Consider the following 110471-nt stretch of genomic DNA (forward strand, 5'->3'; position numbering starts at 1 on the left):
TCGTTTGTCAGATGGCATTTTAACCAAGGTGGAAAAATTCAGTTTATTCTTGTTGTTGCAACATGAATCTGTGCTGGTTTAATAATATCCTGTGTGATTATTTTAGTTGTGCTCAGCAACATCATGAGACTGCTAAAAATAAACACTTTTTAGTTATTGTGTCTTTTCCTTAGTTCGGGTTGTGTGTGATATTATAGATAATTAAACTGGTCTGGTTAAGGACTCTTAGTAACCCAAAAGCAGTGATATCGCTTCAACTATGTATTGGGTGGGGTTCTGCACGGCTACAATAACCGGTCTTTCACCATCGAATGTTGGTGCATTGAAATGAGTTCACACGATGTTACCAATGGGTTTGATAACAAACCTTGCAGAGGTAAGCCAGAATGAAAATGTCACTTACCCAGTGTACATCTGTTCGTGGTATTAGTCGCTGCAGATTCACATGTTTAGCACAGTCCGCTGCCTGGTGTTGGGCTCGGAGTATTACAAGTTGTTTTTCTTCGAAGAAGTCTTTTTTGGTCACAGGACCGAAGGACTCCTCCCTCTTCGGCTCCATTGCGCATGGGCGTCGACTCCATCTTAGATTGTTTTCCCCGCAGAGGGTGAGGCTGGAGTTGTTTGCTCTAAATAGTGCCCATGCAATGGAGTGAATACGTATGTACATAAAAAGTTTATAATAATTATTTACAAATGTACAAATGTTTAAGATTTAAGATTTACTTCTAAACGGCTACAGGCTTCCCGGGGAGGCGGGAGGGCACATGTGAATCTGCAGCGACTAATGCCACGAACAGATGTACACTGGGTAAGTGACATTTTCAGTTCAATGGCATATGTTGCTGCAGATACACATGTTTAGCATAGACTATAAAGCAGTTACCTCCCCTAAAAGCGGTGGTTTAGCCTGTAGGAGTTGAAGTAGTTTGGAATAATGTTCTTAGTACAGCTTGGCCCACTGTAGCTTGTTGTGCATTTAGTACATCTACACAGTAGTGTTTAGTAAATGTATGAGGCGTAGACCAGGTTGCAGCCTTACATATTTCGCTCATAGGAATGTTTCCTAGAAAGGCCATTGTAGCACCTTTCTTTCTGGTTGAGTGTGCCTTTGGTGTAATAGGCAATTCTCTTTTGGCTTTAAGATAGCATGTTTGAATACATCTGACTATCCATCTAGCAATGCCTTGTTTAGAGATTGGATTTCCTATGTGTGGTTTTTGAAAAGCTATGAACAGTTGTTTTGTTTTCCTGATTAGCTTTGTTCTGTCAATGTAGTACATTAGTGCTCTTTTGATGTCTAATGTATGTAGTGCCCTTTCAGCCACGGAATCTGGCTGTGGGAAGAACACTGGTAATTCTACTGTTTGATTTAAATGGAATGGTGAGATTACTTTTGGTAGAAATTTTGGATTTGTTCTTAGAACTATTTTATTTTTGTGTATTTGAATAAATGGTTCTTGTATGGTAAATGCCTGTATTTCACTTACTCTTCTGAGGGATGTGATTGCAATGAGAAATGCGACTTTCCACGTTAGATATTGCATTTCACAGGAATGCATGGGTTCAAAAGGTGGACCCATGAGTCTTGTTAAGACGATGTTAAGGTTCCATGAAGGAACTGGTGGTGTTCTTGGTGGTATAATTCTTTTTAGCCCTTCCATGAATGCTTTAATAACTGGTATTCTAAATAGAGACGATGAATGAGTAGTTTGTAGGTAAGCAGATATTGCTGCGAGGTGTATTTTTATAGATGAAAAAGCAAGGTTTGCTTTTTGCAAATGTAGTAAGTATCCCACTATGTCCTTTGTAGAGGCATGCAATGGTTGGATTTGATTGGTATGTGTTAGACTTTTCATCCTTGGCGTGGTCTCCCTTAACTTTTTGCCTCTGTTCCCCAGGTTGTTGATGTGTGCTGGACTCTGATTTTGCTGTTTTTGTTACTCTGGGCACTTTACCACTGCTAACCAGTGCTAAAGTGCAAGTGCTCCTGTTTAAATTATATGTAAGTGGTTCATCCATGATTGGCATATTTGAATTACTAGTAAGTCCCTAGTAATGTGCACTAGAGGTGCCAGGGCCTGTAAATCAAATGCTACTAGTGGGCCTGCAGCACTGGTTGTGCCACCCACATAAGTAGCTCTGTACTCATGTCTCAGACCTGCCACTGCAGTGTCTGTATGTGTATTTTTACACTGTAAATTCGACTTGGCAAGTGTACCCACTTGCCAGGCCTAAACCTTCCCTTTCCTTACATGTAAGGCACCCCTAAGGTAGGCCCTAGGTAGCCCCAAAGGCAGGGTGCAGTGTATGGATAAGGTAGGACATATAGTAATGTGGTTTATATGTCCTGACAGTGAAATACTGCCAATTTCGTTTTCACTGTTGCAAGGTCTGTCTCTCTCTCATAGGATAATATGGGGGCTACCTTTAAATATGATTAAAGTGTAGATTCCCCTAGAGAGTAGATGGACATGTGGAGTTTGGGATCCCTGAACTCACAATTTAAAAATACATCTTTTAGAAAAGTTGATTTTAAGATTGTGAGTTTGGAAATGCCACTTTTAGAAAGTGAGCATTTTCTTGCTTAAACCATTCTGTGACTCTGCCTTGTTTGTGGATTCCCTGTCTGGGTCAGTTTGACAGTTGGGTTGTTTTTCACCTCACACCAGACAGTGACACAAAGGGAGCTGGGGTGTGATCTGCATTTCCTGATTAGCCATCTCTGCTAGGAGGGAGGGGTGGAGTGGTCACTCTCATCTGAAAGGACTGTGCCTGCCTCTGACAATGCTGTCTCCAGCCCCCTGGTGTGTGTCTGAGGCCTTGCCTGGGCAAGGCAGGATTTCACAAGAAGGTGTGAGTCCCCTTTGAAGAAAGGTGACTTCAAAGACTAAAATGGGTATAAGAAGGGCACCCAAACTTACAAACTTTAGAAACACTTCTGGAATCAAGAGGAACCTCTGCCTGGAGAAGAGCTGATCGCTGAGGAACAAGTGCTGCCCTGCCTGTGACTGTGCTTTGTGGAGCTTTCCTGCAGTGCTGCTTCTGCCTGAGTAAGAGGGCAAAGACTGGACTTTGTGTGCCTTCCATCTTGAAGAAGAAATCTCCAAGGGCTTGATGTAGAGCTTGCCTCCTGTTATTGAAGTCTCAGGGATAGCAAAGACTTCTTCCTGCCAGCACCTGGAGTCTCTGGAGAGACCCCTACTCTGCTCTGTGGTGCCCTTCCAGTTCCTGGGACCCTGAAAGGAGAGGCTGGCAGCCTAAGGACAAAAATACACGCACCGCGCACCGTGCGGAGAAAAGATCGACGGGAATCCGATCGCGGCTGAGAAAACGACGCGACGCCGGCTCCGCAGCTGAGAAACGACGCCGCTGGAAACGCGACCGGAGAATCGACGCCCGGAGCAGGAGAAACGACGCGCAGCATCGCTGACGAAGGCTGAGAGATCGCAACCAGCGCCGCGGGACTTCGGACCGTCGCGTGGCTGGCTTTTTCGACGCGCCTCGCCGAGCTGTTTTCGACGCATATACCCGTGCCGGGTTATTTTCGACGCACACCGCCCGTGCGGGGTTATTTTTGCCGCAAACCAGGTACATTTACACGCTAGCAGCGCTAGTGTGTTGTTACAACTACCTAAAGACTCTTTTTATTTTAAACCTTTTAAAAATCATAACTTGACTTGTGTATGTTGGATTTTTGTCGTTTTGGTCTTGTTTTGTCTAGATAAATATTTCCTATTTTTCTAAACTGGTGTTGTGTCATTTTGTAGTGTTTTCATTAAGTTACTGTGTGTGTTGGTACAAATACTTTACGCCCAGCACTCTGAGGTTAAGCCTACTGCTCTGCCAAGCTACCAAGGGGGTAAGCAGGGGTTAGCTGAGGGTGATTCTCTTTTATCCTAACTAGAGTGAGGGTCCTTGCTTGAACAGGGGGTAACCTGACTGTCAACCAAAGACCCCATTTCTAACATTGGTGGCAGCGGTGGGATTTGGACTTGTATTTGTGCTTGACATACAGTAATTAAGTGTACACTACTGTTTTGATCTCAGACCACTACGTGACCACATACTACTAGTCTTGTGATTTTTGTTTTTTACTTGGACTGTTTTTTTCTGCATTCAGTTTCTTTTTTTTCACTGATCCAGGGATTGACTTTGCTGAAACTTCATTTGAGAACTTGCTTTTCTGTTTTTGGAACTGTGCATATTTTCTTTTTAACCTCTCATCATGTCTCAGTCTGGAGATGCCCTAGCTGAAACTGCTTTTGATTTGGAGAAATTGGAGAGCTACAAGGTGGCTCAGTTGAAGCAGTTTTGTAGGAATGTTGGCTGTCCCATTGAGAGCTCATCCAAGAAGGATGAGCTGCAAAAGGCGCTGAGGGCCTGGGTGGCAGCCAAAGCAGCTGAGGGGCACACAGATGAGGAGCCAGAGGGGGAAGAGGAGTTGCAAGTCACTCACACTGATGTAGTGGGTGGGCCTGCTATGTCTCAGGGGAGAATCTCCAGGGCAGGTAGCAGTGTGTCCTCCAAGAGTCTGACACCTGGAGAGTTACAGGACAGACAGGCAGAGAGGGAGTACCAGTTGGAGCTGAAAAAGCTCAGTCTAGAGGTGGAACAGAGAAAGCTGGCCCTTGAGGAAAGGAAGATAAACATGGCTCATGAGCTCAGTTTAAAAGAGATTGATCAGAGGAGTCAGTCCAGTAGGGATGGTGGCAGCAATTCTACAGTGCAGCCTGAGAGAAGGGTACACATCCCAAAAGACCTTGTGAGGGATTATAAGAGGGAGGATGACATCTACTTGTGGTTCAAGGGTTATGAGTCAGCTCTCCACATGAACCTGGTCCCTGAAGCTCATTGGGGGGCAGCCCTGTGGAAGCATTTTGAGGCAGAGGGGAGGGACACACTGACGGCCTTAGGGGATGCTCAGAGTCTCACCTACCCTGCCATGAAGGAGGCCTTACTTACCAGGTATGGTCTCACCCCTGAGCAGTACAAAGAGAAGTTTAGATCCTACAAGAGAAAGGAATCCCAAACATGGTTGGAATGTGTTGATTCTTGTTGCAGGTCACTGGATGGTTGGGTGAAGGGCAGTAAGGTAAACACGTATGAGGGGCTTTACAATTTAATTGCTTGGGAGCACTTGTACAGTTTATGTTTTCCAGAGCTGCGCCAGCACCTCATTGACAGCAAGCTGACTGACCCCAGGAAGCTTGCACAGGAAGCGGACCGCTGGGAGAGCACCAGGGTCCAAAAGAGGTATGGGGGAGACCACGCCAAGGGTGGGCAGGGTCCCTCTCAGAAGAAAGGGGGGGGTAAGGGCAAACAGGATGAGTTCTCTAAAGGGCCCCAAACTGATTCCCAGGGTAAGGATTCCCAACCCCCCAGTGAAAAGAGGCCATGGTTCTCCAAAGGGAAGCCAATGGCAGGTGGTCCCCTACGTAAGTGCTATTCATGTGACCAGGTGGGTCATGTGAGGGGGGACCCCAAATGCCCCAAGAGTACACCGGCACCCACTGGTGCACCGTCCCAGGGTTTGGCCAGTGTAGCGCTTGGGGAGGAGTTGGTTTCAGGTGGGTGGGAACCAGCAGAAATGACCCTTGTCTCACTAGGGGACAGTGAGATGGTCCAGAGAAACCTAGTGCCTGATAACACTAAGAAGTACAGGCAATGGGTGACCATCAATGGACAGAGGGTGGAGGCTCTGAGAGACACAGGAGCCAGTGTGACTACAGTGAGGAGTCACCTGGTGTCTGAAGAGCAGATTGATCCCCGGGTACTTCACCAAGTAGTTGCAGTAGACAACTCTGAGCGCCTCTGCAGAGTGGCGCAGGTTCCCTTTGAATGGGGGGGGGTCTCAGGTTCCTGGAAAGTCGCTGTGAGTCCAACCATGCCTGTTGATTGTTTGCTAGGCAACGACCTGGAGGATTCCCCTTGGAAGGAGGTGGAACACAGGTCTCACTTGGAGATGTTGGGTCTGCCTGGGTGGGTATGCGTATCCACCCGGTCTATGGCAGCCAATCAGGGTAGTCAAGAGCCCCTGGAGCCTGAAACAGTGGCCCAGGGGACCGCCAAGAAGAGGAAAGGCAGGAGGCGCGGGAAACCCGCCCCAGAAGTTCCCACGGTCCGGGAGGAGGCAGAGCCTGAGGGTGATGCCCCGGAACCTACAGGGGAACAGGTGGCTGAACTGGGGAGGTTCCTGAGCTGTCGCAGTGGCAGCAGGAAGGGGGACCCACCAGGGAAGTATTCTGCACAGCGCAGAAGGAATGCCCTACTCTTGAGGGACTGCGGCAGCAGGCTGCAGCCCAGGCGGCTGGCGGAGCGCCAGGTACTCACCTGATTTACTGGGAGGATGGCCTCCTGTATAGTGAGCCTAAGGTTCCTGAGCCGGGGTCAGCTCGTATGCTGGTGGTACCCCAGGGCTTCAGGACCTTCCTACTGGGGTTGGCTCATGATGTGCCTTTGGCAGGACATCTAGGGCAGGACAAGACCTATAAGAGGCTTGTCTCCCACTTTTACTGGCCCTTGATGAACAAGCAGTCAGCTGCTTATTGTAGATCTTGTCAGACTTGTCAGGCAAGTGGCAAGAGTGGGGGGAAATGCAAAGCTCCCCTCCAACCTTTACCGGTAGTCAGTACTCCCTTTGAAAGGGTAGGAATTGACATTGTGGGGCCTCTGGATCCCAAGACAGCCCTGGGCAACAGGTTCATCCTGGTCTTGGTGGACCATGCCACACGGTACCCAGAAGCTATTCCTCTAAGGACGGTCACCGCCCCCGTGGTGGGACGTGCCTTGATGGGGGGTTTTACCCGCATGGGGTTCCCCAAGGAGGTAGTATCTGATAGGGGTACAAACTTCATATCCACTTATATGAAGTCTCTGTGGAAGGTGTGTGGGGTAACCTACAAGTTCACCACCCCTTACCACCCCCAAAGTAATGGTCTGGTTGAGAGATTCAACCGCACCTTGAAAGGCATGATTCAGGGCCTGTCAGAGCCCTTGAGGCGTAAGTGGGACGTCCTCTTGCCATGCCTTCTGTTCGCTTACAGGGAGGTGCCTCAAAAGGGACTTGGCTTTAGCCCCTTTGAGCTCATCTATGGCCACCCTGTGAGGGGACCGCTCAGTCTGGTGAAGGAGGCTTTGGAGAAAGCTCCTAGTAAACCACCCCAGGATGTATTTAGCTACATGCTGGCACTAAGAAACCAGACTGCCCGCTTCAGGCGTCTCGCTCAGGAGAACCTGGAAGCAAGCCAGGAGGACATGAAACGGTGGTACGACCAGAATGCCACTCTGGTTGAGTTTCAGCCTGGACAAAAAGTGTGGGTCATGGCACCAGTAGAGCCTAGGGCTCTCCAAGATAAGTGGACTGGGCCTTTTGAGGTGGTGGAAAGAAAGAGCGAGGTCACCTATCTGGTAGACTTGCAATCCCCCAGGAACCCCTTGAGGGTCCTACATGTCAACCGCCTCAAACCCCACTTTGAGCGAACTGAGCTATCCATGCTCCTAGCGACAGATGACGGGGTGGAGGAAGAGAGTGAGCCTCTTCCTGACCTCCTGTCTGCAGGAGAGAAAGATGGGTCTGTGGAGGGAGTGATCCTCTCCCCCTCCCTGACTGAGGAACAGCAGAGGGACTGTCGCCACGTGTTGGGACAGTTCGCCTCACTGTTTTCCCTGATCCCAGGAGTCACACACCTGTGCACACATGATGTGGACACTGGGGACAGTACACCTGTTAAACATAAGGTTTACAGGGTGACTGACAGGGTGAGGGCTTGCATTAAGGAGGAAGTCTCCAAAATGTTAGCCCTAAGGGTTATTGAGCACTCCAGTAGTCCGTGGGCCAGCCCAGTGGTCTTGGTCCCAAAGGCTACTGCTCCTGGTGCCACTCCAGAACTTAGGTTCTGTGTGGACTACCGGGGTCTCAATGCGGTCAGCAAGACTGACGCACACCCCATCCCCCGAGCTGATGAGCTCATTGATCGGTTAGGAGCTGCCAAGTACCTCAGTACGTTTGATTTAACATCTGGGTACTGGCAGATTGCCTTAACTGAAGGGGCAAAGGAGAGGTCAGCATTCTCTACCCCCGATGGGCACTTCCACTTCAATGTGATGCCCTTTGGGATGAAGAATGCCCCTGCCACCTTTCAGAGGTTGGTCAACCAGGTGTTGGCAGGACTGGATGAGTTCAGTGCCGCCTACCTGGATGACATTGCTGTGTTTAGTTCCACATGGGAGGAACACCTGCAACACCTCTGGAGAGTGTTAGAGGCCCTGCAGAAGGCAGGCCTCACTATTAAGGCGAGCAAGTGCCAAATAGGGCAGGGTTCTGTTGTGTACTTAGGACACCAGGTGGGGAGTGGCCAGGTGGCACCCCTACAGCCTAAGATTGACACGATTCTGGCTTGGGAGCCTCCCAAGACCCAGACTGAAGTGAGAGCCTTTTTAGGTCTCACAGGATACTATCGGAGGTTCGTTAAGGGATATGGTACCATTGTTACCCCCTTAACTGAGTTGACTTCTAAGAAGCAACCCAAGAAAGTGATCTGGACAGAGGCTTGCCAGAACGCTTTTGATGCCCTGAAGGCTGCCATGTGCACAGCACCGGTGCTGAAGGCACCTGACTACTCCACGGAGTTTGTTGTACAGACAGACGCCTCAGAGCATGGTATTGGAGCAGTACTCTCACAGCTGAATGAAGAGGGCCTAGATCAACTCGTAGCCTTCATTAGCAGAAGGTTACTACCCAGGGAACGTAGGTGGAGTGCCATAGAACGTGAAGCGTTTGCTGTGGTCTGGGCACTGAAGAAGCTAAGACCCTACTTGTTTGGGACTCACTTCCGAGTTCAGACCGACCACAGACCCCTCAGATGGTTAATGCAGATGAGGGGTGAGAACCCAAAACTGTTGAGGTGGTCCATTTCCCTACAGGGGATGGACTTTACGGTGGAACATCGACCCGGTACAGAACACGCCAATGCTGATGGTCTGTCCAGGTTCTTCCGCCTTAGTGATGAGAACTCCCATGAGGTTGGGTAGTTGCTCCCCACTTTTAGCTGGGGGGGACACGTGTTAGACTTTTCATCCTTGGCGTGGTCTCCCTTAACTTTTTGCCTCTGTTCCCCAGGTTGTTGATGTGTGCTGGACTCTGATTTTGCTGTTTTTGTTACTCTGGGCACTTTACCACTGCTAACCAGTGCTAAAGTGCAAGTGCTCCTGTTTAAATTATATGTAAGTGGTTCATCCATGATTGGCATATTTGAATTACTAGTAAGTCCCTAGTAATGTGCACTAGAGGTGCCAGGGCCTGTAAATCAAATGCTACTAGTGGGCCTGCAGCACTGGTTGTGCCACCCACATAAGTAGCTCTGTACTCATGTCTCAGACCTGCCACTGCAGTGTCTGTATGTGTATTTTTACACTGTAAATTCGACTTGGCAAGTGTACCCACTTGCCAGGCCTAAACCTTCCCTTTCCTTACATGTAAGGCACCCCTAAGGTAGGCCCTAGGTAGCCCCAAAGGCAGGGTGCAGTGTATGGATAAGGTAGGACATATAGTAATGTGGTTTATATGTCCTGACAGTGAAATACTGCCAATTTCGTTTTCACTGTTGCAAGGTCTGTCTCTCTCTCATAGGATAATATGGGGGCTACCTTTAAATATGATTAAAGTGTAGATTCCCCTAGAGAGTAGATGGACATGTGGAGTTTGGGATCCCTGAACTCACAATTTAAAAATACATCTTTTAGAAAAGTTGATTTTAAGATTGTGAGTTTGGAAATGCCACTTTTAGAAAGTGAGCATTTTCTTGCTTAAACCATTCTGTGACTCTGCCTTGTTTGTGGATTCCCTGTCTGGGTCAGTTTGACAGTTGGGTTGTTTTTCACCTCACACCAGACAGTGACACAAAGGGAGCTGGGGTGTGATCTGCATTTCCTGATTAGCCATCTCTGCTAGGAGGGAGGGGTGGAGTGGTCACTCTCATCTGAAAGGACTGTGCCTGCCTCTGACAATGCTGTCTCCAGCCCCCTGGTGTGTGTCTGAGGCCTTGCCTGGGCAAGGCAGGATTTCACAAGAAGGTGTGAGTCCCCTTTGAAGAAAGGTGACTTCAAAGACTAAAATGGGTATAAGAAGGGCACCCAAACTTACACACTTTAGAAACACTTCTGGAATCAAGAGGAACCTCTGCCTGGAGAAGAGCTGATCGCTGAGGAACAAGTGCTGCCCTGCCTGTGACTGTGCTTTGTGGAGCTTTCCTGCAGTGCTGCTTCTGCCTGAGTAAGAGGGCAAAGACTGGACTTTGTGTGCCTTCCATCTTGAAGAAGAAATCTCCAAGGGCTTGATGTAGAGCTTGCCTCCTGTTATTGAAGTCTCAGGGATAGCAAAGACTTCTTCCTGCCAGCACCTGGAGTCTCTGGAGAGACCCCTACTCTGCTCTGTGGTGCCCTTCCAGTTCCTGGGACCCTGAAAGGAGAGGCTGGCAGCCTAAGGACAAAAATACACGCACCGCGCACCGTGCGGAGAAAAGATCGACGCGAATCCGATCGCGGCTGAGAAAACGACGCGACGCCGGCTCCGCAGCTGAGAAACGACGCCGCTGGAAACGCGACCGGAGAATCGACGCCCGGAGCAGGAGAAACGACGCGCAGCATCGCTGACGAAGGCTGAGAGATCGCAACCAGCGCCAAGGGACTTCGGACCGTCGCGTGGCTGGCTTTTTCGACGCGCCTCGCCGAGCCGAGCTGTTTTCGACGCATATACCCGTGCCGGGTTATTTTCGACGCACACCGCCCGTGCGGGGTTATTTTTGCCGCAAACCAGGTACATTTACACGCTAGCAGCGCTAGTGTGTTGTTACAACTACCTAAAGACTCTTTTTATTTTAAACCTTTTAAAAATCATAACTTGACTTGTGTATGTTGGATTTTTGTCGTTTTGGTCTTGTTTTGTCTAGATAAATATTTCCTATTTTTCTAAACTGGTGTTGTGTCATTTTGTAGTGTTTTCATTAAGTTACTGTGTGTGTTGGTACAAATACTTTACGCCCAGCACTCTGAGGTTAAGCCTACTGCTCTGCCAAGCTACCAAGGGGGTAAGCAGGGGTTAGCTGAGGGTGATTCTCTTTTATCCTAACTAGAGTGAGGGTCCTTGCTTGAACAGGGGGTAACCTGACTGTCAACCAAAGACCCCATTTCTAACAGTATGGCAGTAGCAAACAAATCTTTTCCACTTAGATGCATAGCAGTGTCTAGTGGAAGCTTTTCTAGCTTGTTTTATGACCTCCATACATTCTTGTGTGAGGTCTAAGTGTCCGAATTCTAGGATTTCAGGAGCCAAATTGCTAGATTCAATGATGCTGGGTTTGGATGCCTGATCTGTTGTTTGTGTTGTGTTAACAGATCTGGTCTGTTGGGTAGTTTGACATGCGGTACTAGTGAAAGGTCTAGTAGAGTTGTATACCAAGGTTGTCTTGCCCATGTGGGTGCTATCAGTATGAGTTTGAGTTGGTTTTGACTCAATTTGTTTACTAGATATGGAAGGAGAGGGAGAAAAGCGTATGCAAATATCCCTGACCAACTCATCCATAGAGCATTGCCTTGTGATTCGCGGTGTGGGTACCTGGATGCGAAGTTTTGGCATTTTGCGTTTTCTTTTGTTGCGAACAAATCTATCTGGGGTGTTCCCCAAATTTGAAAGTAATTGTTCAGAACTTGGGGGTGAATTTCCCATTCGTGGACTTGTTGGTGATCTCGCGAAAGGTTGTCTGCTAGTTGGTTTTGGATCCCTGGAATAAATTGTGCTATTAGGCGAATGTGGTTGTGAATCGCCCATTGCCATATTTTTTGTGTTAGGAGACACAATTGTGTTGAGTGTGTTCCTCCTTGTTTGTTTAAATAATACATTGTTGTCATGTTGTCTGTTTTGACAAGAATGTATTTGTGTGTTATTATGGGTTGAAAGGCTTTTAACGCTAGAAATACTGCGAACAGTTCTAGGTAATTTATATGAAATTTTGTTTGGTGTACGTCCCATTGTCCTTGAATGCTGTGGTGATTGAGGTGTGCTCCCCACCCTGTCATGGAAGCATCTGTTGTTATAACGTATTGAGGCACTGGGTCCTGAAATGTCCGCCCTTTGTTTAAATTGTTGCTGTTCCACCATAGAAGCGAGAGGTATGTTTGGCGGTCTACCAACATCAGATCTAGAAGTTGACCCTGTGCTTGTGACCATTGTGATGCTAGGCACTGTTGTAAGGGTCGCATGTGTAGTCTTGCGTTTGGGACAATGGCTATGCATGATGACCTCATGCCTAGAAGTTTTAGCACCAGTTTTGCTTGTATCTTTTGGTTTGGAAACATAGCACTTATTACCTTGTGGAATGCTTGAACTCTTTGTGGACTTGGAGTGGCAATTCCTTTTGATGTGTTGATGGTTGCCCCTAGATATTGTTGTGTCTGACACGGTTCGAGGTGTGACTTTGTATAGTTGATGGAGAAACCCAGTTTGTGAAGGGTTTGTATGACATATGTGGTGGTGTTTGTGCACTTTTTTACTGTGTTGGTCTTGATTAGCCAATCGTCTAGGTAAGGAAACACATGTATTTGTTGTCTCCTGATATGTGCTGCTACTGCTGCTAGACATTTTGTGAATACTCTTGGTGCAGTTGTTATTCCGAATGGCAACACCTTGAATTGGTAATGTATTCCTTTGAATACGAACCTTAGGTACTTTCTGTGAGAAGGGTGTATCGGTATATGAAAGTACGCATCTTTTAGGTCTAATGTGGTCATGTAATCTTGCTGTTTGAGCAGTGGAATGATGTCTTGTAGTGTGACCATGTGAAAGTGGTCCGATATGATGTATGTATTTAGTGTCCTGAGATCTAATATTGGTCTTAATGTTTTTTTTTTTTTGGAATTAGAAAGTACAGGGAGTAAACTCCTGTGTTTTTTTTGTTGTACTGGTACCAACTCTATTGCATCCTTTTGCAGTAGTGCTTGAACCTCTAGTCCTAAAAGTTCTAAATGTTGTGGTGACATTTTGCGTGTTTTTGGAGGGATGTTTGGTGGGAATTTGTGGAATTCTATGCAATAGCCATGTTGGATTATTGCTAATACCCAATTGTCTGTTGTAATCTGCTGCCAAGATTGGTAGAATTGGCTTAGTCTTCCCCCCCACTGGTGTTGAGTGAAGGGGTTGTGTGACTTGAAAGTCACTGTTTAGGTGGAGGTGTTTTTGGAGTCTGGAATCTTCCCCTACTCCTTGGGAATTGACCCCCTCTATATCCCCTGAAACCTCCCCTTTGGAATGAACCCTGATATGGTGTGGTTCTTGTTTGTTGGCTGGTGGTGTCTGTGGGTTGGCCACGAAACCCCCCTCTAAATGGAGTTTTTCTAAAAGAGCCTCTGCAGGGAGTAGAGTGCGCCCATGGCTTTGGCCGTGTCTGTGTCCTTTTTAAGTTTTTCAATGGCTGTGTCCACTTCAGGGCCAAAAAGTTGTTTCTCGTTGAAGGGCATATTAAGGACAGCCTGCTGGATTTCAGGTTTGAACCCTGAAGTGCGGAGCCAAGCGTGTCTCCTTATGGTGACAGCAGTGTTGACTGTTCTCGCTGCAGTATCGGCTGCGTCCATTGAAGAGCGGATTTGATTGTTTGAGATCGTTTGTCCCTATTCAACTATTTGCTGCGCCCTTTTTTGGTATTCCTGGGGAAGATGGTCTATGAGAAGTTGCATCTCATCCCAGTGTGCGCGGTCATATCTGGCCAGCAGCGCTTGAGAATTTGCGATGCGCCACTGGTTGGCTGCCTGTGATGCTACTCTTTTTCCTGCCGCATCAAATTTTCGGCTTTCTTTGTCCGGAGGTGGGGCGTCGCCAGATGTATGGGAATTTGCTCTTTTGCGAGCTGCCCCTACTACTACGGAGTCAGGTGGTAACTGCGAAGTAATAAACACTGGGTCTGTGGGTGGTGGTTTGTATTTCTTATCCACCCTTGGGGTGATGGCTCTTGATTTTACGGGCTCTTCAAAAATTTGTTTTGCGTGCCGTAACATCCCTGGTAGCATTGGGAGACATTGATATTGGCTATGTGTAGCCGAGAGGGTGTTAAATAAAAAATCATCCTCTATAGGATCGGAATGCAGTTGGACATTGTGGAATTCTGCCGCCCTAGCCAATAGTTGCGAGTATGAGGTACTGTCCTCTGGCGGTGACGGCTTTGTGGGGTATGAATCGGGATCATTGTCCGGCACTGGGGTGTCGTATAGGTCCCAAGCTTCTTGATCCTGATTATCTTGACTTACAGTAGTTTGCGCTGGTGAGTGCATTTGTGGCGGAGTTTGTTCCGGCGATGCCTGGTTGTGGTGGAGAGGGCGGAGGCGTGACTTTTTTAACCACTTTGGCTTGTGGTTGTGCGTCATCCTTGAGAAATCTGATCCTTCTTTTTCTCATTATTGGGGGAAGAGTTGATATCTTCCCTGTGTCTTGTTGGATGTACAGTCTCTTTTGTGTGTAGTCTGATTCTACACTTTGGAGCTCTTGTCCAAATCTGTGCATCTGGCCACTTATCCCTTGTTCCTCTGTGTAGGAAGGAGGTGTGGAACTTTTCGGCGCCGAGAGAGAATCTTTTTTCGGCTTCGGTACCGACTGAATTTTTGTGGCTTTCGGCAGTGTGTCTCGGTGCCGATGTTTTTCGGTGCCGGCATCTTGTTTTTGCTTCTCGGAGCCGCTATCTCGGCTCCGAGGTTGCTCCATGGCGGTCCCTCGACTGGAGTCGGGTGTCTTCGCTATGGGCGTGCCCTTTTTCGGCGCCTTCGATGGCTCGCCGGTTTTATGGGTCGAGCCATGGCCTGTTGGCAGTGGCGTCCCCTGGGCTTTTGTTTTTTCGATGGTTTTTGTTTTCGACGTCTTACTCACTGTGTTGTTGTTGTTGTTCGACGTCGGAGTCTCCTGATTCTGATTCCGGAACCGAGAATGTTTCCTCTTCGTCGTCGAAACGTTGTTTTGTCGGCGTGGACGCCATTTGTAGACGCCTGGCTCTTCGGTCCCGGAGTGTTTTTCTGGACCGGAAGGCTCGACAGGCCTCACAGGTATCCTCCTTGTGCTCGGGGGACAAGCACAAGTTACAGACCAAGTGCTGATCTGTATAAGGATACTTACTGTGACATTTTGGGCAGAAACGGAACGGGGTCCGTTCCATCGGCTTCGATGTCGCACGCGGTCGGGCCGACCAGGCCCCGATGGGGGAATCGAAGCTACCCCAAAGTCTTCCGATGATCGGTGTCGATGTACCTAACTATCCCGATACCGAACGGAACAATACCAACGCTTTCTTCCGAGATTCTGACTAACTTTCCGAACCGAAACACGGAGCGAAAAGGAATACGTCCGAACCCGACAGCGGAAAAAAAACAATCTAAGATGGAGTCGACGCCCATGCGCAATGGAGCCGAAGAGGGAGGAGTCCTTCGGTCCCGTGACCAAAAAAGACTTCTTCGAAGAAAAACAACTTGTAATACTCCGAGCCCAACACCAGGCAGCGGACTGTGCTAAACATGTGTATCTGCAGCAACATATGCCATCGAACTCTTAGTTTATGCAACAGGAGGAGCAGAATCTCAGGAGCTGTGGTTTGTGTGGTGAAGGAAATGATGTCTAGTCCAAGAACCTCCAACACTATGGCAAAAGGCCTGGATCCAGGAACAAGTTGAGCTGCAGCAGGAGCTGCAAATACAGGCTCTGCTCTGTCTTCCATTTGTATCTGGAATTCTCAACGGCCCAGAGTGAAAAAACTAATTTGAGTTTAACTGGATTGGTTCAGTGCGAATTTTTCTCAAATCTTTAACCAATTTAATGATGTGTTTTTCTTCAATAGTTTTGGGACTGTGGTCAAAGTGAGGGGTCTTCCTGAAATCAGGATAATAAAATGGACCTTAACTGAAGGGACAGGCCAGAAAGGAGCAACTCATCAGTGTATTAATCACTGTTGCCAACTCCAGAGGTACCACTAGGTTCTACTGTTAGAGCCAATATGTTTGGGAAAGTTTCCCAAAAACATAACCCAGGGTCAATAATATTCTCATTCTGCAAATGATTTTCTTTGTGGATAATATTTCCTAGTTATGAATAACTTTTGTTTTAACCAATTACTTCTTATTTAAAACCAACCCATCTGGTAGCGCAGAAGACATGTACCACCAAATTAAATCCTTCAGAACTTACTAGAAATTTAAAGTCCTCCCCTACTGACACTGAAAGAAAACTGGAAGCTTCATCTAGAATAAGTCTAATAAGATGAATATTGGTCTAGAATTTGAAAAAGTGGGAGACTGCTCCATTCATTAGATAAATTATGAATGTCATAAAAAAAGAAAATGTTACTGGATTATAATCTTAGTTCACATTCGTAATGATCAATAAATCCATGGACGGATGTTGCTCCCACTGCAAAACAACATTCTGGTTGTACACGTGGGTCTGACCAATGCCAGTGAGAGGAGATTTTCAAGGGTACTATGAGAAGCCCAAAGGAACCAGTGACCAATCTGGAGCCTATTTCAGTGATGTCTAAAACTTAACTGAGAATTACTTCTGTGGAAATAAATGCTGAACTATAACTAGAACCCAGACGTCCTGTTCTGATCCACATGAAAGGGCACAAGACACCTACTGGAGAAAGCCTGGTTTAGATCCAGTCTGGTGTCATGAAAAGGCACATGGCTGAATTATCAATCGCAATCTGTGTCTTAGTCTGATGAATGGTGTAGTCTTCGTGTGTGGGCAACGTAGAGCCAACAAGCCTTGGCCTGGACATGGATGTTTGCATGCGTCTTGTTTGTACTTCTCCAGGCCCCGGTCTCACAGGTGGGAGCCCACATGGCAGAGAGTTATTCGGCTATGGATTAGACATTCCCACTGGGGCTACTTGGATGCTTCCCTTGGGGTGTTCACTCTCTTGGAATCATCTTGATGAGGACTACCGCACGGTGGGGTCAAGAGATGTGCTGGTCTATGTTTACGTGCACAACAGCTCTTCAATGGTGTTTGCCTTAGCAGGGAGGTTCATGAACGTCTGAACTCAGAGGTGTTAATATCCGGCCTTCAACTTGAGGTAAAGTGAGACTCTCCGAGGGACCCCTCTGTATGTCAAGAAGGCACTGCTTAGTCCTGCAACCTCCCCCCCACCCTCCCCCACTCTCTTATTCTCCGACTTTGTTTCTTTTGATATATACAACATTCAACAGCAGGAGTCTGGTCTTCAGCCTTTCCATGACTTTTTCCCACATCAGGAATAGCACTTGCAGAGCGCCACCATAATGACTGAAAAGAATGTGAGAAGTGACAAATTCAAAGTGAATTAAGGAAGAAAACTCCTTACCTCAGGGAAAACAATGTCTAAAAGGAAACATTACAAATCTTGTTTCAGACTGGAAACTTAAGCAACAATACAGAGCTGCACTTCAAGGGATAGTAGGCATCTGCAAAGCTAAGGCGGAATACTGATACTGTTGGGTACTCGGAGACTGGATTTTTCTGGAATCATGAAAGGGACGAGGGTGGGTTTCTTCATGTGTCAAGTAATGCCTGTGCCACACCTTCCTTCTTTCCTTTTAAGGGAAATTTTTACAATGTCCTCTTTTCAGTTAAATGCAATATATAGTACTGGTTGAGAAATTACACTTGTATTAAAATAAAGAGACAGAAACTGTTGACTCTTGTATGCATGTTTTATTTACAAAAATGTTTTTTCCAAAATTATAATTGTAAAATTTAACAGGATTTCCAGGATCCAGGATCATGGCTGGAAATATTCATTTTATCAATAAAAAAATCCTATAATTCATAACAGACTGCTATTACAGCTATGATTTATTCATTTTTTTCATTTTTGCTGAGAAAACCCAACAGAGGTCAAAGCTATGATATCAGAGCCAATGAATTTCCACTGCTTCGTTGCAATACCTGCTGTTGCACAGCTGGGCACAAAGAAGCAACTGTAAGATTACACCCTCAGAGCGTGTGGAAGTAAGAGCTTTGCTTGGTTCAAGTGGATCCATGAATTATCTAAAACGGTTTGACTACAATGTGCTGCTGATCAATCACCCTGCAGAAAATATCTAGAACACAGGCTTTCTTGCTTGAAGCCACATGTTGCAGGTAGTTAAGTTGCCGTCCATGTCCAGTCAGCTCGCAGAGCACAGGGGTGTGGATACTGGAAAAATAACAGGTTATAAGAATCCCGCTTCTACTACACCCTTGCTTTCACACTTGAGCAAAAACCGGTTGTCCAAATAAGTGCTTTGGATAGTTGTCATAGGCCACTCGCATCACATATTTAAAGTCAACACCCTCTGGATTCTGCACAAGTTAATGACCTGAAAGATGTCGTTTTGCAGGGTACACGACTACCATTGACTTAGTATGCGTAAGAAGCAGTTTCCATGCACCTGTACCTCCCTCGTCTGCTACTAGCCTTTGTCTGTACATAACATTCACACTCTATGCAGTGGGAAAGGAGAATAGACAACAGTTCACGAAGGATAATGACATGCCTTATAGCGCCTACCAGCACTGTTTCGGAGACTAAATGCTCCACAAGTAATAAAGACGCCCCTTATAGCACGTACAGGCGCTACTTTAGAGATGAAATGCTCCACAAGTGGTAAAGGCATCCCTTATAGCGCCTACCATTTCACCCTCATGTAGCACATCTTTATCAACAGGGGAAAACCTATTTACTGCTACTATTGTGGGTGTTTCATAAAACTGTAAAGTGGGTTCCCATTAATGAGAGTAAGATGGAAACCTCAGTCATTTAACAAGTTCTTTGATCACAATGCCCTGTATAACTAGTGACTTTAGATTCTGAGGATGCCACACCTCTACAGGATCACGTACAATAAATGTGCCTATTCTTAGCGGCAGAGTTTGTGTGGCCAGCGGCTCCTTGCGGGTCCCAGTGAGCGACATTTCGGAACGGTCTAACTTTCCTTTAGCAGGTAAGTGTCTTTATTACATGGACCGCAACTGCTTTTGTTCAAGCGCGTCTGTGTGGGAGCAGCTTGAGGTTTAAGTGGGCACATGTAGACGCTCACACCAGGATCAGCAGCGCAACAAGGGTTCACACACCAACCTCCACCAGCTCTGTACTTGTGTATTCATTTACAAGCAGAAGACACATACAGCCTCAGTCGCAACCTAGGGACTGACACTGATAAAACAAAAGTAAGCTACTTCCACACTTTAGATTAAAAGAAAAGATAATTCTAAATGCCAACTAAAATTAGCACAAATGTGCAGAAATAAGCTGTTCTTCATTTACTTAAAAGCAACAACTCCCATTAGGCACTGATGTCAATAAACACTGAGTGATTATACACAGCAACGCCTCCAACCTCTCCTCTGGCAGCTGAGAACTGCCTTCAATGTGTGCACCGGGGCAGATGGAAGTGCACACTGCAGTAATTTCTGTTCTACAACAGTGACACAGCTTGCAGTAAGTACACACTTCCACCAGCACACAGCAGAATACAGCAGTGATGTTCTGGGGCATAAATGATCTTCAGATCCCTTTGGGAGACATGCAGAAACTGCTGACAGGTGCTGTTGAGCCGGGGCTCAGTCGGGAACCGCCAGTGTCCCCCCTCAAACCATGATCGTGACACTGTTGGGGACCCAACATATCTGAGTAATAAAACTGGGATCCGCGCCAACGCGTGACAAGCCGGACATGCAAAGTGCTGTATTACAGGCACACCAACTACCTAAGTTAAGACTCTAGTGTTTACACACTGATCTCTGCAGTAACTGCATTTACACCAGATGCATCCTGAGGGCAGACGTTGAACAGTAATGAAAGTGAAACGCTCTTATAGCCCGTTGCATTCATTTATAGACTTACTTTATGGTGAAAGTGCATGAAAGACCCTGGTAACTCTGCACACGTTTCAACAAACTCTTCGAGTAACCAGATAAAGGGCGGATGCCACATACTGGCCTGGTGATAAGTGGAAACAAAATCCCAACCCACCTCAGTGTCTACAGACTGCTGGTGGAAGGCCAGGTATTAAAGAGAGCATCAGAGTCCAACCAGCACCAACCACCGGCTACATCTACTGATACAATGGCCTTGGGGTGACTCAGGGGTGTGTAAACCTACCGAGAGTGAGAGCTCGAGAACCAGAATAAACTGTCTGTCAACAGGAGGCAAATATGACCCCATAGATCAGTCCCAAAGAGCACTCCTGGCCGCACAGGGGCCGCACGGTCCTGGCTGATAGGCGGCACCTTGTTACCTCCAGGTGCCACTTGTGGAAAGCAAGATGCAGCAGTGACGCCCTCCGACAAGCTGCACCATCATAGGAACCTCCACGGTGATGGGCACAAAGCCAAACCCAAAAAACTGCGCACTCCCTCCTGCAATCATATCCAGAGGCAGCAGTGCGGGCAGACCCATCTAAAAAATGCTGACATCGTCCTTTTACAACAGGTTTGTGAAGCCTCTGTGGACTTCTCGAGGGCAGGGGAATATTGCGTCTTGCACAGAACAGTGCGTCACGCGCAGACGATGGAGTCAGATGTCAGCTGTCACGGCTACCGTATCCAGTGAAGGTTTTTGAGAAACATCTCAATACAATTTTGTCAGACCAGGTGGAGAAGAATGAATCTCTAAATGAGGCACAGTTTGGCTTAGTCAGGCTATAGCACAGAGACAGCCTCGGTTCTTTCTCAGAAGAGATTAGACTTGCCATGGTCAACGGTCGGAGGACTGTTGTGGTCCTTTTGGATCTATCTGCAGCCTTCAACATGCTGAGCCATGTTGTCCTGTTTGAGCATCTGGCAAAAATCGGGATCGCTGGCTCGGCCACGATCGCTTCCTCATTTCTAACAAACAGGGAGAGGACAGTGGTCCTTGGGGAGTTTAATGCAAAACATTTTTCCCTGCCTTGTGGGGTCCCCAGGGGTCATCACTTAGTCCCACGCTATGTGCGTGGCTCCCCTGGCCAAGCCGATTCATCCCTTTGGTTTTGCTACAGTAGGCTATGCTGATACCAAAACTATTGTGCCAATCTCCCGCAATGTAGAGGAGGTTGCCAACCGGTTCAAGAGGTACATGTGTGCGGTCGTTAGCTGGATGAGAGGCAACTGTTTGAAGTCTAATTCAAATGAAACCGAGGTTCTCCTTTTTGGAAAGGAGACCTAATTTTGGAATCATTCTTGGGGGCATCGGGCCTTTGGCTCTCTCCCCAAGCCAGTTCCCAAGGCTAGGAACCTGGGGGTAGTTTCCGATGCAGAGAAGTCGTTTGTGGATCAGATCAACAAATTGACATGGTCTTGTTTTTTCATGCTGAGATCACTGAGGACGATATTGCCCTTCATTCCTTTTAAACCTCAAAAATCTGTTATTGCTTTGGTGTTACCCAGGCTTGACTATTGTAATGCCCTTTATTTGGGCATCAAACAGCGGTCATTAAATAAGCTTATGACGCTGCAGAACACAACTGCTCATCTCCTCAAAAAGTTACCAAAGTATCTGTCGGTCTCAAATGCCCTGGAGGAGCTTCAGTGGTTCCTAGTTATTAAAAAGAAGGGGAAAAAAAGCCTCATTCAAGCCTCTCGGTCTGACATACAAAGCTCTGCATGGAGCAAGCCCAGACTACCTCAAAAGGAAATTTAGGTGGTACCATCCAAAAAGACTGTTGCGATCTGCTGCCTCAAATTCAGTTTCTGTTCCAAGAATCAAGAAAGATGGTCGAAGTTTTGTTTATTCCACTTGCCAGCTTTGGAGGAGACTGCCCATGCACCTCAAGTGTCAGTCTAATCTATACAGCTTTCGGAAACAGCTACAATCCTGGATATTCTCTCTTTCACTACAATATTTAGTTTCCTCTTTTATGGCTCTCAGCACACCAATGCTTTAGAAATTTCAAATCAACCAAACCATGTTGAACAATCTATACCAAATGGATTTGATCCGTACTTCACCCTACAGACCAGCATGAAGACGCAACACTCATCTGTACTAATCACACACAACTCTCACCTCACAGTGACCAGAGTCTGGCAGGCAGAGATTTCAGTTTCACTTGTGTTTATTGGTAAAGAGGAGAGCACACAAGTGTTCTCCTTAAAACAAATCAAATAAAAAAAAACATTTCAGAGTGGTTCATCATTTACTATTCCAATTTCCAGAGTACAACAGCAATGCCAGGACTGTTCTGCAGTGAGCATGTGACTTATAAAGTGTAGAAAACCGAAGGAACCACTTGGGCTAACCTGGACGCATGTACCACACACCCCTCCACAATACCAGACAATCTCCAGCTAAAAGACAACTTTAAATCTCCAGGCCAGGCCTCCCAGGTGAAAACTATGTCTGACCAGACAACCAAGAACCTCAGATGTCAATATGATATTTATATAAACACCCGTCACCAAATGTAGTCTGAGCGGGTTTCAAGTTCACCCACCTGCCCACGGCAAAGAACGGATCTTTGTTGTTGGGCACATTATGCTTTTTGAGCACAAAGACCACCGTGCATTCTCTGCAACAAATTGAAATGCTGAATCTTCAAAGAGGCGCCATCCATCTCCGAGGGAGATATTCACATGATGCTCCTCTAGAGGTGGAGACCTCCACCAGAATGGCAACTGCAGGTCTTGCATCTCTTGAGCTCCATCCAAAAGTAACTTTTAATCTGTCAGAACCACAAACCTCCATTACAACTGTGACCACAGTGTTGCCCAAACTTTAAAACCTACCATAGATGTCAGGGCGAGCCAGATACATAGACCCCGCACCAAAAAGGAACGCTGCCTTTTATTTCACAGCTTGCTTGCAGGCAATTAGGGAGCTTGGGGGAGCAGGGAGGGTGCTGTGCAGAGGAAAAACAGAAGAATCAAGTGAACTTTGCAGCAGTGAGTAGGCAAGTCGAACGAGTTGTGTTATATCGAATCAAAGGGGCCAGTGCACTCACAATCCATGGAGTAGCTCACGTGACCTTATCTGCAAATGCAAGGCTTTATGGTGCGTATTGCTTCGTGGAGATGTCATCGACCCATACTCGCCATATGTCATGACTTACTGTTTGTGACAAGATATCATTGTCCAGAAACGTAACATTTGTATGGTACCAGTAAGGAGGCTTCCGAGCTGGTCCCAGAGACACCATTATGGAGAGGAGACATTGCATTCCACACACTGAAGCAAAACATCTGTATTCTGGCTCTTGAAAATAAAAAATAAAATATCACTCTTGGGTTGGCGAAGGCTCATTGCCTTATGTTGGACTGGAAAACATACCTCTTTGTGTGTGTTCTTGATTAAGTACTAAAACACATTGGAGTTCTTGGCAGGAACAGCATGAAAAGGGGCCTCATGCAGAAATGCCATGCGTGTACCTGGAAGGGCTCAGCATCCCCACTCGAGCAGCACATGGTCCATTCCCAAATGTTGAACTCGCCACTGCTGTCCTGATCATAATGAGATGCAAATGTGCTTCTTGTAGATTGGCTGGGCTGTCCGTGTCCCAGTCTCCCACCCACACCCTTTCCCCAGTTTCCAAAAATTGTGAAGTTCAGAGTTTTTTCTTCTTCTTCAAGTGCTCAAGTGCTGAAGGCCTGGCTGTCATCTCACATGTCGCATCGATTGGGTTTTTCCGTGGAGGGGGAACCATATTTCTGGAGGTACCGGCTGCAGAGGATACAATGTATATACAAGATTACAAGAGACAGGTGCCAACCCCCTACTTAGAAAGACTGCCTCTATTCTCTCCCCTCATCCACACCAGGCACTCAGGGGTACACAACTTAAAAGGAGATCTCCAGGGATCAACTAAAAAAACACATCTGCAGCACCACCAGATCTTATCCAGCTCATATCGTCATAGGTACAGATCGCTTTTCTCTACTGCCAGAAAATTCAGCTTATTAAGTATAGGCATCACTAGCCTGACCAATAGAAAACTGGTTCAAAATCGCAAATACTGCACACAGGATCAGGCATACACACAACTTGTTCACTATTTCAGTGGAAGTTTCTAGCGTCTACGGATCTCCGGGAGGGAGAAAAACATGGAATATGCGCAACGGGGTGAAGGACAATGCTCATTTAAGTCGTGAGTAAACAGCGACCAACCACATCACCACTTAATTGTTCCCAGAGTTGAATGGTTTATGAACTGCAACGTTAAATAAAAAGCAGTGCAACAATACAAATATACTTTGAAATGCTTCGGAAAATGGATTTAAAGTGTGTGTGTGTGGGGGGGGGGGGGGGGGGGGAGGAGATGGGTACAGTATTACGAGCAGTCACTGGCACAGAACTACAATAAAACTAGTGGCTAACCTGTAAGAAAATTTTAAAGCTTGTGGCTCGTACACACTCACATGTGGTGCATTATTTTGTGACCCACCAGGTAAGTTTGAAAGTTTTGATTGGAAATAAAGAGTTGTAGGTTTGGGCATTGATCAAAGGCGAATTCCTCGTAACTTAAGACGACATGTCTGATCTAAGCCTAAACTGCCCAGTATAAGACAAACTTCTTTAAATTCTTTTACCCAGAATATGCTGGGTGATGGTTTACGTACCACCACCTACTCTGGTGTAAGCTAAACCTTCACATTGGATGAACTAGCCCTCTTTACTAGAGAGGAGCGAGGATCAGATGTAAACACTAGTGTAGGAAGCTGGCCTAGTGTGCAGTGGGTGCCCACGGTACTTACACCTTATACCAGGTCCAGGTATCCCTTATTAGTGTAGTGTAGGCCATGTCTAGAAGCCATGCTCTCTAGAGGTAGCTGAGCAGCCAAGGCTTATCTAGGAGCTCATGCAATACCACTGAAGTCACGCAGCACTTACAGACATGAAAGAAAACACTCCGTTATACAAAAATAGAGGTACTTTATTTTTGGCACAAATCACCACAAAATACTAGACAGGTGACCCACCCTTAAGGTAAGTAATAAACTAAATATATACACTAGCAATCAGAAACAGGCACAGAACATTTAGAATCAGTGCAAATAGAAATAACCAAAATGGAATGTGAACAAGGTACCCCCACCTAAGTAAGTAAAATATGTAGAGTGGACCTGGGGGTATTAGAAATCCACCAAGGTAAGTACCACAGTACCCCCCAGCGACCAGGAATGCAGGAGTAAAACACTGGATTTCTCCAAACCACCCAAAAGGAGAAAAAGAACCGAAGACACCCAGACGAGGCTGCAAGAAACCAGTGGTGGATTCCCGAAGAAAGAAGACCTGCGGGTAGAGGGGACCAAGTCCAAAAGTCACAGTGGAGTCCTGGAGGAGTAGGAGCTACTACCCACCCAGCTGTGGACGCAGGAGTTGGTCGACGGTGAGGAAGAACAGGTCAGCACTGCAGCCCTGGAGCCAGAGAAGAGTTCCTGATGGATGCAGAAGATGCCCCATGCTGGAAGGAAGATTGCAGATGGGTGTCGTTGCAGGATTTCCACCAACAAGCCTTGGAAAAGGCAGAATCGCAGTTACTGGAAGAGAGGTGCTGCCGGGGACCAGCAAGGCCCAGGAGGACTCAACCCAGGAAGGGGAGTGACAGGGGACCCTCAACGTCAGAAAGTTGCAGAAGAAGCCCATGCAGCACTACAAAAGGGGATTCCACACCAACGGAGAACCACGCAGGAGGCTGTGCTTCGCAGGATGGAACGCTGGGGGCTGGAGCTACAAGTCACCTTTTGATCCCTTGGAGGAGATGTAAACAAGCCTTGGCAGCTGCAAGTGACGTAGTGCACGGGGGTACTGTCCTGTATGGGAAGACAAAGGCTTAGCTCCACCAAAGTTGGACAGCCGGAAGAGAGGACCAAGAGGACTACTCCGGACCACCACCTGTAATGAAGTATCCACACAGCTCAGCAGGAGATGACACACGCAGCCGGTCGTCGCTTGTCGCCAGTGCCTCCGGTTGCAGGGGAGTGACTCTTTCACTCCAAGAGATTCCTCCTTCTTCTTGTGCAGGCTGAAGAGTTGCAGTCTTCTGAGAATGCACGGCCAGGGAAATGTTGCAAAGCTGGCCGGAACTCTTGATACAATGTTGCAGAAGAGTCTTCCTCGTGGATCTGCAGCTAGTCTGTTCCTGGAGAGTCCAGTTGCGGTTCCGGAGGCCAGAAGTGAAAGCAGAGGAGTCGTCCTAGAATTTTGCAAGCCGGATCTGAGGACCCACCCAAGAGAGAGTCCCCCAAATAGCACTGAAAGGAGGATTGGCACCTAACAGGTAAGCACCTATCAGGAGGGGGCTCTGATGTCACCTGCCTGGCCACTCAGATGCTCCAAGGGTTCCCTGCTAACCTTAGAAACAAGATGGCAGAACCCAGAGACTATGGAAGAGCTCTGGGCACCACACCCCTGGGGTAGTGATGGACAGGGGAGTGGTCACTCCCCTTTCCATTGTCCAGTTTCGCGCCAGAGCAGGGACCGGGGTCCCTTAACAAGTGTGGACTGGTTTATGCACGAAAAAAAACTCCTTTGTTCTGCCTTCCTGGGCTTGATCAGATCAAGCATCAGGAGGGCAGAAATCTGACTGCTGGGCTGCCCGGAATACCCTGTCAGACTGGTGGTAGCTGTGCTGGGGACCCTCTAAGAAGCCCCCAGAGTGCACAGAATCATACTTCCAATACTTATAACAGTATTGGGGTATGATTCCGACATGTTTGCTACCAGGTTCGAAGTTACCATTGGGTAGCTGGACATAGGTAGTGACCTATGTCCATCCAGTACACGTGTAAAATTGCATCATCGCACTCAAAGTCCATAAAAATGGAGCTGGAATTTGTGGGGGCACCTCTGCTAGTGCAGGGGTGCCCTCACACACAGGTACCTGCACCCTTCCCTCTGGGCTGAGAGAGCCTAACATAGGGATGACTTACAGCGACCTGGTGTTGTGAACTGTAGCGAAAACTGGTGCATGCACCCGTTTCACGCAGACTGCAATGGCAGGCCTGCAGAACCCTTTGCATGGGCTCCCTATGGGTGGCAGAGTAACTGCTGCAGCCCATCAAGACCCCTTAAAACCACAATACACTGGGTACCTATGTACCATATACATGGGACTTACACCGGGGGACCAGTATGCCAATTGTGGGAAGAAAAGGTTAGTAGCAACCAAATTAAGGAGAGAGACCATAATCACGGAGGTCCTGGTTACCAGGATCCCAGTGAACATAGTCAAGCACACTGACAACAGGCAGAAAATGGGGGTAACCGTGCCAAGAAAGAGGGTACTTTTCTACAACTTATATGTGAACTACCTGGGGACACAATACGCAGTTTAATACCCATGTGGAGAAGGAAGTAAATGTCCTCATAGGATGCCCTTCAACATGTAGCCTAGGAAGAGGGTACAAGTAGATACCATTGTGAAGAGGGGTGACCCCCTCAACGTTACAGCCAAACCTGATTTTCTCACAGCCTTAAAACTGGAGAACTGTAATAGAATCATATTGCTGCTGAATTCACAGAGATAAAACGCAGAGGGATCTTTAAGGAAAATGCACAGTGGCCTAGCAGCGGGGCTTCACAATGCCCGACTCAGCAACCATCCTCAATTAACACACGCGCAATAACCCAAGAGGCCATATCACTGGGTCCTGCTCACCTCTTTGCATAGTCGTACAGGGCGTCTTTTCTTTCTTGAAGTGACAGATGCCTTGCCGTTGGAGATCGAGCAAACGTTTTAGCAGTGGGCTGCAGAGAGAAAAGACCAACAGGTGACTGGAAAGCATGCTGCTCGTCATTCACTTGGCATGTGAAGACCAATACAATGTGCGTGTTTAGCCCTAAAGTGTAATGACCCTGCAGGATGAACAGCTCAGAAGGTAGAGATGTGCACACGTGGCAGACAGGACACCCTCTGTCCATGGAAGTCACACGCATTCATTTCTGTGGAAGATTCACCCTGGAAACGACCCCAGGGGCCTTTGTTGAGGAACCGTATTGCCTCACTACCAGTGCAAATGTCCCAGTCCCCAAGGTAATAGTGTATCTGGGATGCTTAGAGGTACATTGTGGCAGCAATACTTAAAGATCCCTCATAACTTAACAGCGGCACAGTCTTGGCCTACAAGGTATCGTTAAGGTCAGACACTGATTCTCTGGAGAGTAGGCCCAGACTTCAAACTGGGGCTTTAGAATACAACTACAGCTTTTCTGATGAATGTCACATGTAGTGAGTCTTGCTAATATTTGACCACTGGGTAATGGAATTAAAGCGGGAAGTTTACATTTTTACCTCTCATTACAAGCATGTCCATGGAACCTCATCTGATGTTTGCTCTTCCCCATTCACAAAGATGTTATTTGATCAGATTTAGATTTGGGATAGCGCACTTATTGGTCTTTTGTCCTAGTTCCGCATCCTCTGTCCTTGTGATTCAGCATCAGCCCAGTCTCTTACATTTTGAATTGTTTTGTAAACTAGATACTGTCCCTTGACAACAGCTCCTGATTCCCTCATCGAGGCATCTGAATATTGGAAGTTGTAGAAAGGCGTTGAGCCATCTACAGCTTCTCCCATCGAAGTTCATTTGCAGGATGGTTTATAATGTTTTTATCCACCACCACCCGTTTGCGGAAGCAACTATTTGCATTTGGTATTTCGCGCAGCTGGAGCTGTTTAACAGGGACAAGTGGTATTGGTTCATGGAGGAAACCCCGCTCCATGATGCTTCTAACTGCAGCAAGAGCGTTTCTGTACACTCGTCTTACTAGGGTTTACTCTGCTACACATTTCCATGGTGCTCACCAGCAGAAATCGTAGGTAGGCCGTCTTTGCACAAAATGCTAAATTTAGATTGTGAACATTATTTATTGATTTGAATTTGTAAATTAATGTCTGCCTTTATGGCTCTTCTACTTTTGTATACCAAATAAAGATTGATTGGATTGGACCACCAGCAAAACACTTATGAGACCACTCAGGGATCACAGCCCTAAGTTATTCATATACTATATACGATTACTGGAAACCAGTGCTTCATTTGAGCTAGTGGTTTTAGGTGGGGCTCACTGTCACAAATTTTTTAGGACCAGCACTTATTTTAACTCATCAGGCTTTCCACTGGCGCAAAAGAGAGCAACATAAAAGAGGAAAATCATGAAAAAGAAAGGAAACAGGGAAAGAGTGAGACAAAGAGGCCGGGAGTATATGGTGGAAGATGAGGCATGGGATGGAATCAAGACTATGCAGCCTTGGTATACGGCGCCCCTGAGATTTGAGAGAGTAGGCCACAGGCTTCTGAGAAACCCCTTGGGCCCGGCAGTTATTCTTCTACAAGCATGGCAAGGCCGCTCAGTGCATTAAGCCAGACTCAAGGTCAAGGAGGAATGACTAACCTCAAGGTGCAACGACCAATGGTTTGAGTGTGAATCAGCAGAAAAGACCAAAGAGTGAAACACTGCCCTTTATTCCTAAAAGTTGAATATGCCAGCTTGCTTTCAGGTTTCAAACTCTTAAAGTCTTTAAAATAAAAGATATTTGTTTCAGTTTGTCTGTGGGACTTCAGACTAGTGGGTTAATTATTCAACTCCCAATAGGAAAAACTGTTCCTCAATTCTTGAAAAATGGCAGCAATTTTAACATCTAGTTTGAAGTGCTTTACACCTACATTTTAATTACAATATCTGTCATTTAGTTTCGCTCATTTCATGAGCCACCAAACTGAGCCAGGATACCCCTCTCTACCCTAAACCAAAATGGTGTAAGCATTCTACCCCTATCAAGAGTTCATTAAACACACCCCCGGGGTGGGCGCCCTGCATGGGCTGCTGGCTTCACCCCTGGGGAGCGCCCAGCACGGGCCGCTGGCTACACCCCCAGGGTGCGCTCAGCACGGGCCGCTGGCTACACCCCGCTCAGCACGGGCCGCTGGCTACACCCCCGGGGTGCGCTCAGCACGGGCCGCTGGCTACACCCCCGGGGTGCGCTCAGCACGGGCCGCTGGCTACAACCCCGGGGTGCGCTCAGCACGGGCCGCTGGCTACAACCCCGGGGTGCGCTCAGCACGGGCCGCTGGCTACACCCCCAGGGTGCGCTCAGCATGGCCGCTGGCTACACCCCCGGGGTGCGCTCAGCACGGGCCGCTGGCTACACCCCCGGGGTGCGCTCAGCACGGGCCGCTGGCTACACCCCCGGGGTGCGCTCAGCACGGGCCGCTGGCTACACCCCCGGGGTGCGCTCAGCACGGGCCGCTGGCTACACCCCCAGGGTGCGCTCAGCACGTCCGCTGGCTACACCCCAAGGGTGCGCTCAGCACAGACCCCTGGCTACACCCCAAGGGTGCGCTCAGCACGGGCTGCTGGCTACAACCCCGGGGTGCGCTCAGCACGGGCCGCTGGCTACAACCCCGGGGTGCGCTCAGCACGGGCCGCTGGCTACACCCCGCTCAGCACGGGCCGCTGGCTACACCCCGCTCAGCACGGGCCGCTGGCTACACCCCCAGGGTGCGCTCAGCACGGGACGCTGGCTACACCCCCAGGGTGCGCTCAGCACGGCCGCTGGCTACACCCCAAGGGTGCGCTCAGCACAGACCCCTGGCTACACCCCAAGGGTGCGCTCAGCACAGACCCCTGGCTACACCCCAAGGGTGCGCTCAGCACGGGCCGCTGGCTACAACCCCGGGGTGCGCTCAGCACGGGCCGCTGGCTACAACCCCGGGGTGCGCTCAGCACGGGCCGCTGGCTACACTCCGCTCAGCACGGGCCGCTGGCTACACCCCGCTCAGCACGGGCCGCTGGCTACACCCCCAGGGTGCGCTCAGCACGGGCCGCTGGCTACACCCCCGGGGTGGGCGCTCAGCACGGGCCGCTGGCTACACCCCCGGGGTGGGCACCCAGCACGGGCCGCTGGCTACACCCCCGGGGTGGGCACCCAGCACGGGCCGCTGGCTACACCCCCGGGGTGGGCACCCAGCACGGGCCGCTGGCTACACCCCCGGGGTGGGCACCCAGCACGGGCCGCTGGCTACACCCCCGGGGTGGGCACCCAGCACGGGCCGCTGGCTACACCCCCGGGGTGGGCACCCAGCACGGGCCGCTGGCTACACCCCCGGGGTGCGCACCCAGCACGGGCCGCTGGCTACACCCCCGGGGTGCGCACCCAGCACGGGCCGCTGGCTACACCCCCGGGGTGCGCACCCAGCACGGGCCGCTGGCTACACCCCCGGGGTGCGCCCAGCACAGACCCCTGGCTACACCCCCGGGGTGCGCTCAGCACAGACCCCTGGCTACACCCCCGGGGTGCGCTCAGCACGGGCCGCTGTGGGTGCGCTCAGCACAGACCCCTGGCTACACCCCCGGGGTGCGCTCAGCACGGGCCGCTGGCTACACCCCCGGGGTGCGCTCAGCACGGGCCGCTGTGGGTGCGCTCAGCACAGACCGCTGGCTACACCCCCGGGGTGCGCTCAGCACAGATCCCTGGCTACACCCCCGGGGTGGGCGCTCAGCACGGGCCGCTGGCTACACCCCCGGGGTGGGCGCTCAGCACGGGCCGCTGGCTACACCCCCGGGGTGGGCGCTCAGCACGGGCCGCTGGCTACACCCCCGAGGTGGGCGCTCAGCACGGGCCGCTGGCTACACCCCCGGGGTGCGCCCAGCACAGACCCCTGGCTACACCCCCGGGGTGCGCTCAGCACGGGCCGCTGGCTACACCCCCGGGGTGCGCTCAGCACAGGCCGCTGGCTACACCCCCGGGGTGCGCTCAGCACGGGCCGCTGTGGGTGCGCTCAGCACAGACCCCTGGCTACACCCCCGGGGTGCGCTCAGCACGGGCCGCTGGCTACACCCCCAGGGTGCGCTCAGCACAGACCGCTGGCTACACCCCCAGGGTGCGCTCAGCACAGACCCCTGGCTACACCCCCGGGGTGCGCTCAGCACAGACCCCTGGCTACACCCCCGGGGTGCGCTCAGCACGGGCCGCTGTGGGTGCGCTCAGCACAGACCCCTGGCTACACCCCCGGGGTGCGCTCAGCACAGACCCCTGGCTACACCCCCGGGGTGCGCTCAGCACGGGCCGCTGGCTACGCCCCCGGGGTGCGCTCAGCACGGGCCGCTGGCTACGCCCCCGGGGTGCGCTCAGCACGGGCCGCTGGCTACACTCCGCTCAGCACGGGCCGCTGGCTACACCCCGCTCAGCACGGGCCGCTGGCTACACCCCCAGGGTGCGCTCAGCACGGGCCGCTGGCTACACCCCCGGGGTGCGCTCAGCACGGGCCGCTGGCTACACCCCCGGGGTGGGCGCTCAGCACGGGCCGCTGGCTACACCCCCGGGGTGGGCACCCAGCACGGGCCGCTGGCTACACCCCCGGGGTGGGCACCCAGCACGGGCCGCTGGCTACACCCCCGGGGTGGGCACCCAGCACGGGCCGCTGGCTACACCCCCGGGGTGGGCACCCAGCACGGGCCGCTGGCTACACCCCCGGGGTGGGCACCCAGCACGGGCCGCTGGCTACACCCCCGGGGTGCGCACCCAGCACGGGCCGCTGGCTACACCCCCGGGGTGCGCACCCAGCACGGGCCGCTGGCTACACCCCCGGGGTGCGCACCCAGCACGGGCCGCTGGCTACACCCCCGGGGTGCGCCCAGCACAGACCCCTGGCTACACCCCCGGGGTGCGCTCAGCACAGACCCCTGGCTACACCCCCGGGGTGCGCTCAGCACGGGCCGCTGTGGGTGCGCTCAGCACAGACCCCTGGCTACACCCCCGGGGTGCGCTCAGCACGGGCCGCTGGCTACACCCCCGGGGTGCGCTCAGCACGGGCCGCTGTGGGTGCGCTCAGCACAGACCGCTGGCTACACCCCCGGGGTGCGCTCAGCACAGATCCCTGGCTACACCCCCGGGGTGGGCGCTCAGCACGGGCCGCTGGCTACACCCCCGGGGTGGGCGCTCAGCACGGGCCGCTGGCTACACCCCCGGGGTGGGCGCTCAGCACGGGCCGCTGGCTACACCCCCGAGGTGGGCGCTCAGCACGGGCCGCTGGCTACACCCCCGGGGTGCGCCCAGCACAGACCCCTGGCTACACCCCCGGGGTGCGCTCAGCACGGGCCGCTGGCTACACCCCCGGGGTGCGCTCAGCACAGGCCGCTGGCTACACCCCCGGGGTGCGCTCAGCACGGGCCGCTGTGGGTGCGCTCAGCACAGACCCCTGGCTACACCCCCGGGGTGCGCTCAGCACGGGCCGCTGGCTACACCCCCAGGGTGCGCTCAGCACAGACCGCTGGCTACACCCCCAGGGTGCGCTCAGCACAGACCCCTGGCTACACCCCCGGGGTGCGCTCAGCACAGACCCCTGGCTACACCCCCGGGGTGCGCTCAGCACGGGCCGCTGTGGGTGCGCTCAGCACAGACCCCTGGCTACACCCCCGGGGTGCGCTCAGCACAGACCCCTGGCTACACCCCCGGGGTGCGCTCAGCACGGGCCGCTGGCTACGCCCCCGGGGTGCGCTCAGCACGGGCCGCTGGCTACGCCCCCGGGGTGCGCTCAGCACGGGCCGCTGGCTACGCCCCCGGGGGGCACCCAACACGGGCCGCTGGCTACACCCCCGGGGGGCACCCAACACGGGCCGCTGGCTACACCCCCGGGGGGCACCCAACACGGGCCGCTGGCTACACCCCCGGGGGGCACCCAACACGGGCCGCTGGCTATTAACCACATGGAATGAATTATTGCATCCAAGAGCTTAAAGTTAAGGTATTTTACTAACTTTTGGTAAATCATATGGCTGGTTCACCTTGATAGATTTATGCCATTTTGGTGTCTAGTTTAACATAAAAATACACTTTATCTTTACAAATTGGTGTGGATATTCATTGTGCGCCTCTCTTATTAACGGTTCTGGTGCTTCTACAAGCTTTACACTTATTCCTGGCTAACCCGGCTGCTTGTACCACAGCTACCCAGGACTGAGCTAAGGGTTTTGTTAAATAACTTAACTGGCCTGATAGAGAATGTGACATTATTACCAGGTGAGGTTCCAAAACCACAACACAAAATCCTCTACCTTCCACTTCACCTGGCAACTGCAAGACTCCTCTCGCAGCTTTTCTAAACTAAGCTGCAGCTTCCAACATCTCATCTGTCTCAAACCCCGTAACAAATCGTTTTATTGTTTTGCTCACCACGAATGTCAACGACTTCTGAAATGAAGAGCAACAGATTATTCATAAATACTAGCCCCGTGCAAATGCTGCACATTTTTAGAAGCAGCCCTTTTTATTTTGCTGCACAATGCCTTTCCAAAATAATACATTTGATCTCAAACAAGTATTTGCATTACTGAAATCCTGGCCTCTAGAGGGACAAAGCATCTCTCTCAATCACCTACCAGTGACCCCAAAAGTACAAAGCAAAGAATATCAGGTGGAACCAAATACTTGAAGGGAATAATAATTATGCCTCAAACTTCCCAAGTACAAGAAATGCTCCACCTTGAAGCCTTTCAGGGAAGAACCATAAAAACACGGTTGTCTGCCAACAAGGATGATCCTTTGACATTATTAAAGAGAAGCCTAAAGAACTCCATAGTGGCTGTCTGCTACCCCAACACTACCCCCGGCTGCAGACAACCTGCTTTCAGTGACCTCTCAGTTAAAGCAATAAGGTGACAACACTGATGGGAAACCCTTGTGCCTGGAACTACATAATGTGACAAAGCAACACAAAGAAAAGCAGGGCGAGCTTCCGCAGGTACTCTGGATACCTTGGGTGTATTTGCGGTGGTGTAGGAGGAACGCTTGACGTCCGTGCCGGTGCCAGAAACAGGAGGCTGAGAGGAGCCGCCTGAAGTTACGTCTTCCGCTGTGAACAAGATGGTTCCTTCCAGCAGGTTCGCAATGGTAGTGTCTACGCAGCTGGTCTTGGCTGTTGGGACAAGAGATTTTATGTTTATCAATAGCAGAGGATGGTAAATGGAGTGTGAAATTCAAGAGCCAAGGATTGGACTGAACTTAAACAGAAAAGGAGAGTTTAAAAAGGCAGGAAAAAGAAAAACATTCAGGGTAGGGATCAGAAGAGCTAGAGGAAGCAAATCTAATTAGTAAAATGAGACAGGACATTTTCATCTACAGGCTACATTCAGCCACAATGCCCACATCACTGCATGGTTTCTTCTAGTCTAGACATTATTTGTTGTAGGAAGTTGGCTCTGTATGTGCTATTTCAAAGTAAGGAATAGCATGCACAGAGTCCAAGGGTTCCCCTTAGAGGTAAGATAGTGGCAAAAAGAGATAATACTAATGCTCTATTTTGTGGTACTGTGCTCGAGCAGTAGGCTTATCAAAGGAGTAGTGTTAAGCATTTGTTGTACATACACACAGGCAATAAATGAGGAACACACACTCAGAGACAAATCCAGCCAATAGGTTTTGTTATAGAAAAATATATTTTCTTAGTTTATTTTAAGAACCACAGGTTCAAATTCTACATGTAATATCTCATTTGAAAGGTATTGCAGGTAAGTACTTTAGGAACTTTGAATAATTACAGTAGCATATATACTTTTCACATAAAACACAAATAGCTGTTTTAAAAGTGGACACTTAGTGCAATTTTCACAGTTCCTGCGGGAGGTAAAGTATTGTTATTTTTAACAGATAAGTAAATCACTTACAGGTCTCAGTTTTGGGTCCAAGGTAGCCCACCGTTGGGGGTTCAGAGCAACCCCAAAGTTACCACACCAGCAGCTCAGGGCCGGTCAGGTGCAGAGGTCAAAGAGGTGCCCAAAACACATAGGCTTCAATGGAGAGAAGGGGGTGCCCCGGTTCCAGTCTGCCGGCAGGTAAGTACCCGCGTCTTCGGAGGGCAGACCGGGGGGTTTTGTAGGGCACCGGGGGGGACACAAGTCCACACAGAAGGTACACCCTCAGCAGCGCGGGGGCGGCCGGGTGCAGTGTGCAAACAAGCGTCGGGTTCTCTGTAGGTTTCAATGGGAGACCAAGGGGTCTCTTCAGCGGTGCAGGCAGGCAAGGGGGGGGCTCCTCGGGGTAGCCACCACCTAGGCAAGGGAGAGGGCCTCCTGGGGGTCACTCCTGCACTTAAGTTCCGTTCCTTCAGGTGCTGGGGGCTGCGGGTGCAGGGTCTTTTCCAGCCGTCGGGATTTTAGAGTCAGGCAGTCGCGGTCAGGGGGAGCCTCGGGTTCCCTCTGCAGGCGTCGCTGTGGGGGCTCAGGGGGGACAACTTTGGTTACTCACGGTCTTGGAGTCGCCGGAGGGTCCTCCCTGAGGTGTTGGTTCTTCACCAGTCGAGTCGGGGTCGCCGGGTGCAGTGTTGCAAGTCTCACGCTTCTTGCGGGGAGTTGCAGGGGTCTTTAAATCTGCTCCTTTGAAACAAAGTTGCAGTCTTTTTGGAGCAGGGCCGCTGTCCTCTGGAGTTTCTTGTCTTTCTTGAAGCAGGGCAGTCCTCTGAGGATTCAGAGGTCGCTGGTCCTTTGGAAAGCGTCGCTGGAGCAGGTTTCTTTGGAAGGCAGGAGACAGGCCGGTAGGTCTGGGGCCAAAGCAGTTGGTGTCTTCTGTTCTTCTTCTGCAGGGGTTTTTCAGCTCAGCAGTCCTCTTCTTCTTGTAGTTTCAGGAATCTAAATTCTTAGGTTCAGGGGAGCCCTTAAATTCTAAATTTAAGGGCGTGTTTAGGTCTGGGGGGTTAGTAGCCAATGGCTACTAGCCCTGAGGGTGGGTACACCCTCTTTGTGCCTCCTCCCAAGGGGAGGGGGTCACATTCCTATCCCTATTGGGGGAATCCTCCATCTGCAAGATGGAGGTTTTCTAAAAGTCAGAGTCACCTCAGCTCAGGACACCTTAGGGGCTGTCCTGACTGGCCAGTGACTCCTCCTTGTTTTTCTCATTATCTCTCCTGGACTTGCTGCCAAAAGTGGGGGCTGGGTCCAGGGGGCGGGCATCTCCACTAGCTGGAGTGCCCTGGGGCATTGTAACACAAAGCTTGAGCCTTTGAAGCTCACTGCTAGGTGTTACAGTTCCTGCAGGGGGGGAGGTGTGAAGCACCTCACCCAGAGCAGGCTTTTGTTTCTGTCCTCAGAGAGCACAAAGGCTCTCACCGCATGGGGTCAGAAACTCGTCTCTCAGCAGCAGGCTGGCACAGACCAGTCAGTCCTGCACTGAACAATTGGGTAAAATACAGGGGGTATCTCTAAGATGCCCTCTGTGTGCATTTTTTAATAAATCCAACACTGGCATCAGTGTGGGTTTATTATTCTGAGAAGTTTGGTACCAAACTTCCCAGTATTCAGTGTAGCCATTATGGAGCTGTGGAGTTCGTTTTTGACAGACTCCCAGCCCATATACTCTTATGGCTACCCTGCACTTACAATGTCTAAGGTTTTGCTTAGACACTGTAGGGGCATAGTGCTCATGCACCTATGCCCTCATCTGTGGTATAGTGCACCCTGCCTTAGGGCTGTAAGGCCTGTTAGAGGGGTGACTTATCTATGCCATAGGCAGTGTGAGGTTGGCATGGCACCCTGAGGGGAGTGCCACGTCGACTTAGTCATTTTCTCCCCACCAGCACACACAAGCTGGCAAGCAGTGTGTCTGTGCTGAGTGAGGGGTCCCTAGGGTGGCATAAGACATCCTGCAGCCCTTAGAGACCTTCCCTGGCTTCAGGGCCCTTGGTACCAGGGGTACCAGTTACAAGGGACTTACCTAGGTGCCAGGGTTGTGCCAATTGTGGAAACAATGGTACATTTTAGGTGAAAGAACACTGGTGCTGGGGCCTGGTTAGCAGGGTCCAAGCACACTTCTCAGTCAAGTCAGCATCAGTATCAGGCAAAAAGTGGGGGGTAACTGCAACAGGGAGCCATTTCTTTACATTTGTACAATAACATCTTCCTGGTTTCATGGATGGACCTTATAACAAAACACAAATCACTATTTCCTTTCTTCGTCACTCACGGAATTACCTAATTCCACCTCCATTGCCTCTCTAACTAACCAAGGCCTGTTCTTTCAAATTTCCAAATGTGCTGCTTTTTTCACACGATGTGGCCAGAGCAGCCAAAATATGGAATCCTTGCAGGCAAGCGTACATGCTCAGGGATGCCTCACCCAGTGCAGTACAAAGCTGCGCTCCTCTGATTCTGAACGAGCCACCCTGTTCCTCAAGCCTTGGTCAGACCATTTTGCAGTGTATTACTATTGATTCTAAACTAGATTTTAGAAAGTTTGCCCGCTCTAACAAGCCGACGAGATCTTGGACTAAAATAAATGCTGCCAATTGTGTTTTCAAAGCACTCAAGATGTAGGAAACCTTTTCAGATATATTTAGTGAAGTGGATCCCCTGAAGACTTGTGTCACCTCAGGGATACCCTCACCCCCTGACAACCCACATCCTAAAGGAAAGTGCTGTCAGCACTTGGTTTACAGAATCTCTTTGAACCACCAAAATAAAAGGCTGAGTGGTGGAACGCAAATCAAGGCGCAGTTATGGAAGCAATGTGAAATACTGGAATAAAACTGCCTTAAGGAATTACCATAAACGACCCCACACTGCTTTCTTTGGGGGAAGAATCAAGACCTCCAGCAACTCATTGCATGAAGTCTTTGGTATTGTGAAAAAAAAGACATCTTAACCCCACTGCACTCAGCCAAAGAATTACTCCCTCCTCTAAACTTTGTGAAGATCTTGCAGTTTTCTTTCACAATATTTACTCTCAGTTCCCAGTTGACTTCTTGGCACAGCCTTGTGTTCACTATCCGGTGCCTTCAGAGCGGACTTTACCCCCTTGAAGTTACTGAATACTTGAGCCCATTCCCATTAATAAATCAGGATCTCCACAAGATGCACATCTTTGGCCCGGGCGCTGATAACATTAGCCCCAAATTGAGCCCCCTTGGCATCGGTCCATAAGGCCTGGTATCATGTCACTGTACTCCCTTTACTAAAAACCCTAATGGTGACTCCCTCTTCTCCCGCTCCCAGAAGAAAATCCTTAAAAAACATGCAAATACTCAGCTCAATGACCTCCTTGATACCACTCATTCTGGCTTCAGACCTGAGTAGAACACTGAAAGAAGCCTTACAGGCCGTTACTGAAAAGCTCCGAACCATCATGGACCAAGATATCTCAGCTGCATTAATATTATTAGACGCCTCTGCAGAGTTTGACACAATCTCACAATCCATTCTTTTGTACAGATTGCATAGCCTAGCCATCAGAAAACTGCCTTAAATTGATGTTGCTCTTTCCTTTCCAATAGGACACAATCATCTGTGGTCGCTCCATGTACACCTTGGCTCTGTCTGACATAATCAAGGCGCACCACACGACTCATCTACAATCATATCCTTTTTAATATCAATACGGTTCCCTTTGCATCTCCGTAAATGTGAAATTGGTGTGTTCTGAGTTTGTGGGATCCAGGAGGGTGACTAGGTGGGGGTGCGGCCGCTAAGGCCAATGGTCGAGCCACATCCCTAACCCTTCTGGGAGGGGCCAAACCAAGGGGAAGTGCAAGTGGTAGATGATCCTTTCTACAAAACAAAATGCTTTAAACGTAAACTTGAAAAAAAAAAAGGAGTGCACTTGAAACAATAAAAGGTAAAAGAAACTAGACAAATGCACAAGAAAAAGCACAGTGCATAGATAAAAAACAACTTATGCCCATAGTGTCTCTAGACACTATGGTATATTTCTATTTGTGTTTCTGGCTAGTAACAACTGTTGTATTCTACTTCAAGAAAGCTAATTGACATACAAGGTGCTTATTTTCCCTTATCCATCTTTGCCATGATCGTGTGCCTTGTTTTGCATGTTTATACGTTAGGTTACCATTGTTTCCACTGTTATTATTGCATTGTTCTAAGCAATTCTACTGTTGTATTTCTAACAGAATACCTATGATCCTTTAAACTTTTTTACATTACTTCTGCATCTGACTTCTACACCTCTCTTGGGCCCCTACATTACCTGCTTGTTTCACTACTCTATATGAGGGTTCACTCCGTTTTAAAATGGCCGCCACTTTGGGGCTTTTCAATCTCCTCTCCTTCCACATCAAGTCCCTTTTCTATGTCCACTTAGTTTCTCTAACCGATTACAGCCTTTAAAAAGGTGCAGACACACGCTGTCATGCACACTGCCAAATCCCGACGCAACCGCACAGGTTGCTTTTCCTATACATGAGGTAAGATACTACAGGCCTTGCTGGTTTGCTTTACCACCTGCTCCCCCATACGGGGAATCGGCGTGCTTCACAACGTGTTTGACCTTCCGGTTTTGGCACCTATACCGTGGTCCAAACCGGTGCTTTAACGCTACAGAGCGCCACGTTTTATGCGTAAATTGCCACCGCCCGCTTTATATTACTTATATTCTTCCCACTTCTCGTAATGCTCAAGCACCATGATTACTTTGTAACCGGCACTTAGACCATTACGGACTTCACTTTCTACAAACAGCTCCTGTCGGGCAGGCTCCGGCTCAGGTACACTTTTATGCAGAGTTCTGATTCATAGCGATAGTTTTTAAATTTACACTTTTCACCTATACTCGGTGTCAGGGCATCTTAATCGGCTTTCCCCTGATGCCTAATATTTGGGGACATTACCCCTTAGGCCAACATTGTATTCTGTCATCCATCACCCACCAGGCACTAATGGCAGGCTGACCAGTTTCTGCCAGCCTGCCACAACCAGACAAGTTTCTGGCCACATGAGGAGAGTGCCTTTGTCACTCTCTGGCCAGGAACAAAGCCTGTACTGGGTGGAGGTGCTTCTCACCTCCCCCTGCAGGATCTGTAACACCTGGCGGTGAGCCTCAAAGGCTCAAGCCTGGTGTTACAGCGCCCCAGGGCACTCCAGCTAGTAGAGATGCCCGCCCCCTCCGGACACAGCCCCCACTTTTGGCGGCAAGTCTGGAGGAGCTAATGAGAAAAACAAGGAGGAGTCACCTAGCAGTCAGGACGGCCACTAAGGTTTCCTGAGCTGAGCTCTTGTTTTAGAGGATTCCCCCAATAGGATTAGGGATGTGCCCCCCTCCCCACAGGGAGGAGGCACAAAGAGGGTGTAGCCACCCTCCATGACAATAGCCATTGGCTACTGTCCCCCAGACCTAAACACACCCCTAAATTGAGTACTTAGTGGCGACCCTGAACCCAGGAAATCAGACTCCTGCAACCTGAAGAAAGAAGGACTGCTGACCTGAAAGCCCCACAACAACTGACTTAGCCACAGCCCTATTGGCCTGTCTCAACACTCAAAGAACCTGCACAGCGACACATCCAGCGGGACCAGCGACCTCTGAGGACTCAGAGGACTGACCTACACCTAAAGGACCAAGAAACTCCTGAGGACAGCAGCTCTGTCCAAAACTGCAACAAAGAAACCATCTTTAAAGAAGACTCCAGTCTCACTCTAGAAGTGTGAGTCTTCACACACTGCACCCGATGCCCTCGGCTCGTGTCCAAAAGAACCAACACTGCAGAGAGGATCCCCAGGCGACTCCAACGACGTGGACACCCCGAGTCGACCTCCCTGCACCCCCACAGCGATGCCTGCAGAGAGGATACAGAGGCTCCTGCTGACCGCGACTGCCCAGTAACAAAGGAACCCGATGCCTGGAAGAAACACTGCACCTGCAGCCCCTAGGACCGAGAGGAACCAACTACCAGTGCAGGAGTGACCAGCAGGCGCACCTCATCCTAGCCCAGTCGGTGGCTGGCCCGAGAAGCACCCCCCTGTGCCCTGCCTGCATTGACAGAGTGACCCCCGGGTCCCTTCATGGCTTTCAATGCAAAACCTGACACCTACTTTGCACACTGCACCCGGCCATCCTTGTGCCCTCAGGGTGTATTTTGTTTGCCTGTTTGTGACCCCCCCCCCCCTTCCCCAGTGCTCTACAAAACCCCGCTGGTCTGCTCCCCGATGACGCAGGTACTTACCAGGCTGGAACCGGAGCACCCCTGTTTTCCATAGGTACCTATGTTATTTGGGCCCTACTTTGGCCTCTGCACCTGACCGGCCCTTTGTTGCTGGGTGTTTGGGGTTAACTTGAACCCCCCAACGGTGGGCTGCCTATGCCCAGGAGACTGAACTTGTAAGTGCTTTACTTACCTGAGAAACGTAACCAAACCTACCTCCCCCAGGAACGGTTGATTTTTGCAGTGTCCACTTTTAAAATAGCTTGCCATTTTTGCCAAAACTATTGCATTACTGTTTTAATTCAAAGTTCCATATTTACCTATGCCAAGTACCTTACAATTTATGCACTTACTTGAATTCTGAATCATGTGGTTCTAAAATAAATTAAGAAAACAATATTTTTTCTATATAAAAACCTATTGGCCTGGAGTGAGTCTTTGAGTGTGTGTTCTCATTTATTGCCTGTGTGTACAACAAATGCTTAACACTACCCTTTGATAAGCCTACTGCCAGACAATGAGATCGCTGGCGTGCACGCCAGACAATGAGATCGCTGGCGTGCACGCCAGACAATGAGATCGCTGGCGTGCACGCCAGACAATGAGATCGCTGGCGTGCACGCCAGACAATGAGATCGCTGGCGTGCACGCCAGACAATGAGATCGCTGGCGTACCCGCCAGACAATGAGATCGCTGGCGTGCACACCAGACAATGAGATTGCTGGCATGCACACCAGACAATGAGATCGCTGGCATGCACACCGAATAATGAGAGTGCCAGCATGCAACTCTTTGGGAAGGACACTTCTTACTGGGATTCAAAAGACATTTTTGTAGGTTTATTTCAATTGTTTAACTGTAAAGGTGAAACCTACACTAGCTTCTCAAGAAGTCCCATTCTTGGCACATTATAATACCAAGACACACTAAATGGAAGAAAATAATTCTACGAGAACGCCATTTGTCTATGGGAGAATAGCGAGGGAAAGGACAATGAAGTAGCAATCTCACCAAGAGAGCATCACAACAGGGAAATAGAACTCAGCTAGGTGGATTTCTTGGTAGAGCACTGAAACACCAGTGCACTGGCTAGAGGTTACAAGGTGTAGAGAAACTCCTAATCTGAGGCCACCGGTCGAAGATTAGCCTCTTGCTTTCAGATACGAGTGTGACCTCATGTCTTACCACGCTGCAGAGGGAGAAATTTCAGCGAGATGTACTAGTCTTCATTAAACTCAATAACCGCAGGATTTGTCGATTTAATGGGATGCATTAAAGGAGTCAGAGCAGGTTTCTCAGTGTTGGAGGGAAGAGTCGTGTTCATTCCAACTTGAGTTGATTGGCACAGACAAGCACTAGCTTGCTACGTTGAAGGGCAGCCTTGTACGTGCCATGAGGTACAACCCCGCAGCCCCGGTGCCATCCAGCAGACCAGCTTACCTAGATCCCTCTTGATGACGTCCAGCGGGACATCAGGCAGTACTTCCCTCACTTGCTGGGCCATTCCACATAATCGCGCATCTTCCTGGGCAAAGAGGCCTAAGCCAGCCATACTGGCTGGCACCCTAGGCCTGGCTCCCATCGAACGGTTGTGTACTGCAAGAAGGAACGATAGAAATAGGACTTCAGTGAAAATGTGGTGCTCTGCACACAATGATATCACAATGTAATGCTCAGGCACACCACCACTGTGGTCGCTAACCCAGGACAAATCTCAGGTGCAAGAACATGCGTCCTACCTCACTGGCCCTCATCGAATAACCCAGTGTGGATACCGACCTGCACTGGACGGCTCTGGCTGGACGTGCCGCAGTCTCTTCAGATATTCAGCTTTGTCAGCGGATGTAAAGTGCGTAGAGACGATACCAAGCTCTAGCGCCAGTAACTGTAGGAAGGAAAAGAATCACTCAGAAAAACAGTACAAGGTCAAACTCCTCTACGTGACACTACTGCGATGGTAACCCGGCTACTTTGGAGAGTAATAAAACCCATCAAAACAAAAATAACATACGTAGAGAAGAACGGTGCCGTAGACTGACACCCATTATCCTGTATAGAAAGAGCTTAGGTTACGGACGCCATCCAGTGTGTTACAGAAAGAGCTTAGGTTACGGACGCCATCCAGTGTGTTACAGAAAGAGCTTAGGTTACAGACACCATCCAGTGTGTTACAGAAAGAGCTAAGGTTACGGACGCCATCCAGTGTGTTACAGAAAGAGCTTAGGTTACGGATGCCATCCAGTGTGTTACAGAAAGAGCTTAGGTTACAGACACCATCCAGTGTGTTACAGAAAGAGCTAAGGTTACGGACGCCATCCAGTGTGTTACAGAAAGAGCTTAGGTTACGGATGCCATCCAGTGTGTTATAGAAAGAGCTTAGGTTACAGACACCATCCAGTGTGTTACAGAAAGAGCTAAGGTTACGGACGCCATCCAGTGTGTTACAGAAAGAGCTTAGGTTACGGACGCCATCCAGTGTGTTACAGAAAGAGCTTAGGTTACGAACGCCATCCAGTGTGTTACAGAAAGAGCTTAGGTTACGGACGCCATCCAGTGTGTTACAGAAAGAGCTTAGGTTACAGACACCATCCAGTGTGTTACAGAAAGAGCTAAGGTTACGGACGCCATCCAGTGTGTTACAGAAAGAGCTTAGGTTACGGATGCCATCCAGTGTGTTATAGAAAGAGCTTAGGTTACGGACACCATCCAGTGTTACAGAAAGAGCTTAGGTTAAGGACGCCATCCAGTGTTACAGAAAGAGCTTAGGTTACGGATACCATCCAGTGTGTTACAGAAAGCTTTTAGGTTACGGACGCCATCCAGTGTGTTACAGAAAGCGTTTAGGTTACGGACGCCATCCAGTGTGTTACAGAAAGAGCTTAGGTTACGGATACCATCCAGTGTGTTACAGAAAGAGCTTAGGTTACAGACGCCATCCAGTGTGTTACAGAAAGAGCTTAGGTTACGGATACGATGCAGTGTGTTACAGAAAGAGCTTAAGTTACAGATACCATCCAGTGTGTTACAAAAAGAGCTTAGGTTACAGATCGATCCAGTGTGTTACAGAAAGAGCTTAAGTTACAGGTAGATTCAGTGTGACAGAAAGAGCTTAGGGTACGGACACCATTCAGTGTGTTACAGAAAGAGCTTAAGTTACAGGTAGATTCAGTGTGACAGAAAGAGCTTAGGGTACGGACACCATTCAGTGTGTTACAGAAAGAGCTTAGCTTACGGATAGGTCCAGTGTGTTACAAAAAGAGCTTAGGTTACAGATACCATTCATTGTGTTACAGAAAGCGTTTAGGTTACGGACACCATCCAGTGTTACAGAAAGAGCTTAGGTTACGGACGCCATCCAGTGTGTTACAGAAAGAGCTTAGTTTACAGATCGATCCAGTGTGTGTTACAGAAAGAGCTTAAGTTACAGATAGATTCAGTGTGACAGAGAGAGGTTAGGTTACGGACACCATCCAGTGTGTTACAGAAAGAGCTTAGGTTACAGACACCATCCAGTGTGTTAAAGAAAGCATTTAGGTTACGGACGCCATCCAGTGTTACAGAAAGAGCTTAGGTTACGGATACCATCCAGTGTGTTACAGAAAGAGCTTAAGTTACAGATAGATTCAGTGTGACAGAGAGAGCTTAGGTTACGGACGCCATCCAGTGTGTTACAGAAAGCATTTAGGTTACGGACGCCATCCTGTGTTACAGAAAGAGCTTAGCTTACGGATAGATCCAGTGTCTTACAGAAAAAGCTTAGGTGGGCCAGTCCAAGTGTATACAGAGGCTGTGGTACTGGCAACAGGGGCTGTAATTGCCTAGCAAATCCTGCTATCAGGGCCAGAATAATTGGAACAAGTTTAGGATAAGAAACAAAAGAAGGAAAAAAAAAACTTAATTTAACAAGTGTTCATAATGGGAAGCCATTGATGTCAACCAGGATCTGTCCTAAATTAATAATAAAAAAATAAAAAATTGTTTAAAGAAAGATCGCTCAAAATAACTTACCTTCAAGGAGCATCATGGTTAGAATCCAAAACTAAACGAGACCGCCCATTTATTGTTAGCTGAAGATCCAGCACCCTGGCTCGTGACCTCCCATGAATTCACAAACTACATCAGTGCTTTAATCGGTTTATTTTTTTAAGTTATGAGAAACAGATTTTTTGCCTATTTGGTCTTTTATAAGTTCTGTTTATTCAAAGTGTCAAGAAACCTCCGATTGTGCGCTGCAAAAATATAACAATGTACCAATAACATACTGAATGTCTACTTTATCCATTCCGTTTCACTGTGAACACCCTTCGACATTTGGGGTGGAGGCTTATCTGCCGCAACGGCCGCCCTGCACTACACCAAGGTAAATGAGTTAAGAGTCCAGAGTCCAGACCAAAGCACGTCTTGAAGATCTGGACTGTGCCTTATTGGCCTCGGTACAGACCTGAAGTACGCCCCTTATCATGGATGTGGAGAACTTAATAGAAAATTCACACCATCTTTGAAAGAGATGCCAATGAGAATGATGTCAGGTCGGGAAGTGTTAGTGTTCTAAATGATTATAGAATATTTACCTGCTATCTAACACCACCTTAAATGAAGTTTCTTCAAGCAAGGTGGAACTCCAGTCTTCGACAAGCACACAATAAAATACAGCCGTCTCAGCAGTGGGTAGGATGCCTTCCTTGGGACTATGAAGTTTAACTGGGGATTTCCCTAAAGGGACAGTGGGACTGGTTGATCCTTTTCGTCTTGATGACTGGTATGAAAGCCTCTCAAGTAGCTACTAGGTCAGTCACGTCTACTGAAATCCAAATGGAAGTGGTGTGACTGAGTTAGCTTTTCAGCAACTCTGAAGCGTCTCGCCAAAGAACGGTGGATGAGAGTTAAAGCTGTTCCTAGAGGGGCCAGTCATTACTTCCTAAAAGAACAGGATAGCTGCTCAGGTCACTCACAGCACCGCCCTTCGGCGGGAAAGGGATACCCTTCTATTGCACTGTTTGAAATTGAGGGAAATGGTGTTTCAGCAGCACTTACCACCAGAAGGCTGGACTTGCTCGAAGAAAGGATCGTAAGGGGGGTGGGGGTGGGGGGGGGGGGGGGGGGGCGGCTTCCTCTCTGGTCTATGAACATGGTTTTCCGGAAGGTGGATTTAACAACGGATTGCAATGCCAGCCCCAGGAAGTACTTCGAGGTACATTAGTCTTACGTCCTACTGTGTTCTGATGTCTCTCAAATCACCAAGATTTATTTGTTGAAAAAGTAAGGAATTTTTCTTGATTGAATAGTGTGAAGAGCACCCAAAGATAAGGTTTTAACATTTCCTCTAGTCCCATCAGATGAAATACAGGAACTCCCATCAGAAATAAATACCCAATACCTAGGGAACCTCTGTCCATTGTTACTGTAAGGAAATGGCTCCCTGTTGCAGTTACCCCCCACTTTTTGCCTGATACTGATGCTGACTTGACTGAGAAGTGTGCTGGGACCCTGCTAACCAGGCCCCAGCACCAGTGTTCTTTCACCTAAAATGTACCATTGTTTCCACAATTGGCACAACCCTGGCACACAGATAAGTCCCTTGTAACTGGTACCAGTGTTACCAAGGGCCCAGTGACCAGGGAAGGTCCCTAAGGGCTGCAGCATGTGTTGTGCCACCCTAAGGGACCCCTCACCTAACACATGCACACTGCCATTGCAGATTGTGTGTGTTGGTGGGGAGATCATTGGCTACTGCCCTCCAGCCTAACACACCCCTAAATTCAGTATTTAGGGGCGACCCTGAACCCAGGAAATTAGATTCCTGATGACCTAAGAAGAAGGACTGCTGACCTGAAAACCCTGCAGAGAAGAAGGAAGACAACTTCTTTGGCCCCGGCCCTACCGGCCTGTCTCCAGATTCAAAGAACCTGCAACAGCGACGCATCCTGCTGGCCCAGTGACCTCTGCCAACTCAGATGACAGCCCTGCAACTCCAAAGGACCAAGAAACTCCTGTGGACAGCAGCCCTGTCTAAGTAACAAGAAAGCATCTTTAAAGGGACTCTCACCTCACTCCAGAAGCGCGAGTCCCCACCACTCTGCACCCGATGCCCCTGACCCATGTGTCCAGAAAAACCCAACGGCCCAGAGAGGATCTCCGGGAGACTCTGATAACATGTCCACCCTGGGCTAACCTCTCTGCACCCCCACGACGACGCCTGCAGAGGGCATCCCAAGGACCCCCCTGACTGCGACTGCCTGTAACAAAGAAACCAGATGCCTGAAAGAAGCACTGCACCCGCAGCCCCCAGACCCGTGAAGAACCAACCACCGGTGCAGCAGTGACCAGCAGGTGCAGCAGTGACCAGCAGGTGGCCCTCACCCTTGTCAGTCGGTGGCTGGCCCGAGAAGGACCCCTGTTGCCCTGCCTGCATCATCTGAGTGACCCCCGGGCCCCTCCATTGATTACAATTACAAACCAGATGCCTTGTTTGCCCACTGCACCTGGCTGCCCCAGTGCCGCGGAGGGTGTACTGTGTGTGCCTACTTGGGGACTCCCCCACCCCCAGTGCTCTACAAAACCCACCTGGTCTGCTCCCCGAGGACGCAAGTACTTACCTGCTAGCAGACTAGATCCGGAGCACCCCTAGTCTCTATATGCTCCTATGTTATTTGGGCCCCTCTTTGACCTCGGCACCTGGCTGGCCCTGTTTCGCTGGTGCTGGGTGTTTGGGGTTGATTCAAACCCTCAATGGTGGCCTGCCTATGCCCCGGAGACTGAACTTGTAAGTGCTTTATTTATCTCAAAAACTAACCTGTACTTACCTCCCCAGGAACTGTTGAATTTTACCCTGTGTCCACTTTTAAAATATCTTATTGCCATTTTATGCCAAACTGTGTACATTACGGTTTTCATTCAAATGTCTATTTATACCTATGCAAAGTACCTTACATTTAATGTACTTACCTGCAATTTAAATCTTGTGGTTCTAAAATGAATTAAGAAAATAATATTCTTCTATATAAAAACCTATTGGCCTGGAATTAAGTCATTGAGTGTGTTCTCATTTATTGCCTGTGTGTACAACAAATGCTTAACACTACCCTCGGATAAGGCCTGACTGCTCGATCACACTACCACAAATAGAGCATTACTATTATCTATTATTGCATCTGTCAAGCCTCTCAGGGAGCCCCTGGACTCTGGGCACACTATATCTCATTTTGAGATGGTATATACAGAGCCAGCTTCCTACACTTAATTCATGTGGAAACAAATTGAAATAAAATTGGTCAGACAAGCTTAAAACTCACGCTGTTACTTTTGGTAAACCTCGAACCCTGGAGCTCATGTGAACTCGCTGAACAACCGAGCGATGTTTCCATCAAGGTGAGGCCTTCCTTACCTGAAAGTAATCAGGCTACGATAGCTGAGGCTCCAGGGGGATCCCGTCTGGCTCCTTGCTCGGTCTTCTTCACTGGCCATAGTGGGTTAGGTGCAGCTAGTCTCTTGGGTTCTTGGCAACCGCAACAGATAAAATAACTCTAATTCCGTATTGGTTTTAAGAGCTCATGAACATGTACATATCTGGAATGTAGCTTCATCAGAGCTACCGATGGGATCAGAGGGAGTAACATGCAGAGAGCAGTGTGGCCACATACCAGCAGTCAGGTGAACAAATCAGACATGATTGGACAGGTGAACGTCTAGTCTACTCAGAGGAGTCAATTATTTCTAGACATACTTGTTCATGATCAGAAACCACGCTGGATGTTGGTTTTGTGTGTGCCACAGGACAGAGACTCATGACAGACTACAGTGGTGCACAGTTTAGTATCCTGCATATAATCATGGAAAAAACATGTGTATGCCTGTAACCCAAACAGGTCTATGCCATTCTATTCACACTCATTGTCAATGCACTAATTTCTCTGCTACCAAATTAGGTATATCGCTTAGCCAGCAGACATTGCTAATATTAAAATATAGTATCAACTTACGGGATCCATCCAGTAACCCTACGAACCAAGGTACTTGTGGCTCCTCAAATAACAGTGGCTCACTTGGGATCGCACCCAGAGCAAACACCCAAAAGAAACATTTATACACAGAAATAGAAAAACAAAACAGAATTCGACAAACCCTAAAGTTTGTTCACTGAGTTTATTAAAAAAATCTTCAAAAGCGACACTAAATAAACAGATATAAACTATATATAAATGACTGCAAACTGCTGAGGTGTTTGGTCTGCTCTCTCTGCGTGCGTGTGTGTGTATATATACACACATATATATATATATTTCTTTTGGGAGTTTACTCTGTGTTAGGTTTACAGCTAATATATTCTAATTTATTCACAAAGCATACTTCTTTGTAAAATTTGCTATCCCAAGTGAACCATAGTTATTTGAGTAGAAATATTAAACTATAGGCCATTGGCACATAATTACCTCTTGTGCGCGGACAGCCAGCTCTTCGCTAGATTCTCCATCCTGCTTGGACATGGTTGGCAGCCACCTGAGAAAGAAGGATGAGAAAAAAGCTCACACCACCATTGCAACGAAAGACACAGATTCAGAAAGAAATGTTCCAAGTGACGCTCCACAGTAAAGGTCTCCCTCCTTCATGCCAGACTTGGAGTGGGACGGGGTTCTAAGGCTGGTGAAAGGGCAACTAAGAGTGAAGATTTCTTATTTTTCAGCCCATTACGAGCCAAAATGATTGTACGCTGCAACTGTAGGCTTCATTTTTGTAAGAGTGCAATTCTGTCACAAAGATGTTTTTAACATAGAAATGCATCTCCTCTTAACAGGGCTGCAGTCACTCGTTTTCTGATGCCAGTGCTTAAAGTGGCGTATATCGAATGTTTTCTCTGTCATTTGTCAAATATATATGTTTTAAGCAATACACACCGACTTGTATGCAGCACAAGCCTGATGCATGGATTTTAAGGGCCAGAGACAAGCAGACTAGGAAGGATAGAAGGATAAAAGGCCAAGGGAGCAGGTACAGTGATTGACAGGTTTCAGCCTCTTCTCCAGAAAGCACATTTCTAGTAGAAGTCACATTCCGGTTAGAGTGTGAAACCAAAGGTAAGGAGCCCCCTCACCTTCCCTAGCTCAGAGAACGCAGTCATGGTCCGAGATGCATTTTATCCACAAGAGGGCCAGGGCTTCAATCCCACAAGTGTGGGTTTACCAGAAGAGACTGGCTATGTAAATGCAGAGACCCTCTGTTCCATGTTCAGGGTCTCAACAGGAATTAAATCAAAGTAAAAAATATGGTCCTTTGAAGAGTGGGAGCCGTGGAACCGGACAGAATGAATCAAAAGGATAAATCCAAGAGTTAAGTGACAGAAAAAAAAGAATATCAATTAAAAGGAGTTGGGCTTAAGAGACAGGAGCAGCTTGTGCAGAGAGAAACAGGCATGCAAATTCTAAGTAACAGCTCAGCAAGGAGACTTCGGATAGCTAGGCTGAAAAACCTTCAGCAATTTGAAAAAAGCAGGGGCCTTTCCCTTGTGGAGGGACAAAAGAGGAAGAAGGCTGGACAAGAGGGGCAGAGAACAACCCTGAGGTAAAGGACTTTCCATTAAAGGGAGCAGCCTGGAAGACATGCCCAGATGTAGAGGAAGGAGAAGCATGCACTGCAAACTGTGTGTAGCCCTGAACTGAACACAATCCTGGGGGCTGGAGGGGGCACTCATAGCACAGAACAGGAAGCAATTGAGAAACATGAAGGAATTGAACCACTGCGTGTTGTTGCACAAGTTAACATTTCTGCAGGTCTACAGAGAGGGTCATGTGGTAGAGGTCAATGGTGGTCCCGTTAGTTGATTATGTGGGAAGGGGGCTTCCAAATGTACAAAATATTAGGGTCAGGCGGGAAGTGTCTGCTACCTTGGAATGACAATAACTAGAGACCACCATAAAATTGTCACTTCTACTGTGGAAAGGTTGGTAGCTCTATTCACTAGTGGGGAGTGGCTTCCACCTACACTTAAATGGAGCTAACTTCCAATAATAGCAGCACAGGCTGGTACACACTGATTAACACCACGCACACTGCAGTCCCAAGACAGCCCCTGAACTAGGCCCTTGGCCCTGCAACAACCCACTTCCCATAAAACCTCTGCTGCCAACACTTGAACCTGTCGGAAGCAGATCAGGGAAAGTGGACCATCACCAACCACGGGATGATGGTACTTCTATCACCCTGCTTACGAGGCCCATCACCGGATGACGGTACTTCTATCACCCTGCTCAAGGCCAATCACTGGATGACAGTACTTCTATCACCCTGCTTACACGGTTCATCACTGGATGACGGTACTTCTACCACCCTGCTTACAAGGTTCTCGATTAATGAGCAGAACGGTCAGCCTGCTGCGAGGCTCCTTACTGACTGGTGCTACTAGTGTCAGACAGCTTAGAAGGGTAATCACTACGGACTGCTCTCAACTTGCTTACAAGGTTCACCACGACTGACTCGGCTAACGTCAGCCTGCTTAGAGGGCTCTTCACCGCTCATCTCCCGCTTCCCCGGCCCCATGATAGTGAGAGATAGTTAGTACCTTACTTGATAAACTGTGAAGGGCACAAACAGGGTCCAAAGCAACTCCGCGAGGAAGGAGGAGTCGGCCAAACTCTAAGGAGAAAATGAGACAGTGAAAGGTGAACAGATTTTTAAAAAGTATTCTATAGAAAAAAGCTACAAAGAACACAGAAAACAGCGGAAAGTTAGACATACTGCAGAGAAGGGGAAAGAGAAGAAACAACAAACAATATCAATCAGGAGCAAGGTAACCAGAAAGAGGACTGTGAGAAACACAGAGTTGAGAGATCAAGAAATGCACCAACTGAACAAACCTGCACATGGGTGTGTAAAAAAAAAAGTCAAAGTTATGGAGACAATATAGAAAGTTAAGAGCCAAGAAAACTAAGGTTACCAGGTGACTCCATGTCACCAAGATTCAATGTTTGAGGCCTGTTTTTTTTTTTTTATTCTAAAATGACTGTTTTCAGATGTGTTAGTTTCATTGGATCCTCTGAAGTTAGACAGGAGCTTACTAAACACCAGTGCAGAAGCACTACACCCTGGGTCAAACAGATTCACCTGGTGATCTGAAAGAAAAGGTTTAAAGGCCTTAAGATTGTCCATGGACGGGATGAATACAGGAGACCTGCAGCAAGATCCCAGGGCAAAAGTGGACAGTGCTTACTTCCTATGAACTCCCAGTGAGCACAGGGTTAGCCCCATATTACTTCACACATCTGTCTGCAAACAGGACAAGCCCTCCTCCTGCTCGGTCATTAACCAGCATGCTGCCTGTGGTCACTTCAATGTTCACGCCATGCACATCTGCCTGTATATAGTACGTCCTAACCAAGCACACCGGCCTGTCAGCTGCAGGTGTCCTCCTCTTATTTTAGCCCACCTGTAAGGAAATGCCTCCTTGGCATGGTTACCCCCTGACTTTTTGCCTTTGCTGATGCTATGTTTTGAATTGAAAGTGTGCTGAGGCCTGCTAACCAGGCCCCAGCACCAGTGTTCTTTCCCTAACCTGTACGTTTGTATCCACAATTGGCACACCCTGGCATCCATTTAAGTCCCTTGTAACTGGTACCTCTGGTACCAAGGGCCCTGATGCCAGGGAAGGTCTCTAAGGGCTGCAGCATGTCTTATGCCACCCTGGAGACCCCTCACTCAGCACAGACACACTGCTTGCCAGCTTGTGTGCGCTGGTGAGAACAAAATGAGTAAGTCGACATGGCACTCCCCTCAGGGTGCCATGCCAACCTCACACTGCCTATGCAGTATAGATAAGTCACCCCTCTAGCAGGCCTTACAGCCCTAAGGCAGGGTGCACTATACCATAGGTGAGGGCACCAGTGCATGAGCACTGTGCCCCTACAGTGTCTAAGCCAAACCTTAGACATTGTAAGTGCAGGGTAGCCATAAGAGTATATGGTCTGGGAGTTTGTCAAACACGAACTCCACAGCACCATAATGGCTACACTGAAAACTGGGAAGTTTGGTATCAAACTTCTCAGCACAATAAATGCACACTGATGCCAGTGTACATTTTATTGTGAAATACACCCCAGAGGGCACCTTAGAGTTGCCCCCTGAAACTTTACCCGAATATCTGTGTAGGCTGACTGGTTCCAGCAGCCTGCCCCACTAGAGACATGTTGCTGGCCCCATGGGGAGAGTGCCTTTGTCACTCTGAGGCCAGTAACAAAGCCTGCACTGGGTGGAGATGCTAACACCTCCCCCAGGCAGGAGCTGTAACACCTGGCGGTGAGCCTCAAAGGCTCACCCCTTTGTTCCAGCACCGCAGGACACTCCAGGTAGTGGAGTTGCCCGCCCCCTCCGGCCACGGCCCCCACTTTTGGCGGCAAGGCCGGAGGAAATAATGAGAACAACAAGGAGGAGTCATTGGCCAGTCAGGACAGCCCCTAAGGTGTCCTGAGCTGAAGTGACTAACTTTTAGAAATCCTCCATCTTGCAGATGGAGGATTCCCCCAATAGGATTAGGGATGTGCCCCCCTCCCCTTGGGAGGAGGCACAAAGAGGGTGTACCCACCCTCAGGGCTAGTAGCCATTGGCTACTAACCCCCCAGACCTAAACACGCCCTTAAATTTAGTATTTAAGGGCTTCCCTGAACCTAAGAATTTAGATTCCTGCAACTTACCTGAAGAAGAGGACTGCGGAGCTGAAAAACCCCTGCAGAAGAAGAACAGAAGACACCAACTGCTTTGGCCCCAGACCTACCGGCCTGTCTCCTGCCTTCCAAAGAAACCTGCTCCAGCGACGCTTTCCAAAGGACCAGCGACCCCTGAATCCTCAGAGGACTGCCCTGCTTCAAGGAAGCCAAGAAACTCCTGAGGACAGCGGCCCTGCTCCAAAGGAGCAGATTTAAAGACCCCTGCAACTCCCCGCAAGAAGCGTGAGACTTGCAACACTGCACCCGGCGACCCCGACTCGACTGGTGGAGAACCAACACCTCAGGGAGGACCCTCCGGCGACTCTGAGACGGAGTAACCAAAGTTGTCCCCCCTGAGCCCCCACAGCGACGCCTGCAGAGGGAATCCCGAGGCTCCCCCTGACCGCGACTGCCTGACTCTCAGATCCCGACGCCTGGAAAAGACCCTGCACCCGCAGCCCCCAGCACCTGAAGGAACAGAACTTCTGTGCAGGAGTGACCCCCAGGAGGCCCTCTCCCTTGCCCAGGTGGTGGCTACCCCGAGGAGCCCCCCCCTTGCCTGCCTGCATTGCTGAAGAGACCCCTTGGTCTCCCATTGAAACCTACAGAGAACCCGACGCTTGTTTGCACACTGCACCCGGCCGCCCCCGCGCTGCTGAGGGTGTACTCTCTGTGTGGACTTGTGTCCCCCCCCGGTGCCCTACAAAACCCCCCTGGTCTGCCCTCCGAAGACGCGGGTACTTACCTGCTGGCAGACTGGAACCGGGGCACCCCCTTCTCTCCATTGAAGCCTATGTGTTTTGGGCACCTCTTTGATCTCTGCACCTGACCGGCCCTGAGCTGCTGGTGTGGTAACTTTGGGGTTGCTCTGAACCCCCAACGGTGGGCTACCTTGGACCCAAAACTGAGACCTGTAAGTGATTTACTTACCTGTTAAAAATAACAATACTTTACCTCCCCCAAGAACTGTGAAAATTGCAGTGTCCACTTTTAAAACAGCTATTTGTGTTTTATGTGAAAAGTATATATGCTACTGTAATTATTCAAAGTTCCTAAAGTACTTACCTGCAATACCTTTCAAATGAGATATTACATGTAGAATTTGAACCTGTGGTTCTTAAAATAAACTAAGAAAATATATTTTTCTATACAAAAACCTATTGGCTGGAATTGTCTCTGAGTGCGTGTTCCTCATTTATTGCCTGTGTGTATGTACAACAAATGCTTAACACTACTCCTTTAATAAGCCTACTGCTCGACCACACTACCACAAAATAGAGCATTAGTATTATCTCTTTTTGCCACTATCTTACCTCTAAGGGGAACCCTTGGACTCTGTGCATGCTATTCCTTACTTTGAAATAGCACATACAGAGCCAACTTCCTACACCACCTGTGTAAAGAATGGGGTCTTTTAGACGGCTCTTTCCATGGTTGTTTAAACTATAAAAAGGTGGCCCTGCTCAGTAGCGATGAATTCCGAGACTGATTGAATGTCAAATGGCTAACATTTGTTCCGTGAGGAACTTTCTCGCAGCTGAACGGGGTCATCTTCTTGCTGGCATGAGAAAAATGAAGCATCTGACATGCCCTACAGTGATGAATTTTTATTAATTATTTGCTTTGCATTGCATATGAATATATATCAATATAAGTGTACCCTTGCATGTATATATTTGCTGTTTACAGATTGAAGATCCTTTCTTACGTTGTTGTTGCACATTCTGAAAGTACACTTTTTTACTATTCAAACCTTCCTTCATGAACCTGGTAAAAAGCTATAATAAATGTATTCTTCAGATTAAGCAGTGCATTCCAGAGAGTCTTTTCGACTCTTTTCAGTGTGTAGATCTTGGGTCAGTCAAAAGTAAGGCAAAACACTGCATCAACAGAGTTCATCTCTTGATGATTAGCAATACCTGAAACATGACACAGTCTAGTGCAATTCACCCGTCTCTCTATTCTACACCTGAACACTCTTGCTATTCAACTGTTCCACGCTCACGTCTACTCCTACTCGAGCCAACCTCACTGCACCGGTCCTTGCCCAGCCACAGTTCCCAAAAATCACAGCCTGCCCACAGCCCACCTCCCCTTGGCATCTAGCACCTCATCAGGTCAAGATCAATAAACACCCTTTTTTGCACCACAGGGCACACTCACAGCAGCTACAAAGGGTCTCTGGACGTGCACTGCTACGGGCTGTACGTCATCCTGGATAGAGAACGGCCAGGAGCTGCAAAAGATAAACAGAAAACACTCCTATAGAACAACTGCGATACAACATAACGCTAACCACTATTTGATTTCTTAACTCAAGGTCCCAGGCATCAAAACAAACTGCAGGGAGAGCTCTTCCAACCTATAACCCGGCAAAACAACACTGTGCGGCAAGAGGCACATGGCGCAGGGAAAGTAACTGCTCAGTACTGTAACTGGAGAACAAAAACTACTTCAATCTTCGGCAAGATGAGAATTTCTGCAGATCACAGCAGAGAGAATCACTTCTGACAACACAGGAAAGGAAGTCTAACAAACACATTGGAGACAAAGACTCAAAACAACATGTTTTTAAGTTCATAAACATTTTTCAACTGTTGGATACCATGGAGCTCATACTGCGGGGATAAAGCGGTGATGAATTCTCAACTCATAGTACTCATTTCTGAATTCACAAACTGGCACCCTACGAAGCTCCAACTGCACTCTCAGCCTCGGTGCTGTATGCAGGAAACGCTTTGCGCAGAATTCGTCCCACAAATTTGCGGTACCACTGTTGTATATGTGACTTGGAGAAGAACCTGCCCATAAGGAAGGTCTGCCAAGATCACGCACCTCTACTCACCTGAACTTGAGCAGCCCGACTCTGCCGTTGGTAGCTACTTCCTCAGGGAAGAGGAGCAGCGGGAGACTGCCCTCCTGAGACACATACTGCTTCAAGTGCTCCAGCAGCTCAGCTCGGCTCCACGCAGTGCCCAGCTCCATGAAACCCCGGGCCCAGCACAAAAAGCCAGGCACTCCATTCAGCATGGGCTGGAAAGAAAAGCAAGACAGGTTAGAGAAATCGTGGGGAAAGAAAGACAGCCTGAGAAGAAGTTCTTAACACCTACAAGTGAAGACAGACCACTTCTTCAGACTGGGACCTTAAAGACGACCTAGGTGTGGACGATTCGCAGAAGCCAGGAGTCATTTCTATCTACAGTTCCGGCCATCGCTCACCTCTTTAAATAACTTCAATACCACTCACTGCAACAAACCCCTCTGCACTTCGGTGCGGATTCTCTGTGCCACATCTTTCTATCTCCTCTTCAGTTGGGAGGCAGCGCTGTAAAGCGATGGCCTGAGAGGATTCTCTAAAGATGCAGTGACCTGTTCCAGTTTGACAGTCTTGGCAAAGGGTGCACAGTTCTCCTTGAACACGGCCCATGGTTTGTTTGAGGTAGAGTGCTATACACTAGTGACTATAAAGCAATGCAGTGGAGTACATATCGCGGGGAAACGGATATAAAAACATTGCTAGTATGTGTGGCTGTGCGTTCGATACTGCAACAAGTACTGATAGCTTTACCATAAAAATAAACTGATACGCTTCACGATACCGGAAGACAGGATAGATACAGGTGTGGATTTCCACTCCTTTACGGATCCCATTCGGTATTTAGAGATGCCAGGTCTCGCCGTTGGGCTATGCCCCTTTCAGACTGGGCTCTTTGCCTCAGCCATGTTTGGAGGCTAGCGAACCTAAATGCCCTCAAGTTTACTTCTTACTCACATACCCACAAATCAAACTCGAGATTAGAGTATTTCTTTATCCCAGCAGGAGACCTAGGTGGGTGGCTGGAGGTAGAATACTGCCCTGCTTCCTGTCAGACCACTCACCACTGGAAATGACACTGGTGCGCCCTTTCAAACAGGGATACACAATAGAGACTCAACCCTTGGTGGTTACAAGGTACTAGAGGAGTAATTACAGGACCTTAATAGGGATTGTATTGCTGGCTATTTGGAGCTAAACTCAAACCCAGAGGCAACATAGAATAATACGGTGAGACCTGAGAGCGGTTATGAGAGATTGAATCATCCAACATCTTTTGGGACAGACGAGAAATAGTGAAAAGAAAAAACACTTAAAACAACAAACAATCCACCTTGAACAGGTGTATCTGCGATTTCTGAAACAGAAAACCCAAAGCTGGCTGGACATTGCTAGGGCAGCCCTGAAAATAAGGGTTCTAGATGCAGCGAAGACGGCCTAGTCTGCCTCGTAGCACAGACTTCATGAACATAGAGATAAGTTAAGAAAACTGCTCTATTGGTGGGACAATAAAAATATGAAGGCTAGATTCATTCCTAAAATTCACAACCTTAAGTGTGACCTCATATACATCACAAAAGATCGCAGATGCATTTGTAGTCTATTAGGAAGCACTATACAGATCCTGACCACTGAGGTGACGACAACACCAACAACAGAGCATGCAGGATTTGATATTTCCAAAATGTCTGGCAGAGAAGAGCTCTCTGAAGAGGGGACACTGAAAGAGGCCATACACAGCATCCCCAGAGCAAAGACTCTGGGACCAAATGGCTTTCCTCTGGGGAAGCCAATGTCTCTCGCTTAATGCTGTGGCTGATGTCCATGCAGGCCAAGGAGCTGCACAAAGACCTGTGTGGAGTACCATTGCAGTCATCCCTAAGCCAGAAAAAACACTTTCAGAGTGTGCCGTTTATAGGCAACATACAGGCCAAAATATTGGTGAAAGGTTGGTCAATAGACTGTGTTCTTGTTAACTAGGGAGCAAACCACCTTGACCAGACGGGGAAGCAGACACTGCATCTACCGTCTGCAGGTGGTGCCGGCTCATTCGGCCAAACTAGAGGACCCAGCAGCTCCAGCACTGAGGGACTGAGAAGGCCTTTGATTTGGTCGAGTGGACATTCTTCTACCAATTGTTAGAGAATTTACATTTTTGGCCAGATTTACAGGAGTGCATAAAGGTACAATGCGGTTCCCCTTGATCTAGGGCACAAGTCAATGGTGCGCTGTCAAGGCCATTTCAGATAGCACAAGGGACCTGACAGGGTTGCCCAGACCATGTAGCCAATTGTGGAGTGGATTAGGGTGTGATGTCCAGGGTGGGAAATCTTTTGGGGTAGAGTCCTTGAGGAATACCTCTCTTTCTACGTGGACGATGTCCTGCTATTTATGCAGAAGTTGTACCTCATATTACTGAGACTGATGCAAATTCTGGAGGCCTATAGTGAGGGTGACGTGGAAGAGGTCAAAGGTGGTCCTGTTGGTTTGCTTTCGAATTTACAAAGTATTAGGGTCAGGCGCTGTAGGAAAGTACCATCTTGCCTGGCATGTTACCCCCATATTTCACTGTATATAAGTTGTTTTAGTTGTATGTGTCACTGGGACCCTGCCAGCCAGGGCCCCAGTGCTCATAAGTGTGCCCTGTATGTGTTACCTGTGTTATGTGTAATTGTCTCACTGAGGCTCTGCTAACCAGAACCTCAGTGGTTATGCTCTCTCATTTCTTTCCAAATTGTCACTAACATGCTAGTAACCAATTTCACCAATTTACATTGGCATACTGGAACACCCTTAAAATTCCCTAGTATATGGTACTGAGGTACCCAGGGTATTGGGGTTCCAGGAGATCCCTATGGGCTGCAGCATTTCTTGTGCCACCCATAGGGAGATCTGACAATTCTTACACAGGCCTGCCACTGCAGCCTGAGTGAAATAACGTCCACGTTACTTCACAGCCATTTACCACTGCACTTAAGTAACTTATAAGTCACCTATATGTCTAACCTTTACCTGGTAACGGTTGGGTGCTAAGTTACTTAGTGTGTGGGCACCCTGGCACTAGCCAAGGTGCTCCCACATTGTTCAGGGCAAATTCCCGGACTTTGTGAGTGCGGGGACACCATTACACGCGTGCACTATACATATGTCACTACATATGTGTAGCGTCACAATGGTAACTCCAAACATGGCCATGTAACAAGTCTAAGATCATGGAATTGCCCCCTCTATGCCATCCCGGCATTGTTGGCACAATCCCATGATCCCACGGGTCTGTAGCACAGACCCTGGTACTGCCAAACTGCCTTTTCAGGGTTTTCACTGCAGCTGCTGCTGCTGCCAACCCCTCAGACAGGTTTCTGCCCTCCTGGGGTCCAGCCAGGCCTGGCCCAGGATGGCAGAACAAAGGACTTCCTCAGAGAGAGGGTGTTACACCCTCTCCCTTTGGAAAATGGTGTGAAGGCAGGGGACGAGTAGCCTCCCCCAGCCTCTGGAAATGCTTTCATGGGCACAGATGGTGCCCATTTCTGCATAAGCCAGTCTACACCGGTTCAGGGACCCCTCAGCCCTGCTCTGGCGCGAAACTGGACAAAGGAAAGGGGAGTGACCACTCCCCTGACCTGCACCTCCCCTGGGAGGTGCCCAGAGCTCCTCCAGTGTGCTCCAGACCTCTGCCATCTTGGAAACAGAGGTGCTGCTGGCACACTGGACTGCTCTGAGTGGCCAAGACCAGCAGGTGACGTCAGAGACTCCTTCTGATAGGCTCCTTCAGGTGTTGCTAGCCTATCCTCTCTCCTAAGTAGCCAAACCCTCTTTTCTGGCTATTTAGGGTCTCTGCTTTGGGGATTTCCTTAGATAACGAATGCAAGAGCTCATCAGAGTTCCTCTGCATCTCTCTCTTCACCTTCTGCCAAGGAATCGACTGCTGACCGCGCTGGAAGCCTGCAAAACTGCAACAAAGTAGCAAAGACGACTACTGCAACTCTGTAACGCTGATCCTGCCGCCTTCTCGACTGTTTTCCTGGTGGTGCATGCTGTGGGGGTAGTCTGCCTCCTCTCTGCACTAGAAGCTCCGAAGAAATCTCCCGTGGGTCGACGGAATCGTCCCCCTGCAACCGCAGGCACCAAAGAACTGCATCACGGGTCCCCTGGGTCTCCTCTCAGCACGACGAGCGAGGTCCCTTGAATCCAGCAACTGTGTCCAAGTGACTCCCACAGTCCAGTGACTCTTCAGTCCAAGTTTGGTGGAGGTAAGTCCTTGCCTCCCCACGCCAGACTGCATTGCTGGGAACCACGACTTTTGCAGCTACTCCAGCCTCTGTGCACTTCCAGCGGAAATCCTTTGTGCACAGCCAAGCCTGGGTCCACGGCACTCTAACCTGCATTGCACGACTTTCTAAGTTGTCCTCCGGCGGCGTGGGACTCCTTTGTGCTACTTCGGGTGAGCACCGTTTCACTCCTCTTCGTAGTGCCTGTTCCGGCACTTCTGCGGGTGCTGCCTGCTTCTGAGAGGGCTCCTTGTCTTGCTCGACCCCCCCTCTGTCCCCAGACGCAATTGGCGACATCCTGGTCCCTCCTGGGCCACAGCAGCATCCAAAAACCCTAACCGCACGATTTGCAGCTAGCAAGGCTTGTTGGCGGTCTTTCGGCGGGAAAACACTTCTGCACGACTCTCCACGGCGTGGGGGATCTATGTGCTTTGGGGAACTTTAGTGCACTTTGCACTCACTTTTCAGGGTCTTGGGGTGGGCTATTTTTCTAACCCTTACTATTTTCTAATAGTCCCAGCGACCCTCTACAAGGTCACATAGGTTTGGGGTCCATTCGTGGTTCGTATTCCACTTTTGGAGTATATGGTTTGTGTTGCCCCTATCCCTATGTGTCCCCATTGCATCCTATTGTAACTATACATTGTTTGCACTGTTTTCTAAGACTATACTGCATATTTTTGGTATTGTGTACATATATCTTGTGTATATTTGCTATCCTCATACTGAGGGTACTCACTGAGATACTTTGGCATATTGGCATAAAAATAAAGTACCTTTATTTTTAGTATATCTGTGTATTGTGTTTTCTTATGATATTGTGCAAGTGACACTAGTGGTACTGTAGGAGCTTCACTCGTCTCCTAGTTCAGCCTAAGCTGCTCTGCTAAGCTACCATTATCTACAGCCTAAGCTGCTAGACACCCTATACACTAATAAGGGATAACTGGGCCTGGTGCAAGGTGCAAGTACCCCTTGGTACTCACTACAAGCCAGTCCAGCCTCCTACATTGCTAGCCTATCCTCTCTCCTAAGTAGCCAAACCTCCTTTTCTGGCTATTTAGGGTCTCTGCTTTGGGGAATTCCTTAGATAATGAATGCAAGAGCTCATCAGAGTTCCTCTGCATCTCTCTCTTCACCTTCTGCCAAGGAATCGACTGCTGACTGTGCTGGAAGCCTGCAAAACTGCAACAAAGTAGCAAAGACGACTACTGCGACCTTGTAACGCTGATCCTGCCACCTTCTCGACTGTTTTCCTGGTGGTGCATGCTGTAGGGGTAGTCTGCCTCCTCTCTGCACTAGAAACTCCGAAGAAATCTCCCGTGGGTCGACGGAATCTTCCCCCTGCAACCACAGGCACCAAAGAACTGCATCACCGGTCCTCTGGGTCTCCTTTCAGCATGACGAGCGAGGTCCCTTGAGCTTAGCAACTCTGTCCAAGTGACTCCCACGGTCCAGTGACTCTTCAGTCCAAGTTTGGTGGAGGTAAGTCCTTGCCTCCCCACACTAGACTGCATTGCTGGGAACCGCGTGTTTTGCAGCTACTCCGGCTCCTGTGCACTCTTCCAGGATTTCCTTTGTGCACAGCCAAGCCTGGGTCCCCGGCACTCTAACCTGCATTGCACGACCTCCTGAGTTGTCCTCCGGCTTCGTGGGACCCCCTTGTGCAACTTCGGGTGAGCTCCGGTTCACTCCACTTCGTAGTGCCTGTTCCGGCACTTCTGTGGGTGCTGCTTGCTTCCGAGTGGGCTCTCTGTCTTGCTGGACGCCCCCTCTGTCTCCTCGCGCAATTGGCGACATCCTGGTCCCTCCTGGGCCACAGCAGCATCCAAAAACCCTAACCGCGACCCTTGCAGCTAGCAAGGCTTGTTTGCGGTCTTTCTGCACGGAAACACCTCTGCACGACTTCACGACGTGGGACATCCATCCTCCAAAGGGGAAGTTTGTAGCCCTTGTCGTTCTTGCAGAATCCACAGCTTCTACCATCCGGTGGCAGCTTCTTTGCACCCACAGCTGGCATTTCCTGGGCATCTGCCCACTCCAGACTTGATCGGGACTCTTGGACTTGGTCCCCTTGTTCCACAGGTACTCTCGTCTGGAAATCCATTGTTGTTGCATTGCTGGTGTTGGTCTTCCTTGCAGAATTCCCCTATCACGACTTCTGTGCTCTTTGGGGAACTTAGGTGCACTTTGCACCCACTTTTCAGGGTCTTGGGGTGGGCTATTTTTCTAACCCTCACTGTTTTCTTACAGTCCCAGCGACCCTCTACAAGGTCACATAGGTTTGGGGTCCATTCGTGGTTCGCATTCCACTTCTAGAGTATATGGTTTGTGTTGCCCCTATACCTATGTGTCCCCATTGCATTCTATTGTGACTATACATTGCTTGCACTGTTTTCTATTGCTATTACTGCATATTTTGGTATTGTGTACATATATCTTGTGTATATTTGCTATCCTCATACTGAGGGTACACTCTGAGATACTTTGGCATATTGTCATAAAAATAAAGTACCTTTATTTTTAGTATATCTGTGTATTGTGTTTTCTTATGATATTGTGCATATGACACTAGTGGTACTGTAGGAGCTTCACTCGTCTCCTAGTTCAGCCTAAGCTGCTCTGCTAAGCTACCTTTTCTATCAGCCTAAGCTGCTCGACACCCCTCTACACTAATAAGGGATACCTGGGCCTGGTGCAAGGTGTAAGTACCCCCTTGGTACCCACTACAAGCCAGTCCAGCCTCCTACATGCGTGAAGTGTCCACTATCTTGGAATGACAATAACTAGAGACCACCATAAAATTGTCAATCTTACTGTGGAAAGGTTGGTAGCTCCAATGACTAGTAGGGAGCGGTTTGCACTTACACAAATGGTGCTGACTTGCAAACGGAACTACCAAAGTTGATATTCCAAGGTACCACAAGAACTGTTACGTCAGACCCGATGTGTTGCTCAAGCAGAGTTTAATGTGACAATTTTCCAAAGGGCTAATTTAGAAAGTTGCCACTTTGTTACCAAATTTTTCCAGTAGTCATTTCTGTTGAAACCAGCTTCTGTAGCCCGAGGCTACCTGCTACCTTCCAGCAGACAAGGTGCAAACAACTTTCTGGAAGGAGAAAAAAAGAAACTGCTCTGGGAGGAGGTGTGACATCCTCTTGGCAGGATCGCCCGCGCAGTGTGAACCACAGATGGTGAAGCCGCCTCTGTTGAACAAATGTAGTTCCCACTAGGCAGGGACCAGTCTTTCGCTCAGGCTGGCACCTCAAGGAGGACTAGAAAACTCGTGGTCAAACCTGTTTTCCATGGGGAGGGTAGCCCCAGGTAACCAAACCTCTGGTTAGGCTTAGAGAGTTCGACACACCGAGAAAATGGTTTGGTCATGTTGGTAGTGGCCAGAGTATTGACTCTGGGATAACTAGATGCCACATTTAAGAGGAAGTTGTCACCAGGTGGGTTTCGTCTCCCATGAGAGCTTGTAGCCCATTTGCTAGTTAATAACCCACTTCCCGGAGCTAGTAGATGGCATAAAAGTGCAGCCCCTGGCGTGCAGAACTCAAACTACTGCTGCACCAGAGAAGACAGAAGAGGAATGTGCCTGCTGACTGGATAGACTACACAAAAGAGGTGGCACAAAGAGGACAGACTGCTGCTGAGGACGTGGAGAGAGACCCCAAGGGCTGCACCAACTGCCCATGGTTTTTAACCCGGGACTAGTTAGGCTAGTCCCCTGTTAGCCACATAACCACAAAAGGCTAACGGTCACTGCTTGTGAGTGACCAGCTGCCTGGCTACTGAAACGGACCCATGCGGACCCTGCACGTGCTGGGAAAGGGAGTCCGTCCCCTTGGACCGCATCAGAGTGTACTTGCAGCCCCAACCGAAGAACGCAGAAGAAAGGCACAAGGAAATAGTTGTTTGCATGGAGACCAGCTGGCCAGTTCTAACTGTTCCCATATTGGAACGAGTTGGTGGGTTTTGGGAGCTCGAGGCCCGAGATCAGAGGCTTCCATCAACACCTGTGGCAAAAGGTGACCACAAGGGGGCGCTCTCTGCATCAGTGTTTTCAGCACCCTCCAGCCCTGCATCAGGACCACTTCCATGGACTTCATTAGCCGTCCAACAGAAGGATTCAGAACTGGATTGGAGGCAGCCGAGAGTGACCGGGAACTGTCCCTCTGGACCTGTTTGGTCCCTTTGGTTGACTCACTGCCCCAGGTGGCCCGTCCAACATCGCTTAAGTAGCAGTTTCAACTTGTTTGTTGTGGTTAACCCTAAACTACTATCATGGATGAAAATGATTAACTGCACTGGAAAAGCAGTGGTTTATTGTTTCTTTTAAAAATCATTTATCTCTGGTTGATTTTTCTCTTTATAGTGTATCGAAAGATAAAAAAGTACAGTATATTTTTATAAATTGAAGTGGGATGTTTGTGGTATTGTGTTTCTTACGGTTTAACTGTTTTGGTGTTGCTAAATGATTTACACGCGTTTTCTTCTAAGTTGAACTTGACTGCTCTGTGCCAAGCTACCTAGGACTCAGCTAAGGTTTCATTTATGGAGACCAAACTGCATCTTATAGTAAATTGTGCTTTACTGCTTGATGAGGTCTCACAACCCAATCAATGAGCAACCCAAATCAATAAACAGATATTTTAAAAAACATTAAAATTTAGACAAGTGAGGAGTGTGTTCAATACACTGTGCAACCTCCCCATGGTCAATCTGGAGGAACCTAACATCTACAACAAATCAGAGCTGAAAAAAAATGACGAGGCGCGGGTAGAGTAGCTGGAGAGCTCCTCTCAGTCGCGGAGGCATGCCCTAACTTTCAGTCATTTCTGATGTGTGTTCACAGCAATGGGCAATGATCACAGGAAGTGATGACTGTCAAAATATGTGCCTTCTTGTGTGCTATCAGGACTACTAGGAACGCTTTGAGTGCTTTAGTGAAACACCAGGCACCATTTAATTAGCAAAAAAGGTGGATGCTTAGTGCATTTTGATAAGAACTGTTTCAGTATTTTGCTTTATAAACTCTGACATGTAGAAAGCCTGTTGATGGCATTAAGTACTCAAGAAAGGGTGAGCCGCTTGGACGAGTATGTTGGGAGTATGGATCTGGAAGACCCTGTGGGTCTAAAGAGACCGGGACATTTTGAAAAAGCAGCAGAGAAAACCACATGTGCACGGCCCCAGATGTGCTGCCCTGTGCTGAAGGACTGTCAGTTCCACCTAGACAGGCCAGCGATTGTTGTGATGTGATTTTTATTTTCATCTATTCAAGCATGTGAAGCTGGACTTGTGCTGCTTTCTAAGCACTCAAGTTGACAAACCTGAAATTGAGATTAAATCCCAGCTGGTTAGGTCGAGGAGAAGCTGCATTGCTAGGAGTTCTAAAGAGGAAGAAGAAAGGTGAAAACTGCTATAGTGGAAGATATGTTGGTTTTAGGGACATTCATTTTGCCACGGGTGACAGATTGGGTCCCAGAAGGCTCCATTTCAAGGTAGAAACAGTATGCAATAGAAAACATTTCTGAAGAACCAGAGGTGGCACTGACAAAGATGTAAACTTTGAGTCCTCAAATCTACAAAACCATCAAAGCCAGCACTCCAGCTTTTCCTGCAGACAGGCTCACCTCCTCAGTGGTTCTCGGCACACCTGCAGCCAGGACACCATCAGACCGCAGATTAAGTGTAATTACACATTGACAAAGACCATGTGTCTCCCCTGCCCGAGCTCACAAGCCAAGCCCTTCCCCCACTTATCCTGCAAACAAGCTCACCACCCCTAGTGGTTCTCAGCACACCTGCAGCCAGGACACAACCAGGTTGCAGAACAAGGAGTGTAAACAAGCATTGACAACAACATGTCTCTCTGCCAGCGCTCACAAGCAAAGCCCTTCCCCCACTTATCCTGCAGACAAGCTCACTGTCTCTAGTAATTCTTGGCACACCTGCAGCCAGGACACAGACTGCAGAACCAGAAGTGTAAACAAGCATTGACAACAATACATCTGCCCTGCCCGAGCTCACAAGCCAAGCCCTTCCCCCCTGCAGACAAGCTGACCATCTCCAGTGGTTCTCGGCACACCTGCTGCAGGACACCATCAGACTGCAGAACAAGAAGTGTAAAAATGAAAAAACAAGACAGCAGCCCTTTTCAATCTGCATCCAGGATCTGCAACAACATCACTGTATCTATCAGGACCACCCAATGCAGCTCTAATTTAGGAAAGAGTTGAAGCCGCACCTCCTAGAAGAACACTACAACGTCACCCTTAACCGCCCCAACCATGGTACCTCTCCTTTCATTTGCGGACGTTATGCTGGTCTTTGACCCTGTACAGTGCTTCGCTGCCTTCTGGCTACACGCGAGCTATAGAAATACCAAAATTATTCTTACATTTAAAAGGGATTTCAAAATGCCACAAGTATTTCATAATATGAGATGACACGTCTAGGAGAAGGAGGCAAACCACAGCATGACCTGCTATGCACGGACCAGATGGGACTACTGAAGGGCTTTCTTTTATCAGGTGAAGGGCTACAAAACACAAGTGTAGGCACGGTTATACGTTCTCTTAGCTACTGCTAGAAAGCTCCAACAAAGCATCATCTATCGAGAAGGGGTTTCATGGTAAGAGGAAACACATCTGAGCTAATGTGCTGTGATACAAGGGATGCATGGATGTCTGTGAGGTTTAGATACAAGGGACGCAGGGATATTTGTGAGGGATTGTGAGGTTCACATACAAGGGATACAGGAGTGTTTGTGGGGTTTAGATACAAGGGATGGGTGTTTGTGAGGCATTGTGGGGTTTAGGTACAAGGGATGCATGGGTGTTGGTGTGGCATTGTGGGTTTAGGTACAAGGGATGCATGGGTGTTTGTGGGGTTTAGATACAAGGGATACATGGGTGTTTGTAAGGTTTAGATACAAAGGATGCAGGGGTGTTTGTGAGGCATTGTGGGGTTTAGATACCAGAGATGCAGGGGCGTTTGTGAGGCTTCATGGGGTTTAGATACAAGCAATGCATCAGTGTTTGTGGGGTTTAGGTACAAGGGATGCATGGGTGATGGTGGGGTTTAGATACAAAGGGTGGGTGCTTGTGAGGCTCTGTGGGATTTACATTGTCAACTTTAACTCTCAAAGAAGATATCGCTTATGTAGGGGGCACTGTTGAAGCTGCAGAGGGAAGAAGTTCTGGTGCTTGTTTTTGGCCTCAGATGCTGAAACAAGAGGAATGTCTCAGGGGACAAGAGAAGGAAGCACCGAGATGAACGGATTCAATGGTGCGTTCCCAACACACGGCTCATCATTTGATAAGAGTTTTTCTTTGCTGCTTTTCTGCAAGAGCCCCGGTAAGCCAGTTGTGTTTATTCACTTTCGTTTGAAAGGTGGTTTTGCAGTGAAAGGATTATCCAAGTCGGATGCAGTCTGCGGAGGTGTATGGCAGAAGGTAACTCGTACAACAGACGGGCTTTAAAAGTAATGTTAAATGACAATCAGACGCAAAACAGAATATAGACTCTGAGCAACACACAAGGCGCCCTTGCACCCCATCCCAAGAGGACCTCACAACCTGGCTTATGTAACATCTGGTAGGTTTTGTTTTCCAAGATAAGAATATTTTAACTTTTTGGGTAAAATTTCTAAAATAACTAAGCGATGCTTTAGGTTGAACAAGAATTCTATACCATTTATATTTATTTTCTGGCACATACAGAACCTTGAAAGAGTTTGACGCAAGTTGTTTTGTAGAAACGGACCTGGTGTCAAAGGTGACCACATGTCCCTGTGTGAGTGAAGATCAGATGATTTCTAGTATGTCCTGAGAGACAGACTGGGCAGGACGGGTCGGCCACAGTATCATAACACAGACATTTCTGCATTAATAGAAAACAAAACGGATCTGCTTACCGTGTTGCAGGAGAACAAGAGGTTAATCATGTTATGATCGAAGTGAGTGGTGTGATTGCAGACGTAGACCTTCACGCTGCGGTCCCTCAGGCGGGGGTCATTCTGACGGACCAACATCCCCAGTAAGGAGCACATTACCCGGACGATGAACCTAGAGCAAAAACAATGCTAAGAAACATGAGAGAATATCCCGAAATAAACCAAAATAGAGCAAGGCAGACAAATCTCAGGCCTGCCCAGTGTACAGTGAGGACTGTGAACGCACCAACTCTGCGGAAAAGGAGTTTTTAGAGAAACGTGAACAGGAAAGAACAACTCATTCACTTTACAAGCTGAAGAGAGTTTACTGCATTTTAAGAACAACCTTGTCCAAACATCATTGCGTACGTACAACTCGTAAACATGAACTTCAGAAACCCCTCCAGCAAAAGTAAGGGCCATCATGAGTACAATTTTCCAGGCCAGATAATTAATTTCATTTTCTCTGCATCGTTTTTTAGGTCACCCCCTATAATTTTACCAAAACCCCCAACAACAGTGAGGGTAGCTGGTTGACAGAAAACACTTTCAAAACCTTTTTGGTACTATGCATAGGTACAAAGGTGAGTTTTGGAGATGTTATTATCAGCATTCTATATTATTGTATATGTATATTTTTGCTCTACATCAGATTTGTGCTGAGGGAGTCAAAGACAATCCTCCCAACAAGCTTCCTTCACCTAGTGCAGCACTAGACGCAGCATTAGATCTGATCCGATCAGCGATCCATCACCCGCTAAGACAGCATAGAACATGGTGACTCAACTGGGGTTATACAGCCCTCTACACCTCGATGAACTCTGGCTATCAGTGGAAATTAAAAAGAACTATTTCAACTGACAAATTGGTTGTAAAACAGAGTTGTGGCCAAAAAAGGCTCTCAGGGTATGTGGTGGAGGTGAACATATGTTCCTGTAGAACAGTGACCTTCGAGCTATAGATACAGCAGTCACATGAACTAAATATAGAATTCCTTTTTCATACCAATGGGAATTGTGCAGCAACTTATAGAATGATGTGAAACAAATTTAGAGTCCACTTTTAGCATTGTCGCTAACTGCCCTATGAATCATATGCTGGAAAAACACCCAGAAATATTACTTACTACAATTGCAGAATCAAGAGTGGAAATGTACCTGAAAGTGGAACTCCCTTTAACAAGACCTCAAGACCTGCGTGAGGCAAGTCAGATTACCTTAATGTACTCCATTAGTTCACAGTGTCACTTAAGACAACATCCCATGGTTACCTCTGAAAGAGGAGCTAGACGAACAGATCAATTAGTACCACTTCACGAACATCAAATAGAATAAGTGAAATAAAACATACCTAAAAGTTGGGGGGGAAAAAAAATCTAAAATTGCAGTCAATATGAGGTCCTGGTTCAGTCAAAGTCTACTAGGGCCATTAACATCCTGGTGGAAAGGTAGGAAGCTTGATAAATACAATAAGGTTAAGAGCATTGGACTCTGCAGGGACACTCCAGAGACAGACCCACACGTGAACGTGGGTGACATGACATGGAATATTGGTTTCCAGCTTTAAAAAAAAAAAGGCTCTTCGATCTTAGTTTTTTTCTGGAGCAAAACAACCCCGAAATAGTGACTAGGCGAGCTCAAAGGCACAGCGAGGCGAGCTCTTCTGATCACCAAGTACTAAAAAAACCTCTTTCATGGTTTAAGTTGGCACTCCAAGATAATCATTTCTGGATTGGCCCAGATCTCCAAACATTCCCCTAGCTGCACTTCAGCCCTGCAAGCACAAATGCTCCTTTCTTGCGAGGTCGCAAGGTGCAAGCAAGCTGTACAAGATGCTCATTAATGTTTTTCCCATCAGCACCTTTGTAATTGCCCCATAGATGCTGCTTAAATAACTAACTCTTGCAGCTTTCCATATTGTATTCCCTAATTGTCCCATGCATCTCAGCACCTTCAAAGCTTCAACCACAGCATGTCGATGAACAAGGACCACAGCGCAGGCCTGCAGGGCAATCGTGGGTGTTGCATGTCGATGTGCAGAGCACAGGGCCTAGGCTGTGTTAACAGACTAGGGCACAAACACTTGAGAAAGAACTTGAAGAGCCAATGAAGACTGCACATTTCTCCCTCCCAAACAACTGCTGCTGTAAGAGTCAGAATATAAAGTCAGTGGTGACTGGTCTATGTCTTGCTGAAACCCTGTCTTGGACATACCTAGTTTACCTGTGATCCACTGTGGGATGACGTAAGAGGCTGCAGTCAAAGGCAGATGAAATTAAACAACAGCTGCACAGTATAAGAACAGCCTCAGCCAGCACTGCCAATGTCTTGGTGCCACAGAAATGTTTTTAGTTGTCGGATTACACAGCTCATCGTGTCACTGGGGTTTGGATGAACAGCTACACTGCAGGGGTGGAACTGCCTTCTTCAGTCTGCACATGGGTGTAAATCTAGAAAGTTGTGCTGAGAGCCACTCACTTGAAACAACTGAGTAACTCTAATCTCCTACACTGCTGCATGCTACTGGGACCCACTCTACCCTTTTAGAGACCCTGGGGCTGTGGAGGGGGAAGCTACATGCTTAGGCACTGCTTGCAGAAATGAAGAGAACCCTAGTGTTCTCCTTATTTAATAACCAGCAAAACACATACTTTGTTTGGCCTCTATGTGGCAGCCGGGACGACTTGGGTTTACAAAGCTACCCCAACAAATCAGTGACGACACTACTACAGGATATAATCTCGATTAACAAAAGCATTAAGTAATCCGACAAAATGGTGGAGGATCTAATGGACAAAAAGAAGTTAATAAAAACGTTCGTCAACAGAATGAACGTAAGGACAATAACACCACTATGTCACCCTTATCAGTGGCCTGTATTTGGCAACCCCCAAGAAACTCAACATTTAAAAACAAGGACATAAGATTAGTAAATCAAAGGGAGCAGAAATAATCTGCACCTAAAGGGCAGAACAAGGGACGAGGCAGCGTAATTATGTGGCCAGCCTCCTCTTATGTTCTTCTAGAGAACCTTTAAAACACAAACCACCTTAAATCCGGTCAATTCTAAATATGAATGCCACTGAGGAACCAAAGTACATTAAAGCAGGATCTGCTCAGGTCTCACAAACCCCCTATGAGAATCGTGCAGATGATGCCTGCAACAGTAGAAACTATCACTTGGGCAAAGAAACTGTTTGGACTACTGAAAGGCGCTACAATACCATACTAAGAGGTGCATGCGCACTATCCAAATACTATAAGAATAACTAGGGTAAAATCTATGGGCATCAACATTAATAAAATCTGAATCATACAAGAACCCCAGCATGAAGTCCACTCCACTGATAATGCTCAGAAACTAAACGTTTGCTTCCAAAAAACAATGTCAAGAAAGTTATTCCAACTCTTGCCATAACCAAAGCCCACTTGTAAAACACTCTTCTTACAAGTCTTCAAGCCAAGTGCAATGTGGTGCATCACCCCGTATACCAAAATAATATAATTAATTAATTTCGGAAGAATCATGGCCAAAGAAACAATTAACAAGCATTGGCAAAGCCAATAGGTCTTGCCTATGCAAATCTATTGGATTTGCCAATGTATTTTATCCATGTTGTATAGCAGTGTGGCTGCTACTCAGCATGGCTACAAATTAGTGGTGCAGAGTACTGTGGCATCGAACAGAGTAGATTGGAGAGGCACAGAGTACAGTGAAGTGACGTAGAGTGGCCTGGAGTAGCGGGAGTAGAGCGGCATGTGGCTGGAGTAGAGCTGCATGTGGCTGGAGTAGAGCGGCATGTGTCAGAATGCAGTGGTGTTGAGCGGCGCAGAGTGGAGCAGACTAGAGAAGCATGGCATAGTGGTGTAGAGGAGAGTGGCACAGGAGAGAGTGGTGTAGAATAGAGTGGAGAAGAGGGGTGTTTAGTGGTGTAGAGTGGATAGGGAGGGTAGTCTGGCAGAGTGGAGTGGCGCAGAGTGGCATAAAATAGAGTGGAGTGGCATTGAGGGGTGCAGAGGAGTGGCACAAAGTGGCGTACAGTAGAAGAGTAGAGTGGTGCGGAGTGGTGTAGAGTAGAGCAGCAGTGAGCTGAGTAGTGGAGAGTCAAGTGGAGTAATACAGAGCATCATATAGTGGAGTGGCGTACAGTAGACTGCCACAGAGTAGCATGGATTGGATTAGAGTGGTGTAGAACAGAGTGGAAAAGAGTGGTCTACAGAAAAAAAGAATAGAGTGGAGGGACAGAACGGAGTAGAGTGGCGTACAGTAGAATAAACTAGAATGGAGTGGCATTCAGTTGTGGAGAGGAGTACAGTTGAAGAGTGGAATAGAGTGACGCAGAGTGAAGTGGTGTGAGTAGTGTGGAGTGATGCAGTGTGAAGTGGCATAGAGTGATCTGGGGTAGAATAGAGCAGCACAGAGTAGAGTAAAGAGGATTACAGAGGAACAGAATAGAGAAATGTGGCGTTGAGTAGAAGGGCGTAGGGTGCAAGAGGAGTGGCACAGAGTAGGGTGGCACAGTGGCGTACAACAGAGTGCCGCAGAGTGCAGTGGCGTAGGGCAGCACAGAGAAGAGTCACATGGCATAGTGGAAGAAAGTGGAAGGGTAGAGAGTAGAGGGGCGTAGAGAGGTGTGGAGAAGAATAGAGTGGTGAAGGGTGGAGTAGAGTGGCATAGAGTACAGTGGCACACCGTAGTGTGGCGTAGAGTGGTGCCGACTAGAATGAGTGGAGGAGAGAGGAACGGTATAGAGTTAAGTGGTGGAGAGAGCAGTGGCGTAGACTGGAGTGGCGTAGTAGAGTGGAGTGAGAGTAGAGTGGTGTAAATTAGAGTGCATAGAGCAGAGTAGCACAGAGTGGAGTAGAATGGTGTAGAGTAGTAAAGACAGAGTGGCGTGGAATGGTACGGCATCAAGTGGCATGGTGTGGAGTGGAATTGTGTGTTATGGAAAGTTGCTCGAGTTGTCACTGAACTGACGTATAGCGCTTCAAAACCTTGCTAGGGCAAGCCCCATATAAATGCAATTATAATACAATAAAACAGGTTGCCAATGATCTCGACCTACAATCTTTGTAAACATTTAAACATTTCATCAGATGCAGGAGCTTGTAAGTATGTCTAAAGCTTCAGTGAGAACTGGTTTGTTTACAAAAACTTTTTAGAATAGGAGGGGCTAGTGGGTGAGACGATAGAGCAACATATATCATACGGTTGGGGTATTAGGAGATGGAGCTAGGAAGTGGCTGTGAAAGAAACAGTGATCAGCAGGCGGACACTAATTAAATTGAATCAATCTGTGCTTGGTCCATGTTTCGCAGAAAGAAAAAGTGACACCCAGCACCCCCTGGCCAATTAGGAGGCTACATTAAAGAATGACAACAAAGCCAACAAATGGTAAGCAATTCAGGCCTCAACAAACTGCTATGCGAGCCAGATTTCATCAGGGTGAGCTATATTTAGGTCACACTCACCCCTTCTGGCGAGCTGACAAACAGCAGGTGTTCTTTTCATTCACATAGTGAAGGAGCAATAAAGACACCTTTAAATCTTGTTTAATCTTGTCACATTTATTCTGCCTCAGAGACAGAGGTCAAAAGTCAGTTTAAATCTACAATTACTTTATCTGACTGCCAAATTTCGAGCAAAGTGAACTGTCTGACAAATGTGCTATACAAAGTTTGAAAAGAAAGGCTGAAGAATGACATGTTTTATTCTAACATTTAAATAGCTAAAATATGAACTGTACAAAACATTACAATTCAGCAGTTATGAAAGTCCCTGTTTTGGAATTCTGTATGATGAAATAAATACTTCAATAGAATGAAAACAAATCATAACACGTTATTTGGTGATGTGCAAATGACATATGTTTGCTGAAACCCAACTTCAACAGGTTATTGTTTATCAACTATATAGTTTTACAAGTAAAACTAAATATTACTTGGAACGTATTTGGCCATTTCAATAGAAATTGTGCTGCCTGTAAATGGCAATGTTTTACCACATCTTGATTTAGTAATATTTTTATTAAAAGTGCGTATTTAAAGATGAGCTGAGAAACATTCCTGCCTCTGTCCTGCTATTGGTGAATGGAGGCAGGTCAGGGGTCATGTGTACCCTATATGTGGGCTAGATTCTTATTATGTATGGAGCAAACGTTTAGTCTATTAAATCTGAAACAGTTTTTTTGTGCAGCAGACAGGCTAAACTAACATACTGAAAGGTGGACTCATGGGATAATGAATAAAAGGTGGCTCTGTAAAGTAAAATATTTGCTTAGGGCGACATGATGAGACCATTTTACTGGTTAACTACATTACAGTTAGGTCAAGTAGACTATTCAAGTTACTAGACCTGCATGTCTAGTAAACATTTTAGGATTTTCTGATACATGCAATAAGTGGGCCCAAAGCCCTTTCTAGTAAACAATACCCCTAACGAGTGCAGACTGTTCCGGGTCCCCCCTCCACTCAGGGCATGCTCTGTGCAGGCAAGACTTAAAGCGCAAATGTAATTGTATAACTCTCATACAAGATGGCCCAAAGTGTCAAGGAAGAATACAGTCAATCTTGTTACTTACTCCCTCTTCACTAAGCGTACGGCAGCTAACTTATGTGCAATGGCTGTGCCACCAAACAGAAGGTATTTCTCTACAGGACATGGGAGGACACATCTAGTAAAGTTAGGAGATGCTTGCTGCATGTAGTAAACAGAGGAACAACCGGGAGAGTTAGGAGAAGTCCTCACCTTCGGAAGAGGCTGTCTGGCAGAGCACAGCTCACCAGAAACACGTGCACACCGATGAATACTCGGAGGACCAGGAGGCAGAGCCCAACTGGACAGTAGAGCAAGAGGAGCAGCAGCAGGAAGCCGTCGTTCGGTAACCTGGAGGCAAAAACCAAATGGCATTCAATCTTTCATTGGTGCAATACTGCTGCTCAACGGAAGTGCTCCAACAGTTATGACTGTATCTTTTCTTCTGACCCTCTACAGTGTCACTCTTCCTCTTGGCTCGTTTCGGCTGCATAAATCCCATTCATGCACATGTACTAATTGCTTTCAAATCTGCACCCAGTATCAGTGAATCTTCCCTTGTCCCATTGCTTCAATCACTAGATGTCCATTTCCAGGTTCTCTCCTAATCGTTTGCCTTCTACTTTCCACCCTTTTTTCTACTGTGTCCAAAACGCCAGGGATGTGGAATTCCTATCGCCCGACGCCCGGGACATCTTGTTTGGGGTCAAGGGCAACAAGTTTTTATGTTTACTTTTTCCTTGGGACAAGTAGGCCCAACCCTCTGCAGCACAAACCCTTTGGCTGCCTGTTTACAGAGAGTGGAACTCTCTGCAGTTGAGGTAATGTGTTTCCAAAAGATAATTCTGTTCGAACTTGTATTTATGGTTCATTATTTGAAAGCCTTCATTATTAGGGTGAGTGCTGTAAATAAATGTTTTAAGGTCACACTTCACTACTGACGTTGGTTCCAGTACAAAAAACAAAAAAAAAGTGTATACACGTGTTTGAAAAGTTTAGGCTATGATTTGCAAGTGTAATGCTCCCAGAATGCTCTCTGATTAGATGCAAATGAAGTGTCATTTAGTAAAATGTTTTGATGCATGCTAGTATTTCCCAAAAATATTTCTAATGGAAAATCAGTGTAACCATTTTCAACACGATTATGGGAAGCATGAAAGTAAACAAACACTGACAAAGCCAACTGATCTGACATATTTTTATAAGTCTTTTAGTTTCATCAATGCGTGTCTTGTTTTGACATGGCTTTTGTAACACTTTATTGTTGTGGGAGCTACCAGGCCCTCAACATTGTAACAAACACTGGCAAAAAAAACCCAAAATGTTTTTGAACTCTAAATGCACACAGTGGCATAACAAAGGCCCCGCAGCCTCCCTCCAGGGGGCCCCTTCAGCACAGCACCTGCCCTGAGTGAGTCTGGAGAGGGGGCTCCTCCATGTTCTTTGCAAAGGGGCACCCTCCAGTTTCGTTACGTCACTGATTGCCACTGTAGTTCCTGACACTGAACAAATCTACTTTGTGTGCCAATATGCTCCTTGTGGAAACACAGAATGCGATCACTCACAGTAAAGCCAGCCGAAAGAGAGAGAAATAGAAGTTTAATAAAAACAAAATGTCTTTGTTAACACCAGACCTAATTAAGGACCAAGACCCACATGTAGGTAGCTTTTTGCATGTCGCAAACAGCGACTTTCGCTGTTTGCGACGTGCAAAAATCACATTGCGATGCACAAACCCAGTTTTGCGATTCGGTAACCTGGTTACCGAATCGCAAAACGGGTTTACGACTCACAATTAGGAACGGGTGTTCCCTTCCTAATTGCGACTCGCAGTGCACTGTAGGATTGTTTTGCGAACGCGGGCGCAAACCAATCGCAGTTTGCACCCATTTCAAATGGGTGCTAACACTTTCGCAAAATGGAAGGGGTCCCCATGGGACCCCTTCCCCATTGTGAATGTCACTGTAAAAAAAAATTCTGAGCAGGCAGTGGTCCTGCGGACCACTGCCTGCTCTGAAAAAATGAAACGAAAACGTTTCATTTTTCGTTTTTGTAATGCATCTCGTTTTCCTTTAAGGAAAACGGGCTGCATTACAAAAAAAAACTGCTTTATTGAAAAGCAGTCACAGACATGGTGGTCTGCTGTCTCCAGCAGGCCACCATCGCTGTGAGGGCCGCCATTCGCAAGGGGGTCGCAAATTGCGACCCACCTCATGATTATTCATGAGATGGGCATTTGCGAAGCCCTTGCGAATCACAGATGGTGTCAGGGACACCATCCTACATTCGGATTTGCGACTCGCAAATTGCGAGTCGCAAATCTGAACCTACCAACATGTGGCCCCAAATTCTTAAAGAAAGTCACAAAAGTGCACCCATGGTATATGTCGTACCCCTATAAAATATTTGTGAACTGTATTTTAGCATGGGTAAATACGCATGTGTAGATTTGCTCATGTGAAAATCTATTGAGCATTTGCAAGTTCATTTTCCCTCCAGCCACTTTCTTCCCAACCCTGGAAGAAGTTCTAATTCTCCCATTATCAAGAGTAAATGTCCAACCTTTCTTATTATGGGAAAATATTAGAGAGAAGCTGGTGAAAATCTTTAAAATATGCAGGTTAGTAGGTTTGCAGACTCAAAGGCATTCCAGCCCTGGAACTATTGCGTACTGCTTCCTCCAGCCCCAGTATGCAGAAAGGTGGCAAAATAAGGAAATTGCTACAGTAGGGATTGAAACTGCAAGTATTCAAGCCCTACTGTGGTAGTAGCCCTGGCACAATCAGAGAGGCTATTATCAGAGCTCTTACATAATGAGATTGCTGCCATAATTTTGCACCACACTACATGGCACCAAAGGGACAAGTAGATCTTTATACAGGACAAGTAGATTTGAGAAGCAACCTGTCCCCTGGACAAGTAGATATTTTAATAAATTCCACACCCCTGTCTTGTCATGCACCCTTATCTCCACTTGATAATACTTCCAGCAACCCACCTCCTTCCTTGGTTTCTTTCTCTAAAAACTTTACCCCACGATCCTCCCCCATCCAATGTACGACATTCCATATATCACATCTCTTGTTGCCGCACAGTTCTGGTTCCAAGTCACCCATCGGGTTTATAACTTGCATCAGCCTGCAGCCTTTTCCGTTTCGTTCAACTCCAGCGTTAGCCAAAGCTCGCTACCTGTGGCAGAACCCCTCTGCCCTGCTGCCTCCCTGCACCCCTCCATCCTGCCGCCTCCCTGCACCCCTCCATCCTGCCCCTCCACCTCACCGCCTCCCCTCATCCCTCTGCCCTGCCCCCTCCCCTCCACCGCCCCTCACCCCCACCGCCTCCCCTCACCCCACCACCCCACCGCCTCCCCTCACCCCCTCAACCCTCCACCTCCCCTCACCCCACCACCCCTCAACCCTCCACCCTGCCGCCTCCCTGCACCCCTCCATCCTGCCCCTCCACCTCACCGCCTCCCCTCATCCCTCTGCCCTGCCCCCTCCCCTCCACCGCCCCTTCACCCCCCTCAACCCTCCACCTCCCCTCACCACCCCTCAACCCTCCTGCCTCCCCTCACCCCTCCTGCCTCCCTCCTCCCCATGCCTCCTCCCACCCCATGCCTCCCCCCTCCACCTTCTGCCTCCCCTCACCCCTCCTGTCTCCCCTCACCCCCCTACCTCACCCCTCCACCTCCGCCTCCCCTCGCCCTCCTGCCACCCCTCCACCTGCCCTCACCCCTCGACCTCCTGCCTCCCCTCCACCTGCCCTCACCCCTCGACCTCCTGCCACCCCTCCACCTGCCCTCACCCCTCGACCTCCTGCCTCCCCTCAACCCTCACCCCTCGACCTCCTGCCTCCCCTCCACCTGCCCTCACCCCTCGACCTCCTGCCTCCCCTCCACCTGCCCTCACCCCTCGACCTCCTGCCACCCCTCCACCTGCCCTCACCCCTCGACCTCCTGCCACCCCTCCACCTGCCCTCACCCCTCGACCTCCTGCCTCCCCTCACCCCTCACCCCTCGACCTCCTGCCTCCCCTCCACCTGCCCTCACCCCTCGACCTCCTGCCACCCCTCCACCTGCCCTCACCCCTCGACCTCCTGCCTCCCCTCCACCTGCCCTCACCCCTCGACCTCCTGCCTCCCCTCCACCTGCCCTCACCCCTCGACCTCCTGCCTCCCCTCACCCCTCACCCCTCGACCTCCTGCCACCCCTCCACCTGCCCTCACCCCTCGACCTCCTGCCACCCCTCCACCTGCCCTCACCCCTCGACCTCCTGCCACCCCTCACCCCTCGACCTCCTGCCTCCCCTCCACCTGCCCTCACCCCTCGACCTCCTGCCACCCCTCCACCTGCCCTCACCCCTCGACCTCCTGCCTCCCCTCCACCTGCCCTCACCCCTCGACCTCCTGCCACCCCTCCACCTGCCCTCACCCCTCGACCTCCTGCCACCCCTCCACCTGCCCTCACCCCTCGACCTCCTGCCACCCCTCCACCTGCCCTCACCCCTCGACCTCCTGCCACCCCTCCACCTGCCCTCACCCCTCGACCTCCTGCCTCCCCTCCCTCTGCTCTCCACCCCTCCACCTCCACTCCCGGTTAGCTCCCTCCCGTTCGTCTCCTCTCCAGGCCCCTCTCAGTCTCGCCCAGGCTGCCCTGGCCCGTGGGCCTCTGCCTCGCCTCCACTCACCTCCGCGCGTGGAAGAGCCGCTCCACCGGCGGCGCCTCCATCCCCCCTCACCCGCCGGCCTGGGCCGCTGTCAGGCCTTGGAGGCAGCGGCCATCTTCCGCTGCCGTAGTCCGAGCCTATTGGCCGAGCGAGGCATGCCGGGAGATGGAGTTCACAGCCTCGACTCCGGCCCACTAGCTGCCTAGCACACAGAAACCTGAAAACTACATTTCCCAGCAAGCTTAGCATAGAACTATCCTTACGACTTTCAAGAGTTCCGACCCCAAGAAGTCGTCATATCCTTCAGGCCAACATTTCACGCCTTTTAGGTGAGATCAGCGCTCCTGTGGTAACGAAAGTGAAAACGGACAAGCGAACCCGACGGTCGCCATTTTGGATTGGGATACTCTGTTCTGGCTTTTAGGATTGATTCATTGATTTATATTTGCTTTATGTATGTTTAAGGACCGGAGGTGATGATTATAAATTATCCTCTTCACTTTATTGTCACAGCAGCCTTAAAGAACACATTCAAAACACAAAAAAAATTAACTCTACATGTCCCATGAAGCAAGTGCGGGGTCCCCATGGCAACCATTGTCCCTTTAATACTCAGACCCTTGTGTATATGTGTGTAACGCCCCTTCCTCTTGCTTCTTCTTCACTGCTCATCGCTTGAGCCACAGCTTTTCTCTGCACGCTTAACTGTTGCACGCATTGAGACTTATTGTGATATACTGTGATTATCTATCGCCGCTAGACCTGTTGTGATATTCTCGATCGCTGTGAGAGAGCGTAGCTTAAATAATCTATATTAACATGAAATGTTTATGAATTAATGTGTGATAATGCCGCATAGAAATTGTATTAAAACATTTTTTGCTTAAACGTGCACTTGAAATGTGACCACGGGGAGTGGCCGCCAATGTATATGTGGACTAATAAGAATAACTTATGTTATGAATTATTATAATTGAATACGTTTTTTACTAATTATTAATGATTACGTTATTGAAATTGTGCTAAAATCCTTGTAGGCCTTAAGTTAGCATGAGCCGAAGCTTAGCTGCCTGGCTCTCATTTTAAATGTATTTTTCCTAACTTGCAGTGTGCTGACTCACAAAAGGACATGACCTCTTGTTTTCTTCAAACTAGAAGCTGAATGTAACCATAGCAGATCTGTTCTCACGAAATTCATATAGCTTGTAGAAAATGTTAGTCAAAATGCAACAGTGTAGATTAATATAATGTACAAGGTCGTTCTAACCGGTGAAGACAATAGAGCTACTGACCAAAATATGTGCAAAGAATTACAGAAGGATGAAATCATACAGGACGTGCTACCTCCGAAGACGTCAATTACTTGGACCAATAAAATGTCTGTAAAATAATATGGGGTGAAAGATTAATGACATAATCTATTTTCTAATAGGGTGAAGATAGTAGGGTATAACCGTAAGCCAATGAAAAGTTAGGGGAATGTACTATGAAAAAGGGATAAAAACCCATGACACGGGGAGCCATTTAGAATTAGGCAGGGTGTGCTATTGATTTTATCCAGAAACCTTGTCACTCTGTTTGGTGACTTTGCTGATTTTACTGAGAACCATCCTCTTCCTTAGATTGCCCATTTTGCACTTTACCTCCTTATGATGGAAGTGCCCCCTTTTGCCCTGGGGCTGAATTCTGATTGATGGCGATTAGACTGATGTCCTGAAGACGAAGACTGAAGCTGAGTGCTGACCTAAACCTTGGAGGGTAACTATGACAATACAATTGTGATTTGTCTGTTTGCCTTTCTTTTCTAGGTACCAACTGCTTACTTTTGACAGAGACCATAGCTAGATGTTTTCCAAATTGGTGTTCCAAATTATTTTGCATGAAGCCCAACATGCTATTGCTAATCAGTGGGTAGAACAGGGGTTCACTAAAACTGACGCAAATAGACAAACGACTGAATCCATGCTTTGCTGAACTGATGCATTAATGACACTCTGCTAAAATCGATCTATGTTCACGCCGTGTTATGTTTCAATGTTTGTGATTCTTACCTTAATGAAATCTTATCAGAGTTGCCATATTGTGACTATGCTATTGTGTTTCTTGGTTTTGGGATTAACACATCTACTTTTAGAATTGTAAATAATAGGGAATAAAACTCACAAAATTCTACTAAACTGGTGTGGTTATTCATGACTGCAAGGTCATGGTGGTGTCTTGAGTTGATTAATGTCTTTGACTAAAGTGAAATGCATTGTGGTAATAAATATTGATGACATTATTGACGTATTGATTGACACATTGATTAGTTATCTCGTCCTAAGGTGTCTCTCAACTGGGTCAAAAGATTAATTGGCCTAAAACGAGTCCTGATGTGTAATAAATTATCATAAAGGGATGCGTTAGCAGCTGTTCTGCTGCAGCGATATTATTGTAGTGTTGGGGGCCCTAGGCCCTCATGCTACTGGAATAACGTGACGCAGGCACAATGGTATGGTGCTAGTAACTGGCCCTGGGCATGTGCGCCCAGCCCTTTTTATTGCAAGGGTCACCTGACCGGTGACGCCTGTGTTGGGTGGGGTGTAGATGGAAGGCCAGCCCCCAGCCGAGTGGCTTGCAAAACACTAGAACGTGTCCAGCAGGACACTACATTCCTCCAAAACTTTATTGAGGAACAAAACAAAGTCCATCCTGTAAAATAAAACAGAGTAACAAAAACACCACCATCAGGCTCTCGGCCTCGAGAAGGCAGGCCGCAGTATTGCAGGGGACAGGTGCAGCTGGAAGCACACAGACACTTCCGCACGAGTCCATGATTTAACCAGGTACAGTCGGGCACGAACACTGTGCGGAAGAAGTCCGGACTCTGACAGTCAGAACGTGGTTAAGTGTCCACTCATGCACTGTGGTTCAGTCCTGTGGGCATTCGTGGCGAGGCTGGTGGTGTATCCAGTTCAACTTGTTCAAACTTGGTGCATCAGGAGTGTTGGAGTTCGCTGCAAATATATTTCTCGAGACATCCTGGCTTCATGAACGGCCAATCCCTCGAAGAATTACAACATCTGTGATGGTGTGAAGTCTGCCTCTAAAGCCTTGGCACATCCTGATTTTTTGTTGGTGGCGCAGCTTCCAGACCACCTCCGGTTTGTGGATTCTTCACTCTGGAACTTCCGTGAGGGCCTTTCACTGGGTTTGCCACGAGACCAGCGTGGACTGCGCTGGGCTGCGTGTGGGCCATCTGCAGGCCGCTGCAGGCTCTCCGACAGGAGCCACGGTCAAGTCATTCGTGCAACTGCAAGGGTGGATGATTCGTAGTCAGTGTGCTTGCCAACATGGACCAGGTGTAGTTGGGCTCTCAGATGGTCTCAGGGAAATTGTCTCTCATGTTGCCAGGAGGGTATCTTGTTGGTGTTGTATTAATTCACTGAAGACAGTCTTGGTGTGCTGTAACCTGTTGAAGTCTCCATTGCACAGCCTTGCTGTCTCCTTGACTTCATCGGTGGGGCAATGTCAAGTCCTCTCTCGCGCTTGGGAGGCCACGGGACTGCTTGTGGTCTGCGCTGGGGCTGCTCGTGTGCCACTCAGGGCAGCTGCAAAACCTCTTAGGAGCCACTGCCTAGTTGTTCATGCAATCACAGGGGTAGATGGGTCTAGGTCACAACTTGCTCTTGCCACACAGAGCAGGATACAGGCAAGGTGAGCAGGTGGTCATTGGTTGACTGGTTCTTCAGAGCATTAAACCAACGGTCTGGGACTCCAGTCTGGTTATTTAACTGCTCCTTTGATGGATACCGCGATGCACATGGCAATGATGGTGCTTGCTATTCGGAGACCTGGATGACAAGTGATGTTGCTGGAGTGAGGGTGATTGGAGGGACTTCTCCATAGCTAGTGCAGTCTTTCTTTTCCTCATGTGCAGATGCTAGCAGTGATGCTATCTGCTTTAAGCAGCCGGTGACAGGTGGCTTGGATGGTCACACTGTGAAGCGTGGCGCAAGTACGCGGTTGGCGCATGGCGTCTTACATTTGGTACTTCCGCTGATCTGTCTCCAGTGACGTCACCGCACCCCGGTGGCTGTCTTGTCTGTGGGTGCCCTCTTCCTTTGTTGCATGAGTCCTCCATCTCTCCACCATGTTGACCTTCCGCTCTTGTTCTTCTGTGGTCATCAGGTGTTGCAGTGCGACAGGTGATGTCACACAATCTCCTTTCTTCCTTCTTCACGGTGTGGTGTTGCGCCACACTTTCTTATCCTTTGTTGTGGCGTCTGGCCACTTGTCTTCCTTTAGTATGGACCTTTTGAAGGTCCTGTCCTATCCAAGGACTAGGGGCTCTTCCTCGTGTTGCAGTGGTGCCGTCGTGCCACTCAGGGTGTGCAACTCTCCTCTTGCCTGTTGTGAGTTGCTGCTGACTCCGTCTTGAGGCAGTGTGGGGGAGGACACTCCTTGGTTAGTCTCTGGCTCGTTGCAGGGCAGTGACGGCGGGTCACTTCCTTTCCTGCCTCCTCTTCACTTGAGGGCGCAGTGCTTGCGCCTCAAGGCAGTGCCTTCTTGGCAGTGGGTCCTGCTTGAACCTGGGCATGCTTTGCAGGGTTGGTCGCTTCTGATGACCTGCTGTGTGATGGGCCAGCATTGTTGGTGCAGGCCGTCGCAGGCCTGTGTTGCGAGCATCCCCTTGGCATTTTAGAACTTTGGTGTGTGTTTGGACCATCCTGTTTAGTTTGTTTCGGTGTGTGTCGGTACCATTGCACCTTTTGCTTAGTTTTGGCCGCAGCAGCCTTCCTTGATGCTGCAGGCCATGTTGGCGGCATTTTTGAGGTGGGGGCGGCCCTGGGCATTTCTTCTTTGGTGCGCAACAGCACCATTATTTCAAACGAACAGGGGAAAACGGCCCGGGCATTTTCTTTATTCTTGGTGCACGATTGCACCATTTCCTTAAAGCGTGGCCGCAGCAGCATGCACACGCTGCGGACCACATTCTTTTCTTGGGGGCAGGGGCAACTGGCCCCGGCATTGCTTGGTGCCCCTCAGTTCTTCACGGTGCGCGACAGCATCGTTTGTGCACATTATGCGCGGCCCGGTAGCCTTCTCACACGCTATGGGCCGCGCTTTTCAACATGAGCATTTTCAAAGGGGGGCGGCCTTGGGCATTACCGCATTCGTTTTTTCCTGTGGTGCGTGGCAGCACCATTTTCTCCCTCCCACGTCGCAGCCGCGGCATCCTTCCCTAGCGCTGCGGGCCGTGCTGCTCGATGTGGAGGGTGCCCCCGGTGCTCACCTCATGCTCGGTGGAGTGCTGGATGGCGCTCCCATTTCCCTCATCTTTTGAGGGCTCACGGGGGGCACCTGTCTGTCCACTGGGTCACTGTCTTGTTCCCTCCACGACCAACGCAGAAGTAGCTGTCTGCGGCCACGTGGGGTTGCTGTACCCACTCGTCGCCAATGTAGTGTTGGGGGCCCTAAGCCCTCATGCTACTGGAATAACGTGACGCAGACACAGTGGCATGGTGCTAGTAACTGGCCCTGGGCATGTGCGCCCGGTCCTTTTTATTGGCAGGGTCACCTGACCGGTGATGCCGGTGTTGGGTGGGTGTGGGGTGTAGATGGAAGGCCAGCCCCCAGCCGAGTGGCTGGCAAAACACTAGAACATGTCCAGCAGGACACTACAATTATCAGTCTGCCCCGCGCGGCAGGCTACGGGCCCAGCACTCACCGTACCGTGTGTGTCCTCCAGAGGGCGTTCTTTCGAGCCATCGGAAGGTCTGTTAGGCCAGGGTTCTGCAAAGTCGGTCCTGGAGAGCCGGGTCCATGCCAGATTTTTAGCATATCCACATTTAGCAAAATGTAGATTTCTGAAACATCTTTTTTCTAAATGTGGATATGCTAAAAACCTGGCATGGACCCGGCTCTCCAGGACCGACTTTGCAGAACCCTGTGTTAGGCGAAACGGAATCTGTCAAAGCAGCTCCATGAGTGCTTCTGCAGACTCGTGCTTGTGCGAGGAAAGCACTGTACAGTTTTTCCATAGAGGATTCCCTCAGTGCTTTCCTGCCAACACCTACAGACACTTCATCGTTGCGGTCTGAGTCTACACTGATTCAGGCTGACGGGCAGACCTCTAGAGGGTGCACGAGTACAACAAGGAATCCTCATCAATACCACTCATGAGCACACTCTATTCACCCCTCTACCCTGCTGCCTCTACTCACCCCCTACCCTGCTGCCTCTACTCACCATCTACCCTGCTGCCTCCACTCACCCTCTACCCTGCTGCCTCCACTCACCCTCTACCCTGCTGCGGGGCTGCCCAAATATCAATAGGGCTTCCTGTGACAGAGGTCATTGTTTTCCTTCTCACCTTGGTGTGTTTCTCCTTTCTAATATCATGGACTCCCCTAGGGACCACGAATAGAGAAAGCTAGAGAAGACTGGCCCCAGCTTCTGCCTGCAGATGTGGAAAGGGCTCTCTCCCAAGCAATATCAAGGGCTTTGGCCCCTCTACAGGAGAAAGTTGACCAGCTCGCCAAGAGCATACCAAGGGTGTTCTCCGATGCCAGTTCCCTAGGTGCAGGGACTAGTGGCTTGCAGGCAGGGGGTAAGAAGGCCTAGAGTGCGCACACGCAAAAACACGTTCCCTAATGAGAGGATGATGAACTCTGGGAATCCGACGACCCGGTCACCCCAGATTTTGACCATGACCCCAAGGTTTCGACTAGAGGGGAAGGTGAGAAAGAAGGTGGCATGTCTTCTGAGGATGAGGGAAAGGCCAGTAGACCTTGGCGCCCAGGCTCCTCCGCCTCTGAATCCCACGATGGAGTGCCCCGGACAATCTGCCATGTTTGATCCTGTTGTGGAGCCATTTTAGTTGTAGCTCCATGCACAGTGTTTTAACCCACTAGGCCGCTGTGCACTTTAACCTAGATATATTTTATTCAGATTGCTTTATTATTAATACAATAACCATTTTTACGGTCCTGTTTTATTTTAATTTATCTAACTGTTTTTGCCTAGGCTACCACTCTGTTCTTAAACAGGACATTCTTGATCACTCTGTGCTTCATTCAAGGCTGCAGTTCGGTACATTGCCGGTGAACGTGGTAGAAGTTTAGTCTCCAACATTTGTAGAAAATATGCATCTTTACGTAGGGACATTTTCTTAGAACATCAGCTGTGTTATTATATAAACACTTCCTTGTCCCTTACATGTTAGAGGGAGATTCCAGCCCGGGAACCACAACTGTATGCTGATCGCTGAATGCTTCACTACAGATGCTAACGCAGACCATAGACCTTTGCTCAGGTATTGGGGTTGATGTCTTCCCAGGGGAACCTGAAAGGCAGAACTAGAGCTTAACATGCTGTGCTCAAATTACACCCAAGATAGGAAATAGTCTATTGATCATAGTGACAATATGATAGCGTTGTTTTTATGCTTCACTCTTCTCGTCACAATTTTAATACTGTCATGTTGTGTCGTCCTGGTTATTGCAGCTCATGCTTTGCTCTCTAAGATGCAGTTGTTTTATTAAACTCCTTATGAAACATATACTGCTTCGAGGGTTTCAGATGTATATCAGCCATAATCTTTACTCCACATGGAGTTATATTTTCACTTTCCGGGAGAATGAAGAACCTTACCAGATCGATATCCTGTCCTGCTTTTATAGATAACACTAAATTGTGTGTGGTACGTTGCATTAAGGCATACAAACAAGTGACAGGCGAGTATAGACCAGCAAGTGAGAGGCAGTTGCAAATAGCGATCAAGCAGCCCTTTAAAGCAGTTTCTTTACCCTCCATCACAAAGTGGGTATGGTGGGTGATGGCAGAAACAGGTATTGATGTAAAGAGGTTTGGTGCCCACTCTGCTAGGGGCGCTATGGTGTCCAAAGCCATTCCAGTAGGTGGAAGGCTTGAAGACATAATGATTGCAGCAGATTGGTCATTGGAATCGACCTTCAAGAAGTTCTATTTTAAACCTATCCATGACGCTGCAACCTTGGTGGTGAATAAGCTTTGAACATGCATAAGCCTCACCTTTGGTCTTGACATAGAATAAAACATTTCCTAGCTAACAAGAAGGAAAGTTGCAATTCTATTAAGGACACGAAGGTGAGGATTATCTCTCGTTGGGGATGATCCCTTTTTCCCTCCTTTCATTTATGGTATAGTAAGTATGAGATTCAATCACACCAGTTTTCTTCAAAGAGATTGCAAATGCTTCATTTGTTCCAATGAAATGGTAATTGGTGTGAAGTCTCACAATGTGATGCACATTACAATGTCGGATTGCTATGGTTTTATATGTCCCTTGCCATTTTCATGTTAATCTGCTATGACCGTATCCGTTATTGCATATGATCTTGATTGGAGATGACAATGAATGTTGCAAATTCTGAAATAAGACGTACCCTTGTATATTCCAGATAGTGACCAGAAATGGGATTAGAGTGGACGCTGGTGTTTAACTTCCTCCTGCAAAGAAGAAGGAAGAGGAAGGGACGTCACACACACTTATGTACGACGGACTGTGTATTGATTGGACTATGGTTGCCATAACAAGAAGGAAAGTTTCAATTCTATGAAAGACACGGAGGCGAGGATTATGCATTATCCTTTTCACTTTATTGTCACAGCAGTTTTAAAGAACATATGAAAAACACAAGAAAAAACATTAACAATACATGTCCCATGAACGAAGTGTGGGGATAGAGAAATCTGCCATCGTCAGGCTGCCTGTCGGCGGTAGCCTGGCGGTGGCGGAAGGCCACCTCTGGCAATCTTTCCTTGTTGGTAATATGGCGGTCCAGAACACCATGCTTATGGCGGTGTTTCCGCCACCGCCGGCATGGCGGTCTGGACCAACATGTTCACAATGAGGCCCTATATCTCATTTTGATATAGAATACACAGAGCCAGCTTCCTACACAGGCCCTCTAGCCAATGGTCTATTATTTGGGGAGAAATTTGTCAAACTCCTAGGCAAATTTGTTCATAAATTCACAGCCCTATATAAGGCCCAAACCTCCCTAAACAAAGTTTTCTATCAACGCCTTTTTGCCAGGCCTGGCAGGTATCGAGGGCGCTTGTCTGGCCGAGTCTCTTCACAAAGCCCTCAGCCCAGGCAGTGGGTATTTTTCCCAGCCCAGAGATACCTTCTACCCCACCAGGGCTTGAGGGGGACGTTCCTGTTTCACTAGAGGTGGTTTCTGCTCCCAAGGCAATTACAGCTCTGTCTGCAATCCTCAAGGCAAACCTGATCCAACTCTCGTCAGTAGTACTGGGGGGCAGAACAAGAAATTTCCTGAACAACTGGTCCATGTTGACCTCCGACCTGTGGGTTCTGGAGACGATAACTGGTTTTCAGATGGAATTCTTTGGGACCCCTCACCAAACATATCTTCCACAGCCTATCCATTTTCCCTACTAGATCACTCCTTTGTTCAACAAGAAATAGATCAACTCTTGTCCGAGGATGCAATCTCTCCTTTCCAAGCAGATCCATCAGGGTTTTGCAGCAACTTATTTGTAGTGAGCAAGAGGGGAGTGGGCTCCCCCTTGGTAATCAATTAAAAAAAAATTAATACCTGTATTCTTTATCACCATTTCAAAATGAACGGGATTCACCTTCTCAGGAACATTCTCGGATAGGGTGACTAGATGGTCCTCCTGGACTTGAAGGACACCTACCTTTCGATCCCAATGTTCTCCCCCTCACTGGAAATTCCTGCAATTCAGGTGGAACAATCAGATGGAACAATCAATGCTTCCACTTGAAGGTCCTTCCCTTCGGTCTGTCCTCCGTCCCTTGGTGTTTCACCAAGGTGAAGCATCTTCGCTCAAAGGAGCTATGTATGATCGTCTACTTAGATGACATCCTCATCATGGCCCAAGATGTCCAATCCCTTATGCAACAACTAGAATGGACCATCGTTTGCTTCAAGACCTGGGCTTTTGATCAACACGAAGGAGTCCAATCTGACTCCTTCTCATCATATGGAATTCCTAGGATTCCAGACCAACTCTTCTACTTTCCTTCTATCTCTTCCGGCCCTGAAGTTACACTTAATTCAGACAGAGATCTGCTCCACCTTTGAAAGGGCAGGAGATCTTAGTCAGGATAGTAGGCTTAATAGATTCCTCCATAAAAGCCATCTTCCTTGCTCCCTTACATTCAATCAATCACTCAATCAATCAAACAATTTTCTTAAACGCACTACTCACCCGGTAGGGTTACTGCTCGAAAAGCCATGTTTTTAGGTGTTTTCTAAAGGTTAGGAGGTCCTGGGTCTTGTGTAGGTTGGTGGGGAGGTAGTTCCAGGTCTTGGCGGTGAGGTGGGAGAAGGATCTGCCGCCGGAGGTGGTGCGTTGAATGCTGGGGACTGTAGCGAGGGCCGAGTTGGTTTGTGGAAGTTGATTCGTTTGTTGAGGTAGGCTGGTCCGGTGTCATGGAGCGCTTTGTGAGCATGGACAAGGGTTTTGAAAATGATCCTTTTGTTGATGGGCAGCCAGTGTAGGGATCTGAGGTGGGCGGAGATGTGTTTGTGGCGGGGGAGGTTGAGGATGAGACGTGCAGCTGTGTTCTGGATTCTCTGGAGTTTTCTCTGAAGTTTGGCTGTGGTCCCTCCGTAGAGGGAGTTGCCGTAGTCCAGTCTGCTGCTTATGAGGGCGTGGGTGACTGTTCTTCTTGTTTCTAAAGGAATCCATTTGAAAGTCTTGCGTAGCATGCGAAGGGTGTTGAAGCAGGAGGATGATATGGTGTTGATTTGCTGAGCCATGGAGAGAGATGAGTCCAGTGTGATGCCAAGATTGCGTGCGTGGGTGGTGGGTGTTGGGGGTGGTCCAAGGGTGGTGGGCCACCAAGAGTTGTTCCATGCTGTCTTGTTGGGGCCGAAGATGATGATCTCGTTTTTTTCTGAGTTCAATTTGAGGTGGCTTGCTGTCATCCAGTTAGCGATGGTGAGGAGTCCGGCATGTAGGTTATTCTTGGTGGTAGATGGGTTCCTCGTGAGGGAGATGATGAGCTGGGTGTCGTCAACGTATGAAATGATGGTGAGGCCGTGGGGGCAGATGATGTTGGCGAGGGGAGCCATGTAGATATTGAAAAGGGTGGGGCTGAGGGAGGATCCTTGGGGGACTCTACAGATGCTCTTGGTGGCTGTAGACCGGAAAGGAGGGAGGCAAACTCTTTGGGTTCTTTCAGAGAGGACGGAGGTAAGCCAGTCCAGGGCTTTGTGGCGAATTCCCGTGTCGAAGAGGCATGTGCTGAGGGTTTGGTGGCATACGATGTCAAAAGCTGCGGAGTGGTCTAGGAGGATGAGGGTGACGGTCTCGCCCTTGTCCAATCTGGTCCTGATGTCGTCTGTACAGGCCATGAGGGCGGTCTCGATGCTGTGGTTTTTGCGGAATACAGACTGGGAGACGTCGAGAATGTTTTTGTCTTCTAGGAAGCGAGACAGTTGTATGTTTACTATCTTCTCTATGACCTTTGCGGGGAAGGAGAGTAGAGAGATGGGTCAGTAGTTTGTGAGGTCCTCGGGCTCTGCTTTGGGTTTTTTGAGAAGAGCGTTGACTTTGGCGTGTTTCCAAATCTCTGGGAAGGTTGCGGTCTCGAAGGAACGGTTGATGACAGCCCGGAGCTGGGGAGTGATGATTTGGCTGGCCTTGTTGAAGATGTGGTGGGGGCAAGGGTCTGTTGGGGATCCTGAGTGGATGGAGCTCATGGTTTTGCCGATTTCTTCGTCATTGGTGGGGGTCCAGGTGTAGGAGGCTGGACTGGCTTGTAGAGCGTACCAAGGGGTACTTGCACCTTGCACCAGGCCCAGTTATCCCTTATTAGTGTATAGGGTGTCTAGCAGCTTAGGCTGATAGATAATGGTAGCTTAGCAGAGCAGCTTAGGCTGAACTAGGAGACGTGTGAAGCTACTACAGTACCACAAGTGTCACTTGCACAATATCATAAGAAAACACAATACACAGTTATACTAAAAATAAAGGTACTTTATTTTTATGACAATATGCCAAAGTATCTCAGAGTGTACCCTCAGAGTGAGGATAGCAAATATACACAAGTTATATGTACACAGTACCAGGAGGTCGCAAATTGGACCAGGAGGAAGAGGGGACGTCGAGCAAGACAAGGAGCCCTCTCTGAAGCCGGTAGCACCCGGAGAAGTGCCAGAAACAGGCACTACAAGGATGCGTGAAACGGTGCTCGCCGAAGTTGCACAAAGGAGTCCCACGTCGCCGGAGACCAACTTAGAAAGTCGTGCAATGCAGGTTAGAGTGCTGTGGACCCAGGCTTGGCTGTGCACAAAGGATTTCCGCCGGAAGTGCACAGGGGCCGGAGAAGTTGCAAAAGTCGCGGTTGCAAACAATGCAGTCTGGAGTGGGGAGGCAAGGACTTACCTCCACCAAACTTGGACTGAAGAGTCACTGGACTGTGGGAGTCACTTGGACAGAGTTGCTGGATTCAAGGGACCTCGCTCGTCGTGCTGAGAGGAGACCCAAGGGACCGGTAATGCAGCTTTTTGGTGCCTGCGGTTGCAGGGGGAAGATTCCGTCGACCCACGGGAGATTTCTTCGGAGCTTCTGGTACAGAGAGGAGGCAGACTACCCCCACAGCATGCACAAGCAGGAAAACAGTCGAGAAGGCGACAGGATCAGCGTTACAGAGTTGCAGTAGTCGTCTTTGCTACTATGTTGCAGGTTTGCAGGCTTCCAGCGCAGTCAGCAGTCGTTTCCTTATCAGAAAGTGAAGAGAGAGATGCAGAGGAACTCGGATGAGCTCTTGCATTCATTATCTAAAGTTTCCCCAGAGACAGAGACCCTAAATAGCCAGAAAAGAGGGTTTGGCTACCTAGGAGAGAGGATTTGCTACTAACACCTGAAGGAGCCTATCAGAAGGAGTCTCTGACGTCACCTGGTGGCACTGGCCACTCAGAGCAGTCCAGTGTGCCAGCAGCACCTCTGTTTCCAAGATGGCAGAGGTCTGGAGCACACTGGAGGAGCTCTGGACACCTCCCAGGGGAGGTGCAGGTCAGGGGAGTGGTCACTCCCCTTTCCTTTGTCCAGTTTCGCGCCAGAGCAGGGCTAAGGGGTCCCTGAACCGGTGTAGACTTGCTTAAGCAGAATTGGGCACATCTGTGCCCAAGAAAGCATTTCCAGAGGCTGGGGGAGGCTACTCCTCCCCTGCCTTCACACCATTTTCCAAAGGGAGAGGGTGTAACACCCTCTCTCAGAGGAAGTCCTTCGTTCTGCCATCCTGGGACAAGCCTGGCTTGACCCCAGGGGGGCAGAAACCTGTCTGAGGGGTTGGCAGCAGCAGCAGCTGCAGTGAAACCCCAGGAAAGGCAGTTTGGCAGTACCAGGGTCTGTGCTAGAGACCACTGGGATCATGGAATTGTGCCAACAATGCCAGGATGGCATAGAGGGGGCAATTCCATGATCTTAGACATGTTACATGGCCATATTCGGAGTTACCATTGTGAAGCTACACATAGGTAGTGACCTATATGTAGTGCACGCGTGTAATGGTGTCCCCGCACTCACAAAGTCCGGGGAATTGGCCCTGAACAATCTGGGGGCACCTTGGCTAGTGCCAGGGTGCCCTCACACTAAGTAACTTTGCACCTAACCTTTACCAGGTAAAGGTTAGACATATAGGTGACTTATAAGTTACTTAAGTGCAGTGTAAAATGGCTGTGAAATAACGTGGACGTTATTTCACTCAGGCTGCAGTGGCAGGCCTGTGTAAGAATTGTCAGAGCTCCCTATGGGTGGCAAAAGAAATGCTGCAGCCCATAGGGATCTCCTGGAACCCCAATACCCTGGGTACCTCAGTACCATATACTAGGGAATTATAAGGGTGTTCCAATAAGCCAATGTAAATTGGTAAAATTGGTCACTAGCCTGTTAGTGACAATTTGAAAGAAATGAGAGAGCATAACCACTGAGGTTCTGATTAGCAGAGCCTCAGTGAGACAGTTAGGCACTACAAAGGGAACACATACATATAGGCCACAAACTTATGAGCACTGGGGTCCTGACTAGCAGGGTCCCAGTGACACCTAACAAACATACTGAAAACATAGGGTTTTCACTATGAGCACTGGGCCCTGGCTAGCAGGATCCCAGTGAGACAGTGAAAACACCCTGACATACACTCACAAACAGGCCAAATGTGGGGGTAACAAGGCTAGAAAGAGGCTACTTTCTCACACCAGGTATTCAGTAGGATGGTGCGGCAGGGTGTTGTGGTGTCGGTTGTGTAGGTGATGGTGATGGTGGGTGATGACGATGTGAAGCTGTCATGTATGTCTGCGATCTTGCGGTGGAAGTAGTTGGAGAGGGAGTTGCAGAGGTCTTGGGAGTGTGGAGGGTCAATGGTGCAGGATTTGGGTTTGGTGAGTTCTTTGATGATGGCAAAAAGTTGCTTGCTGTTGGGTGTGTTGTTGTCTATGCGTTCTTTGTAGAAGGATCGTTTGGAGGTCCGGATGAGTTGGTGATGTTTGAGCATGGCTGATTTGAGGGCGGAGAAGTTGCTCATTGAGGGTTCTTGGCGCCAGGCTTTCTCAATTTTTTGGCATTCTCGTTTGGAAGACTGAAGTTCTGCAGTGAACCAGGGGGCTGTCTTGTTGGTGCGAGTGTTGTTGGTTATTTTGAGTGGGGCGAGGGAGTCTGCGCATGCTTGTAGCCATTGGGTGAGGTTGAGGGTGGCGGCGTTGGGGTCATTGGTACTGGGAGGTGGAGCTTGTGCGAGGTTGGAGATCAGTTGTTTTTTTGGAGATCTTGTTCCACTTGCGGTAGGGGGTAGAAATTGTTGGTGGTGGGCTTCAGGAAAGAGAAGTGGGCGCAGTGGTGGTCAGTCCAGTGGAGTTCGGTGGTGTGAGTGAAGGTGATGTGGCTGCTGGAGGAGAAAATGGCGTCAAGCGTGTGGCTGGCTGAGTGGGTGGGTGAGGTGACCAGTTGCTTGAGGCCGAGGTTCATGAGGTTGTCCAGCAGGACCGTGGAGTTGCAGTTGTGGGTGCTTTCCAGGTGAAAGTTGAGGTCCCCAAGGAGTAGGTAGTCTGTGGAGGTGAGGGCGTGGGAGCTGATGGTATCTGCGATGGAGTCGCAGAATGGGGGGCAGGGTCCTGGTGGTCTGTAGATGAGGGTTCCTCTAAGGGTGGTGTTGGCGTTGATGTGTATTTGAAAGTGTAGGTGTTCTGCGTTGTCTAGGGTATCGCTGGTGTTGGTGGAGATTTTGATGGTGTTTTTGTGTATTATGGTGATATCTCCTCCTGGTTTGTTGGTGCGGTCTCTCCGGGTGATTTTGTAACCCTCTGAGATGGCTATGGCGATGTCGGGTTTCGATGAGGAGTTCATCCATGTTTCAGTGAGGAAGGCGATATCAGGAGAGTTTGTGGTGAGCAGGTCCCAGAGCTCGATGGCGTGCTTGTGGACGGAGTGGGTGTTAAGGAGGATGCAGTTGAGGTGATTGGGGGGTTTGGTGTTGTTGTGGTGCTTGTTGGTGTTGTTGGTGTGAGTGCAGGAGAAGTGGCATGAGTGGCATGTGAAAGGTCCGTGAGTGTGTCTGGGGTTGGCCTGGGTGGGTTGAGAGCAAGGAGCTCTATGGAGGAGTAGTGGCGCTTGGGGGGGCCGGAGGAGCGTGGATCGGGGGGACGGGCGCTGGGCGCGGTCCAGGCGCGGACGGGCGCAGACGAGCTTGCATCTGGTGCACCACTGGCACGCCAGCAGTGCGGCTGCCATTAAGAAGGGGAGGTGGGAAGGAGGAGTAACTGGGAGGCGGGAGTGAGTGGCCAATGGGGGGGTGAGGGAGGCGGGGCCGCAGGGGACGCAGCGGCAGGGTTAGAACAAACCGGCAAGAGCCGGAAAAGGAACAACGGGCACAATACGAAGTGGAGCAGAAAATGGGCACAGGTAAAGTCCAAAACAGTGTGTAATACGAAAAACAAATTGCAAGAAATTAAATACTATAAACAAAAAACTAAAAAATCGAAATACACGGTACAAAGCAGATACGCCTACCACTAGGCTCCAGGGATGAGGCGCAGGTGGGTGCCTGCGGGTGGTGGAGGGCCTGTACCAGGGCCAGGGGCACGGAGGCAGGCTGGTGGAGCAGAGTGTACTCCTGGCCCAAAACAGGTCAGGGGGTCACACATTACAGAGCTCTTCAATGCTTAAAAATCCACCATCTTCAGAAAGGCCTTGCATACTCAGAGCTTATAGCCCTCACTCCCGAAACCCGAAAGGAGCTACAGTGGTGGCTAGACCACATGTCCCTATGCCCACAGCAGAGTTATCTTCGGCTCCCACCCGGATGTCATTCTGGAATCAGATGCCAGCAGGTGGGGCCGGAGTGCCAGGTGCAGCACCATATCAACTGGCGGTCGTTGGTCTTGAGATAAACTGCTTGGAGCTGTTAGCAGGCTCTTTCACGATAAAGACCTTAGCTCCCCGCTCCAATTGTTGCGTAGTTCTTTGTACTGCATTTCTGCGGTCCGTTATGTCAACAAGCTTGGGGGGACAAAGTTCCGGGTGCTGGCAGGAATAGCAAAAACCTTCTATCAATACTGTCTCCAGAACCGCATTTCAGTTACTGCGGAGTATCTTCCAGTCCAACTCAATGCAATGGAAACTCCATCAGTTGATCTTTCAGGCCCTTCCACTGCAGTGGGGCGAATGTCACATAGACCTGTTCGCATCCTGTCTGTCACACCAGCTGGATTGCTTCTTTTCATGGAGACTAGACAACATGGCCATGTCCACGGATGCCTTTCTGCAACACTGGACAGGCCCACTTCTTCATGCCTTTCCCTCATTCACAATGATCCCGAGAGTCGCATCTCAAGCCCTACGCCAGAGAGTTGAAATGATACTGATCACTCAGGCATGGAGAGCTCAGCCCCGGTTCCCAGTTCTGTTGGAGATTTCTCAGAATCTCCCAATTCCGATTCCCTCGGTTCCCAATGTTGGACCCTGCAGGTCTTCTGCACCCTCTTCTCCTTCAGGACAAGCTGCAACTCACGGCTCACGGTGCATCTTCGGAGATGTTGGTTTGCGCTCCACCTGTCAAAGCAGTGTCTCACATTTATATCCGCTTCCTGGTGAGATTCCACACATAAACGGTACGCCAACGCTGGAACCTGGATCCCTTATAGGCCCCTAATACTTCTTTAATCAACTTTCTGGCAGAAATGGCACCTGAGGGCTTAAGTTATTTTTCCTTCAACAATTATCGATCAGCCATATCGGTATGTCACATTTCCTTAGATGGGAAACCAGTAGGTAAACATCCACTCGTAAGTAAGGTTATGAGAGGTATTCGCTTATCCAACCCGCCTCAGCCAAAGTATTCTCATTTATGGAACGTCAACATCATCATCCTGAAGTTTCTGAGTTGTGCAGGAAGCAACTGTCCGCAAAGTTGACTATGCTCCTATGCCTGGTCTCCTGTAGGAGAGTCTCTGACATTTGTGCCTTAGATATTTCAGGCAGAGTCTATGCCCCAAAATGTGTTACCTTTTCCATTTCCAGAAGAATGAAAACACTTTCTAGACAGGTTACATATCCTAGCTTTTCTGACGATCCTTAGTTATGTATTGTACACTGTTTAAGAGAGTACGAAGACTGTACTAGGGAACTAGGCCATAATCAGCTCTTGATTGCTGTTCAGAAACCTTTCCACTTTGTGTCTTCAGCTACTCTCTCCCGCTGGGTGAAACGGATTCCAGCAGAAGCAGGAGCTGATACTTCTAAGTTCGGAGCTCATTCAGAGCGAGGAGCCGTGGCCTTAAAATCATTTACCTGGGGTCTCAGCGCAAGACATCATGAGAGCTGCAGATCGGTCAGCAGATTCTATGTTTAAAACCCTTTACTACAAACAAATTTCAGATGTAGCTTCCATTGTGTTACAACAGCTTTGAACAAGCATAATCCGAAGCCTCCGGTCCTGACATAGAATTAAATATTTTCCAGCATGTGCAACAAGAATTTTCAACTCTATCAAGGACACGGAGGCGAGGATTATTCCACCTGTGTATTCTTTGTCTGATGAACCATTTACATTGATATACTTGTGACATATATATGACAATATTTTGTATGATCATAATGTTAACGCCCCCCCAATAATTAGGTACGTTGTCTTAACTGACCTTAACTTATCACATCAGAGTGTTACAATTATTTTTGCTATGTTTTTCTTCTCAGTTTCCAATCTGAATAACGGGTAATTGAGACAAACATCAGTCCATTTTCCAACTTCAGGCCCTATTAGCCCTTGAGTTCCTGTTGGACAGCGTTGACGCCACGCCTTGTGATGCAGTGGTGAAGGTGTTCTTTTGTTCCGTACATGGAATTTGAGAGTTGCTCATCCAAGCAGCAAAGAAAGAGAACAGTTTTTGGCGCCTTGTTGTTTATATACTCTGTGATGTGCCACGATTAGTGCTACTGTTATCATGTCACATGTAAAAGCTGTGGATAATGTAGATTTCAAAAAGTTAATTTTGATTGGCTGCTGTGTTTGAGAAGTTAATAAACAGCAAAGAAGGAGAAGCATAATCCTCACCTCCGTGTCCTAAACAGAATTGAAAATTCTTGATGCGTAAACTCGAATTATTTGTATTCTATGTCAGGACCGTAGGATGCGCTTTGCGGGATTAGCGGTATCAACGACGCAGCAACGAGGACTCCATTTCCCAGCGTCCCGGTCAGGAGGCCGGGGACGCTTTAAAAAGGGAGAAGCACACTGCGGCGCGGCATGCTTTACGGCATTAGTGGTATCAACAAGCCAGCAACAAGGACTCCATTTCCAAGCGTCCCAGTCAGGAGGCCGGGGACGCTTTAAAAAGGGAGAAGCACACCGAGGTGGGCCCGTCTGCGCTTATTAGTGGTCGAAAGAGGCTGGGCCACCCCTCTGACATCTGGCTAAAGCAGGGTGAGAGCTATCTTCAAATATCCCTACCAAGTTAAAGTTGGAGGGTTTTTCTGATTCACCCTCCCAAACTCTAACTGTCCAGCGCTTAAGAAGTATATTGGGTGGAAGACGGTTGCTGGAGAGGTCGGCAGGATGGATAGGAAGTGGACTCTGCAGGATTGTATTCAATCAGCAGGGGGCAGAGGGGCACCCAATTCAACATTAGACTCCTTTCTTGCCCGAGCAGTTGGTGTGGTATGACAGGAGATAGAATTGGCAGAGAGACGCCTTTCAATGGAAATGAGTGACTGGCAGCGAGTATCAGCCAATGTTGAGGTTTATGGGTTTTGCGACAATTAAGACGGTCGGCCAGTGGTACCGCAGTAGACTTGTCTAAGTCCCCCTTGGCAGCATCTGGAAACAGTGTTGTGAAGGATCCTCTAAGAAATGGCAAGGGTGTTTTTTCTGACTCCCCTCCTGGCTGTAGTAGCCCTCCACTAAAGAAGAAAAAAACCTCTGAAGAAATCTGGGAAAAAAACATAAGTGGCACTCTCCAAAAATTTGAGCTGCTCTGGTATCCAGGAAGGTATTTGTACCAGTCAGAGTCAAGTCTCTGATTTAGAAGATCTTTTGGTAAAATTCAAGGAGGTGATTGAGGCATCTGGGGCTCCATGCCCTCGATGGGCATGGAGCCCCAAATTGTGGAGTTGCTCCGATACTTATACTTGGGGACAAATGCTTCCATGAGAAATGGGGCCCATGGGGAACGCACGGAATCCTTTAATTTTAAAAGAGGCGTGAGACAGGGGTGTGTTTTGGCCCCCACTTTCTTTTATACACAAATGGCTTGCACAACTATCTGGTGGAAAGATGTAAGGATGTTCCTTAAATCAATGGAAAGAGTTTGCGGTCCCTTGATATATGTGGATGATGTGGTGCTTATGGCCCGTACTATGAACGGTCTCCGCGAGGTGGTTAAGGCCGATTTTATGTCTGATTTAGATTCAGAGGTCAATAGCAGCCAGTCCCGCTTTATGGTCTATGATAAACCACTGAGCAAAGTAGGTCCTTTGATGATAAATCATCAGCCACGTGTAACTTTTGAAGATAAAGGACCATGGAAGCCCTGCATAGTGAGGCGATGTGCGCGATTCAATGCCACTGTAGGAGCTACTCTTAATTTTGCTTTAAGAGTGGGGAACAAGCCTATACACCTCTGAGTGAGGTCCATAGATATAAATGCCTTCCGGTTCTTATGTATGAAGCACCACTTTGGGGCTTGTTAGAAATGGGGTCTCTAGTTGGCAGTCGGTTTGCACCCTGTCCAAGTAGAGACCCTCACTCTAGTCAGGATAAGGGAGATACCCGCTCAGATAACCCCTGCTCACCCCCTTGGTAGCTTGGCACGAGCAGTCAGGCTTATCCCAGAAGCAATGTGTAAAGCATTTGCACATAACACACAGTAATAAGTGAAAACACTACAAAAGGACACCACACCGGTTTTAGAAAAATAGCCAATATTTATCTATATAAAACAAGACCAAATACGATAAAAAGAAAATCCAACATACAGTGATAAAAATATGAATGCTGCAAGATGTACTTAACAATACAGTTCCTTGAACTCAATAACTCCACCTGGGGCTATCACGGCGTCGTGAACAACAAAACCAAAAGTTCAGGCTGGCCTCGGCGTCGCGGGCCAGCTATGGTGTCGGGAAGACCCACGAACAGTACCTTGGATTCGCAGGGCGTCGTGATCCTCGTGGTGAGCTCCGGAGAGCGTCGTCGCTGGCATCGGTTCCGGAGTTGGTGCAGGCGTCGTCGGGCCCTTGAAGTCACGCACCTCGGGGATCGAACTCCGGCTGATGAAATCAGGTGCGCTGGCGGGGATAGCGTCGGGGCTGCGGTGCGAAGCGGGACGATGCGACGCGGTGCAGGCAACGGCTTAGTGACAGCGTCCAGCAGCGTCGGTGAGACCAGGGCTGCGGTGTGAAGCGGGGCAGTGCAATGTACGGTGTCCACAGGTCACGGTGCAGGCAGCGTCGTCGTCGTTGCGGAATCGCTGTCGTCTGTAGGCCCAAGCCAGCGGTGCAGGACGGGACGGTGCTTCGTGACCCTCACGAGCGGTGTCCACAGGCCACAGTGCAGGCAAGGATGCCTGGTGACGACACTTGAGACGATGGTGCTGGCGTCGGTGGACCGGGGCTGCGGCACAGGACGGGACGGTGCTTTGTGCTCCTCACGAGCGGTGTCCACAGGCCACGGTGCAGGCAGCGATGCCAGTGTCAGCAGGAGCGACGACGTCGGGGATGCCCAGGCTGCGGTGTGAGCAGGTGACGCCGGAATGCGGGGCCCATAGTCGCGGTGCGAGCAGCGGCTCAGTGAAGTCGTCCGATGACGGTGTCGGTGAGACAAGGGTCGCGGTGCGAAGCGGGACAATGCGACTCCGTGTGGCGTCGGTAGGTCACGGTGCAGGCCAGCGGCGTCGTTGCCGGCATCACAGTGGTTTCTCCTCTTGAACAGCACAAAACACAAAGTTCCCAGTGCTGCAGGTCAAGGAAACTGAAGTCTTTGGTGTCCCTGACACTTCCAACAGGAGGCAAGCTCTACTCCAAGCTTTGGAGAAGTTTCTCAAGCAGGACACACAGCAAAGTTCGCGCTTTGCACTCTTTTCAGGCAGAAGCAGCAACTGCAGGCCAGTCCAGCAAAGCACCACAGCAAAGGGACAGTACTCCTTCAGCTCTTCTCCTGGGCAGAGGTTCCTCTTGATTCCAGAAAGATTCTAAAAGTCTGGGGTTTTGGGTCTGCTTCTTATACCCAGTTCTGCCTTTGAAGTTTCCAAACTTCAAAGCAAAGTCTCAAGTGTTTGCAAGATCCTTCCTTGTCCAGGCTAGGCCCCAGACACTCACCAGGGGGTCGGAGACAGCATTGTGTGAGGGCAGGCACAGTCCTTTCAGGTGTGAGTGACCACTCTTCCCCTCCCCTCCAGCACAGATGGCTAATCAAGATATGCGGGCTACACCCCAGCCCCCTTTGTGTCACTGTCTAGAGGAGAGGTGTGAACAGCCCAACTGTCAAACTGACCCAGACGGGGAATCCACAAACAGGCAGAGTCACAGAATGGATTAAGCAAGAAAATGCCTACTTTCTAAAAGTGCCATTTTCAAATGCACAATCTTAAAATCAACTTTACTAAAAGATGTATTTTTAAATTGTGAGCTCAGAGACCCCAAACTCCACATGTCCATCCGCTCCCAAAGGGAATCTACACTTTAATCAGATTTAAAGGTAGCCCCCATGTTAACCTATGAGAGGGACAGGCCTTGCAACAGTGAAAAACGAATTTAGCACTATTTCACTGTCACGACATATAAAACACATTACTATATGTCCTACCTTAACCATACACTGCAACCTGCCCTTGGGGCTACATAGGGCTTACCTTAGGGGTGCCTTACATGTAAGAAAAGGAAAGGTTTGAGCCTGGCAAGTGGGTACACTTGCCAAGTTGAAGTTACAGTCAAAACTGCACACACGGACACTGCAGTGGCCGATCTGAGACATGATTACAGGGCTACTTATGTGGGTGGCACAACCAGTGCTGCAGGCCCACTAGTAACATTTGATTTACAGGCCCTGGGCACCTCTAGTGCACTTTACTAGGGACTTACTAATAAATCAAATATGCCAATCATGGATCAATCAATCAACAGTACAATTTCTATAGGGAGCAGTTGCACTTTAGCACCGATTAGCAGTGGTAAAGTGCGCAGAGACAATAAACCAGCAAAAAACGACCTGAAAAAATAGGAGGAAGAAGGCAAAATGTTTGGGGATAACCCTGCAAAAAGGGCCATTTCCAACAGGGCTATTCGGGTAGCATGGCCCCCCAGATAAAGGAAAATCGCTTCTGCAGAAGGTTACTGAATTCGGAGTTTGTGGAGGATGGTATAAAGATTGCGCCTCTTCTGTTGTGGATTTCCGATGGTCAAATGATTGTGCCTCCCTAAACAGGGAGCTGTTGCGTGATTGTCTGGCATGTGATCAAGCTCTGGAAATCCCCTGGTTGCATATATAATAGAGGCCGCCACAACCCTTAGTCGCCCAGAAATGTTTAATGCCCCACAATGTCTAGCACGTCCTGATAAATGGTGGGTTCCAGAGAACTTTTTTAAAATTCTGAGAACATAAAGGGAGGCAGAGGAACTAAGGAAACCAACTGTGAGGGATTTCTTAATGTTAAAGTTACAGGTGGGTCCTGAGATGTATCTTTTGACGGAGCAAAATGTTTGGGAAAGGTCACTCATTACCCGCTTCTGATTAGGAGTAATCAGAAGTAATTTGTGCTTTCCGCTTGGCCAGTACGACTTGAAATCCATACAAATTTGTCCGTGTGATGGGGTGTCCTTACAGTATTTAATCCATTGTACCCTGTTCTGTGTCTTTCATGCACCTATTTGATGAAGATTTTCACTTCCCCTACTGAAAAAAAGGGGTTTGTGCAGTACCGCCCAGCCTACTTGTGGCTACGTATGGTCCCTGATGTGTTGGTGTGTCAGGGGGTGGGGTCTTTTTTAAAAGGGGCTATATGTTGGCGGAATACTCTACATTTTTTAATTTATTTAACATTTTTACTATTCAAATTTTGACTGCAAATGAAATTGAAAGTTTTAAGATTTTAAATATGCAAGTTCTTTTATTTTTTAAATGTTTGTATGTAATGTGCTATGTATTTATGTGATTTATGGTTATTATTATTTAACTGAATAAAGAAGAATTGAATTGAATTGATCGGAGGCTCAGTTTATGCTTCAACTTTCTTTACTGTTTTCTCATTGTTTAATGACATTGTAAAGACGTTTTGGATGATTTTGGAAGATGTGAAGCAGAGATTTGTTAAGATTTTGCTCTGAACATAGCAAACTAGTTTCCCAGGTCCATGCATGATGTGACACTCAAGGCCAGTGTTTCCCCTTTGTATTGTGGGACTTGTAGTCCTATTTTATAATGAAATAAACAAGTCTTCAGTTTCCAGAAAAAAAAAAAAACACATGGCCTGGAGCAGCACATAACCCATGGACCTGGGATACTTGGCAGGGCTGTCTGAAGATGTCTAATTTGACATTTCTTCTGGTACTCTTGAGAAGAGCCAGATTAGACAGTGAGGGGGCTTGTCGCCAGTTTTACCAAGACGTCTCTAGCGCTTTCTTTTGCCATACAGATCCTCCGAGAACCAGGAGGCAGAAAGTGTAAGGCTTTTCCTCTTCCTTCTCAGTGGAACATATTCTTTAAGCAGGTTTTCCATGCACTTATTCTATTTGTCTGTGGTGGTATTAATGTCTCGCTGAGGTGTTTCTTTAGGCCTGTGTCTGGGACATACACTGCAGCAGGTGTTTCTTTGAGCCTCTGTCTGGGACATACACTGCAGCAGGTGTTTCTTTGGGCCTGCGTCTGTGACATACACTGCAGCAGGTGTTTCTTTGGGCCTGTGTCCTGGACATACACTGCAGCAGGTGTTTCTTTGGACCTGTGTCTGTGACATACACTGCAGCAGGTGTTTCTTTGGGCCTACGTTTAGGAGATACACTGCAGCAGGTGTTTCTTTGGGCCTATGCTTAGGACATACACTACAGCAGGTGTTTCTTTGGGCCTCTGTCTGTGACATACACTACAGCAGGTATTTCTTTGGGCCTGTGTCTGGGACATACACTGCAGCACGTGTTTCTTTGGGCCTGCGTCTGTGACATACACTGCAGCAGGTGTTTCTTTGGGCCTGCGTCTGGGAGATACACTGCAGCAGGTGTTTCTTTAGGACTGTGTCTGGGAGATACACTGCAGCAGGTGTTTCTTGGGCCTGTGTCTGGGACATACACTGCAGCAGGTGTTTCTTTGGGCCTGTGTCTGGGACATACACTGCAGCAGGTGTTTCTCTGGCCTTGTATCTTGAATATACACCACAGCAGGGGTTACTTTTGGCCTCAAAACTCACAAGTTTTCAGATTGCTTATGTGTGACATCTCTATGGTGTCCCTAAACTTATGAGTGACACTCAACAACCAAATATGTGACACTTATAGTGACACTTTCTCATGCGTGAAACCAAGCAAAGAAGTCCATGGAAAGAGGAATATGTCAGAAGTTGCACCATTTTGAGCAATGAGAACCTCTAAGAAGATCCTGACACGACTGCAAAGCACCTGAAATGGAGGGTTACACATACCCTGGAGCTTCTCAAACTCCAGTAGCACAATGAGGAAGCAGCTCACGTGATCACAGGTGTACTTTGCTCGCTGGGATTTGTGTCATGCTCATTCTGTATGATAGGAAAAGGAGAAAACTACAAGTCCCAGCATGCAAAGTACCGGGTGTGTAACTATAAACCTACAAACTGTCACAAATAATGTGAGCTTACACTATCACACTGTGTAAGTACAAACTATCAGGTGCCGTGGGACTACACACTTTCACTAGGTCCGAAGGAACAAACTTCACAGGTTACATTACTGCTGTCACTGGGTATGTGAGAGCCATCTCTACCAGAGATACATTTCCAAGACTGACAGGAACGGGAGGCTGCCATCCGGAGGTGTAGGGTTGGCGCTACTGTCATTTCACCATGTAGCACTAGTACAGGCTGCCATGTGCCATCACTGGCTGGGCATAGGTTTCTGTGACCTCAGAGTTCTGAGAAGAGGGCACTTATCATGATAATGCCTGCTTCACACATCACTGGTGCACAAAGAACAGATGATGGACGGAGTGCTGAACAATGCAAACACTCACCCCCAGTCACAGATCTGGGTTTAATCCATCGCTCTTTTGCTCACCATGCCACCCCAGTTTGGACCCAGCCATATGCAAATCAGTCTTGACCCTGTTCCTCATGGGAACAGTCCAGCCCGAACTGCCAGGCCAGGTCACACTCCACTGATGCCATTACATTATATTCCATTGCATACAGCATGGGACAAAACATTTTAAACATTTTGAATAAATAAGCATTAATAACATTCTGGAGCGCATTAAATCAGTCAATCAATAATCAGGATTTATAAAGCACGGCTAATCAGCCGATAGTGTATCCAGGCGCTTGCAGCCAGGTCTTCAGGGCCATTCGGAATTCCGGAAGTGAGGTGATAATCTGGAGGTGCATGAGAAGGCTGTTCCAGGTCTTTGCTGCGATGTGAGAGAAGGAGCGTCCTCCACTTCTGCTTCGGTAAATGCGGGGAGTATGGGCAGAGTGTAGTCTATCATGAGACAATTGTGCATCACTTGTGTGTCACACTGATGTGTCTCAATATAAAGACGATGGCACATAAGGGAGGTGAAGGGCTATTATTCAACAATAATGCTGTTTGAAATGTTGAATAATGCTGTTGCAAGATACTGAATTGAGGAAAGTGGAATCTAAAAACTTCCATGAGGCTTAATGGTAATAAATGCTCAAGACCGTGCTCTCTAGCCTACACCTCTTGCTAATAAATGGTGACTGTCAGGCGTTCAGCATAACATCACCCCTGCTGCCTTCAGAAGCTGCACGCTTGTAGAGAGTGGGCCTTGATTATCACGAAAGCCCTTTGTGCAAGTCAATTAATGCAGGGTGATCATTCTTGAGTATATTTTAATATAACAAGTGGCCTAACGCAGAACTTAACAAGTTGGCCCTGGAGTCTGTGCCTGCGGGAGCGATCTGATGACAGGCGACACTTCCCTCTGCCTCTCATACTATGCAGTGATGGTTTCTCTCTTGTAGTTGTTAGTAGCATTTCCCAACATCACCTCGGCATCAGTGACGACACGTCTAATTTTTTAATTTGGGCAGCTGTGTGCTATCAGAACCAGGATAGTGGCAGATAGAGGGACTCAGAGCTGGGATCTCGTAGTGGAGACTGCCATGATTCAGGGGCGATGAAAACCATAGGTCCCCAGAGAAGGTGTTTGACGCACAAGGGGAGGGCAGTGTTGCTCGAATGTGGATTTGCCTTAAAGAAATGAAAGTCAAGATGTGTTTGGCAAAACAGGAACAGTTGGTTCAATTAAACGGAGCAGCCGGGAGAGAGCAGTACAGAGTCAGGGTCTGATGACTGTCTCTTGCAGTTACAGAGTTCTGAGCGCCTTTGTATAAAATTCTCCAAAAGCCATAAAATAATTCTACACATTCTCTGGAGAAAGGAATCTGGGCCTAGTCACGGAGTCGTAAATCAACCATCTGATAAAGTGTACAGGTGAGTCTCAACCTTGCGTGAACATAATGATGGCCAGTGGGCAACATGTCCAGATGTACTTAATGTGGCATCTAACTTTTATTGTGTTCTGGGAATGCGCGCCCCTTTGTCCAAATGTGTTTTACTGGGGGCCAGCTCCAAGGACCTTTGTGCTGTTGCTGCCAATCTGTGGGGTCGATCAGGGTTTTTCCCGCTCGCATGTTTGTCTACACTGTACGTGTCACCGCACATGTGATCATTCAATCAGTTGTTTAGACCGCAGACAGCACATGTAACTATCAAGTTTTAATATATAGGGGGTTATTATGACCCCGGCAGTCGGTGATAATGCGGCGGTAGTACCGCCAAAAGGCTGGCGGTACAAACCGTCATGTTATGACATTGGTGGGTTGGCTGAAGCCAACCGGCCGATATACCACACCCACCGCCATTGGTAGCAGCTGCCGGGCCGGAGATAACAATCTCCAGCCTGGCAGCGGCTCATTTACCGCCGCCGGCATTTTGATCCTGCTTACCGCCATGGTTTTTGTGGCATTCGTAACGCCACGAAAACCATGGCAGTAGGCCCTACCAGTGAAAGGGAATTCCTTCCCTGTCACTGGTAGGAGACCCACCCCCCACAACACTTCCCAGATGTCCCCCCACTTTATCCATGCTCCCCCCTTCTGATCCCCCACCATACACGCACACTCGCAGACACAGACCACGCATACACAAACTCACTCACAGGCATACACGCATTCATTCATGCATGCATCCATTCATTCTCGCACACATCCGTAACAAATTCACACTGACACGCACACAAGCATTCACATTTCCATTCATACACACATTCTCACACAAGCACACACCCACGCAAACAACATTACACACACATTTGCATACACACACACACTCACACATTCATGCACACAACCCCACACACACACAACACCCTCCTCCCCTGTCGGAAACCCAACTTACCTGCATCCAGGGGGTCTTCCGGCAGGGGACAGGATGGGACGCTGCTACCACCAGCAGCGTCTACCAGCAGAACACCGCCAGGCTGTATTATTTTTCATAGTATGGCTGGCGGCGGTCTTCTGGTGTGGCACTGCTGGGGGTAGCAGCACCACCTTAACACCATCTGCTAGTATGGCCACAGCCGGATTTCCGCTCTTCTTGTGGCAGAAATCCGTCTGTGGTCATAATTTGGTGGACGGCTGTTAGCCGCAGCGACGGTCTTTTGGTGGCCGTCACCACGGCGGTTGGCGGCACTTACCGCCAATGTCATAATGAGGGCCATAGTGCACAGGCACAGTTCTCCATAGCAGGGTAGAGACTGGTGGTAACACCTCACCAGCAGAGATCATCACTCTGGGATATTATTTGTGCTGTTTTATGTCTGTGACAACCAGCCGGGTGATGTCTGAGACTGCTGCTGTGAGTCCTTGCACAGAAGTGAGGGGCCACTGGCTGAACAGAGTGCAGTGTGCACCTGTCTCTGCCAGACTATGCTGATTAATGCAGCACAGCTCTTACTGTCTCAGCTTGTGCCTGTAAGTGCTGCTGGTGTGTCAAGAGGGGCTGTAAGCCTGACATGCATTTTAGGGTGGTGATGTGGACCACCACATTAAAATGAGTCAGTTTAACTCCTGATGTATGGCATTTGGCAGGTCAGGGGCCTCTGTCATGGACATACCCTGTAGCAGGTGTGTCTTTGGTCGTCTGTCTTGCATATACACTGCTGCAGGTGTTTTTCGGGGTGTGTTTTGAACATATACCGCAACAGATGTTTCTTTGTCCCTGTATCTTGGACATACACTGCAGTAGGTGTTTTTTGGGGATGTCTTGGACATACACTGTAGCAGGGTTTTTTTGGGTGTCACTTGTGTCTCTTTGGTGGTTCCTGTAGCAGATATTTTGGGGGTGCGTTTTGTTAGTTCCTGCAGCAGGTGTTTTTTGGGGGTGTCTCTTTGGTAGTTCCTGCATCGGTGTTGTTGGGGGTGTCTCCTTGGTATTTACTGCAGCAGGTGTTTTGAGGTGTCTCTGGTATTCCCTGCAGCATGTGTTTTGGGGGTGTCTCTTGTGTCTCTTTGATGTTCCCTGCAGCAGGTGTTTTTGGGGTGTCTCTTTGGTATTCCCTGCAACAGGTGTTTTGGGGGTGCCTCCTTGGTATTCCCTGCAGCAGGTGTTTTGAGGGGTACCTCTTTGGTAGTTCCTGCATCAGGTGTTTTGGGGGTGTCTCTTTGGTACTCCCTGCAGCAGGTGTTTTTAGGGTGGTTCTTTGACATTCACTGCAGCAGGTGTTTTTAGGGTGGTTCTTTGACATTCCCTGCAGCAGGTGTTTTGGGGGGGGTGTCTCTGGTATTCCCTGCAGCAGGTGTTTTTGGGGGTGTCTCTTGTGTCTCTTTGATGTTCCCTGCAGCAGGTGTTTTTGGGGTGTCTCTTTGGTATTCCCTGCAACAGGTGTTTTGGGGGTGCCTCCTTGGTATTCCCTGCAGCAGGTGTTTTGAGGGGTACCTCTTTGGTAGTTCCTGCATCAGGTGTT

At 48.6% G+C, this 110471-nt stretch overlaps 1 protein-coding gene across 1 annotated transcript; it reads right to left on the reverse strand.

The window, feature by feature from the left end:
• Positions 1–17701: 17701 nt before the first annotated feature.
• Positions 17702–80965, reverse strand: AUP1 (AUP1 lipid droplet regulating VLDL assembly factor). Its single transcript, XM_069203473.1, has 12 exons — positions 80816–80965; positions 76344–76481; positions 69579–69729; positions 57417–57604; positions 56735–56807; positions 52435–52508; positions 50312–50378; positions 43662–43767; positions 43323–43478; positions 34716–34876; positions 27619–27707; positions 17702–23681 (listed from the first exon to the last, which is right to left on the reverse strand). The coding sequence occupies exons 1-12, from the start codon at positions 80854–80856 to the stop codon at positions 23621–23623; spliced, it is 1305 nt and encodes a 434-aa protein (XP_069059574.1). The 5' UTR covers positions 80857–80965; the 3' UTR covers positions 17702–23620.
• Between the last annotated feature and the right edge of the window lie 29506 nt (positions 80966–110471).

Source organism: Pleurodeles waltl, chromosome 1_1 (genome assembly GCF_031143425.1).
Source record: "Pleurodeles waltl isolate 20211129_DDA chromosome 1_1, aPleWal1.hap1.20221129, whole genome shotgun sequence".
Taxonomy (NCBI): domain Eukaryota; kingdom Metazoa; phylum Chordata; class Amphibia; order Caudata; family Salamandridae; genus Pleurodeles; species Pleurodeles waltl.

What these genes read in the sequence shown, in the direction of transcription:
- AUP1 (XM_069203473.1), bottom strand. Translation starts at nt 80,856, where the DNA reads ATGGAGGCGCCGCCGGTGGAGCGGCTCTTCCACGCGCGGAG. An exon ending in TTCACAGTTTATCAAGTAAG is followed by an intron (nt 50,379 to 52,434) that starts GTACTAACTATC and finishes CTTCTTTCTCAG; the next exon opens with GTGGCTGCCAACCATGTCCA. An exon ending in TGGCTGTCCGCGCACAAGAG is followed by an intron (nt 43,768 to 50,311) that starts GTAATTATGTGC and finishes TCCTTCCTACAG; the next exon opens with TTACTGGCGCTAGAGCTTGG.